Raw genomic sequence first — 144179 nt, forward strand, 5'->3', positions numbered from 1 at the left:
AGAGCTTCTAATAAGACTTAGAGCTGAATCAGAATTTGCCCTGGAAAATCCTGGGCAGCACATTCCGCAGCAGCTACTCCAGCCTTGGAAGGAATCCAAGCTGCTTCTGCCTCACGTCCAGACTCTCAGTCTGACCTCTCAGAGTGATAAATAGTGAGTTCACATTTCACCCTGATCCTTCCTGAACCTGCCCCCTTGCAGAGGGCTCAGCACAGGAGAGGTCAGGGCCCTTGCGGGCATGCAAAGGTGTGATAAAAGGAGAGAAGTTCTCGTGCACTCTCTCCCTCTCTCCCTCCCTCATTACATTCACACAGGTCAGCCTCATCTGACTCCTCAGCAGACAGAAGAGCAAGAGGCATTTCCAAGCTGTAGTTCCTGTTCTGCCACCTGCCTGCCATGTGCTCTTTAGCAGGTTACCTAATCTCTGTCGGTTTACGGAGCTATTAAACACAGTATAAATGAAGCCTTAGAGAAGAGTGTGTGCTTCTTCCCGTTAAATATCTCCTTGAGAATGGTGTGTTCAGCTGCTTTGGGCACCTTAATATGCAGAACTTGCCAAAAATAAAACCCCAGCAATATCCGTTTGACGAAGCTTTTTAATATTGACCATGGTCAGCACCTTAGTGGGACAGAAAGAGCTACTGGCTGTCTGCAGTTGGAAAAGTAGTGTCCTGACATTTTGTACCATACCCTGACAATATATTCCTTTGCGCTGGAAATCAGTGCTTTATTCATTTCTCTAATGTGGTTACGTTTTGTTTTTAAACCGAATCAGAACCACTGCCTGTTCCTGTAGCAGCTGGGGAATGCCAGGATCGGCCGCCAGATCACAGGTTCCAACTCACTGCTATCAGCAGTCATCCATCACCAAACTTGGGGGAGTACAGCAGAAATATAAGCACACTGACAATTTGCCAGAATGATTTAAGACCTGGCATTTAAGAGTTCCTGTTGTAGCTGTTCTTTTGACGTGTCTCCTAATTTGCTCCCATCTTGGAGATACTCAGTACTTTCAGACTTAAACAATCTTCATCTGGGAACAGAGCTCAGCAGCTGGAACGGAGGGGCTTAGCCAACAGTAAGGTTGCACAAGGGCAGACAGGTCTACTTACTTTTGGGTCATTGGCAAATATAAATGTGCCTGTAGTAGTGCTGTGGGCACTGCTCTGTTGGCTTTGCTTCTCACGTGGGAAGAGAAGCCAAAAAGCAATAAGCGTTATTGATCAGAGTGTGCAGGTGAATGAAGATGGACAAGGGTAGGTCACAACTTCGTTAACTCCTTGCAGCCAGAGCTTGCACAGGTCCACAGCTGGGTTATCCTGTCCAAATACCCCGGATCACAAAGAATAGTGGTCCACAGATCCGCCCACTGCTCTGAATCCTTCAGCAGGGGTTGTGGATGTGGTACCAGAGAGAGACTGTGCATACAAAGACATCAGGACATCGTGCTGTAAAAGGCACAGATGCCAGCAGCAGCATCCAAGGCTGCCTGTGTTCCGGGAGCTGGTCTCTCTCTCCCAGGCCATTAAGCAAGAGCCTTGACTGAGCTGCTGAGCTGGGACGAGAGATGAGCAGTTGTCTCTCACGAGCACAGAGATAGATCAGCTGCCAGCTCTCACTTGCCCTTCCCACATGCACAAAAAAGCAGAAGAACCTGCTGGTAACTCGCATTGTCCCAGCACCATTTTTGGCTGTTGTCTCAACTTGTGTCCTAAACATCCTTTCTGTACTCCTGTGACAATCATTCACCATAGTAACGGGAAAGTCAAGAAGCACAAAAGCTGCCGATAGAACAGAACACAACCATGATGGAGCAAGCACCATTTAGGCAAGTTCACTGTACTACTGCAGAGCCACAGATCTTCTCTCGACAGTGCTAGATTGGGTGAGTAACTGAACCTGTGAAACATCTTGCTGTTATTTAATTACCTCTGAATAGAGAGCAGCTTTCTGAGATTCATTTGCTCTTCACAATGAATCACTGAAATATTTTCATGGTCAAACGTGTTCATGGCTAAACTGCATAAAGTCTTAGATATTCAGAAATCCAAGCACTGTTATTTTTTTCATTCTGACTAGATCCACTGATCATGGGTTACAAAAGGTTTTCTCTTCTGTTGCAAGGTATTTCCCATTCACTGCTGAAATTACATTAGTTTATGCTGTTATTCAGGCTTTTATCTGAAGACCAGTATCATTAGCAACATCCTTGAGTAGTTGCAAAGGGAATCCAAACATGGACATGTTTAGAGTACAATAGTACTTCAAATAGCTAAGCTTACATCGTAAACCAAAACTTCAACGTGCTTACATGTAGTGGGCAAGTATACATCCGTGTGCCTGATCTGCACCGTTTGGAGCTGAAGTACATGAAGTCTGGCTTTTCTGTTTTCTCTTGCTACATATTTTTCTTTCTTGAGGAGATGAGGGTGACAATGGGACTTAAGTTTTTGAGTGACAGTACGTTTGAGTTGGCAGCTCCTTTACCATGAATACCCTCCTGAGTTTGTTCAGAATTGCATAGAGCTGCTTTTACAAGTGTTTCCACTGTTAACTGTGTTCAATAGAGTAGATGTAGAAAGCAAATCAAGTAGTAATGGGAATGCTTTCGTGGAAACTGTTATGCTGTATCCGCTCAGCTTTTCCCAGCAGTCAGGATTTGAAAATGTTTACTAAATTTTGAGTAAAGATTTCTGGTGGCATCATTGCTGACAAGTAAACTTGGAGCAAAGCTATCAATTGAACTACTAAATTCGGAGCCTGTGTTTGCTCTTTCCAAATAAAATAACTTCTACAGCTATATAGAAAAAATGCACTGTCTATTCAGATGTACAGTAAGGGAGAATAGAGAAAGTCCAGAGCACAGCCAATGCCTACACCAGTCCAGTCTTCTGTCTCCTAAGCACGTTAATAGTGACCTAGTGAAAAACAGAGACCTGCACAGTGGTGAGGCGTTTTCTTCCTAAGCCAGCCAGCAGTAACCTTGGCCTATAACAAGTAAGGACACGCTACTTTTATAAAGGTCCACTTTTTCTTTTTGATGCATTTCTGAGTGGGGGAAATGCTACTCAAATGCCCTTGAAAATCTTCAAGAACCACTCTAGGAACATTTTCTCTCTTGGGTTTGATCTTTATTTAGCTCTTTCTTTCATTACATGTCTACCTAATGCTGTCTGTTGGTTCAGAAGGGTTAATATGATGGTAACACCTGACCATGTTTCTTTAAAACTTACTCCTTTAATTTAAACTATTTTTTCCTAGGGAAGAATTACAAACAAGAAGGCTATGTGACAACAGCAATATATGTACATGTATATATTCAAAGCTTATTTAGAAAGTAATGTAACTATTAGGGAATTTGTTTGTATTTATTTTTAAAGCAACCCCCCAAACACCATTTTGTCAGAGCTAAGTGAAACACTGGAAGTGTCAAGTTTGTGTCTGTACCCAGTCATGATGTCTGAGTAGGCTTCAAGGTCTCAGTCTGCCAAAGACTGACATGCACACTTAACTTTACGCGCTTGAATATTTCATTGACTTTAATGCAGAAGTCTTTGTGGGATCAAGGCTGGTATTCGTGCAGATCCATTAGCTGTCTCTTCTGCATCTCTGCTATGCGCAGCCAATTCTGCTTCTGTTGTAATGATTCTTTAATTGGCTACAGGGAAAGCAGGGGAAGACTCTACTCATAAAGCATATGGTATAAAATGGGAGGAGATGAGAGAAGAGTAAAATGAGAGAAAGGACACATTATATCTTGAAGTAGAGCCTAAATCCTTTTACCTTGTAGTCAGGTACAGTTCCACAGAAACCCCCTTCTCTGAACAGTTAACTTACTTCTGACCATATGCCAGTGAATTCCTAGTAAAACATCACTGCTCGCCCCTTACCCATCTCCTGGCTTCTGATCTTCTGACAGGGACATGTTTCGTCCCATAAAACCACACGCACACACACACGTGCACACACACAAGCGAGCTATTTCCATGCAGGAGATTTCTCCCAGGGCGTATCAATGACGGCTCCAGAGTAGGAGTTAACGGCCAGTTTGAGGTGCTATTGGCATGCCAGGACTAAAAAGGGACCAAATGAGTCATGGTGTGAGGGAGGAGATGTCAGCCTAGGCACAGCACACGATATGACTGGGATAAGGAAACAATGCGAAAACCAGCAGCGGCTAACAGATGAGGTATTAGGCCTAGCAGGGAGAAGACAAGAGCTTAAATCAAAAAGACATCCTGATGAGACTGGATGTAAGCTGAGCACACAAGCCTCCGACGAGGGATATGAGAGGTGGTTACACGAAACACTGCAGGAATTCATCCATAGTGAGCAGTGCAGGAGTTGGAGCAGCAGAACGGGAGAGGTGGATGCAAAGGGACTTTTCAGCACTGTCAGGGAAATTGCCCAAACACTCCCTCCTGGAGGTAGTGCCGTCAGGGCAGCATATGGCAAATGTAAAAAAATAAATAAATAAATGAAAGGAAACTAATGGAAAAAAGAAACAAGAATATTATAAGAATCTAGAAGATAGTCTCAGAGCAAGGCAATCACAACATACACACGCTCAAAAATTCTGGGATTTAGGAGAGGTCCTGCAGCCTCAGGTCGGTCTGGGAGCAGAGTCTAGGGAGGTAGCTGCGCTTCCATCCTTTCTGTAACACAGAGCAGGCAAAACAGTGCCCTGAGATGCTCCCGTGCTGCTCCCATAAACACGGGGAGCTCGGATCACTGTTAAAAGTACAGAGGACGAAGAAGTGGCATAGATGGAATCTAATCCTTTGTATTACTTCCCTCCTGGAGTTCACTGAGAGTTGTAAACTGAAATGGAAGCAGAGGCCAAGAAGTTACCCAGATGGCATCATCTATTGATAATTATTTGAAATGTGGAAAAGCACTTAGGGTTTTCACACATGGCCACAGACTGGGTGGGTTCGTGGGAGGTACGCTCCCACTGGTGGGAGCCAGCATCTACAGCAAGGCAAAAATGAGGATCTTAAACTCAGCATAAATATAAAGATACCTGGGCGGCAGATTTAGACACACAAAGCAAGAGTGGCCAGGGGAAAGCTTTCCAAGAGCAAGTAGATTGCGCAGCAACCTGTGTGACTTTCAAAATGCAGGTCATAGGAACTATCCTCTGAACTCATTGGGATGCTTTTGGAAGCTTTCGCTAAGTTCCTGGAGTCTGTGGACAATCTGGAATTTCAAGCCTAATCCTCAGAGCTGGTGTAGGCCATAAGCTCATCTCCCACATACATATTTTTGTAATTTCATCTGATGGTGTAATGCAAAAATATTTTTATATTTAAAATATTTAAAATATTTATCCTATTAACCTGATGTAAAATTGTCAATATTTTCCATAATTTACATCTAACGTTCATTTACAGGCAGACAAATATAAATTTATCAGTGTGTGTGCATATGGCTGTAACATATGATTAATATACTGTCAGCATAATCTAACAGCTCAGAACCATCAGTTGTGCAAATAGTTAGTCCTTTTTAGCCATGTTTCCTACTGCTATTCAGCCTTCTTCCTTCCCTTCCTCCCCCTCGTTCACAGCCTGTCTAACCCACACTCGCTTCAGTAGCCAGCCTTAAAATAGCAGGCGAGGTTTGTGCAGTGGCGACTCAGATTTTGCACATACTTCACAATGCCTCAAAACTCAGCGCTCTGTTCTCTCAGGCTTTTGGATACGAGAGGGACAGGAGTTAACAAAAATGTGCCTTTCTCCTAGAAATCTCCAAATGCAGCTACCAAAAAGGAGATGTCCAGGTAACGCTCTCAATTCACCACCCAGCCTTAGCTCTAGAAGGTCCCTGAAGGTGTGGTTTGCCAGCACGCCAAGAGCCCTAGGGCTCTGTCACGTCTTCCTCATATCTACACGAACGGTCTTGAGCCCTTGGCCTCCTCACGCAGCATCTGAAGTGCATCCCACCATTACACGCTGCTCAAGCGGGACTCCCCGGGGGGGCCTGGCCCCAGAGGAACAGCAGCTCCCCCGGATAACTTCGCAGATCTCTTAGGTGGAAAGGAATCTGAGCTGTCGGAGCCCAGCCCCGACTGTCCGCCGCAGGAGTTCTGTTTTCAATAATCTTCCCCAAGAATAGATCAGGTTTGTTCGTGTAGCAGAGATGTCTAGCATACACATGAGTAATGTCTGTATCATTGCGGTGTTGACTCACGTTTCATGATACAATATATTTTGCATGCTTTATGGCCTAACCTTGAAATTTTTATTTGATGGAAGCGATTCTTGGTCCTCAAAATAGTCCTATTGACTTCATGGGACTCTCAGGACTTCCTATGAAAGTGAAGTTTATAGTGGGACTCACATTTCTCCTTTATGGCCCAGAGCACCAAGCTGACCTTCAAGGAGGTTCTGTAGGGTGCTGACTGCAGCAGTTGCCTTTTCTCTTTCTCCTTTTTTTCCTCTCGGGGTACCTGCTTCTCCCCGAGCAGCTCTCTGAAGTGGACTGCGAACATTTGCGGCGTGCACTAAACACTTCCAGACCGCTTTGCTCAGGGACAGACACCTGTCTGATTTCACACGTTCTGCTTCCTGAAACCCCTGCTTGGATTTACACCCCGGGAAATTGCTGTATTTATGGAGGCTTAATTTCCCCCTGTTTTTGGATCCCCATTCTTGTGCTTTGTCCAGTGAACAAGTTCTGAGATATGACTGCAGTGTGTTGCTGCCAGCCGCTGTTTGGTTGGAGACCACGTAACAAACCCACCACCAGCGAATGCCCAGATCAGGCTTCATTGATAGGGATTAAAATTTTGAACTGAGAATTTGTAATGAGATTTCTGAAGGATGCCAGTTTACCCTCTTCTCATTTCCCTTCCTTATCTCCATCTCTCTTTTTACTCTAAGTTGTCATCTTTTCACTCCATAGTTTTGTTCCAGCAACATGTTAAATGATTACACATTTTCTCAAACTAATTCTGACTTGTCGTTAAAAAAAGCAATGAAAATGAAATGTTTCAAGATTTGAACAGAAAAGTGATTGATAAAAATAGTTTTTTTTCAGTGAAACATGCTTTTCCCAAAACTTTCCTTTATTTGAAAAATCAGTTTTCCATCAAAAACGTTGGCATCAGAGAATTTTTCTCCCAGCCTTTTATTCAGTATCCAGTCCTGCTAACAGTTACTGAGGTGCAACATCTGTTGACTTCAGTCAAAGTTGCACCCCAGTAATTGAAAGCAGAGTTCGGTCTGTTATTTGTAAGGTGTGTTGAATGGACAGAACCTTACAGCGACTGAAGTGTAAGTCTTAGCAGCAAAGCGATCCTCTAATTTAATCCCCCACTCTGTGCACATATCTCAGAAACAGAAAGTTTAATAAACTACAGCTACATGGTAAGGGTGACTTACCCCTCAGCGTATTTCTCAGCCAAAACTATTAAGTAAACTACTCCTAATTGTAGGTTTATGTTACCATTTCCATTACCAGGTAAAACCAAATTGGGTAAGCTGTGTAACTACAGTTATTTTCTCAGCTTCCTCCATTTTCATGTGGGATATTTCTTGGTTTTACATATTAATGCTAAATTATGAATGATGTGTGGCTGTTATTTTTTCTTTTATATGCTTCATATACATATCATCCAGCGTGTAGGCTCCTGTGGTATGAAAAAGAATTTCCCAAAACCTACGATTCTGTGAGGGGTCTGGTACAGCTCCATTCAGGTCCCAGACATATTTGACATTTAATCATACCTCGACTCAAACCTGCTTTTTAAATGTCTCGTACCACACATAACAAGTTCTACTTTTACATTTTATGTCATTTCTTCCACGCCAGAATAGGTTAAATACATAATATATATAATATATATATATATATATATACACACACTGTTTATAATTGTTATATATTTAAATTTAAATTACTCGTTTATTTGTGTGCTAGTTATTTTATCCTTTCTGTGGTTCTTTTAGTCTTAGTTTGGTGCTTGTTTCAGTAATTCACTTAGTAGTTTCAGCTCCCGCTATCAAAATTTTTTGCTACTTTAAAACTTTGTATTTATGACGTTCATCTATGCTTAAAAAGTATTTTTTTGAATGTATTTCCTCCGAGAAAAGGGTATCTCAGACACAAAACTGTTAAGTTGTGTGCAGGATATCTGCAACCAACACCTGATATATTGAATGTCTGCAAGTCAGAAAAAGCAATGAAATACTGTTTCCAGAATAATCTGATAGAGTGGAAAAATAAGTTTCTATACCCATTTTTATGAAACTAAATACTTTTGATCCCAGTTTTTCAAAAATTTGGTATGCATTGAAACATTCACAAAGAGTTGCAAATCTACTGAATGTTTAAATAACTTCTGTTTGACCAAAACTATTTTATTTTGAAGTGACAAAAATCTTATACCTGCTAGAAACATTTTAATAAAAGCAAAGTTGTGGTCTAACTACATGCTAAAAATATTTATGTACAATCTTTAAACATACAAATCGACCCAAATTAGTAGTGTTATTCAGGGGAATTAAGTTTTATAAGCATCTGAAACATGAAGCCTTTGTGTTTTGTACTTAGATTTTTGCCAACAGCAGTTTTGTAATAGTCCAGTGAGAGACCTCACCATTAATGACGTTTTAGAAGAGGCAAACAAAATATTTATTATCTAATTCATTATAAATTTTAATCAGCAGCTGTAATAGCACATTTTTTACAGGCATGCTTTAAAGTCTTGACCTGTTTTAAATCAGTGATGAAAAATACCCCTATCATTTCAGTGATCTTTGTTTTAAATTCCTCCTTTTAGATAACAAGTTATTTCTCTGAGCGGTTGATTTCCAAAATCTCTGCAATGATACAATTCTGCAAGACCCCAGGGTGTTAGCCCAGCAATTATTTGGTCTTCTGAATTTTTGCATTAATAGGCAACCACACAAGTCTAATATGCAGACTTCATGTTGTGGTATTAAATACTGGTAGAAAAAATGTAGGTGGTACAATAGTGTGGAACAAGTCATTGAACCATTTAAAGCTGATTAAATTGTGTTGATCAATCATTTGAAATAAATGGTAAGGAAAAAAAATGGATATTGTGAGAAATGAAGATAGGACATGATTTTTCAGCAAGAAAAGCCTTCCTGGCTTAACACAAAAATATAATGTGTTAACAGAGTCTTAAAATCAATATACAATGAATTAGCAGTCAGCGGAGAACAGCCAGATGACAAGGGGAATATGATTCATTTCTTAGAATGACTAAGATCTCAGGCAGCTTGTTGTGTAGAGTATTTGGAGACTGTGAATACAGTTAAAAGAAATTCCTTTAATTTGATCTGGAAGCATGTTTATGACAGACGTAAAGCACTTGAATTCTACTGAGGATTTCCTCTTGTGCTGCAGCCTTCCCGACTCCACTCTTTGCAGCTGTTCTTTAAGGACTAACTACTAAGCTAGACAGGGTAGTCCTCTTACACCTTATTACATGGAAATGAAGTTTCCAGCTCTGGCTGAGTAATTAGATAACCCAGCACTGACGACATAATGATAATGAAGTGAAGAGGAAAGGATCCCTAAATAATCAGATCCTTTTTTCAGGGATTTAAAAGAAAATGCATTTTGATGTTTTTCAAAAGACACTCAGGCATCTTCTTCTATCTCTCTCCTTTCTTTCATTTCAGCTTAAAAATTACAGCTAGTTCATCAGAAGCACAACATCCTTAGGTGTTCTGGATGCAAACGAATGTGGATTGCTTTGATATGGGAAGCGACAGCGCCTGACGTTTGTCTGAATATTAATGCTGAATTGGATGGAGAAATCATTATGGCTGATGGTTTGGGTTATTGAGTTTAAAATGTCAGATGCCCGAGTTTAAGTTTTCATGACACAAATGAATGTTTTTGTAATTTTTTAATGCCTAAGTTTCAATTTACATTCAAATTTCCACTTTTTTGAACTTTCAGACCGTCTAGGAACTTTTATTTTGGGGGGATTGGTGAAAATTGAAGGCTAGTGTGAATTCAAGACAAAATCTTATTGTTTTTAATTGCAGGTAGCGCTTCCTGCTTTTGTGAGGTCACCTTGTCTGTTGCTATTTCTCATTGGGTCATTTAGGATATTTGCAGAGGAGCTCTTGGCCAGTCTCCGTGAGTGCTCCTCACCCAGACCAGATTTTCTGAACTGAACCCTGCAGTTCCTACCAATGTGCTTGCAGGCAGACGTTCAACAAAGCCCTCAAGCTGCTGAGTTCTTCTGAAAACCTGGCCACATATTTCTGTGTCAGATTTGGAGCTGCAAGCTGGATGCTAGTGCTGCGTGGCTGAGCTGTTTTGTTATTTCTGACCTTAGAGGGTTTGTCTGCAGGTTCAGGCCTGTATTTTCCTGGTGTAGCGCTAAGTGCCACCTGTTAGCAACCTCCTGCTTCAGCAAGGGCAGCGGTGGCCCGTACTGTAGTAAACCCTTACTAAGCCCTGCAATGAAAAAGACAGTCTGAAGGTCAGGTTTAAGGAGAGGGATGAACCTCAACTCAGAAGGAAGCACTCCTGGTGGAGCAGAGGACAATGAATGGCCCTTGTGCAGAGACTTGAGAGATGACCATGCATGGTGACAGAAAGGAGTACGAGGTGAAGCCATCTGCTGAGAGCAGGGAGGGAAATTCTAGATGTCTTTTAGATTAGTAACTCAGTAACCTCGGTAGGAAGCCTGACAGGCACAACTACCGTGGCAGAAATCTCTCACACACTGTGCTTTCACATTGGTCTCTCTTTCCTCAGCCTTTCCACACAGGCCCTAGCTTGAGATCCAGTTCGGAGTGCTGACAGTTACTGCTGCAGAGCCACAGATCCCCTGCACCAACACATCAGCACATCTTCAGCCCCGCTGGTTCTGCCATGAGGGGTTTCAGGTCTCCAATCTGTAAATCCTCCAGGGCAGGGCCCGTGAGTGGCTGTGCACATGCAGAAGGTCAGCTGCGCTCTCAGGCCAACATATTCAGAAGCACCTACGTGACTTAGAAGCCCAAGTCCCCAGCAGTTTCAGCTTCTGTGCAGGCTCGAAATTGCTTTAACTTTCAGAAGGACTAGGGCTATTCAGATGTTTATTTGCTTCTAAAGCCATTCCCTCTGGTGCTTAACAAGTATCAGTGTATTCCCTCTTCAGGGGGCTGGAGTAAGGGCCCACTTCTCCTGAGTAATGCAGAGGAGAACTGAAGGCCTGTCCCCTACCGATATCATTTGTTTTGGTAGAAAGCGTGCAGATTTTTTTCAGGCCTTCTAAAGCTGCTTGTTTTCTTCAGGTGCCTGTTTCCCCATTTGAATTCTGTTTTCCTCCTTCCCTTTCTAACACTTTGGACTTTAAATTTGGTAGTGGTGAGGGAAAGGGAATGGCTTTTTCTTTCCCCTTTATTGTGGCAGAGAATGGGGGATGGAGGCCAGCTTTCCTGGACTTTTCTATTCAAAATACCTATAAATAATTAGTTACAGGGACCTAGCTTCCCCCTCCTTTTAAGGCCTAATTTAGGTTCTTTATCAAAATGATTTAAAATGCCTTTCTCAGTAGGAAACCATATTTCAGAGCTTTTATTTATTAGACTTCTCAAAAAGTGTGTTTTTAATGCACATCCTGACTTTCTGCCAAAACTGTCCACTGAAACATTGGGACTGGAGCAACCCTTTGTATAGGGAGCTATATTTATTGGATTTTTACATATTGATAAAAAGCGATTCATCTAAATAAATCATACACAGAATTGGCACATAAATCTCCCACTCTTCACAGCTCACTCTACTATATTACTGTTCTGACAGCCTTCCCTCAAGTACAGGAAAACTTTCCTCTTGGTGTACATTGCTGTAGCCCTCTCGGAGTATCAATAATTTTCCTGAGCTACGTGGCTGGTTTGTTGTTCTGAGCTGGAGTCCGGGCTGTGGGTTTTGCTTTATTATGGAGGGACAGGAACGCCTTACTGTATGCTCAAGAAGAGCAAACAGGCCTGAACTCTGTGAAATGTGTGAGGGTCTGAAGTCAGATTCATAGTTGATGGTTGAGTATCTGAATGTTACAGCATTAGGAGCCAATTAAGGCACCAAGGGGAGATCAGTTCCTTCTGTTTTCAGAAGTACAACAGTTCTTGTACCTGACGGCTAGTTGGAGCAGTTTGCTTGAGCAGTTTCAGGACTTTCAGAATGTGTGTCTGTCTGTCCATCTGTCTGTGTACATAGGTTGGACCCGACCATTCAGGGACACCCTCTGTCCCCATCCCAAACTCCTTCTTGCTCTCTGAGCAGAAGTCGCATATAACACCATTTGAGCCTAATTATTTTCAGCAAATACAAATCCATAAACCAGATCCTGCATGGCTATGATTCAGTGTAACCCTCTAGCAATTTATGGCACAGAAAGCTTTGCCTGGCTGTATTTTGAATACTTCTCATTACAGATCCTGGGGATGTGACAGCCTTCGCTGAAAACTAAGCTTCAGTCTTTCCCAGTGATGGTTTGAGTTGTGGCTTTCCAAAGGGATTTTGTAGTAGTGGGACCATCACTCCAGAAGGCTCTGGTGTTTCTGACGAAAGGGCTCTGACATCCAGGCAGTACTCCTGAAAGTTCAGAGTTTGGAAACTGGGAGCTCTGTAAGAAATCATTACAATAAAAGGTAGAACAGATTCTAGCAAGTGTTCAATCACTCAGCATGGTGCCACTTAGAGGCAGAAGACCTTAAAACAACCAGCAAGATGTCTGCAGAAGAAACCTCTGCTGCCAGCTCTCAGCGCTCTGTATCCTGTCATTTGACGCCTTTCATCTCGGGTTAGTTCGGCAGAGGGGTTGCAACAAAGGCTGGGTCAGCGATCAGAGCCCGGGCACTGCTGCTGAGGCTCAGTTCAGATGTCGTGTGGGAAAGGGCTTGTGCAGGCAGTGCACGAGTAAAGTCAGGCCTCAGGAAACGCTGGGGGCTAGTAGCTTGCACTGAGCTGCACTGTGTGACCAGCTGCTGCTCCTCGTCTGGTTTTTGGCTGTAAGGTGGGTCAGGGTGGCTAGTGCGGATGGACCCATTCAGCTTGTCTGGTCCCCACCAGGGCTTAAGGTTTGGAAACCAGGAGCTGCGGATGCAGTTTCTACCCACAGGGCTCAGGAAGTCACTGGTCACAGTGACCACACAGTCCCACCTCCTGCAGAAGGGTGATGTGCAAGGCGAGTGGGCCAGCGTGGACTACATGGTCGTGAGAGCAGGGATGGAGTGGCTAGCAGGACATCTCTTCAGAGTGTCCCCTGCTGTCTGTAAAGCTCGGAATACCTCCAAGCTGAACACCTTTTTCCCCTCTAGTTGAGCTATTTGAATTAGCAATGCCAACAGCCTCACGTATCAGGTCATAGGTGTTACAGGGCGGTATCTCCCACCAACACTGCCATGAAATGGGGTTGATCCTATCTTTTAACTATGCGAAGGCCACAGCTATTATCCTTTTACTCAGTAGAAGAAAATAGATGTAAAATTCAACACAAAGATAGTTTCCCTTGTTGAAAAAACAATGTCTGATATGAAGATGCTTAACTGAGCGATAGGGAAACCGAGGCACAAGGCCCAGTGACCTGCGTGAGCACAGCCCTGACACTGCTGTCAGCATTAGCCTCTGACTGGTGTCCAGCTGTTGCCATCTCCTAGATCTGGTATCTGGAGCATCTTTGGTGAAGAAAAGAAACAAGGAGACCATCCTCCTGCAAAAAAAAAAAAAAAAAAAAAAAAAAAAAAAAATCCCAAATGCCCTCCTGTTCCTGTGGGATACTTGCAGCCCTGCACACTGGCGGCATGGCTCAGGTCATAGCAGCAGCTCGTGGTTTTATGGAAAATTCTGTCAGGTCTCCCTCTGGCCATCTCTGTTTGTAAAATGGTGGTAGGATTAATTTGAAAGTTCAGCTATAAGTGCACTTCAACAAGGAGAATTTAAATCTGTATTTATTACTTGTTAAGTAGTTTTATTCATAAACAGAATAAAAATGCACAGCTGAAGAGCAATACGTACCACTAGTAGTTTTAATGAATGATGACTTTAACATTTTTCCTATTTAACATTCAAAAATACTACTTACATTCTGCCTTAAAATATTTTTCATAAAATGGCAGAATTATTTTAAAATACATATAAACTTGCCTTGGGAGAACAAATTTGTTTGGATGGTAAACAAAAATTCTGGTTTTTTGTTTTTGTGTTTTTTTTTCTTACCTTGAAATATATGTGAATGTCATAAAATATTTCCATGTACTTTCAAGAATAATTGAAGCATATGTACCCAAAGTGTAATACTTTTCATAATGGTTTCAGACTAAATTATCCATTATATGGGACTAGCACATAAAAGCCTTTCTGTACATCAAGTGATAGATCAAAGGGAGGAACGATGGCTTGTCCACATGCATAAACCACACCTCTCAAATTCTGAGAACAAGGATATGCAGTCTGCATTTTAACTACATCTCCATGACATGAAACGGTATTCCTGTGTCTCCTACTGTGGGAGAGTCAGGTAGTCCTGGCTACAAAGATTCCCTTTTACATTTCTCCCCTCTTTTTTTGTTCCATCTCATGGATGACATTTCAGTGACTAGTCCCAGGTGAGTCTAATTGGGAAACTAAACTTCACTCAGTTCCTCCCCGGGCAGTGGACGAACCTGTTGAGGAGAAGCAGGGCTCTGTCATTTCCTGGTGGATCCACGATCCCAGTCCCCAGCCTTGCAGCTTCACTTTCCTATCTGCAAAGTTAATCTGGTGGTATTTTCACCTGAATAGGGATTCTTTAATTTCTAACTAAAATGCATTCCTTGAGATATGAGCTAGACAAATGCTGAGCATTATGGCTGGTAAGCAGTAAGGCATCACTCTATGATCCAGTTCAAACAGTTTCAGTGTTTGGGGTATTTTTTGTGAGTTTTTCTCATCACCTATGTATTAGTAATAAAAAACGCAGACTCAGTGGCATGGTTACAGATGTTTGTGTTTGAAATGTGACTGCAGTAGAAGGCTGCAGATGAATAGTTTCATCCAAGTACGTGCCTAGATCTAGTCTTCCAGCCAGTAGTTTGGTGTTAGCCGAATTATTCCCATTAGCATCGGGTTTATGAGCATCACTGTACTACCATGATTAGAGAATAAAGTTCCTTAAAATAATCTACACTCACTGAAATGTAAATGTACCTTTTATTATTGTCATGGTTGCTGAGCAATGTGAAGTGCACCGGGGAGGTGCTGAGTTGTGGCACCAGAAGAAGAGGCTGTGATCATGGAAAGGTTGAAACTTCTCCTCTGATCATTTCTGACAGCTCCAAGTGGTTCTTCCACAATTGGAACCACTTGTGCTGCTTATTAATATAATGAAACTTATCCTCCAGCAAAAACAGAACCAAAGGTTGACACAAGAGTGGAGGGAGAGGTTGAAACCTGATCTGGTTAGAGATCTCTTAAAGATGATGGAAGACTAATAAAATCCAGTCTGCTTCCTACCTCCATTACAACTCTCACTCCCATTCTGTCTTCACAAGCTGAAGTGGAATAAAGCCTCCTTCCAGGGCAAAGCCAAAGCCACCATCGTGCTTCAGTACCAGTATATCCTAACAGCAGCTAACGGTCTTTGGCAGCATGGCCCGTTTTGGTACCTTCCTTCATCTGTGAAATTCTTGCTTTTGATTCCAGTGGGAGCTGGATGAGGCTCCTAAAATGTCTCTGGTTTCTTAAGGAATGGATTTTCTCTCTCTCTCTCTCTCTCTCTCTCTATATATATATATATATATTGTTGTTTCCAAAGTACTTCAGAAAAGCTTCTTACTTGGTAGATCTTCATCATGGAGATAAAAATCAGTTAAGACCAGAAGAACAGGCACTTTTCTGTTGGGAACTGATTACAGAAAAAGTCTAAACTCTGCATTTTGTTGGATTCCTCAGTGCCAGGAAGGCGATCGTGAGATGTAGAGTAAAAATGTACCCTAGTGATTAAAAAAAAAGAAAAAAGAAGCTAAGGTCTTCGAGAGGTAGCTAAACTGAACTGTAAGAGTAAGCAGGGCAAAATGTCAGAGTTGATATAACTCATTACATTTAAGTGGAAAATAAGGGATGAAAGTTTAGTTTAAGAAAAATTAAGGAAATACCCAAGAATGAGTTTACAAAGTGCAGTATTTTCTCTCAAAGCCATAGGGTTAGCAGGTTGGTATCCAACATCTGTGACTGATTAGGGGCACTTGAGATGGCAGGTGGCTTTAGGAAATGGAAACCTTACAGGGCTTTACAAATACTTTCTGTAGTTAGGCAAAGTTATTTGATTTATTCTCACTGGTTCTCATTCTATAGCCTGGTTTAATATCTATCGACTTGTCTTAATCCATGTTAATATTTTCTTACAGACACAGTGTTGTGAAAGTTCTCCAATCAGATTCTTAGAAGTTGCCCTGGAGAATAATAGAGTTACTGGGTTTACACTACCAAGGGCCGTGTTAAGGTGAAGAACATAAATCATGGCATTTAAAAATGCCAGCCAAATCTTTCAGACAGTAATGAGATCAAGAACCAGATCTGATCATATTTGCTCCTGACAATTTTAAAGAGACCTGTATTTCTGCGTACTCACACTATGTGTGGGCATGTTGAAATCGCACGTCTCTATTAAGCAGCCATAGCCCAAAAAAGAAGTGAAACCTCCAAATCTCCTAGGCAGGCATAAAGCCTGCAGTCTGGTTGATCACACCACTTGGCAGAGCGGTGTCACACGCTGGGGAATGAGGCTGCACAAGATGGAGGACCAGAGAAGAGCTTATGGTACTCCTCTTCTGGTTTGGATAGGAACCAAAACTTATCTTTGAGAAGAAATATTTGGAGGAGACAATCAAGACAGGAAAGTAAACCCCCTGGGAAATGGGCTGGAACTGCTTCACAAATCAAACCAACATACAACAACTGGCTCCTTCAGAAACAATAAGTGAAGCAGAACGTGCAGCTGAGAGTAGTGCGGCTAATAGATGAGTCAGGGCAGGTGGAGTTTAAAATCTGTTAGCTTTCCCAAATAGCATTCCTGGGGAGTAACTCAAGGAATACCACAGAAGCCTCGGCATAGGTTTGTTATTACTAGAGAAGAAAAACCAGCATTCAGCCAAACCTTTCATTATCTGATATTGTAAAACCAGTCCCACAGTGCTGCGGGAGATGTTCTAACCTCGGCACTTGTCCAGATCCATTTCCAGCTACGGGCTCTGTGTGTGTGTGTGCATGTTCTTCTGCAGATTTATTTTAAATCTCCCTTCCTGAAGCTGTTCGGCATTCTGTTTTATGGGATTTTACTAAGCTTCACGTAGCCTTTTCTTTTCTTTACTAAGTATGTTTTACTACTTTGTATTTTTTTCCCAAAGAAATAGATTTTATTGGACAGGGGTTCACACATAGCTGCATAATGTTTGTCTTATGGATTTTGTATTAAACCACTTTAACACTTTTGTAGACCCGAGGAACTCTGCAAATACTGTGAGTGAAATGCCCTGAGCTTCATCTTGCATGCTTTGAACTGAGCACGGTGAACTTTGCCTAGTTACTGAGCTGACACGTGAACAATCCATTTGCAATTCAGAGGGAGAGAGAGAGAGAGGGAGAGGGCCTGATCCTGCACTTACCAAAGCCAAAGGAGGCCCTGGTGCTGACTGCAGCAAGACCAGCAGCAAAATCATAATGAGTATTTAAGATGATATTTCACAAGTACAGTAACGTGACAATCATGATGAAGTGGTGTTTTTTCCAGAGGCGGTGTCTGAATTAATAGGGTCTTTCCAACTAGCTCTCCTTGAAATGGTTTGCAAGAGCTAAAATAAATAAATAAAAAGTCTCTAGGATACTTTCCCATTGTTAGGATTTTTATTCATTTCATAAATAGCTGTTATATTTTGAAGTCTTTTTTTTTTTTTCATCATTGTCATCTTCCCTTCTTTATTGTAGCATGAGTAATCTAATTTTTCTGCATAGCATGTTGCAGTTTGATAGACAGGTCTCTGAGGGATGCCTTATGTGTCAGCATCAGTGAAAATGACTTCTGAGGTTGGCTCACACCCCCGCGCGAGCGCGGAATCCAAATCACCCCAGAGTTACGCATCCACTTGCCCCACGCCTCACTGCTGGATAATGTATTCATTTGCCTCTGGCAAGAAAAAAAAAGTGAGATCCTCCATCGCATACTGATGTCATGTGGAAGAAGCCATAATTGGGACTGGTCACATGTTACAGGAACTGTAAGCTGCTTTTTGCTGTCTGTGTAGCTAAAGTTCATCTCTTTTGATCTGCACCTATAGGCATCACGCACTCTAAGTACATGCAAGGTTTGGAGACCTAGCGATTCAGACACATATTTCACAAAAAAAAAAAAAAAAAAAAGGGAAATGCTAATAGGCTGGAGGCTCCTGGGTCTTTCTCTTTGCCAGAATCTGATCATAGGGCAGGATATTTTTATTTGACTCCACTACTTTGGTTTATCAGTAATAATTAATGACATGTGCAATTGCATTCTCCTCTTTAATCAAGGACAGAGATTTCAAATCCACAGTTCTAGCAAGACAGCATTCACAAATCAGCTGCCCTTTCTTTTTCCTTTTGTCAGGCAGATGCAGACAGGGGAAGAAGGATTTTTGATTCCCAAGCTTCATGCCTCAGTCCTTCCTCGCAGCAATACACCCTACAGAAGTTGGGCCCCAACTATTTGCAGTCATCGTGTACAGCCCTGCTGAAGGGACAGAAAGGTTCCCAGTGACTCGCCTGTTTCCAATTAGGCCCCTACGAGCACTCCTGCCCTTTCTTCCTGCTTTTAATAGCTGCAGAAGTTACTAGGTCTGCTGGGTCTAATCGGGGGCTCTGGATGGCCTGCCACCGGTTTGTGGCACTTGGATCATCGCTCGCTGGCTCCATTTCCCTGTCTGTGAACAGGTCTTTGGTTAGGGCATGGAGGAGATGTGGAGCACCTGTGGTGAACGCTGCTACCTGCTAATACTGGAACAGCTCGCACTGATTGTAGAGCTACATCTGCAGATACGAAGGCAGTAAGCCTGTAATTTCTGATTTCACTGTTGTCCCGCTTCCAGGTAGGGAAGTTGAGCTGGTTTTGATACAAATCCACCACTTTCAGTCTTCTTAACTTTCAGCCTGGATAGCTGCAAAGGTGAAGAGGAGAATGTTATGCCTAACATTTTAACTTCGCTTGATGTGCTTCGCAGCAGCATGTACATACGGTACCTTATTCAGAGCACTCTGTTCCTGACAGATAACCATTTAGCAAATTTAATTGTGCAGGTTGTGTGCATTTTTTACATGACAATGAAGAAAGCCACCAACAGCAGTGACTCTTAAGGGAAACCATCCTTGCTCTTCTGTTACAGTGGGAGCCCAAGACAGTTGTAGCCTGAGGTTAGTCATATATGACGTTAGGCATAGCTTTACTAGCAAACTGTGTAACTCTTAATAGCCAATGTATTTCTTGGCAAATCTCAAGTAATAATGTTGGTGGATATCAAATCTTAAGTACATAAGACTCAATTATGATGCTGCAGAATACAGAGGCTGCTCAAATCCAGTCCAGACTGTGAACTCACAATCTGCTGTTTACTTAAAGTATATAGAAAACACTTGACCTCTTCTCAGGGGCATCCATGTGGAAACACTTGACGATAAAGGCCTTCCTTGTTTTTTGTAGGAATCACGTTTCAACATTTTTATCTCCTGTAATTAAGGTCAGCGATCGTATACTCCCACCTCTCTCCTCGCCCCACTCTTCCACCAAAATTGCAGGCATTTACCCAGCTCCAGTTACCCTTGCACGAAACACACGGGGCCCAAGTTGTGCGTATGTAATTCCATGGGGTGAACAAAGTCAGGGAGATTTGGGGCTTTGCTGAACCAAATGCTCTTTCTGGGCTTTTGTCTTCACGTGCTCCTATACCACGACGAGGACCAGAGTCTAACAGAAGAAAAGAGGAGGTGGGGGGTAGGACGGCTGCAAATGTAATTCCACTACTAGGATATTTCCTAACCCACAGCGCATGTTCCCACCCAGTGGGGAAGGTGTGAGAGATTTCTGAAGGAGGATGGCGGAGAGCGAATCTCATCTCCCTTTGCAACACTGTAAGTGCTAATTGCAGGCGGGAAGGAGGGGTGTAACTGGTAGACGTCTAGGAGAGCGCCTGGGGAATACGGCAAAAGGACTCATTTTGTCGTTGTCAAAGAAACCCAGGAGCATTTCACATCCCAGCTTCCCTGGAAAGATTCACTTCAACTTTGCTGTGCTTTGACTCGAGCCCTGGCTGCACCTTCCCAAAAACCCACATCGTGCTCAGTGGGGCACCGCCGGGAATGCTGATGGCCCAGCCGAGGCTGTGGTGGTAGGATGGCAGAGGACACCTCTCAGCAGCCACTGCCAGGGCTGAAAGAACACATCCTGCAGAGTAAAGGGCAGGTGGGAACTAGACTTACTCTTAAAAAGACCTGGTAACTTTTACGAGCAGTATACATCCTGCTCAATGATTATCTCTTTTCTACTAAAAATATATTTTTATTACGAATAATGAATATTTTTTATTATTATTCATTATTGTTCAGTCTGTAGCAGCTGTGAATGGTTGACAGTGAAAGGGAGAGGTTTGTGAAATAAAAGTCTGTTGGTAGAAGTCACCTTACACATGTAAAAAACAAAATTGGGTGAGGCTTCTTCAGAGCTTGGTATTTATTTAGGCTTGTAGCAGATGCATTGCACTCTTTCCCTTTACACTGCCATGTTCTCATTTCTCATACATAGCAGAACAGCATTTCAGAAAAGAGCCAATGCTGTCCTTTTTCTAAAATATATATACATAAAAGACAAGAACAAAACTAACAGAGTTGTGCCCTGTGTGAGATTGTCTTGACCCTTTTCCAAGGCAGGCCTGTGAGCCGGGTCCTCAGCACCCCCAGCACGTTTCCAGCCTGACTCCTCTGCTTGCACTCAGCTCAGTCGTGACTGTGGGCGCAGGATCAAGCCACCTGTTTTCTTCCAAGAATTACAGCACCAAAACATGATTTTTTCCACCCTGTGCTGGGTTTAGAGGTAGCTGGAAATGTCTGTTTGCTTCTGCAGGTAAGTGGGGCAGCCTGTACTTTAGTGTAGCCGGCACAAGGCTGTGGGGTCTGCACCCCAGCAGCTGGGAATGGAACCAGGAGTTTCCTGGCACTGGAGATACATGTTGGAGCGATCCGAGAATCCAGAGATGGATTTATCATGTAAAAGTAGAAAGTTACTGGTTCTGTCGGCAGCAGGCAGGCTACTGCCACCACAGGGAAGGCAGCTGAGCCAGTGTGGGGCCTGATTCTGGTACACTGGGACTGTCCCCCACAATGAGCCCAGCTGATGTCAGCACCTTGGTGAAAAGGGAATACAGGACTGGGCCTGGTGAAAATGTGTCTAGCTCTTTACTTCAACAAAGAAAGACCCTAGAGAGCTTGTGATGGACACCAAGAGAATTTTGAGGCACTATAATAATTAAATATAAATGTATTCAATATCTAATAAACTGAGTAAATGGTGTATGTGTTACCTTATCAATTGGATTTAATTTTGCATCAGTTTGCACGGTGTCCTCCTGGGCTGAATGTGGCACAATTTTACTGTGACACATTTTGCCTCCTGCTGTTCCCATGTCACGTTCCACGTGCTGTGGCAAGAGCTACTTTGTGGAGTCATCTCTTTGAAGAAAAGTGGGGCTGCTCTTCCCATGTTCAGGTGCCTCCTGGTAGGATTTTCTGTGCCGTCGCAAATTTGTGCTGATGTCAGTTTAGACACGGTGTTTTCCAACAAGTTGTGAAAGTTTGTGGTTTGTGCCCTGCCACCCCGTTTGCTGTTGGTTGTTTCATGCTTTCTTTAAGCCTCTTTCTACATTCGCAAGGCAAAAATCTAAATACCATCCGAAGACGGGTTTTCTGTTGAGAGCACTGGGACCCCTTTTCGCAGAATATCTCTGGGCAAATCCCTGATCTCTCCATGCCTCAGCTCCCCATGTATGGCTGCATAAAGTAACAGTAATGCTGGCCTGCCTTCCCTCAGATACGGTGAGGATCAATGCATGAAGAGAGGTGGTATCACAGTAATAGGGGTCACAGGAGACAGATAGAAAAACGAAGCAGAAACTAGTTAAGACCTTCTCAGCTGCTAAGGATTACTGCTCATTTTTAAATCTCTGGCTCTTTACAAATTGGGAAAGTTACTAACAAGCAGTAGAAAACAAAATAACAACAACCACCACAAAAAAACAGCCTTCCAGCTGAAACGAGGGTGTTAGCAAGTCTAACAGCACAGCACAGTGCACCTTATCTCTATCCCGGTGAAAAATCAAAGGCACGTCTCCAGCTGTGCCCGTGAGCACTATTTGGTCATTGAACAAAGCAACTGGCACCTCATATCCAACCTACCGAATGATCACAGCCTGATTCAGGTGCACAAACAAGTGCAGAAATGAGCTCCATGCACAGAACTCATTGTTATTCAATCAAGCCTTTAATTGTAAATGTTTTAAGCAAGGAATTGCCCTGTTTTATGAAAGTGTGCTCAGCATTACTCCGCCATGGACATCTGTCATTCAGCAGGCGCCACCCAATAAAAGTACTTAAAATGTTCTGTTCCTCAATTAAAATATAAAACAGAGCTGTTTAGGGGCTTTTACGAGGTGATTTCTATTTACCTGACAGATTTCCACACTGGAAGAGCACAAAGTGGGATTTCAGTTTCTGATCAGAAGCAATGGTTCCACTGAACAGTACAGCTTCAATTGTTCTGATTTATTTTTTCTTTCTTATTTTTTTTTTTTTTTATCTCAGGAACACTAAAAATCCGTGAGGAAGAAAGAAAACTTAACTCCGAAGAGAAGCTCAGTAGGTCGTATGCACTCCCTAAAAAGCCAGATGTCATCGGACTGGGCTCGTTCGCTGCTGCTCCAGAACACAGAACCAGAACCAAACTGGGGAGTCTGCATCAACCCTGCTAGCCTCTTCCATGCTGAAACTGTGGCGAAAGCAAGGAAAAATGCCTGGTTTGCTCTGGTCTGAAGCCTCTTATGAAAGGGAATGAGACTATGGCTAAGCAAAGTCTCCTGTTTTCCCCTGATGAAACATTTCATGAATGTTCCTATGGTTATTCCAATGCTTGTGGATATTTCATTTCGTTTTTCCTCCCGCTACTTAGACATTGGATTGAGCTTTACACCAAATACAAGCGTTTTCACCAAAAATAAACAAACAGACAAATTTTAAAATCCTGCTATTTCTCCCTGTTCGAGAGCCTCAGAAACTCACCTACACTGAGATGACAGATGCCACTTGTCATCGGCAGTCTGGCCACTCCAAGCAGGTCTAATCAGGGTCATAGAAACACGAGTGCCCTCATTAGAGGTGACACTTTTGCAGTACCAGCCCTGCTGCACCAGCAGTAATGATGAAAGATTCACTGTGCCATCAGGTAGAAGAAGCACCCACGTGGAGCCTCACCAGGATTTCCCAGTTACTCACCTGCAGTTTTACTCAGCTGTATCCCGTCCCTCTCTGGTACCTCTCCTTGCCAAATCGCGTTTGGGAAACCTCTGTCAGCTCATGCAGGAGGCTGATGAGCAGGGAAACACTGGCCTGATCCATCTTCAGCCTGAAAGTGCAGAAAAAGCTTTGCTTTGTATCATGTGTGGCACCTGGAAATGTAACGGGCTGTTTCGCTCCGTGGTCTCCTGTGCTCCATCCTCTGGAGGCCCCGCTCACCTCATCCTGTGCAGCCAGCCCTGGGATGGAGGAGGATGGCAGTGTCAGCACGAGAGGGCTGTGCCCTTACGAGATAAAGCCTTCAACACCAAACCTTAAACCCAAGCCATTCAGCTCTCGGCAGGTAACAATTTCTGAACCATTTCCCCCCTTACATTACTGTTACTCATTGCATTACTCTTCATCCCCCCGGGGTTACAGCTGGGCTCGGGCAGCACAGGCAAGCAAAGAACAGAGCTCATGGGGCTGTGCTAAGGGGCCGAATGTGGGTATATTTCCTGTCTTCTGCTCCACAGCCTGATGCCACTCTGCTTCTCTGCAGGTGCTTTCGGATGCTTTTGGCTCCATGGAGCTGCCACATCAGGCAGTGACCCTCAGGGTGAGCCGCACGGGGATCCCACATCGCACCAGCCCACCTCTGGGACGTGCAGCCTTTTCCCAGGAGCTTCAGGCATGCCGTGTTCATCCCGCGTCACCTCACTGAAGAAATGAAACTACCTGCTCTGAGGTAAAAATAATTGCTGATACTAAGCCTCAAGTTGGTGATTCTCTGCTCAGCTGGCATTATAATCTTCCATGACAAATGTTAATTTCCTTTTAAAATTAAGGAGAGGAAAGGCAAACAGCAACTAAACCCGAGAACAGGTAAACAACTGGCTACTGGATTTGGCACAGCAGACACTGGGACGAGAATTTCTCCTTTGAACAACACTGCTCAGAAAATGCGAGGAAATCTTATGTTAGCCCTTCACTCAGGCTGTTGTGTTGTGTTTTTTTTTTTCCTCTCCAGCAGCAGCATGAGTTAAGGATGAAGCATTAGCCCTCGCTGCAATACCCCCACTGTCAGCTCAAGTCAGATTCTTCCTGTTATTTATATGTACCCTTTTGTAAGCGTATCGATTACACAAGTGAGTTCTCAAGTACTCAGGCACTCAATACAGCCACACAATGGAGAAAAGCATCCAGGTTAACACAGAATTACACATGTGCTAAACATACCAAGGGACAAGAATAAATACTGACATGTACAATTCCAAGCCACATCTTAAGAACTACCTGTTCTGTTGCAAGGCAGCACTTCATGCTATTAAAAATAAAACTTGCATTTTAATTTCTGAGGTGTAACAAACAAAATTTCTCATGGCCGTTCTTAGCCATGGCAGAATTGCCATCTTTCGGCCACTTTTGACACACCAGATTATTCCACAACAATCCAAAATCCAGTGCAGACCCCTCCCTCCCCTCTGTTCCTTTTACCCTTTGCATTATAAATGCTGTGGGGAAGGACTGCCTGTTTCACAGGGGGCTTGGTATCACAGAAAGCTGGTTGTTGATCTCTGGATGCCTGCAGGCCAGCAATCTGTGCTACAAGTTACCCCTCTTAAAAAAAAAAAATAAGACAAGTGGATAAAACTGATACAAGCATCTGTAACAAGCTAATTGGACCCTTGTGGGCAACATAGCAGATACAAAATTAAAACAAACAAACATCTCATTGTACAACTGTACTTTCAGGACCATTATCACAAAGGGATCCTTCTGGATTTTTATTTTAGTTTTGTTTTGTTTAAAAGGACCTAATTATGGCCAGAGCTGGAGTATCACAAGTCTGTTTTCATCTATAAAGAAAGGATATTTTGCCTCTGAACCTGAGAAATTGTTAGAAGTTGGTAATTAGTATGACTTGTTAATAGAGTTTGGCTGTGATTAAGCTGTGATTGAGTGTGAGTTTGGTTCTTGTCAATGCGAATGCCTGTAAGGTTGAGAGATGTTTAATGAGACACCTGTTGTCAGCAGCACCCGGTGGGCTTTGTCGCGCCTGATTGGAATTTGTACTGCAGAGCAGGAGCGGCACAGCGCTGAAATGCGGCAGCACGCGGGCACCTGGCGGAGCACGAAGGGGCCTGAGCGTAAAGGAGGGTCAGACCCAGGGGGTGCGGCCGCCCAGCTGCAAGGGCAGCCCCTCAGTGAGAGCAGCCCTGCCTGTCTCCCGCAGCGCACCTTTCCAGCCTTCGGAGAGTTGTTGTTGAGCACCCTGGGGATGGGCTGTGCCCAGCAGGTCAGACGATGCTCTGCAAGCCAAGCAGCTGCTCTAGTCCCAGCCACAGTGTTTGATATGAGAAATCCTCCTTGTCTATGCAATTATGTCTGGCCTGGGGAGTGCAACAGGCAAAAACTGTTGACATCTTATTTTAGCCCCTGTGGGGTGTTGACCTGTGCCACGATGTGATGGTGAGTCCTAGGGAGATGCAGCCAGGCAGATTTAAGGCCCCCAAATGCTACCTCCTTGAGTAGCCAACAGCACCAGGGCTCTTCAAAATGTGACACCGATGGAGAAGGGCTGAGTCCTGGTCCATCCCTTCATCTGGGCATCATCCTCAAGCAAAAACGTCCCACTGAGCAACCTTTGGCCAGAAAGAAAGTTTCATTCAGAGACTGTTTTTGTCTCAGCAATCAGCATAATTTGCCACATGACTGCACGTAGCCATTCCTCACTCCAAAATCCAGGCCTGATGCTAACTGTGTATTTGGGCTGCATATATAGAATACTATTTCCCCCAAAACATCTATTAAAAATTTTCAGTTGGCTGCTAGTTAAAACATACCTCGGTTTTACATGCCAAAGGACAAGCTGGAAGCAATCAAGCTGGCCACTTTCAGAGTCTTTTAATACCCAAGCAATACCTTAGCTAGGAACAAGAGCAGCAACATTTCAGCTCACGCAGTGTCCCTGAGGAACGAGCCGTTGGCTTTGTGATGAATCTGAGCAACCACTGGATGGCATTGCTCTACACAAATGTACCTGCGAGCACACGCAGCTGAGCGCGAGCACGCTGCTTCACCAGGGAGATTAATTCAGACCCTAGAGGCTCAGGCCACTGTGACCTTACCAAGCCTTTAAATAACCGTCAGAGTGCTCTTGGCTGTCCAGCTGTGGGCTCCGGGCACGGAGTTTGGTCAGAGCGAACAAAGCAGACTTCCCAAAGCATGCTTATTACTAGGCTGGGTGTATTTTTCTTTCATTTTACATTAGATCAAATATTCAGCCTGTTTTTGGTGGCTTTCATTCGTATGAGGTGGTAAAAAGAATCATTTGTAATTTGTGATCGTATCAACCTAACGCAGGGCACGCACACCCGGCCAGCGAGTTAGGACTTCACAAAAGCCCTGCTCCTGCAGCCGCCCTGGCCAGCCAGCACCAGCTCCCAGGGCCTGGGGCTCACCGAGGTGGGACTCAGCTAAGCCCGTTTATCTGAGCAGGTTAGTCGGGTGGTTGGGTGTAATGTGAGAAGCAGAACTGAAGAAAAAACAAACAAACAAGCAAACAAAAAAAACAACAGGGGGTGTCAGGCATGTTCTGCTTTCATGTGGCTCTAGAGTTTTAACCCAAGTGCAGTGCCTGTCCGTGTGACAGTGGCCTCAGCATGCGTAGTACAGCTCTGCCTTCTGCTCCATCACTTATTGATAAGGAGTCAGCTGGTGGCCAACTAACCTGCTGTTCCTATTTTCCCCTGGGGGTCTGTGTTTCTTCCATTAACAACACACTGCGTTGCCCTAGTTCTTCTAATGACTACATCTGGCCAGCCCTATCTGAAAATGTCGTTGGCCCAGTTCATGCCCAGAAGAAATCCACTGATGGCTCTGGAGAAGCAGCAGGATTTTTGGAATTGCAGCCCTACAGAAGGTGTGTCGGAAGGGGAATAATGCAGTACTTCTGAGAGTCAAGTCTGAAGGCAGTTGACAGGCATACTCAGCACATCTATCTTCAACTTAGGAAGTAACATCATCAAGTGAGTACTTGGTTGTGCACTGGCTGTTTGGTAAAGCTTTTCTGGGCACAGCTTGCGTCTTAGCATTGCCCCAGTTTTGACTGATCTAAAAATGTAATAATGATAGTCAATTAGTGAACTCCACTTAGACTGAGAGTAATGTTAGATGGTCAGTTCCAGTCCTGCAAAAGCTCCTGCACTCAGTTCTCAGGTGCACTCACCTGCCTTTTTAAGTACTGGAAAAGTAGGACCAATAGATTGCTTTATAAAATAAATGTTAGATTTCTTTATGACCCCATCTGTCCCCTTTTACTATACCTACCTTCCATTCCAAACAAAAAGAGAACCGTATCCATCTGGATCTGCTCAGCAGTTCACTGATAAATGCCTCTCACTGGCAGAAATGCTTAGACTTCAGAAATTAAGGTTGTATCAGCAGCGGGCTGATCAGAGCCAACTTCTGATGGCCACCGCTCTGTTACAGGGGCTGCAAGAGGAGGCCAGGACAATTGCTGTTGATCAGCTGCTTACTGTCTCCTATTAGGAACCCTTCATTGAAGTTTCCAGTGTCACCCAGGCAGAGACCTCTACAAAGGGGCAGAAGCCTTAAGTGGGCTTCGTGGTTTTAGACTCTTTTCACTGACTTCAGAGGAAAAGGCAATTTGTTCTCATCTTCAGCACTTCGGGGCTGTGTTTGGACACAGGCAGGATAAATCTGAGTATCTTCATTTGTTTAGCAGTTGAGGAAGATAAAAAATAAAAGGAAAGGTGCTTCCTATAGCTCTTCCATTGCATAACAGATTGTGTCTGGAATATATGACTTGGGACCCAGCACTGGTGAGGGATGATAGAAATCCTGAGCAGGGCACTGACTGCTCTGCTGGCTGTGTTAAGGCAGACTGTACAGGCAATCAGCTCAGCACACAAATTTGCCCTGGATTTTTCTAGAGTCAGAGCAACTCTCCAGGCCTACAGAAAGTCAAGGTGACCTTCAGAGCTGAAGGACAGTCCAGAATGCTTGTAGGTAATGGGAATTCAAACAAATGAAATTCTAGACTAATTCCAACCCATTACAAAACTCTCAGGAAAAATGAACTGTATCTGCTGAAGTGGCTCGCTCTGTTCAGTGGCACAATGTAATGGGGGATCTGTCACTGTCAGCGCTGCTCTTGTCTTGCTGAAAGCCACGATGCCTTTCACAACCACTAAATAAAAATTCAAGCCAGCTGTCCCACCTGCCGGAGCAGTTTCTATTCTGGGCTCTGGTGTGCCGTAGGTATTGTGCTCATTGATTAGCTGTGGCTTATTGTCCCTTGACATTGTTAGGGAATATTCTCCTGGTTATAATCGCTAGGACTGATACAGGCAGAAATGTTCAAACCTTGCTGCAGCAGCCCAGGCTGCTATTGTGCGCGGGGCTGTGCTGTGGCTACGTCTGCAGGTCAGACTATGGCAGGAGGCTTTTTGGTAGGAAGTGAAAAGGAAGCTAAAAAAGGAATGTTTTGAGAAGTCACCCAAGTCAGAAAAGACTGGGGGCCTCCCTGACTCTGGCTGTCAATAAGGTGTTAGATAGGGGAAGATTAACACCCTTTAGCAATGACACAGCTGTTCCATTGAAGGTGATAACATGCAATCAGGGGAGGGAAGAGTCTAGCGCGGAATAATGAACAGTGCAAGTGACTGTTAGCGAAAGGGAAGTTTTTAGCCCAAGAAGCTGAAAGAGCCTCTTCAAGCTGCTTATTTTAGTGGATATCAATAAGTACAAAAACAAGCAGAGTCTCACGTTAGGTCTGCAAAAAAAGCTAAAATATTTACCTCTCTTTTTAGTCAGACTGGCTTCTAGGGAGAAAAATAGTGATAATGTAGATAATAAAGTCTCTTATCTGCCTCAGCAGTGAGCGTGCAGATAAACACAAAAATCCTTACCCGAAATAAGGCACGTAGCAGAGTCTCATCTTCTGAAAGCACAGTAAGGTGTGATAAGAGTTGGTTTTGGAAGACGATAGATTTAATAGTGGAAAGAAGATAGTATTTTGCCCACGATTGTTTTTTGAGAAAGGGAATCAGAACAATGAATTTCTCCCTCCACTGCTAATGGGTATAGGTAGAAATTAGTATATAAAGTCATCTTCATCTTTTCTGCTGGTCAAACTGAGCTTGGCCAATGAATCAAGATCCCTCAGGACAGTGTAAAGCAGAGTTATCTTGGGAATTAGATGGTGCCAGCCAAGGGTACATCTTCACAGTCTGCTTAAGTGATCTGTGTGCAGGTTGCCACCAGCATTACCTCCCCATTCAGGCTACGTGTGAACAACATTAATTCAGCCACGTGGGCCATTCCATGATTTTTGGCTGGGCTTGAGCATGCTGGGAGTGTCTAGCTGAGAGATGGAGGAGAAAATGTGATCCCCCCTTTAAACAGCAACGTAGGCTTGAGCTGATCGGGAACTGTTCTGTGAAGTAAACACAGTCGTGCAGAAAGAGAAGAGCCAAATCCCACAGTGCTCACTGAGAGAGGAAACATTTTAGTCAATCTGTACCAAACCCTTTGGAGCCTTCAGTTCTTGCAGTAGGAGCTGAGAACTGCCCATCTGGCCCCAACAGGAGTCAGGGACCTGCTCATCCTTTGCTGCCTCACTCCTCACTCCCCACCTCATCCATTACACACAACCCATCAGAAAAGGAGAGGACTCTCAGACGCCACAGTCCCCAGAGCATCAGCGCCTGTCCCTGCCTGCAGGATGGGAGCCAGCCACCCACCTCTGCCAGCCCTGCCCCATAGAGCAACCCTGCCTCCTTCCCTCTGAGCCGCCCCACAGCCATCCCACAGGAGCCGTGCCTAGGGATGAAGTGAGACAGGCAGGGAGGCGACAACAGCTACATCTGTTCGCTCCTCTCCGCACTCAGGATCTGTGACATTGCTATCGGTACAGCCTGAAACAGAGCGGGCACGAGCTCCAGGGAAGAGGAGCGGGTCTGGATGGAAACAATAACAACTGCAGGGACACCACCGGCACCAGCGGGAGCAAAAATGTTGCTTTACCACTTCTGAGAGCAGCAGAGCATATGGACAGTCTGGGACTGTTGTCAGCAACCCAGAATGGGGTAGCTCTGTTCTGGCAAACTCCATTTTTTGTCTTTATGACCAAAGAATAGTTGCATGTTGGAAGCTCTGTAGTTGCTAGGGGAAGAGCCATTAATATGTTGGCGACTGAGAAGTCAGCCAAAGCAAATGCTGAGATAAAATTACTTTTTCCCACTTCTGTTTCACCCTGAGTGTGTCATCCAGTGTTCTTTCTCCGCTCAGGATACCTCTTGCAGACTGTGCTGTACTAACTTCTTTGTCCTTTTTGATTTTATTTTTCACCTTTCCCAACCAGGTCTCCAAAGAATAATATAAATCTGACAGCCTAGAAAGACTTCTTACATGATAAATCCCTGCTTACTGTCAGAATAAGACTTCAGGCTGTTTTTCTCCTACAACAAACTTTTCTTTAGTAGCCTGAGAAGTAAGAATAGCAAATAAAACTAGTGATGAGAATTGTGTTGCTAAAAGCATGGGAATAGGAATGCACCCTACAGAATAAGGAGTAATTCTGCTATAGGGCTCAGGGGTGTTACCCGGTTCCCAGCTAACAAGAAGTTCACGCACAATTCCTGGGGTAATTCTGTGCTACCCTTACTCCAGAACAGCACCCCTCTTTTTCCCCACTGTAGTTTCACCCCGCTGGTGCAGGCAGCATTTCCCTGGTCCCTATCCCCTTGGCACAGACAAAGGCTGGGAAGAAACACACTCCCCTTTTACACTGGTAGCCTGGTTCTCCACACTGGTCAATGCAGTCCACAAATCTTGCCCACACCAGTGACAAACCCAACTCTGGAGAGGTTTAATCCCAAACAGAACAAAGTATTCTTATTCTAAAATCAATGCATCTGTAAATCTCCTGATTTTAGAACAGCGTTCACTAAGCAATGGGGAGAATACAAGGTGAGAACCTCGTAAGCACCCCTTCCTCCCTCCAGCTCAGTCCCCTTCCGTAAGTACCCATGTAGTCATACACAGAAGGTATTTATTTTTTTCAAAAGCCCTGACTTTTAAAGCAACCGTTCCCAGTTCCTTCCAGCAATTCCCCAGACATGTCCCCTTTACCCTGCTACGTATGGCTCCAAACCATTCTTCAGTGAAGTCAGCTCTGCTTTTCCTGTTTGTTTGCTTTAACCCACACCACTTACAGCTATTTTCAAAACGGAGGAACAATACAAAGCCGCACTCTGTATGATCATGTAGTACCCTGCAAACAAAACCGTTCATTAAAAAAATAGTCTAGGCACTACGACTGCCAGCTTCTGACTCCACTGTGACACAGGCATATTTTTTTCATCTTGAGACACTGAACAAAAGTCATGAACAGTTGCTCTGATCAAAAGAAATCTCTGCTAGAGTCTGCAGCTTGTTCACCCCTTCCCTTCATGCCAGCCACTGTTCATTTCATTGAATGTTCGTTCTGCTGTACAGCTGGCTCTTGAGAAAGCCAGAGCAAATTCTGCACTGTACAGTAATGCATTTAGAACAAATGTGTAGTTTCTATTAGCGGAAAAGGAATTTAACTATTCCTGGGATATGGGAACCTTGAATACAGCTGTTAGCAGTAGTAGGATCTGTTAATCCCGTTCCCTTACTGTCAGGATGGATGGACCTGGTCTTGTTCTGGTGCTAATCCGTGCTGCATATGCAACCAGTAGTCATTTGAAAAGTGCATTACTTTTATTTAACAGATCAGTTAGAGTCCAAAAAAATAGCCAATATGTTGTAATCACTTTGAAGCTTTCTCAGTTCCGAGCTCATTTTCTCTGCAGGTACTGTACTATCCATTTACACAGAAAGGGGAGGAGTTTGGTCACAGTGTTGTAGCACCTGTATCTGCTCCCCACCACTCTCAGCATCTCCAAGCACATGTAGTGACTTCAGGCTGCTCCATATGCAGGTACTGCGCGATAATTAACTAGCTACTAAAGAATGGATAAATATTAAGCCTGTCTATTCAGAAAGTGTAGGAGGTGACAGAACTTCCAGTGAGTTTTGTAAGGACAGAATTATTTGCTGGATAACTTTTGGCAGACCGTGAACTAGATGGCTTTGGGTCGCTGCAGAAAAATACATCTCTATTTTGCATGAGCCTTGGTTTCTTTTTTTTTTTCCTTTTTTTTTTTTTTTTTTTTTTCATTTGTTTCCACCCTAATTTGGAAGAAAACAAGAAAACCACAAACTTTTTGACCTTTTCCATGGAAGAACTTTCCCTGAAACAGTGGGCACCATGAAATTGTGAGCTGGAATTACTTTGTTATGGCTTCTTAATAGAAAACTGAATCTGAGCTGGGAACGTCAAAGGTCAGAAGAGCCAGGAATCTTGGACCGCCATCATTTGAGCTCACTGAATTCCAGCATAAGGCTGTATGAAGAACAAGCCCTGCTGTGGAAGCCCCTGCTGTGCGTGAAGGTCGTGTGTTGTAAGCTCCCAGATGATCATCTGCAGCCCCTGGACAGAAGCTGAGGGCCTCAGAACACCGAATGTCCTCTCAAGTATTTCCACTAGAGGAAAAAAAAAAAAAAGCTTGGGAGCTGATCATCCCAAGGCTTCCCGACTCCTGGCTTCTCCCTGGCTTGGCCAGTAAACTATAAAGAAAACAGGAGCCAGGAAGGCTGGTGGCTCCCAGTACCTCCCCAGGCAGCTGTGAGAAAGTTGCCTAACTGGTAGGGAAAAACAGATTCTCTTGAAACTTGGTCAGCATCTGACCCTTCGATTTTCTTTAATGGGAAACTGTTCCACAAGGGAATTGCGTCACTTCCAAGGGAATTGCAATTCTTTGCCAGTCACTAGTGTCATGATAATGGCATCCCCAACCACAAGAGTCACAGTGAAATTTATAGCGCTTGTGCCAAGAAACTCCACGTCTTTCCCTAACCAGTGGTGTTCAGAAGTTCACTGGTCCAGCTGGGGCTGGTAGGCAGCGCTCCCGACTTCTGCTCTTTTAGCGCAGGTTGTTTCAGAGCCATCATTGCACACAGGCAGCTCTGATTGCAAAAGACCACGGACTTGTCTTTCTCACTTCTTGTCTATTCCCTATCAATGCTGAAATATAGCTTCAAGTGCTTTAAATGCTCTAACTTTTTGTTTAAATGAAAGAGTGCTCTTCAAGGTGAAGGAAGAGCGAGACCCTTACGCTCTCTTTGTCTGGAGAAAACCTGTAATTGTTTGAATAAAATAGCCCTCCTCATCGACTCAAATGGAATAATTGAAACACCATTAATAGCCATTAGTTCGGTGATAAGAAGGCCCTGTTTAGTGAGGGTAAAGGATTCGAGAGGAAACTATTTTGAATTCCTCAAGAGGAGCTCCCTCTCCCGCAGCACACCCCCTCCAAAACCTCCTCGACTCGATGGCTGCCCGGCTGACTTTAAACTGCCAACACCGACAAAAAGGGGACGTTGCATCTTTTATAAACAGCCTTTTGTTTGCCGTTCTGACACCTGCGAAAAGCAAAATTGTTATTTTCTTGCTGCTTGTTGCTAGTTTGATGCCCGCTCTGGGGCCCTACATCAGAGACATTGTTCAAAACAGGTTGCAGGGGTCCGTTTCCGCGCTGTCTGCCGATGGTGCTGCCTGAAGGAAAACCATGGAAACGGAGTTTGACAGGCTCGCAGGGACCCGCGGCTGCCAGAGCCGCTGCCTTTGAGCGCCTGATGAAGACATCACAGAGCAAACACAACATTAAAACGCTGCTGGCTGCTTTGCATCACTTAGAATGCAAATCTCTTTGTTCTGCTCGGCCCTTGCGTTTTGTAGCCACGGAATCTGTGCCGTCATCGAACATGGATTTGCCGACCTTTCTTCCTCCCCTGCCCGCCTCCCCCCCAAAAATTCAGTTTGTGCAGGAGGGAGGATCGCGTGGGGCTGTGCATGTGAAATGGCCCCAGCTTTTTTCAGGATTTCCATGCACAAATTAAACGCCCATACTGCAGAGCAGACCGGGCTGGGTTGCTTTGTTGCTCCCTGTGCGTTATTTGACTTGGACTCATTTACATGGCAACTCACAGGGGTAGATTTGATGTCATCTTTATGCTGCAGATTAAAAGGCAAAAGTAATCCTTTATTTGAGCAGCACATCCCCTCCAACCCTTTAAACTGTGCAGATGAAGATAGAGGAGAAAAAAGCAGGCCCTCCCTCCCTCGTGATTCTTGTTTTTTAACTTTTTATGCTAAAATTGAGCTGCGTGGTTATCATTCCCCCCTCCATTTGGAAGTGGCCTATATTCTAATTGCCGTTTCCAATTGCTTTGGTCACTGCCAGAACTTTGAAGTGCCCACACCTTTGTGCTCAGACGTGGGATTTTGGTAGCTCCTGACAAGCTGTGCGAAGCGTGGGGCAGTCAGGGGGCTTTGTGCTGATTGGAAAAACCACAATGAACGGCTGCAGAAGAAAAGAGCTGGTGGGGGGACAGCAAACAAACTGACCATTCTCTCAGAAGTGGTAATTTATCATTTCATTCACCCTATGCTGCCTAACTTGCACATTACTCACGCTGAGAGAGGGCTAGCATCACTAAACTGCAAACAGCACACAGCCGAGGGCTGCAGCTCTGCAGAGTGGAGCAGCCAGGAAATTATTTAAGCACACGTTTAAATCCACCTCCACCACGATTCAGTAAGACTTAAATGGGCATTTGGGTTAAGACCATTCTCAAAGGCTTTCCTAAAATACATCTGTAGGGCTTACCGAAGTATCTTCTCAGGGAGCTTGAGGAAGCTTCTGCTCGAGGGTCATGGAAAGCATGCGTGACTGGTCCCTGCCCAGACCCGAGCACCTGGCACCAGGTGGGAAACCTTCACAGACCTATCTTGGGGTTGGACCAAAACGAAGCCACTGCCTCCTGCCCAGACTTTCTGGGGCTATTAGAAACAACCTGTAGAAAAGCCACAATTTTTCCACCTCCATTTTCAGTGAGCTCAGTGGTGCCACTGGAAACAGGACAGAGCCAGGACGAAAAAGTTTTTCAAGTGGTGGCCAAATCCCACTGTGTTCTTGTCACTGCCACAGCAGATGTTGTTCTGTGCCATCCATCCGTCCATCCAAGTGAGGTCTTCATGCATAGCCAGAGAAGGACGGTCTGTCTCGACAAGGCTTTCTAGTGAGCAGTTGTTTTCTGCTTCCAGCACTGAGCCCAAGCTGCTTTGAGTCTTTTTCACTGCTTCAGCCTGGGAAAAGGCACACCGTACAGCATGGTTTAGCTGCGCCTACAGAAACTGTTATTTGTGGGTGAAAGCACTGTGCAGTTCTTGGAAAATACAGCTATAAATCTCTATGTAGGTGTTGAGGCCCTGTCACACCGTATTTTGGCAGTCTCTGAAAAGATCCAGGTGCTCTTGTTTCTCTCAGCTTCCTAAGTTACTTTGGGTTGTAGAAGTCATTCTCCTTTTATTCTCTTTTCCACCATTTTTTTTTTCTTTATAGGCTGACTGCAGGAAAGACCTTCCCTTTTCTTGCGGACTCACTGACTCCGCTTTCCTGACTCAAATCCCTGTGCAAGACCTTGCAGACATGACATTAAAAAAAAATCACCATTTTGAGACCACATTTTTTTTCTGCCCATTGATGGTCCTCTGAGTTTGAATTGCAGTGTTTAATTTTGACTGTGAGGCAACGTGGCAGTCTCACGACTAACACAAAATTGGATCAGAGAAGATGAATGAAAACCAGAAAGGTGCCCCAGAATGTCTAAGCAGAAGACAATCAAATTTCTGTGTCAAAAAGAGGGCAAAACCAAGGATGTGGGACTGGCATGAAAAACCTTGCAGACAGTTATTTTTCCTCTTCCTTTCTTTCACAGTGGGACAAATTCCACTTTTATTTCAGTTCATCTGTAAAACATGAGGAGCCAGCTGAGCGTAGCGTTGGTTCAGAATGAGGGCAGCCGACAAGGGAAAGGTAAAGGGAACTTGTAACTGCTGCAGTTCTCTCCAAGAAATTATTTCAATGCGAAAAACCCTCAAGCCAACTTCTGAAGGATAGAAGAAGGCACTAGCACATCATCTAACACTCCTTGACACAGCAGACTCCAAGGTATAATTACTTCATTAATTGCTCATATATAGGGCATCATCTCTTGCTGTCTCAGACTTCCTAGACATACATCATGTTGTCTGACATAGATCATGTTGTCTTCTATTATCTGTGCACGAAGGATTGCGAACAAGAAGGAAGCTGCTCTAAGGCCTGGGAGCAGAGTTAATGATCAGGACATGGGAGCAGGTGGAAGAGGTGAACAGGGAAGAGCAGCTTGACTCTAAGAAGGTTGGGACCAGCTGCTGCAGTTAGCACCTAGCACATACAGCATATTTTGAGGGTGAATTCTTGCACTCTTACTTCTCTGTATATGTTAAAGATCACTGTGTGTTATTTTGATTCGGAGACCATGATACTTGAAGAATAAAACCTGCATTTCATACACAGATGTTTAAAGACTTTGGAAATTAATCTTCAAAGAAAGCTGAAAAGGACGAGTTCATCAACAGCACGTGACATGGAACACTCCTCTCCTGCTACTCTCCCTACGCCTGAAATCACAGCTCTTTTTCTCTCTCTCCTTGACACAGAGATGTACGATGGCACAAGGCATTTCCCAGGGAACTGTCCCCACTTACAGTGACATTGCTCAAGTGGAGCCCGAATCCCATCAGCAGGAAAGGCCCCTCCCATCCAGACAGACAGTGGCACTGATCAGAGAGTTTGGGACTCCCAGTATGCTACAATTTGCAAGTCTACAGCTGTTAGACAGAGAGGGATATTCAGGAACACCCTAATTAGTTGTACTTTCTTTTCTAACCTCAGTCAAAAACCAGTCAGACTGTGCTTTAGATTTTGACATCCTATTAAATGCAGAACACAGGCCAATAGCTTTCATTTTCCCTTGTGATGCTACAGACTCTTGTTTTTATAGTTTGACAGAGAGACATAATTAGGCCTCAAAAAGGACAAGTCTAGACTATTAGTTCCCCACAGAGGCTCCCTGGAAATCAGAACCCACAATTGCTCTCCACGTTCTCACTGAGGCAAATTTATGGATACCTGCTCTCCTGCGTCAGATGTCCCGTTCCCAGCCTTTTACCTGTGACTTTACAGTCCTTTCATTTGAAGGACACACGGAAAGAGACAGGAAAGGATGATGCCAGTGTTGGACTTCACAAAGGGACAACAGCAAGTAAAGGACGATATTGTACCTGAGTTACCTACAGCTTCACTTCTCAGTTCTCAGTGACCAGTAAGAAGATTCAGCCTCTGGATGCTGCAGCCTCTCTCCCACAGGCAGTTCCTTGAGCTTTCTTTGCCAGGTACCAGCTTCCCCCTGCACCTAGTCTCCAAATGCTTGGACAATTTCTGTACCTTTCCTCACGTACTGCAACCTTGGACACACCTGATTCCAGTGAGCTCTCAGCCTCAACATAAGCACAGAGCACTGGGCCTTTGTTTTTGCAATAGCATCATATTTTAGATGCATCTTCAGTTTATAATCCCCAGTAATCCTCAGATCCCACTGTGCCTAGCCAGCAGTCCTTAATTCTATGTAAACCATTCTACAGCTGTCTTTATTACATCACGTGTTGCTGTTTTCAAGTCATTACCCCAATCTATCAGCATTGCATTGAATTTTAATCCTGTCTTCCAAAGTGTTACTCAACACATTGTCTGGGAATTCGACTCAGAGGGAGCATCAGTTCCTGGTCCCTCCTGCCACCTGCTTCCCGGCACTGACCTTGGTGCACGGCCTGGTGTCGTGCCAGGGATGTGCAGCACATATTGCACTGCTGGCAGCTCTTCTTTGTTGTGGTGCTGCCCTTTTCTGCATAGAGTATCAAACCTATTCAAGGCTATTTTGTTCCATGAAAAACCCTTGACAGTTGATACCACAGACACGAGCAGTAATTACGGTCAGAGCTTATCTGCCCAGCTACAATTGCAAGAAAATGTTTTCCATTTCAAATAAACGAGGTTTAGTCCTCACTTTAAAGCCCTGGCCATGTGTTCTCACATCGCTACCAGGCTGCCACAGATACCAAAGTACTCCATCACCCAGGGGTGAGCAATTGCTAAATGCACCCACTGCTGACACTGGCCCCTTTTCATGGCCAAAAGGGCATCGGTCGAGGAGAGCTGTGCAGACACCGACTGCAGCACGCCGCGCGGTAACCACTCAATTAGTCTGTCCGCTTGCGCTCAGCCTCTCAAGCACTCGGTGAAAGTAAATGCTTACATGATTCCTCTGCCTACAAGGCCTTGAAATCTTTAGGGGGCCTGGCTTTGCTGTCTGGTTTTCCATTGACAGGCTGATAGAGACATCACAAATCTCTCCAAAGGCCAGTCACTAGGCTTCTTTCAACATCAAAGGGTGTCAATGTTCACTCTGCCTAGGAGCCTGGGGCAATATAAATCACACATGAATAGGTGAACTGAGTCTTTGAGGTTAAATTCTCTCTATATATACAAATATCTCTCCTTGGGTAACTGATATTACTGTGTTGTTTCCCCATCAATATCAAATATTTTCTTTCAGTTGCAGTATTCCAATGGAAAGCAAAGCTTTATAGGCAAAATAAAAAATAATAAGGATGAGCAAGGGTGTTGTGGGCAGAAAATTAACTCATTTTAAGTATTTATTGTCAGTTCCTTGAAAGAAAAAACAGTAAACTGATGTGATTTTGTTGCTATCAGGCATTTTCAATGTCCATAGTTACCTTTATGATCTCTTGGACTGAGCCACCTTCCCTCAGTCACCCAGGTGTGTTTCTTGCCTGCCGTGCTGGAGCCCCACCAGGCTCAGGGCTTGCCCATGGAGCAGCAGCTCCCAACGCCGCTCCCAGCCCCGCACTGCCCACACGCAGCCCCTGTGCTGGGCACAGCAGGCCACAGCGGGGAGCCGGTGTGCATGGACACCATTCCCTGAAGCCAACCACGACTGACATCAAGAAGGCAGATTTGGAGCCTGCACTTCTTGGGCTGGCACCTCCCTGGGATGCAGAAGCGTCAACTGGGCTGTAAAAGCCTCTGGTGATGGGAAATGTCTTTTCCCTCTTCTGTCTCAACCAGCTGACACCAGGCATCTCTACCCACTCGGGTCACTGGCTGGGTAGGCAACATGCCTCAGTGGGGGCTGCTTGGAGAGGTTGATTCACCCTGACTGGCACAGTTGTGGCACCTCTGCGTGGGGCATTTACCACCTAAAAACAGGAGACGGGACAGCTGGGCCTGTCAGTAAATTACACTGCACAAAGATAGCTCTGGTTCCTGCCCACTCTTCTGCAGGCAGGGCCCTGGCAGCAGCTCCCGTGTCAGTGCTACATCAGCACATTTGCGAGACACCCGCGCCGCTGCCAACTGGCCCTGCCTGCTCCGAGCAGCAGTTGCGAGCACCTGATGCTGCTGCAGAGAGAATTGGGGCCAGCATCTTGCAGAGTATTCAACAGATCATCACGTGGGACAGCGTGCCAAGTCCCCGGGGGGTTGCAATTCCCTGGCGAGAAATGGCTGGGGAGTTAAGACCGCTGGCTACTTGAGAGACTTGCTCGGCTCCACGCCTCACCACATCTCCCCTGCGCTCTCAGCAGCCGGTTACATCCCCCTGCTTCTGCAGGGCACTGAGAGGCACAGGCTGCAGCTCGCCAGCCTCTGCACCCTCCCGTACAGCACAGCGCTCACCCTGCCTGCTCTCACTGCTTCCCTTCACACCTGAGAGGGATCTTCCCCATGGGCAGCTGCCCAGCCAGCCTCCACAGCATTGCACCAGGCAGAAACGTGAGCTGGGAAACTACCTGGTCTTAAATGGTGTGGGTTTAATGAGATATTTTTTTTTATGACCTCTGCAGTAAATTGCCTGTGCTCGGTATTGTGTTTGAGTAAGTAACACCCAGCAGAAATTGTAGCAAGGCAGTAATTGCAGAGTATCTGTCTAAGATCTCCGTGCCATCAGGCACGGATTTTCATTTCATACATTAGTCACAATTTGCTGTCATAGCTCCATATAATCAGTACATTCCTTTTAATGTGCAGAAGGAAAAGGGGGAGGAGGAAAGGGGAACAAAAAGCTGCCCAGTGCTGGGGAAATGCGTGGAGCTGCTGTTTGGAAGCCAAATTGTACGTCTTGTGTGGCTCTCTCTGTTACCTCTCCAGATGACCAGAGGCTACATTGCTACTCGAGTCACATACCTCTTAACACAAAGTCAGGGATTAAGGCAGGAAAAATGTATTTGCATGCCCATTTCTGGAGGGTTTTAGTGAACATTGGGTGGATTATACACCAGATTTTACATCATTACCACTGCCCAAGCTGCAACAACAGCAGATTCCCAGCCATCCTAATGCACACTCTATTCTTTCTGGAAAGCTGCTCCTTAGAAATATGGACTCCTAAGTGGGATGGGGCGAATGTCTCGCTGCTTTGCTGAGTGATGCCATCTGAATCACATGCATCTATGGCATTAGGTGAATTAGGAGAACGTGGGCTTGTGCTGCCTGATCTTCCTTTGGAGAGGTCATCGGGGTCCTGGAAGGAGAGGGAACCTGAAATGGGCAATCGCTTCTGGCTTTTACTGCTAAAGCAGCCTGCGCTTCGGCTAGCAGGTGACAGGCTGCTGTCATTAGACAGAAAGCAGCTTGGAAAGTCAGAGCTGATGGTCAGAAAAAAGCCAGCATCGTTCCTTCAAACCCAAATCCACAGCTAGAGAACTGTGCTATGGCCCCCATAATATGAATAATTTTTGGCAGAGCAGTTTTAGAGTCAGTATCTCAGGCTGCAGCTTCACCAACAGCCCGCTTTTACACCCTTCTGGTCTGTGCTCATTAGATATTGAGTGAGGCCATCGTTCCTGTACCTGCACATCTCCGTCCAGTCTCTAGCTTTTCACACAGCAGAAGAGTGTGCCTTTTGCTGAGATTGTAAAAAGCATTACGAGGAATGCCACGGGATTTTTCACTCATTTGCGTCCACTGTCGTGAAATCCTAATGCGAAAATCTTCACATTTCAAATAGCATTTGACTTTCTGTTTCTTTTGACACTCTGCACGGCTGCAGTCGGGGAATTACTGCCTCACAGTACTTGGTACCTAGTACACCGACTCTGGGCCCATCTCATGTCTAGCCTGAAATCTGCATAATGAGCAGAAAGCCATTTTCCTTGCAATCCATTCTCCTGTTCAAAGCTTCTCATGTGCCAGGTTGTTGTTTTTTTAATCACACAAAATGGTATATATTAATGAGCTCTGAAGTTACATAAAGATAGATCTGAAGCATAAAAACACTAATATGCCCTGTAGCATTCAGTGCTTTGAACACAGAATGGCATCTGTGTGAGAGTGTGATTGCATGCAGCTATGGAAACCAGTGCCAGAAAATGAGGAAATGCTGAACAAGTGGTGCAAGATTGGAAAAAACTGGGAACAAAGATACTCAATTTGCATAAAAAGGCCTAGTTCGCGAGCAGCCTGAATTGTGCAACTTTCTGTTTTTAAATGATTATTTTCTAGTTCTGCTGGCAAAGTGTGGATTGTCGATTTCCTGGACGAAAACAGTCGCCCGCTCCAGCCCCCAGCAGAAATAAAGGGCGAGCAGGTTCCCACGTCAGATGTGGCTGTTCCAAATGGGACAAGTTCTGCACATGTGAATAAGCGCAAGGCCTTTCCTTGTCTTCGCGTGCGTCCTGAGCCATTTCCTTCTCATTTCCAGATGGTGCCAATTAAAAGTAAGAACCCCTGCCCTAATGGTTGTTAACAAAACAAGAACAATCTGAGACTTTAATGAGTAAAACTAGAGTCACATAATATGGCCAAGAGAAGCCAAAATGAAAAGAAAGATTGCAGTTGGCAAACACTCGGGTTGCTGGGTCTTAAAATTGTAAAATGCAATGGCCGGAGATTTGGTTTTTAATACTGAGGGGTGCCTTCTACAGCTGAGTTCACTGGGATTATTTTGGGGCTTAAAGATAAGCGCTTGGATAAACCATTCCAATCAGTGACTGAGGCAGGACTTAAACAGTAAAGCTGGGCCACATGTAATTCATATTAGAAGGTATTTATATGATGTATTATTGAGTTCCTTTTCTTAATCAGTAATTGGCAATTAAGATAGCAGCCATGCTTTCAAAAAAATAAAAATAAAAATGAGGTATTTCTGGTTAGCAGAGTTTACTGTTGAAATGGAGCAAAAACCTCTGGCTAGAAATGGAAGCTACAAATCAGATACGGATGTTTTAGTTCAGGGGAACACAATTAACTGTTTTCACCAATTACCTCAGGACATAGTGGATGATCTGTCACTTGAAAACCTCACCTTGAGGGTAAGCACCTATCTGGAGAGCATCCTCTAGTGCAGTTATGTATAACTTTTCTTAATCTGCAGGTTCCTGAATACTCCTGTGGAGGTTCCAGCTCTTGGATAGCAAATCTTAAGATTGCCTTGTTTGTACTCGTTACCTTTTCCTGACTCTGCACAAGTAAGTCATGAGCCCTGAGATCTGTAGACCACAGTCTGAAAATAATAATGATAATAATTTGTGCAACCCAAAGTTCTGAAGTTGACAGAAGAATTACTGAAAAAATTCCCTGGTTTCTGACCATACGGTCTCTAAATCCATAAAGATATGTTGGGACTGTGGTCTAGAGGAGCTAAACTGAGCATATATTGGGAAACCTTTTCCTTTAATAGTTTATTTCTGTGTTGGGAAAAATACTGTGGTATTTTTATACTTGAAAATGCTTGATTTTTTTGTATGTGTGTGATCATATTCAAAGCCTGAGCACACACCAGCTGGTAGGATCCTACATCACAACCATGCCCGTGGTTTTAACAGCAAAAGCCTGTTAAAAAAGGAAGGAAGAAATACAAATATTTCAGCCTATTCTTCTATGCCAATTTCCAATATTTGCTTCCCTCCTTCCATGGAGCACCAGCATGGAGCAGAGCAGGTTTAACACGTTCACATCACACAAGATGTTCGTCTTTGTAGGAAACCTATAGTCTGCTGGCCAAGAGGTGGCACTCACGAAACACACTGTGCTGTGACTAATTAAGAGAGGGGTGGGCTTTCCCCCCATCTTCCAAACTAATCTGCACAAATGTTGCTGCACTGGGTACATGACAATAAACAAATCCCAGTTCAAGTTTCTCAGCACGCTCTGTGCTGTTTGGGCATATGCTGCATCGCGCTTGGACTTCAATAAAGAACTGATGGTTCCACTTGCAAGGGGAGCTGCCACGCTGACGTGCAAACCTCTGAGGTTGCCTCTCCATAACTCTGGAGTGTTCTTTTATCTGTTTGTCTCTTGCGCTGCTAATTGAGAATTGTGTGAAAATCTGCGTTCAGATGTTTGCTCAGGAATGGGATCACCAGACACTTCTGGCCTGAACAAAGAAGGAACAGCCATTTATAGCATGAGCAGATAAGGTTCCTCATTGTTCTAACTCTGCATCACAATTTAAGGTGACCCTAATCTGCTCCAAGCAATCTGTGACTCAGCAGGCGTTATAACCATATCCTGCCCAGCTCAGTAGGAGAGGCAACGTGGATGCACACACGGAGAGGGGTGCAGTGGCTCTGCAGGCAGGTATCTCATCTGCCAGCTTCATGCAGTGCTCTCTGCAGGTACAACTTCAGGACTTTTCAGATCACAGCAGGGCAAGGACAGAGAAGGGGGCTTGTCCCCCATGGCACCATGCCCTGTCAAAGCAGTGGAAACCACACAGCAGGTCTGCAGAGGCTGCAGTTCCTGTAGGACATAGGAGATAAGAGCAATGACGTTTGGTCACACCATCCAGCCCAGTGATTTCGGATGTCCAATGACGAGTATGGGGACAGAGCTGGTACAGGACAGTATTTTGTGGCACACACTCCCAGAGGCTTTCTAAACCAAAGGCTGCAAGTAGATCAAGTGTAACACCCACCAACTTCCAGCTGAAGTCTCCTCCTTAAGCCTCTTATTCTACCCACCCTGAAACCACCAAAGGTTATCATGTGGCTTGGGAAGAAAGCAGACGTGCTCCTGGTCTGTTCCGCAGAGGATAAGCCTCTACAATCACAGGAGAAGATCCAGGATCCTTAAACTCAGAACTCCCTTGAGGGGCATGCAGCTCTTCACGATGTCCACATCACCACTGAGTCATCTCAGAAATTCACACAGGTCAGACAGCAAGGTGACTCCCTGCTCAGAGTCAACTCCTGCTTCCCAGGCTCCAAGAAGATCAGTCTGGGCATTTCTCCCCATGCCCTGTAGCTTGTACAACCATCCGGGTTCTTCATTGCTGCTGTATTTACGTTGTCATTTATTACTGAGGTGAGACAAGTAACACAAGTGATTCAGCAGATCACTAAGGAGCAAAAAGAAAGGAGGAGCGTTTGTCATTCTTGCTGAGACAGCTTTAAAGTTGTTTGTATGTGTTTGTGTGTAACTGGACAGAGGGAACGAGTGTCCCGTAGGTGAGCAGCTGTCAAGAAAAGGCCGGCATTACTGCTGAGGTGTCAGGCCAGCAGTCATGGCACAGATGTGCTGAAGCTACGCTGGGTTTCTGCACAGATGTTGCTTGCCAGCACCAGTTCAGAGCCAGATGCTGTGGATGGCTGGATATGGGGCCTGGGTTTCCTACAGAAATTCTGGGAGGGTAAATGGCAAAGGTCCTCTGGTTTGGATGGAAACCCTGGTGCTCTGTCCAGATGCAAGGAGTCAGTTTAGAAATCAGATTAATGCTGTATGCAAGGATTTCTGAGCCAGCAAGTTGGGCTGTGCTTCATACTGCAATCAAAGAAATTAGAGGCAGCAAAAGGTTACATCATCCAGGTCTTAATCCAGAGATACACGTACTAAAAAACATGGCACATGGTTAAATGCTTTGCTAGGTCAGAGACCTAATTTGCTCCCTGTCAGTAGGGCTGTTCTCTATCATGGACATTGTTTGGGCTAATTAGACTGTGCTCCTGGCCATTGCGAGAGCAAAACCCAAGGCATGAATCCTCTGGCACTTCTAAGTGCTGTCAGCGTTTTGCAGATAACAACAAATAATAATAACAACCTTTGTGTTTGAGGGTTGTGCTCGGGGTGGTTTCAGGGGTGATCAGATCTGGCAGGAGGATTTCCAGGCCAATCAGGACAGCCCCAGCCCTGAGTGAAAGATGCCCCAGATACGATCCTGAATGCAGAGTTATTTTTGTGCCCTTTTTTACCTCCCCTCTGCCTCCAGTTTCTAACCGTTCTCGTGGATCATCCCTCCCCAGTTCTTAGACTTTAAATGCTAACCTGCATCTTTGCTAGGTCTGATTTAAGGTTTATGAAGTACATTTGTTATTGCATGGCTGATGTGCGTACAAAATGAACTTCCATGCACCTACACACAGAGGCTGATGGTTATTAACAAGCTCACCTGTTCCTGGATTCACCTACTCGTTGCAGCTGGTTTGTAAACTTGCAAGAAAGGGCCCTTCCTGCACCCGTGTGTGTGTGCAGAGCCCAATCTTCTTCCCTCATCAGCACACACAGGCACCGCTGCAATGCAAACAACATTCATAACGCCATAATGCTTGCTACACGTGCAAATTTGACACATCATCGGGCACATATTTTGTGCATGAAATTCCACAGTCGGCTTCAAGATAACACGCTCCTTCAACATTGTCTGTACTTTCCTTTCCGAGAGCTAGATTTATTTTTTAACCCAGCTGAAACATTTCCTATTAAAGACACTGAGGACAATCCTGGGTTAAAGACCAGTGCTACCTGTTTTTTAAAAATTAAGGTTTGTCTGCCTCCTTTGCAGGCTTTTTAAGCCGTGTGCCTGCCACTCACATTTCTCGGGACCGGAGGCCAGCAGGGCTGGCTGCGAACACTAGGTGGCACTTCGCAGCCAGGAAGGTTAGCAGCTTAGGCAACTCCATGGAAACCTCATTTATTGCCCTCATTCACAGGGCAAGACTTTTTGCTCACCGTGTCCTCACCACCTCATTGGTCCTAATTCAGCGTTTAGTCCGCAGAGAAAAACCCGGTCAGTTCCCAGACAAATTCTCACCTTCACCAAAGGATAAATCTCTGGTGGCGTGATTAGTTCATGATGAACTCTAGCTTACATTAATATCAGTCAAACGACTTCGTGCTCTGCCTCAAGTTGCAGCATATGCACGGAGCATCAGCACGCCAATTGCTAGGCCAGACACTCCAAAAGCTGTAAAATCTTCCTCCCAGTGAAAAGACAAACCCGGACCCAGCAGTGATCTTGCTGCCACTTACCAAAGTGCAGCATCAGGACAGGAGGGTGCCCCTTCAGATTTACATTCTTCCTGCCTCCCCTGTCAAGTTGTGTCTGGTGCTTCATGGATAATTGCAAAAGGCCAGGTGTTGCCCTCAGTTCATGCCTGGAATTTGCCAGGCAGTGGCACAAGGGAGCAGAGCGTGGTGCTGTTACTCACAGCCATGCTGCAACAGAGGGGAGAAAAAATGGTCCAGCCCCACAGAGCAAAATTCTCCAGGCTCAGAGCTCACAGCATTCACCCAGAGAACAAACACACCCTGCGTGTATGTGCACGAGCATCCTCATGCCTTGGGAAAACGCAGCCACTGCTTCAGACAAGCTGGGCAGAGGACAAGTTCTTCAAAAAGGTTTTGTGGGAATGCAAGCTCTCATTTTAGTTCAGCCCACTCTAAATCCCAGGGCTGGGCTGCAGGCTCTGCTATGTTCAATTCCAGGACAACAAGGAGGAGCGCTCTGCAGTGGGACCACTTGCTTTCTAAGGCACTGTGATAAAAAGGCAAGTAAAGGGGCAGGTCCAGGCAGCACAGGGGACAAGCATTTTCCTTTTGCCATATTGAAACAGTGGCAGGGAAACACCCAGGTATCTCAGACGCTTCTCCCCAGGTTGGCTGAGGACAAGGAGCTGCCCTTTTCCCTGCTGTAGCTGGTTCGAGGGCCAGCGCTCATGGGAACGTGGCCTCTTTTATTTACCCCCGAGGCTACTCTGGAATAGGAACCCACAGCCAGCCTCAGCCTGCCTTGCACAGCAGGTACATGAACGTGGTCCTGAGCATCCTCCTCCTCTCCAGGAAGCTGAGGTTTACCCCACCCCCTGCCCAGTCAGGCCTCTGGGCAGCACTGAGCCCAGCAAGTGCCCTGCAAGCAGGGCAAGAAAGCAGGCTGAGGCCATGGTAAACAACTTGCTGCTATCTATTTAGGTGCAAGGGTAAACTGCCGCTGAACGCACAGCAAACGTGACGCACAGGAGGCTTAAGATTGCCTTCAGCACTCAGGTTTTGCATGGAGAGCTGCAAGCACAGCCAGAGTCCATCCTCCTACCATTTGGGGCCCTCTGCTGAGCTCTGCCCCATGGCACCTTGCAGGGAGCTGTGTAGGCTGCGCTGCCACACAGGGCAGGGCACTGCGGACAGGGAAATGCTGGTGAGCACAGTCCTACCTCTGGCCAGGCAGAGCGGCTGCGTCCTGCTGTGGCATGGGAACAGTCACACCGTGTGCTAAGCCCATGCCCTCCTTCACCCCTTCCTCCAGACATCTCCCAGCTGAGATCCAGGGGAGATCTCCCACTGGTGCTGTTTCACCTGTTTTGGTAACCTTTTTCGTTCTTTGTATAGCCATTATCCCTTCATCCTTTTGATAAGGCTTCCACCTCGACTGACTGTCAGCTGCTGTTACTCACACGGAGCTGCAGCGCTTGGCCTGGCTTGATCTTTCCCAAGGTCTTTCTTAGCTGCTTTCAAAACAGATACGCACCTCCCACCTTTTGTAGCGATCTCTCTCTCTTCTTTCTTTTAAATAAAAGATATCTACATTTTTAAGCCATCACCTGGATTATTTCTTTATCCTTTCATCCTTTCCTGTCTCCTCACCAAGGTCAGTGCTTCATTGTTTGGAAGTATTTCTTAGTCTTCCCTCCATCAGATCACTGGACCTCTTTTTTCCCCAGCTACCCGACTGTCTCCTGTCCCTAGCTCCCCTCCAGCGACTTGCTGCAGTCTGTGAACCGGTCATGCTGCCGAATGGCAGACTGCACATCTGTACAGCTTCCCCTTATTCCAGGAAGAGCTGAACGATTCTCAAAAACAATTCCAGCTTCTGCTGCAGGAATTGATTCCAGAAAATATTTTCCTGTGGTTTGATTTCATGTTACTCACCCTTGTTTTGTTCTGCCTCTGGTTAATATTGTTTCCCAGCTCCTCCAACAAACCATGGGCACATTTAGGAGGATGTTTGTCTAAGGACAGACTAGAGACCTGAAATTGTATCCCAGTCCCACAGCCACAGCTAAACAGCACTGTCAGCTACCACCATGCTGCTGCTGGCCTCCACTGTTGGTGGTGGCTTCATCAGTGACAGCACAGACAGTGAAACAGCGGCTGTGACACCAGAAAGGCCGTGCCTAGGGCCAGAGGGGGCCACACATCAGTGGCACCAGTCCAGCACGGGCTCAGCCTGGCTCATGGACCACGGAGGATGATGAAAAGCTCCTGCTCATGGTCCTCCTGAGGAGGGAGCCACAGACGCCCAAGGTGGCTGGGCACAGGACACCTCGCTACTAACGCTGGCACCCAACACTCCCGGCCTCATCCAGTATTGTCTGTGCTGAAAAAGCTTCCAAACCAAGCAGACAACAGATTGCAGCATATTCTTCCATTCTTCCCTCATCACAGAGTATAGCCCTATTAACCTAATAAAGAAGCTTCAATCTCTTTTCAGTTCAGGAGAATTCTCCCCATTGTTTCCAAAGAATTCTTTCTGGATGTACTGCCAAGAGCGTGCATTTTCTGTCCTGTTCCAAGTTGCTTGAAATAACAAAGAATTATCCTTACAATTAAGATCAGGCTGTACAATTTAGATACGTGCCTTAAAAGAGTTATTATTCTCTGCCAGAGATGTATTGTTCTTCCCCATTTAATTTTATTTACTTTTTTTTAGTGGATGCAACAGTTACGCTGTCATTTATCGGAGAAGAAGGAAGCAGCAGCTGCAGAGCTGTGTATATAAAATAAACACAATGTGGATGAAGCTATCAGAAGCTTGGATTTCAAGGAGGAGAGGGGGAGGATTGCTTTTAATAAGATCTTGTGTCAGTAAAATTGTGAGACGGAACTGCAGGGTCTTACCTATTAAAAAAAGGAGTGGGAACAAATTCTTTTCTTTAATGGAACAGCAGTGTTAGCTGCATGCATACAGACAGAGGGCTTAATTTAAAAAGTAAAAAGCAATTTGGTCATTCATGTTCAGACTTCGGGCACTCCACAGAGCATGCCAAACACACTCGCTTCTTTTTAACCCTTTGGCTGCAAGGCCTGTACGATATGGAAGAGGCAAAGCCACGGTGCATTTGTTGAGCTGAACAGAACTCTTTTCTCCCTCGAGGTGCTGGGGAGGCAGCCAGCTGATCCCCGGGAAAGGCAGGTGGGAGGCAGGCGGCCTGCCCCCAGCTCTGACGCGGCTTTGTTGTGTTAGCTTGCGTGAATCGTTTTGCTTGCCATCGGTACAAACACAGATGCTGATGCTATCAGTGGCTGCTGCTTGTTTGTTTATTCATCTGTACTAAAACCAGTGACTAGGAAGCCCCAGCAAGCATGAGAGCACCCAGACCAGAGCGCTGTACGAGAGCCAACTGCAATTGTACTCGGCGAGTTTGCAGCCGAGTGCCACAACATCGCATGCCGTGACATGAATCTGCCCCATCCCTCACAGGCTCACGCAGCGGCGGGCTGTGCTAGCTTGGAAGGGTGCCTAAACCGCTCTGAGGCTGCACTCACACAATGAAACGTCTGTCCTGAAACCAACAGAGGCAACTGCAGACGTGGGCTCGGTGGCTCGACCCACGCTGCACAATGTAAGGGGGTCGGTGGCTCTGGGGTGTCCCGTTTGGGAGGTCCGTGCACCTCGTGCAGTGCATCCAAGCAGAGGGGGGACAGGAGCAGGGTCAGTCAGGCATGTAATAGGGTTGGATGAACATCCTTATTGCAGGTGTGTTACAATAAAGCTGAAAACATTTTGTAATATGAGATTCAGGTGATGAGAGTGATAACAGACACGGTCCTCCACTGCACCACGTCTGTTCAGGCAGCGACCTCACTGCAGCTGGAGCCAAGCTCGCTCCGGACAACTCAACCAACCAACTGCGGCTGTGTTTTCATAAACATGCAAACACACACACACACAGCTCTATTGCGGGCATTATTTCATTAACAGCATAATTGTGCAGAATAGGTAAGTATTTTCTATAATTGTATAATCAGCATATAATTATATAGAGCAGAAAATATAAACATAAATTAAATAGGTGAATGCATTTATTATTCAGATATAAATTTCAGTGGTAACTGAAATCATGCCACTGTGTACGTGTCTGTAATTAATAGAGCACTGCAATGAAAGATGTTGTATTTATATAACTGCCTGATAGAGCTACGCCACCTTTGCTGTAAGACACAGGTTGCAGTGACGCTGCTTACAGAGGCATCAGAAGACTCTAGCCACGCAGCTGCATTTGAAGCCTGCTGCCAGCATAAGGGAAGTCTTTCTCCTTCTCACTCTGCTGAAAAACTAACAGCCATAACAAAAGGAAATAGGTGTAGCTTCTGCTTTGCAGCTGCATTTGCACAGCAAGGCCTCATCATGCAAGGAGAGCAGCATCTCCACCTGCCCGCATGGAGAAATGGGAGCACAGCTGACTGCACACACTCCTCCGAGGCACAAAGAGCTGCACTGGGAAGTCAAAGGAGAAAGGGCTTCTCTTCCTAGTTCAGCCCCAGGCCTTAGCCTGCCTACCTCCTGGACTTAAAACATGGCAATAGTCAGTAAAACGGAGGCAGCCAGAAGTGGTGTTATTTTTTAAGAAGATGCTGTGCTTTTAAATGACGTGACTACAGCATCTTGTGCTAGAGAATATGAAATCAGCATCTAGACCTCTTAGACCCAACAACCCAGCCTGACAAAAAATAGTACGGAAATTCTGATAGAAAAGGTGCTTAGATCGTTGACCTCCTTTCACTCCTGCTTCTGCTTATGTGAGCTGTAGTTGGCCACTGGAGGCAGATTTAGGTCTCTAAGGTTTTATGTCTCATCTAGAGGAGCCATATTCCAGAAAAACAAACCCATTAGCCCAAGCATCTTCCAAGAGAAATGTTTTATCATATGGAACAGCTCAGGGATTCAGCCTTCAACGAGGACTGTGCTTCGATCACAGATGGGATCTTGGGAACTGCACTAAATCACAGATGGTATATTTTTTCCTATAATTCACAAAATGGGCTATTTCCACTGCTTGCCGTTGTGTTTTTTTTCCCCTTCTCTGATTTTTCTATTTTGCACATAGCAATTGCAAACATAGATACAATTTTTTAAAAGGGCCCTTGAAAACATTTTCTTTTAATGGTGCATGTAATCTTTTCCTGCTCAGTACATCTAACACCAACATGTCATGCTTTTCAGAAATTAAAACATAGTTAATTTTAATAGGATTGGGTTTATGGTTTATATGTTTTGCTTATTTATATTCTGTGTCATTTCTATTTTCTTGGATAAGCTCGAAATACCCTTGTTATCTCTTGAAATACTGTGTCAGCCACGAGCTAGTTTCTAGACTGAGACATGGCAGCCTCTGCTGTTGCCCACTCGTGGGCTGCAGGAAACTGGCGGATCCCACATTTGTACTCCTTACAGTCTGTCTTATCTTAATTCTGTGTTATCACCAGCTTAAGAAAGCAGCACAGCCCAAATTCACCCCATCAAACGTTGGCCCTCAGCTGCAGCAATGTACTCAGGCACCCTACAAAACCCCTGGAAGAGGGTCAGAGGAAGAGGGCGGAAGGAGGGAGGGGAGGAGAGGGAGAGAAAGGAGCGCCCCGGCCATCAGCGAGTCGCTCTGGAGAAGCTTCTCTCTCTACTGTCTACAGCAGGAGCCTAAGGCAGGCAGGTACTTCACCGAAGTTGGAGAAGGGAAAGGAATTTGGACATCCTCCAAACAACTTAGTCTTAAAACATAAAACAACAGATGGAAACAGAGAGATATGGGGGTCCACAAACAGTCAATGAGATTGTGATAGGAGTTTGTGTAATGCACGCCAGTCTCTGCGCATCAGTGCAGAGCCTCTTCCGAGCTGCTAAGTGACAGCAAAAAAAAGCCAAAATTACATTTAATACTTGCCTGAAATTGCTTCATTGTTTTCCATGTAAACTGCTGCTATAGCTGGCACAAAGGTTTTATTTGTTTGCTGGTAGGACAGGCTATACAATACGAATAAGAGAAAAGGTAGCTATGAGCAAATCTCTGTTCATCCACGATTCAAAAAGATTTAGAGCTCCACATGTTGATAGCAGGATAGAAACAACCGGGCTCCCACCAGCAGCATGCTGTGATCCAACCTCTGGGGATCCTTTTCTATATCCATTTAACTTTTCCACCTCATTTGCTATCACAAGCTGCTCAAACGCTGTTGTCATTTTGTTTCTGTTTTGTATTTACTGATGTTATCAAATATTACACTTCACTGGAGGGTAATCTAGGCAGCATTGCATGCCCTCTTCAGTACAGAGCTGCTCAAACATTCGCGTCTCAGCCCCAAAGCCAAACAGCGAATCAAACCAAAACCCTATGCAAGTCAATGGGAATCTTTCCACCAGGCTTTAGATCAGCCTTTTTGAGAGTATTTCTAATGCACGTTAAATCAGGATTGAATAATCCTTTGGCAATGACAGGAGCTCAGGGTTGTCGGAGCTCAGGACGGACTCACGTTCAGGCAGAGTTCAGGGGCTGCTTGGCTCACACGGGTAGCCGGGCTTTCCGTGCTTTGTGCTGATTTTTCTCACTCTCAGGAAGAGTGCTCAGCAATATCCCCTGGTCACAGACAGAGATTTTGACCTGCTAAAGGACAGCACCAAATCCACCATCAACGCTTCTGCCTGAAATGTGATCCCACTTGCTACCACTCGTAACTGCACAAAACTCATGACCTCACACCAAGACCTTGCCAACGCACCTCTCTTACACCCTGCCTGTTTCTGTGAGCCAGAAGCATGGGACTTTGTGGGCTAGGCATTGTTTCTGGAAAGAATCTATCCCCCATGCTTTTTCTCCTCATTTAGCATATTTTTGTTGTTGGCCTCCAAGTTTCCACAGCCTCCTGTATCCTTCTCCACTATTTAAATAGGCACTTGTGTGAAATAATATTTCTTTGTGTGTGATTTTTTTGGACTCTACTAGTATCCTGTTGATGTGCTCCCTCTCCCAAAGCTCTCTGGTGTCAAAGTGGTGCTGTACTACCACTCCGGTTGCCTTCTTGGCTGACAACGTGAGAAAAGATGAGGAAAGGGCCAGGCGTTTGTATTTTTCACGAACCCAGGATGCTAAGTAGCCAGAGAAAAAGGGTGTATGAGGGGCAGTGCTCTGACTGCATCTCGGAAATGTCCCCATGAGGGAGCTCCGCAGCTGGAATGGATCCTGCTCCTGGGTTTTAATGCTCACGCAGCCTCTCCCATATGGCCCAGCTATTCAGCCTTTATGAGACGGAAGTGGCTATGAGCCTAAACACTAGAGATGTAGTGAGCTTGTAGTCACACCACACATGATTTAGTGAATAACTGATGCAAGGCAAAAAGATGGCAGAGCTCTGTGATCTAACAGCTGTGCAAACAGGCTAGAGAATTTAAAATTCAGGAAGCTGTATCTGCAGGAAAGCATTTAAAAAAAAATCCCTAGTGCCACATCTGGTGGCATCAAATTGTCATTATGACATGGTATTTAAGATGATTTAATGGGTTTATTGCCGAGTAAGAACCTTGGAGTTTGCTTAAACTACTGTGCATTAAAAGGATGTAACTCTTTAAATGATATTCTGACAAAGTACTGCCTAAACAGTTCATTATCTCCCAGGAACACACACGTATGTATCTCAGCATGTGTGTATATGGCAGCAAACAGATCGATAGACAGGAAGACGAATACAGCTGCTATCTCCATGCACGTGTATTTAACAACATACTACAGCGGACTCGCGTGTTGCAGGAGCTATTTTTTGGAAAAATTTGTTCACTCCCCTTTGTCCTTCGCTCTTCTACACCTCATACATCCATATAGCAGGCAAGATTTCTGTCCACCTTAATTACTTCTCGCTTAGGGCACTGAATCAATGGGTGGTTTTGAAACAAAGGATTGAGCTACTAAAAACAGCCTGGCAAAGCGTCTGGGAAAGGTTACTGATTATAGATGACTTCTAAGAAAAGGTGTTGAGGAAAAGAAAAGGTGTCTCTATTCTTGCTGAATAATTTTAATGTGACTTACTGTTTCTTTCACCTTTAGTTCCCGGAACAGTTCTCATTTCCTCTGAATGTTCTGACTTCTTATCTCAGGCCCTTTCAGCTTGTTGATTTTAAATTCAATCTGGCTAATTCAAATTCAAGGCACACTGCTCCTGAAGTCTTTCACCGTCCCCTGATTCCACAGAAGGGGGCTGTTAATAGTATGGGGTTTTGTCAGTGAGGAGCGGTGCAAACTTCCTTTTACACTTATTCCTTTCATACTAGATTGACACATTCCGTTGCAAGCTAGTCAGACGGCCTTGCTGCAGGTGTCTAACTTGGGTGATTCTCTCTCTGTGACCGCACACAGAACACAGGTTTCCCACCAAAGGTGCTCTGATGCACACCTCAGATGCCTTACGTGAACAATAAAGCTCATCACCAAGGAAATGATAAGACAAAGCAGATTTGCCTAACTGGACATATTCCTGAATAATCCCATGAAGTCACCAGGAGCTTTTCCATCATCTGTGGCAATTTTCCACCATCAATGCATTTGCCTTTTAGCATTTGAATAAACTGTCAGAGCACAGTCTGCCTCTGCTAGCCAGCCCTTCATGCATGTAAAATGAAAGCGAAAAAGGCAGCTTTTCACTGATCAGGCACAATTAGCTGCTCAGACACCTAGAGTGACCTAGCATGGAGCTCCCCATGGCCCAGGTGAGCCATCACCGACATCTGCAGTAACGCACCTGGTTCATGAGGGGATGCCCCCCACGCCACCACACACGGCTCCGTTGAGCTGCGTCCCTGCTGCTGACCCTCCTCCGTGCGGTCCCACACAGGCAAAGCCAGCTCGCAGACAGCTTTTACTGACAGTCTGCCCTACAGCATTATGCTGCCTGTTTACATCTCTGACTTGAATTTTTTATGTATCTATAACAAATAACATCTATTTATTTATTTTTTTTCCCTTTGTAAAATACAGCTCTTACAAGGCAGGAAGGAAGCTGGAGTTTGTTTCCTCTGAAAGTAAGTCATCTTCATTTCAAAACTGAAAGGGGTCTTCAACAGCCAAAGGGTTGGTTTTTCTTTCTTTTTTTTTTTTTTCAGTAAGAGTTTGATAGTGAATAATTGTAAGAGGGAAAAAAATCACCTCAGGTTGTATATTGCCACTTCCTCTTGCATTGCAGTTAATGCAAACCTTTGATTAGCCTGCTGAAGAGACCACACATTCAATAATTTGAAGCAAAAGGTTAATGGTGTTATTACAACTATTATCCCTTTTAAAATCATTATCCTCTTGTTTTTTATGTCTATATTACCTTCACCTTTCCATGAACCCACTTTACCAGCTGTTTCCCTCTGTCATAAAGTTTGCTGAACATCATCCTAGGAATAGGATAAATGCCATGTTTTATCAATCAAGCCTAAGGGAATTCTCAGCTTCTCATAACCCAAACTGTAAAGGGAGACTATTACAAAGTTTCTATTTTGATTTTTAAATTGGCCATGAGTGAAATACACAGTTAATGTCAAGGTGCAAAATGCTGCAATTAAGACACCATTTTTTCTTGGGAAGTTTTATAGATTAGCAAAGTATGAAAACTGGAGACTTAGAAGAGAGTAATCAATTGTCATTTTTAAATTGGTTATTTGTTAGAAGGATAAATAGTCCCAAGCAAAAAATGCCCAGAATGACCAAAATTAAGATAAAGAAAATGCACAAAGCAGAGGTGATAGGAGTCCAGTTCTAAATCATCTTCCCAATTTAGGCATTTAAATTGTATTGAGTATCAGGAAGACTTGTGCTCCTGTCCCTAATATTGGAAAATGTGGGTTAAATTCCTAAAATTTCATAGTGAGATTGACCTCTGAATGCATGGCAGTATCCAAGACATTTGAAAGTGCTCCCTGCCCTCCAGAGACACTAAGATGATACAGATTGTCTAACTTCAGCCACCTACACTGGGGTCTCTATCAATATTTGAGCTAAGTCTTTGCTCTTTATAACAGAGAACTTCTTGGTGCATTTTTTTTTTTTCTTTTTGTACAGTTGGCATCATCTGTAATCCACTTCCACTTTTTTTTTCAGATCCTGAGGATACCATTAGTCAGCATCTTTATTGGTTATATACTGAGTCCAGGGTCTAACAGTGGGCCTAGAAGAACATGTCCACAAGGAAAAGAAATGTCCACAAGGAAAAGAAATGTCCACAAGGAAAAGAAATTTCCAGTTTGCTTAATTAAGTAAAAAAAATAATAAAATACAGCATGAAAGAAATGAAAGGCCTTAAAACAATAATTTTTTTAAAGTGTTCAGTCTTCTGAATGCCAAATAAAAACAGGACACTTTTCCTAGAATTTGAAAAGAATCTGTTAATGATAATACCTCTACATGAAAATACCTTCCTTGCAGAATGGCAACAGCACAGCATTTACTGAGCTCTTAGTAAAATAAATGAAGTGCTCTGTGATTGCTTCCTTTGAACACGGAAAAATACAGGTAGCGCATACTAATGTTTTTCAACAATAGTGTCTATCAGGGAAAAGCTTTGATCTGTACAGATATTTAAGCAGAACAAAATGTAGGCTTCGCCTATGCCACTTTTATAATCATGGATGCACAGGAGAAGTTAATGCCTGTATAACTTAGAGCGTTGCTGGCAGCAGAAATGAGACATTTTCTTTTTCTCATTTTTAAATTCCAAACATTTGGCTACCAACTTCTGAATGGTAATTCAAGAACAAAAAAGGGAAATTTTTGCCATGTGAAAGATGCAATAAGAGGCAAATTCCCACTACGAAAGACCCGTGATTGACGTGGTCTTGTCATTATCATTGAAAATAATCTTCCAGTGTGTTATAATGACAAGAGGATGTGTAATGTTATTCTGATACAAGAAAAGACTGTGTACATCCATTGATCCAAAGAATTCTAATTCACCCTACAGAGGAAGATAAGAATCACTACAGCAGGCAGTTAAAAGTCCATCTAGACCGGTATCCTGGCTCTGACAATGCCTAATACTTCATATTTCAGAAGAAAATGTCAAAATAGGAGCCCCATTGTGAGCATTTCTAAAAATGAACAGTATTAATAGTAAGTGTGTTCTTATCTCCCATGCTTTTCACTGCTAGCCGACCATTATTGGCTTCCACAACAATAGTTACTGTAGCAAGTGAGTTTTATGTGTGCTCTTCTTTTATATTTATGCATATATGCATAGCTGCATATATATACGTGTGTCTATAACACACAGATAATGCATACACATGCAGTAACTGAAATGATAATAAGTCCTAACATTTAAGAATTCATGTGCTTTTTTAAAAAGGAAATGCAAGCCTAACCAGTTTTTGTCAGCCAAGCTTTTTCATTTCTGTTTTAATCACAGCTTGAACTAGTTAACAAGAAATTTCTCCAATAAATGTTTAAATATTTTAAAAATGTGGTCAGCTCACTAATGGTTTTAAAAAAGACACCTGGTAAAGTTTAAACACAGAATTCCAGGTTTAGGGAAATGGGCCTCATGATAAGCAACATAAAAGATTCAACTTTCTCAACTTTTCAAAGGAAACATTTGTGAGAGTAGCTAGAAAAAAATAGCAAGAAAAATAGCTAGAAAAATTAGATCTCTAGAAAAGTCCACATTCAGCAGTGTGAGTGATTTGATCTGATCTCATACAAAGCAGCAAAACAACAATTTGCTATTTAGAATATAGCATTATCATTTGTACTTTGAATCGAGACATAATTTCCTTGCAGCTAGCTGAATAAAAATCAGAGGTGACTAGAAAGAATAATGGTGTTGCCATCTCCCGGTACCTTTAAGATGAAATTCAGTGTCTTTCTAGGCTACGTGCTCTGATCCAGTGTTTGTGACAGTCTTTGCTTGCATGCACATGAAGGGGGAGCGCGATGTGACTCCAATCATCCCGGTCTCCCCAGGGCCTGGGAAATGAATTGAGAGATTGAGATTCCCTTCCATAATGGGACACGCTCATAAAAGGTGAGGCTCTGCCCTAAGACAATAATTAGATTTCATGCCCTGCAGCATCAGCTGGTTACCGGTAAATGTAAGAGGATTTTTTCCCCCAGGTTTGTCAGTCAGCTTCCATCAGTGGGGGCATTTTTTTGAAGGGGAGGCAGGAGCTACTTGTCCTCTCTTGTGACACCAAGGATATGCTTACAGGTTCAAGGTTGTTTTGGTCACTAGGTTTTAGGGAAAGAAGGTGGGGTGTTTCAGAGTGTGCTTGGTTTTCTGCCTTCTGCCATCCAGGGCTGATTTCTTGGTGGGACCACACAGGGAAACCCCACCTCCCCAGACCTTACCAGTGCCAACGCCGTACTTTCCTCCATTCCCTTCCTGTGCTAGGCACTGAAAGTACTTGATAAGCGAAATGGTGGCTTGGCCTTTAAGTTTGATCTAAAGCACTCAAGGAAAACTTAGCAGCTTGTGCTATTGGGTAGGCTTGACTAGATGGACTGAACTCTGGGCAGATCCTACAAACTCCAAACCCTTCCTTGGTGTTACAAGGAAAAAGGCTCCATGTCATGGAACTCCAAGCTACTTGGTTATGAGGTAGAGTATCTGAATGTGTTTCTACAACACTCCTGACATCATCCTTTCTCTTGTAACACACAACAGTCTGATATCAAGCATGAACACCTCGTGACACATGCATCTATTAAGGACATGTGTGGGTCTACATGGCAAATCATGCAGAAAGAGCAGGAAAAGCCAAGTAGCGCTGTCAGAAGTTAAAGCATGCGTTCCCATTAGCAGAGCTCAACTGTGGTCCCGAGCTGCTTCCTGTCCCACCAACCACTCGTGTTATCTCAGGCTGCTGACACCACTTCCCATCCATGGCAGCTCTTACCCTACATTCCCTCTTAGCATGAAGCATTCCATTATCTCCGTTTTCTGCTGAAGTCATCCCTTTCCTAAGCCTGGGCAACAACAGCAGCAATCAGAAAGGGTGCTGTGAAAAAATCTGCTTCACGCCAACACATCTGCTGTCATTAACGGCTGCACTGCGGGACCGTGCTGAGAGCCACGGGTAGCCTCCAGGGAGGCTTCTTCAGCCAGCCACTGTCCAGCAAACGGCGCGCCGGGAACCGTCTTCCAGGTGTTGGGTATGGCTTCTGTGCTTCTGCAGCGATACAATCCCACGCCATTGCTTGGTGCAAATTGCTAGGGCTGAGTAGTCACCACAACACACACATTCCTGTTTACGAGAGCGCTCTAATAAAAGGTGAGTTCAGATCCAGACTTGCATTTCCCTTCAGAGTGAGGTACTCTGGTATGAGATTTGGGTTCATCTCAAGTTCAAGTTTTTTCAGTCCAAGTATAAAAAAGATGCACTTCACAAAGCCATCAAAACCCTCAAGTTACAGCCAGCAGTAGGGAACAGCTAAAGCAGCACATAAATAAGAACATAAATTAGTTTGTTAATTCCCCTTTCACTTTCTGGTTATTCATTCCGTCGAGCCTAAACACCAAACCATGAGCCGCACATGAATAATGCAGTTGCTGCTTCAGAGTTGGTTCAACAGGAGAAATCTGTATCCTCCCTCTTTGTCAGATATTTATAGGAGCATTTCTGAACACCTTGCTTTGAAGTCAGAGTCACTGAAATGCAGAGGGGTACACTTTACAATTGTAGGAAGCTCTTCCTCCAGAGAAGCACTTCCAGAAGGCCACTCTAATTGTGCCGGCGCCAAGAAGCCCTATAAATCCTTCTGTCCTCAGGGGACAGCAGGATGAGGGGATGTTCTAACCACATCCATTTTTCTCTACTTGTGCTCCTTGCAGAGCCTGTAGTAGCTGTAAACACTCAAAGCCACCCTCAAGCAGCCCTATGCTGCCTGAAGAGCACTGGATTAAAATCCCTTTTATGTAAGGAACCAGCCATAACAGCTCCTGCAGCCTGACCCATGACACAAATATCGAAGCAAACAGCAGGGCACTGCAGGGTTTTCTTTACCAGTGCATGAAACAACACGGTGGTCGGTGATGTGCTGGACTGCAGCCGCTGTGTGTTGGGCTACGAACTGGGATGGAGATCGTTGGCCTGGGAGGCCCCCAAACTGCTTCCCTGCAGGCAAGGGGGAACGTGCTGGCGCTGTGCTGCCACTCACAGAGGAGACAGCTCTTCCAAGATTGCACAACCATTCTGTAAGCCCAGCCCCTTGAACCAGGGACGAGACGCACTTCTCCCACGTCCTGAAGGTAATCGTAGCAAGGGGCTGAATGAGGCAAGCACTCAGTGCATGAGCCTGGACACGCTGGGTCCCAGCCACCACGAACGCAACCTACTCTGCCCCTTGGCCAGATTTCCAACCTTGGCCGTCCTCCTGTCACTTATAATTTTCCATTTCCATACATAATCTTGTATTAAGACCGGTCTGTTGGCCTTCAAGGGGATTCTGCTTTGTCTGAAGGACTGTGTGAAGAAACACCTGCCAAGATAAAATGCACACATCTAGAGAGTCCTTGGCCAGCGTAGCAGTGCTGGCTTTTCTGAATGTGCCACGTCCAGCCTGACTTAAAAATACGCTCACTGGTGTTAACGCTTTGGCAGTGGTGACATATCAGACTGTGCTTGCAGCAGCATTTGGAAAAGCATCTCTGGCTCCTTGCAATCTCCTACGTGTAAATGTCACTTAATTGTCTAAGAAAAATTTGGCTGACCTTTCAATTACTGGTAATAGAATAAAAGCAATAGAAGACTGTACGTGACAGCGAGTGTCACCAACACCCAGTTGTCACCTTCCTGCGCTGATTGGGAGCACCACAGAGAGTTCACACTCCATTCCAGGGCTGCGTTTTTGGCACAGCACTGATAAAGGAACTCACTGGTAAAAGGCCAGGAACTAGGAAATGAAAGGAACAGTCCCTCATCCTTCCCTGTCCTGACTCCATAAACAAAGCCAGAAAGAGGATTTCTGAATATCTGCAAGAAGGCCTTATGTTCTGAGGGCTTTGGTGGAACCTGAAAGAGCCCCTACCACCTGCTTTCAGGTGTAGACATTGCCCTCTTCCATAACTACTTCCTAATGCCTGCCACAGAGGTAGCCGGCTGTTTACAGATAAATGTCCAGGTACGTGGGCAAACCCTCCTGACCACGCAGAACAAAGGTCAGTGTGGGGTTTACATGCTGTTTTTGAGCCCTGGGCCAGTACATATGGTTTACACAATGGTTTGCACAACTGTTGTTGAGGGCATTTGTGAGGCTCTCATTAAGGTAACGCCTTTCCCACGGCTATTCCACTGGACTATACTGCGTGTAGTCACTAGTGGTGTCTGTCATGTTTGGTACTGGATAAGAAAGACACCTAAATGGATGTTATGGTACAGCAATCTCAAATAAACCCACAGTTTGTGATGTAGCTGTTGGCAGACACTTCTCAAAGCCCTCTTCCAGGAGCATAAATAACTGTTTGCTCTCGGAACTGCCAGGCTGTTGATTAAGATCAGAAAGGTTTAACTGGCAACCTCCTAGTGCTGGTGCATGACTCATGATTAGGAGTGTTGGCTCAGCATAAGAAGTAAGAAGTTGTCTTTAGCTGGAAGAGGACAGCAAACACTGACCACGTTTTCCACTTCCTTCCCACTTACAGCTTGGATCCCTGAAAAATAAGAGATGTTCCTGGCAGAAGTCACTAAGTGGCTAAGACCACTTCTCCTCTTGTTATCTTCCACAAAATACAATTACTTGTTAATCAGCTGTCCTTCTCTGTGTGCAGACTTGGAATCCATGCGATACCTTCAAAAGTTCCTCTGACAGGCTCCAGCCCTGATAGCCTATTTTCAGTGTGCATACTGAGATGATTCGCAAATAACGATTACGTCTAGAAACTTAAGCTGCCAGATCCCTCTAAATTCAGTGATCTGACCACAGGAGTCAACTAACCATCAGAGCTAGGATATTACCAGCTGCTGCAGAAAGATGTTCTTCTAGTTCCTTCACCTTCAGGATAAGAGCTGATCGCAGCCTTACTGCTAGAGCTGATCACAGCTTTGAGGGCACGCTCAAGTGAGACCTTTCTTTTTGTATTCTTTACTCTTACAGAACTCGTGCATTAATTAGCTTGCTAAGGCAGCTAGTTCTTACATAGTCCTGAATAAAGTAGCAAAATAAAAGAATAGAAAGGACAATCAAGCATTTGAATCTCTCTTGCTCTTTCTCACATACACCCACACACATGCATCCCAGTCACACGTACACTAATACAGTCTGAGTGTTCATCTGCTGTTTCTTCCTTCCTTCCGGCTTATCAGATACTAAAATAGTGGTGTGGTAGTTTCCATCATTCATGCTGTGACTTCACTGTGTTGGTCAGTTGAAATGTCTCATGCACAACAAAGTATTCTCAAGAAGGGTGGATGAGAAAACAGTCAATCACCGCATGATAATTTCAACAAGGAAGTTTTGGTCTTTGAGTTGTGCCGAAAAAAAGCCTATCAAAGGGGAAAGAAATATCTGGAACAAGTAGCATCTGATTGTGACTGAGCGTTCCTACTCTCTGTATCTTCTGTGATCTAATTGTTCAAGTCATACAAGCTTCTAAACTCTCACTGATTCTGTGCATTTTTTTTATACACAACTGTCCACGGTCACTCCTTGCCCTATCTAGCTCGTTGGCACTTGCAAGGAAATAATGGGAGGCAAAATTTGAATGGGCATGTAATACCTAAAAGAGCATTAATTATTTTTATACAGGATCTAACTCATGGGAAAAGATGGAGATGTGGAATTTTGATTTTTTACCTTTTATAATACTTTCAAAATCAGTTACAAGAAATTGCATACATTGTACGTAAGCAAATTTAGCAAGTAGTCTGCGTGCATATCTGTCCAAGCACATTCTGTTGGTTTGCTACAAAACTAACCTGAAACTTGCTAATATATGGAAAAAGGTTCATATGGAACAGGACAATCAAGCACTGTTAGTTTAATTAACTTTAAAAAGAAGATAGAAACACTTTAATAGAGCTCTGCTCCCAAATATGATAAAAACGTTTGTTAGTTTCTGTGAAAACTAATTCAGAAAGCACAAAGGAACTTGAATATCCAAAAATTGTTTAAATATTCAACGAATCATCACAGCATTTTTTTCTTTAGTTACATAATTCTTCACCATGAGCAGGGGAACCTGTGGCCAACAATCCAGATAAAGTCTGAATTCAGCCCATCTGGAATCATGTTACCTGTCCCCACGTTCTTACTGATTAACACCGAGCTGTGCGTTCACACATGGCCAATGAAAGGTGTTCCAAAAGCCTATGTGGCCCTCAGCAAGGCCAAGTTCTTCCTCTCAGAAGTAATTCTGAATGTGAGTGTAGTTTTCAGGGGACAGGATATCACAAAGGCATGCCACGAATCCTAAGGAACCCTGAGGTCATCACGTCAGTTAGTTAGAAGCTGAGGCTCTGAGTGCGGAAGCCATTTTTTACTAATTCCGGTAATTACCTGAGTCAGCGGGGAAGCACCAGGCTGCTCCTTTCCAGTGCTCGTGAGGGATGGAAAAATGCAGGAAGCAGCAGCTGCTGGCAGCGTCGGGCACGCGGGTGACTCGGGCAGGGCAATGCCTCCTGCCAGCGAGGGGAACGCCGCAGGTCCTTCCCCGCACGCACCTTCAGGGAGAGGCCCTGCTGCAGACTCAGGCAATGACCCAGCATGGCACTTCCTAAACTCAATTAACTGCAGTAACCCGCCGGTGCAGGCACGTGCGTGGTGCTGTGAGGCGCATCAGGTGCCCATGGCTCCGAGCACACGGCCCTTATCCCCCCGCGGACACAGATTGTGGTGCCGCTCTGCCTACAGGTGCTGGGGGCTCTCCTAAACTTGTAAGGCTCAGAGTTTAATAACCAGCCTTACTTTATGCTCATGGATGGATTTGACGAGTATGATGTGCACAGTCTGTAGGGAAAGGCTTCAGCCACGCTGCTGAGGCCTAGCGGCACGTGGCCCTGCACCGCCACCTCACAGCCCAAAGGCTCGAGGCCCAGCCGGTGAGGGAGGGGATCCGGCAGGGGATCAAGGGCCGCGCACGGCCTCCCTGAGGCAAACCGGGGGGCACCGCCCCGCCCGACTTTACCTCAGTTTCTGCTTTCTGTCAGTCCCACCGCCCCGAGCCTGCGCCCGATGGCAGCGCAGTGCCTGCCCCGGCCCTGCTGACAGGACGGAACCCTGCAGATGGCCCTGGGCCCCCCTCAGGGCTCCAGCTTCTGACCCTCAGCCCCCAAAATCCCCATCCCCATCCCCTATACCTATCCCCAATCCCAATCCCAATCCCAATCCCTATTCCTATTCCAATCCTCATCCCCATCCCCATCCCTATCCCCTCCCTCACCCCTCACCCCTCACCCCGCCCTTCCCGCCCAGGAGCCCCCACCCCGCCCCTCCCCGCGGCCCGGCCCCTCCCCGCCTGTTTACCCACGGGCCGCGCACGTGGCGGCCTCGCCCCTCCATTGGCCACCCCGCAGCCTCCCCGCCAATCGCCGCGCTGTCCACGCGCCTCCTCCCCCTACCCCATTGGCTGGAGGGCGGCGATCACGCCGCGTGACGCGCGGCCCCCTCCGCCGCCACCAAGCGGGGGGCGAGCGAGCGGCGAGGCGGGGGAGCCGCGGGGCGACCAATGGGAGGCGGCCGGGCCGGGAGGGGAGGGGCGGGGCCGGGCGCTGAGGGCTCCGGCGGTGCCGGGCGGGTTTTAAAGGCACCGACGGCGGCGGCCGCGGCCTGCCCGGGGGGGAGCCGGGGCGCCAAGATGGCGGCGGCCGGGAGCGGGCCCGGCGGTGGTGGTGGTGGCGGCAGCGGGGCGGTGCGGGCGCTGGCCCTGGTGCTGCAGGACGAGGCGCGGCCGGGCGGTTACTGCAGCGGGGACACGGTGCGCGGCCGGGTGCTGCTGGAGCTGGCGGGGCCGCTGCCGCTCCGTGGGCTGCGCCTCGAAGCCGCGGGAAGGGCCCGGGTGGCGTGGGGTGAGGCGGCGGCGGCTGCTGGAGGAGGAGGAGGAGGAGCGGCCCCGGGGGGAGCCGGCGGGGCGGCGGCGGCGGGGCCGGTGGGGCCGCGGAGGGAGGCGGAGGTGCGGTACCTGGATGTCCGGCAGAGCCTGCTGAGGGAGCCGCGCGGAGGTGAGGGGGAGAGGGGGGAGCGGGGAGGGGGCTGGGGGGGAGAGGAGCTGCGGGGAGCGGCCCCCGGGGGGGTGGGGAGGCGGGGGAGGGTGAGGGGGGGTCAGCGAAAAGGGAGAGATTTGGGGTTATCCTGAGAGATTAGGGGAAATGCTGCCCGCAGAGGGTGGGGAGGCGCCGGCACAGGCTGCACAGACGGGCTGGGGGTGCCCCATCCCTGCGGGTGGGTAAGGACTTCACGAGGCCCCCAGCCAGCGGGTGGTGGCCCTGCCCTGGTAGGGTTTGGAGCCAGATGGGGTTGGAGGCCTCCCTACAATTTGAGCCGTTCTGCAGGAACTGCTGCACCGTGAGCCACAGGTCCAGAAACACAGCCTGCAGTTCTCACGGGGTTGGGTGCATGGGTTACCTCTTTGCAAATTACCTCAGGCACCTGAGTGTTCAGCACCTGAAGTCACCAGTGAAAGGCTCTGCAAGCAGCCGGCTTGCTTTTGGAGTGACTTAAAAGAAACACCTTTAACCATCACACAAATGCTGCAGCGTTAGGGCAGTACTGGAGAACTAAAGGGAAATGGCATTTCATCATGTAAGGATGAAATACTTCCCAAGTTTACCTGTAGGAGAAGTAACTATTAGGCCTTAAATCTCCACTACAGTAGGCCCTCTAAGAATGCACTGAGATTAGTAATACTAATAGTAATGCTGGCCTTAAATTGCAGCTTTTTAGTACAGAAGGTAGCTTAATTGTAATTGAATAAGTAGATCAGCTGCTGTCAGAGAATTATAGGATCATTTCGGTTGGAAAAGACCCTAAAGATCATCAAGTACAGCCATCAACCTGGCACGACCAAGTCCCCAGCTAAGCCACGTCCCTAGGTGTCAAATCCGTGCTTCTCTTAAATACTGCAAGGGGTGGTGACTCTATTGCTTCCCTGGGTAGCTGATTCCAATGCCTGACTGACCTTCCTCTGAAAAAATTCATCATGATACTCAATCTAAACCCATCCTGGCACAACTTGAGGCAATTTCCTCATCTCCTTTCACGTGTTGCCTGAGAAAAGAGACCAACACCCACCTTGCTGTAACCTCCCGTTCAGGTGGTTGTAGAGAGCGATGAAGTCTCCCCTCAGCCTCCTCTTCAGACTCAGCAGCCCCAGTTCCAGCAGCCATTCCTTGTATGTCTTGTTCTCCAGTCCCTTCTCCAGTTTCACTGCTCTTCTCAAATGCTTCCCAGCAAACCAGTATCTTCCTTGCAGCGGGGTGCCCACAACGAGTACTGAACATAGTACTCAAGGTGCGGTCTCACCAGTGCTGAGTACAGAGGGACAATCACTTCTCTAAATCACTTCCTTTATCGCAGTCCTGCTACAAAAGAAAAGAAACTCAGTGCTTTCCAGAAGCCATTTTGGATTAGAAATTGGCCAGCATCCTGAACTGAAACTCAAGGTCTCAGTGCTTCCTTGATTTTTTTTCATTGAAATCACACCACAGAATAAATAAAATGTGGGCTCCTATCCAGAACCCACTGGGATCAGTAAAAGCTTCTTCTGGTTCCTTGCATCTGGGTGCTTTCAGTCATAAATAATTTATAAAAGCCTCTGCTTTGTTCTATTTCTGGAATAACTAAAATATACTATTGGTTTTTATTCTACAGGTGAGGAAAGCTTAGTTCTTTCAGATGGAAGACACGAATTTCCCTTCAGCTTTCAACTCCCACAAGAGTAAGTTAAATAATGCAACCTGAAGGGATTGTGTTGGACACTGCTTGTTGTGGAACATGAACTCAGTGTAATTTGACTCAAGTTTTTTAATATCAAACTGATAGTTCAGCTTTATATGTTTGTCTTAATCAACCACCAAGTAGGTTGGCCTCGTTTGTTACAGTTTCCCTAAGGCCTTAAAAGTACAAGAAGTAAATTGGTAAACACTTGTATATACAGGAACTGTTCATCTTTGCAACTGAGTTACAAACTGATGGTAATGGTTTTATGACTGCTTGTTTCAGGCCTCTGGTGACCTCTTTCACTGGGAAGTATGGCAGTATTCAGTACTACGTGAAAGCAATTCTGGAAAGACCTGCAGCACCTGATCAAAGTGTACAGACAGAGCTTCAGGTCATTAGCCATATCGACGTCAACTCACCAGCTTTATTGGTAAGCAGGTCCTCCGCTCCTCCTTCCTACCTTAAGGCCACCTGCAAAAATTAAAACTAATTATAAAATGAATAATTACCACCCAGCCATCTAGCCATTTTCATGTTACTCCAGAGTGTCATTTTCTGACTTTTGAATGCATATAAGCTCCCTAAGCTTTTCTCTATAAATAGATGATCTTAGGTTGTGTGAATAGCAAACAAAGTGGCTTTTTTTTTTTTTTTTTTAATACCATTGATTACAACCCTGCTGGCTTAGGTGCTCTTGCCAAAAAGTTATGCAGGCTTCAAATGCATAAATAAGGCTTAATAATAACAATGCACGAGTGTGAAGTAGTTACTCTTACCAGAGCAACTACATTCATAGGGCTGCAGTGTCCTAAACTCTTCAATAATAGTAGGTTGAGGAACAGTAATTATAGCAGAGTATTAATCATGCCCAGCCTGTCATTTATGCTCTGGCCATTATGTTACGTATCCTTCCATTTTGCATGTCGTTTTCTAACATGAAGTGTGTGCATGCAGCTGCTTCAGAGATCTTTTCAGTTATTTCCTTATGACAGATTTGGCCACATTAAGCCATTGAGCTTCTAATAATCACTGGAAATACTGTAGAGTAATAAGAAAGATCGGGCATTAAGTAATGAGAAAATAGGCTAGATAGAAGCTAATGAGCTGGATTCTTTTATCTCAACCCATATTATGAAAATAATATAAAATTATACCTTGCACTTTCATGATAGCAACTGGATCTAAATGGTTATTCATTTAAATATGAATAAGTAATTTCTATTTTATTTAAAATGCTAGGATAATTTTAACATTTCATCATGATGTGAGCATAGTTAGATGTTTTGAGCACTCTTTTTTTCCTCTTTATTGGCTCACATTTTAATCTCTCTAGATCTAGAACTTACGGAAGTGTTTTGGCAGTGACATCTGTAAGCAGAATGTAGTCCTTATATTCAGCAACACATTACGAGTGTGAAGGCAGCGCATCTAGTTACTGCAAGGAGGGTGTTGAGTTGACCAGGAGTTATTGCATAGGAGAGGGCAATGGGTCATCTAGTGGGCAGTGTCTGTTTTTGTGGATTACCAGACTACCACCAAAAAAGTGCAAAACTACACAAATTTGAGACATCATGATCACAGTCACTCGGTGGCAGTGCCCAGTAAATCATTTAACTATCTTGAATCCCAGCTGCTGTTTAAAAACAGTCTTGTGTTCAGATAGCTAAAACTTGTTTCCATTTTACATGGTGGCAAAATGCCAATTCCATTGCATAGTACAAAGATTCAAATCCAAGTGGATTTCAGAATTAATTTCAATAATTGATATGCATTAATATTAAACTGCGATTGATAATTTCATGCCATAAAATGAAAAAAAACAACTCCTCTATTTTATAGACACCTGTTCTAAGAAGTCAGGAGAAGATGGTTGGTTGTTGGTTTTTCACCTCTGGGCCAGTGTCTCTGAGTGCCAAAATTGAGAGGAAGGGATACTGTAATGGTAAGAGGAGTTGTCTTCACCCTTCAAGATGTAAATATTAAACATCTAATAGGATTTTTCATCTCTGTAAAGGCGGCACTTTATAGTCAAAGGAATAGCTCTGTTAAGGAGGTAATAAAGAGCTGTATGAATTCATCCAAGCAAAATCGTCTCACCCCACCCCTCACTCCCCCCTCACGAATATAAAGAGAAAGGAAGTCCTTTCTCGTGCAAAAGCCATGTACACTGAATGTGAAGAACAAGATGCTTTTAATGGGGTAAAACCATAACTGGGGATGTAGTTTATTTTTAATGTCCCATTTGTGTAGGTTTACACTTCTGTAAGAATGAGCTTTAGCAGCTTCTTTGGCATCTTGATAACATCAGATAGATTTGAGGAAATGAAATATTCTGGAATTGAGTTAGCACTACATAAAAGGAAGACTGGTGCGTAATTTGCAAATAAAGCTTTTATAGCTTGTTCACGTTGTGCTTAATGTTTCAAAATGAATGAATCATTGTTTATACATAAAATGTAGTAGGTGGCTATAATTCTGCCTGAATACCACTCTGCAAAGAAACTAGCTTGAGGAAACTAACAAGTATTGTTCTCATAACATTGTGGATGATGTACGTGCTGCATAACATGCTTTGATATTCCCAAAGGAGAGCTGGTAAATACCAATTATTTATTGAACTTTCTCTGTTTTTAAGGGGAAGCCATACCAATCTATGCAGAAATTGAGAATTGCTCTTCCCGCTTGATTGTTCCTAAAGCTGCCATTTTCCAAACACAAACTTACCTGGCCAGCGGGAAGACAAAAAGCTTCCGTCAGATGGTCGCCAATGTGCGAGGAAACCATATTGCCTCGGGGAGTACAGATACCTGGAATGGGAAAACTCTGAAAATCCCACCTGTGTCCCCCTCTATCCTTGACTGCTGTATTATTCGAGTAGAATATTCATTAGCTGTAAGTATTCATTCTCATTGCAAATATGTAACTCCTGTGCAACTCTTGAATACTGCATTAATTTGGGGAGAGAAGAACTTTCTTACTGAGCAGCTTTTACATTTTGAATTTGGGAACAACAATAAATACAGTATACAAGAGAGAGCCTGAAGGTACTGAGGAAACTGAAACTGAAGGATAGGAATGATGGGGAAAATAAGCTGCTGCTTCCTCAGAAACATTTTCTAGTTCTATACCTGCAGAGGATATTAGGGGGAAAATGTTTCCAACTGAGTGGGATCTTCTAGTCATTCTTGTCAGAAATAGGAAGGTAGGACAGAGTCAAATGTTCAGTATTTTTCCTAACATCATTTAGAAAAAGTGTAGAAAGAAGGAAATGGTCAAAAAGTAATGAAAGCTGTCAGAGCATTCGCTAAACATACCTGATGAGGAAACTCCTAGTTTTTAAACAACCTGCAGCATTGGCAGTATGGTAGTTCCTAGGAACGTCAATTCATTGGGGTTTAATCCTGTCTATTCCTATTCTGTTCTTTGTTGTCACACAGGTGTATATTCATATTCCTGGTGCTAAGAAATTGATGATTGAAATGCCTCTGGTGATTGGCACTATTCCATGTATTAGCTTTTCAAGCAGAAACTCCAGCATGACCAGCCAGTTTAGCGTGGATATGAGTTGGCTGGCATTAACCCTGCCAGAACACCCTGAAGGTAACGTATTGAAGACAACATAGTACTGTTTACAACAGAAAGATAATAGGGGCAGTTCAAGGACTAGATCAGTAAAGGATGTAGACTGTTAAAATTATGACTCAAGAGAAGTGAGGCACACAAATCTAACTCAAAATCCACAAGTATTAGTAAGGATGCCCTGCTCCAGCTTTCCTTAAGTCTCCACCTCTATCTGACTTGCAACTGAATCTTGAAATAACCAACCTCTGATGGTGGGAATTCTACTTTGGCAGTAGGCACCTTAAGGTTACTACTGAGTGTATCTTGATACAATATAGGTTTGTTGCTGGAGTAGCCTTAAACGCATCTGTAGTATGTCTGCAGAATCACTAATGATTACTAAAAAGAAAGTTCTAGATAGAATATTAATGAATATAGTGCACTTCATACAATTTGATGGTGTACAGTGTTTAATAAACAGGACCTTTGTAGTCTTGGAAACTGTAATGCATATACTGTCTTGCTGTGAGTGAATACTTCTAAATTAGACTGTAATATCTCTTGTGTTTCAGCACCACCAAATTATGCTGATGTAGTGTCTGAGGAAGAGTTTTCCAGACATGTTCCTGCTTATCCACCACCAATCAACTGTGAGGAACAATTGTGTTGTCCTGTGTTTGCTTACATACAAGAGTTCCGGTTTCAGCCTCCACCTCTTTATTCAGAGGTAAAAAAATAAACAACAAAAAGGTTTCAAAAAAAAACTTTTTCAAAAGCCCCTGCTGAATCTTAAGTGTGTTTACTGTCAGATGGCCAAAAAAAGATGTACCAAAATGCAAGAATTATAGGCAGTAATTGTTGACATTCTCTCTGTAGGTTGATCCACATCCAACCGATGTAGAAGAAGTTCAGCCTGTCTCATTCATGCTTTGAAGAGGATTTGTGATGAATGTCTTACCTTTCTGCTGCTTCGGCTGACAGTGCAACTAAAAAGGAGACAGTTTTCTTTTTCAAAACTGAAGGTTGTGTACAAAAAAGGCAAAAGAAAATGGAGAAGGAGGTATGAGCACGTTTGGTGATGGAAGAGAATCTTCTGGATTAGTCTGCACAAAGGATGCTGTAGGAACAATTATGCTTGGGGTACATAAGAAGTACTGGAAAATACTGAATGTGTTCTAAAAAGTGAACGTACTGCGTAAAGTGCACAGTGGAAATATAAGGATTTTCTGAAGAGAAAAAGAACTTCAACACTCTGGAAGAATTCAAGTAATTATGATGTTGAGAACTTTGTAGTAGAACAGAATGTAGGGTAAGAAAATATTTCCAAATGATGCCCCAGTGTTCAAGGGGCTTCAGCTTCACACTATCTGCATCCAAGAACAGAACGCTACTAAAATGTGGAGCAAAATCTTCACTCTAGCTTAACATGGTTTCATGAGAGCCTGTCCTTTTAACTGTGAAGTGTTATTTTTTCATCATTTCTACTGATTCTAAAGATATCATGGATGACAGAATAACTGTTATGCAATATTAAGAAGGCAACCATTTACTGAATGAAAGATACAAATCTGTAAAAAGAAAACTGAACTTTGATACAAGCTAATGCACTATGCGCTCTTTCAAGGGGTTTCTTAAGGGAATTATTCTGGCCTCTTCTACTGTGTAGTTCTTTTTCTGATCTTAACGTCTATGGATAGCATGATAAGGGGAAGCATGGCAAGGGAAGATCCTTCTGCTGACAGGTGTACTAAGCAAAATGGACAACACTTAATTTATTCAGAAGCCTTTATAAACCTACCTCTGTTTTGGAAATTCACTTATTTTCAGAGCTGAGACAAAAAAAAGTCTTGTTAAAGCTCCAGCATACTTCAAGATTCTAAAAGGGACCCTAAATGGTTTCTGTGGTTAGTGAATGAGATTGGAGGCACAGGGAGAAGCATAAATATACCCAGAATAGATATAGCTTATAACTGAAGTGGAAACAGACATCAGGGGAACAAAATCCTCTGATAGTGGCACAATGCTTCTCATTACTCCTGCATTTTTGTCTATAGATCTGTTGTCAGGGGCTGCACTGGTCATTTGCTATCCATATTGGTTTTTGTTTCCTTGTTTGTTTATGCTGTTTAATTTTGTTTTGGTGCAATATTCTAATGTTTTCTTCCTCAGGTCACTTAGAACAGTGAGTTTGTTGCTGCTAAAAACGAAGGCACATGATTTTACTTGGCCCTTTGCTGCCTTCATCTAAAGTAGAATGTTTGCTTCCTGCCAAGCATCAGTTGGAATAAGTAATCCACCACGAACAGATCACTTAACGGAGCAGAAACACAGCATTCTTAATATGCATGTTTACAGTCAAGTCTTTATACAACAGGGAATCTTGAACTGTTAGAATTACTCCATGTGTCTTACAGAAAGGTTTGGGGTTAAAACCTTGTACTTTCAGATAACTACAAGAATAGTAATAGTTTCCTTCATTTCATCCATAACTGCAGTTTAAAAAAGCTTGAATGCTTTTTTTTTTTTTTTTTTAATGGAATCTGTCTTCATTCAAGAAGCAGGAATTTTTTTCTACAGGCATATATGGATATATATTTTTAGTTTTCTTTTGGTATGACTTCCTCACATTGTTTAATTTCTAGCACTTCACCTCAAGTCACTTTTACATCAGTGTAAAAGACATGCTGGTGGAGATTCACATTTCTAAACTGCAGTTAGTTTTTTTCATTTGCAAATTTAAGTATTGTCATCTATAGCAAATGCAGCTTTAACCAAAATTTGAGTGCATGTTTTATAAAGGACATTCTAAAAATGAGTATTTCTCAACCTAAGTCTCAAGATGTAGCTCCTTAGGCCTTTTTATTTAAGTGATGGTAAGTCCATATAATCAATGCAGGATTTACAGTACCTGGAAAAGGGAACAAGCATAATGTCCTTAAACAGATACCATTATGGCTACTTGAAAAACACTATGGCTGTGTATTAATTTGCATGTTAACAATTCAAGATACTAGCTTAAAGAAATTTAGGTGCTTTTTTTTTTTTTTTGACTTTAATACCTGATAGGTGATGTGTGCTACCTGGCTAGTTGTTTGGTATAAACATGGTCAAGCAAACAAAAGCATGAAGGGTAAAGATGTGCTTTTTTTTTTTTTTGAGTTGTTTTTCATTACTTGCAGATAAACTGTGGCCTTAGATTGTTTGCTGCAAAAAAAAAATAAAAAAACTGTGTTTCTTAGGAAGCACACATGGTCCTTCAAAGGCGTGTTGAAAACAAGATCAAATTCTGCTCTCTGACACTTGGCTTAGTGCAGAAATTGGTCCTTTAAATAAATACTGTTTGCACAATAATCAGTTCAATATGCAGGGGGTTTGTTTTGATAACTTAACTGTGAAACAGTTGTAAAGAGACAAAAGAAAAAAAATGCTGTTAAACTTTAACATACGGGAACATGATTGTATTTTGTACTAATGTATGAGCCCTATGGGCTCTTTTTTGTTAATAAAAGTGTAAAACCTGCATGGTGCTCCTCATTGTGGTTTCAGTGTCCATAAGACAAATAGCTGTGCTGCCTAGAGCTACCTGAATTCTGGGAACTTTGAACAGATGTAGGTCTCCTAGTTCTCTGAGCCAGAAACTTTACCTTCATCTGTCACTGCTTTACCAAACAGGAACTGAAACAAACTTTTCAAACAGGGCCTGCTCTCATAGCTATTATGCAATAACACACAACTAATAGTGTACATCTTACATCATGCATCCTGCATAATTAAGGGTAAGTGGGGTGTTTTTGAAAGGAAAAACTCATGTATTATTAGTAGATACTTTGTTTCCTTTGGAGAAAATTCTCTTTACTCAGGGAGTTTAGGGATCTTCAAAACAAAAAACTTGAATGTAGTAGTGTGTAACCAGAGTACTGACTAAAGGAGTAGCTCCTATCATGGGGAAACAAGATGACAAATTGCGTTGAATGATACTTATCTGCTGTATAATACACCTATGCCATAAATGAGATGATGAAATCACTGACAGGTTCCTACTTCCCAAGGGTTTGAACAACAAAACAACTCTCTTCCTATTTCTACTTCTGAGGGAAGACAATGAACCACTCCTTCAAACCTTCAAAAATTCTAGGGGAAGATGATACTCAGGGTCACCAGACCAAAACTAACATAGCACTAAGTTCACAGTAGCAATTCCACTTCATCCATTGCTAAGTTTTATAGGGGACTATTTCTCTTGCCACACTACAATTATCTATTAAAAGGGTTAGTGCTTAAACAGGCAGTTAATGATGTGCCCTTCCATACAAGGGTAGAGGAGATGCTGCAGGCTCATGCTTGCAGCTCAGGCACTTCTGCTGTTTGAATGGAAACGCATACTTCACATGCAGAGAAAGAGAGCTCACTTAACTCCCGAACTGGGGCATATTCCAAACTCTTAAAATAGCATGTTCCATTACTTCACCGTCCAATTTGAACACCCAAAGAGAACATCTAGCTCCTCCTGTTAAGTCTGTATTACAGATCTCAATTAAGAAGTCTGGGGAGAGCACAGCTGCCAGCGCAAGTTGATTTGAAGATAATCAATTGCTCTACTACTTTCCCACCCAAATAAGCAGACATGCCTACTTCCCAGTAAAACGGGGCTGCTTTTCAGTGCTCTCTTTGGAGGCAGTGAATGAGCACAGGGACATAAAAAGAGCCTTTCAGGCTGCTGCATTTTCCTAAAGCTGATTATATAATATCTTAACATCAATAGGGATAGTACAGGCTAGCGTGTAAAGTAGGTTCTCTAAAGAACTAATTAGGTCTGTGATGAGCCTGAGCATTCGCTTCTAATACTCAAATTTTACACATATGTAGCATAGATAGGATGACAGTCTTGCTCTAAATTATGTAGTGTTCATCATTTTTGAACATGATTAATATAAAATATATACTACACAGAAGTTGTACTGTAGCATCATTTCATTACTGGCCTTTTAAGACAACTGACCAAAAGTAAGACAAAAAATGAAAAGCAGTTTGACATGGAATGCAAAATGGTAATTCGAGTGGGACTTCACTACAGTAGCTGCTTATGCCAGCAACATGCTGTGGGTTGTCTTAGTTACACAGGACAGACTCTATCTGATTAAGTACAACTGTATTACTGATAAATCTCTGAGCACCCATCCCTTCAAAAGAAAAGAGGAAATCCTTCTTAGTTTTGGCTTACAACCAACCATCTGGCTGCCTGTGGGGTGAGGAGAACATGAAATGCAAGGTGAAAGTAGCAGCAAGTTCTGGTGCTTAACAGACACCTAAAACTAGATTTCCACAAATAATCTGATGCACGCAGACAAGCCCAAAATGATTTTATACAAATGCACATGATATTTGTTCGGTCAATTGATGGCAGTTGTTTTTTTTGTTATTTGTGGTTTCAAGTAACAACTGTGGTCAGATTAAGGGTTGGATACCTAAGTAAGCATCCTGTAAGGCAGATTTTTAGGTATTTACCACTCAGCAAATGCTACAGCCTGACACAAAGCATCACCCAAGCACTGAACCAGCCTTTCTGCTTTGCTTTTAGCTGTATTCAGCACCCCAACCCTCTCATGGACACCTTTCCACTACTCCCATCTCCAGCAAAGCTGCTCGTTGGCACTTTGCTTGTAATGCAAGTTTCAGCTGCAAGCCTCTGTACACTCGCAGAGATGGGGAGAGCAGCACAAGGGCATTTCTTGTCGTAGAAATAGAAGGGGGACAGAGTTTAAACTGGTAAGCAGCCGTCCGTTGTGAGGCTGTGGGAGTGGGGAAATAGGGGAGGCATGGGAAGGAGAAGCTGTCAGTGTCAGCCAGATGACACTGGTGAAGCAGTGAGCAGTCCTCTGGGAGGGGATTTAACCTGAACACCAAAAACAGCTGATCTCCCCTGGGGCCTGGAGCTTTACTGGCAAGACTTGGTATCAGACGTGACACACAATGTGCGCAGACAGGATGTAGACACGTAGGCTAAACCCAGTCAAATAGTTTTGGCTATAAAAAGCTCTCCGCTATTTTACAGTGCCTTGGAACAGCATCAGTTTCCCAATAAACCAGATATTGGGCACAGAGAGAGAGGCTTGACACTGACTTCCAGAGAGAACAGAAGGTGGGTGTACCTGCATTTCAGTACCCAGTTGTGCGATACTTGCACACACAAAGGCTTTTGGAAAAAATGAGGAACATATCTTGCATGTATAGAAACAGAGACTTCTCACAAACCAACTTATCAGATAAAACTGTACTGACAACCTGACCTTCTGTCATAGGCATCTTCCAGTCGGAACTTGCAGCGTCGGTACGTCATGAACAGCGGGACCTCAGCTTCTGGGAAACACCAACATGCTTTCTTCAGCCCTGGTTCAGGGAAAATGAAAGAACAGATACGAGCTGTCAGTGGGAACCAAAGAATAGTCAAGACAATAATATTTTGACTGCAATCTTAAACAGGATTGTTGTACACCCAGAAAGAGCCCAGGGTTACGTATAGGCCAGTCCTATTTGATGTCATGTCTCGAAGCAGGTTGTGTCAGTCCCAACGGGTCAGACCACAATGTGAGAAGAAAGTGATTCTTACCACTGAACTAATTAGATTAATCAATGCACAAAAGGGATCACAAGTGACAAAAAGTTAAATTTTCATTTAAATAATTTCAACCCTGAAGTGCTTTTATCATATATCTTAATACGATGTGACCAATGCATTAGCCTAAACAGACCAGAAAGATACTGAAATGGAAAATAGTCTGTGGTCCTGAGTGGTAAATGAGAGCAGAAAGGGAAAAGCATCTGCTGATCCGACAGTCTCACACTACAGCGTCCTGGGGGAGGAAACAAGTGTCAGAGGCTTCAGTATCCACGCAGACATAAGAAGTCTTGCATGCTGTGTCCAAGGAGTACCACTTGCCCCAGCAGTGGCGTTTGGTGCCAGCACATCTCTCCCTCACTCTGAGATCCTACAGCAGCTTGGCCTGATCCATTACCTGAAACTCAGCGATCAGACCTGCTCAGCACACAGGAGTTAGGGCAGGATGAGAATCTGTACCTCGAAAGGGCCCTGCTGAGGTGCAGCCAGCCCTGTGGTCCCTTTCCCATCACTGTGCTGTTGGCTGCAGGGAGGCGAGCATGGCAGGGGCGAAGATTCAGGAGGTCTGTTGGCACAAGGTGTTAAACAGAGAGGCCCCCAGGAAGGGCAACTTCGCAGGCTTTTTCTCAAGTGATCCCACCTGCCATCGCTGGGACAGGACTTTACGCTCCTCCAAACAAATTAACAATTCATTTCCAGCCCTGACATGAAGATTAACCCTGCCAATTAATTCCTTAATCTCTTGCTGCCGACAAGACTCACAGTTGCCATGCGGACGCTTGTCCACTGGGGCCTGAAGCAGGGATGCTCTGTTAATTAGTGCTGCGCCCAGGGTACGGTGTAGCTGATATTCAAACACACTCCGACCAGACAACGCAGGGCCGTACCTCACACCTCGCCAATGCGCCAGCCGGCACCTGATGGATTCCTTGAAAATGGCACAGATCTCAGGGACTGGGGCAGCTCCTGTTGTGTGTAGGGAACATGGTGACCCATACAGGTCGCCAAGCCATGACGTAGCTGCATGGCTATGGAAAATGCTTCTTGGTCGTTTCTAACACACTAGCATTACAAGTTGAACAGAACAGAACATTTTTATTTCAGATGACTTGAAGAAATAGTCAAACTTTCTCCTTCTGTCTACAATAAGCAACATCTTGCTTTTTGGCTCGCTGCTGGAGGGAGATGGAGCAGCCTCCTGCAAGCGCAGTTAGGAACTGGAGGTGTGATCTGCACCCACAGGAGCTGTGCACGAAACACAATAAAGAGGGAAAGTGATACTCAGCCACCTCAAGGGCTTTCTGTAAGGCAGCTAGGACAAATTGGGTCAATTTTCCTTTGTTTCTCTAGGTTTTGCCATATATAATTAAGAAGACACTGTCCATTAAGGTGCTTTGTGAAGTTAACTAATACTCAATAAAATCTATGAATAGTATTGAATTAATAGTATTGAATTAAAGGCTACAAAACATCTCTGGACATACACAGCAGGAAATTGCAGGTGTATAAAGTAAGCAAGCAACAACAACAAAAAACAATTTAGTGCCTGTTCCAACTAGTTGGGCGGGTGGAACAAGGGAAGGTATTGCAAGGAACACACGGGTTGTATAAACACAGCGTAAGCGGTGTTTACAGAGCTGTGCGGGGACGCAGGCAGTACAGGGTACTGGACGGGACTCTCTGCTCTGTGCAGAACTTACCTAACACCTGGTTTGGGGTTGGGGTTGTGTTTTGTTGTTGTTTTTTCACACATTTGGGTTCAGTGCTCAATTATGTACTGACCTCCCTTAGCCCAGAGAGGCCAAGGTCACCCTGGTGCAATAGCAGGCCAGGCAGAGTACAAACTAAGGTTTGAGTTTCCCTGCAGATCTCTGTCTACCTGCTCCTGGCAAAGCTGAAGAAACATCTGCTGTCTGATCTGTGAAAGGGGAAACTATATTTGATGCAAAAGTTGCATCTACCTGATTGGGGCAGCCAGTCCAAAGCCCCACCAGTGACTATTGCAGGTGTCATTCTAGGGAGGTATTTTACTCTTCAGCTGAGCCTTTATTTAAGGCATGTGGCAAAACCAAGTGAGATCTGAAGACCGAAAAAATCATAAGGACAGATCCCTACTCACTTAATGAAGGCGTCTTCAATGCCAGCGTCAATGCCAATGTCACAGGAGAACATCGTCTTGTTTCCTCAGGCTTTATTTCTAGAGGATTGGTCAGAAGGACAAAAAGCTTGCATCACCTTCTGCAAGGCTGCTGCCTGTAACGTGGTGGTTTCATGCAGGACTCCTGAGCCGTCCTCGTTAGTTCTTGGTGGTGTTTCCTTCAGGAAGCCACGTGGGACCGACTCTCACTAGGACGTGGGGCTGGCGGTGTTGGAGGGGTTAATTTGCTGCTCTCTGCAGGATCATTTGGCAATTCCTCCTTTTCTGAAGTCTTCACACTTTCTTCTAGGAGCTCGTACTATAAATAGCTCTTGGATGGGTGCCAGGTATGTGTTTTTTTTTCCCAACACTGCACTATCAAACGTGTCATACAACAGAGGGTACTGGCACGAGGGAAAGGATGTAATGCTTCAGCTACGTGCTGCGGGAGCTGGTAGGGAAGCCCCAGCAGTGACAAGAGCACCATCCTTCACTCCTGCAAATAAATCTATGCTTCCAATTATTTACCAAATGCGACTTTTCCAAAGCCACACCAGATACTGCCAGAGCTCAGAGTCCTGCTGAAGCCGTGCACATAGATTTTGTCCCCCCGGGCTCAGAAGAGCCGATACATCTCCCCCAAACACCTTGGTGCGCATCGCAGACAGATCCTCCTGCCCCACTCCAACCCCTGCCTCTAGCACAGCGCAGCTCCCTGCGAATCCACCTCCACTGCTGTGCCGATCCTCCTCGACCAGCAGCCACAGCAGTCGTTTCCATCTCCCATCATTAAGCCTTCTGTTTGATCACAGCCAGGCAGCCCTTCTGTGGAGCTGGCAAACACAATCCAGGCATGACGGGAAAACGACTTGAAGGCTGTTTAGGGAGGATTCCCGTGCCTGTCACAGTTCACAGTTCAAGGGGATCCCCGTGTCTGCCTGCAGCCCACACTGCTGGATGCACAAGAAAACCTTGCTTTGGGAGGGGAAAGTCAGAAGAGAAAACAGCCTGGCGAGAAGTTCAGCAACATCAGCATTGATCTGGGATGTTTTCATTTAGCACAGGATGGCATCTGGGGACAGGCCAGGCTTGGTTCTCCACCACCCCCTGCCCCCTCTCCATTCATTTACGGTGGTGCCACTTTGCCTGGGCGCAAACCACGGCCCGCGGCCCCGGCAGCAGCCAGCCCTCCCTCCCACTCCTTCAATCCCATCTTCACAGCTCCCTTCTCCCCAAACAGCTGCACGCCAGCCACTGCTCTTGGCTACGTCACAGCCACAAACCCCGAGTGAAAGAGCAGCTATTCTCTTGCCAGCCCTCAGCTGTTCAGCGCTTCCCTTCCTCCCCGCACCGAAATGTATTGCTCTTAAATCCCTGCACAGAGCAGGGGGGCGGCAAACGAGCAGGATGCAGGCAGGGAACAAGGCTTCCTGTACTCGCAGCACAAGCACTCACTGGCACAGCTCTCCGTGCCAGCTCCACGCGTTGGAGCCAACGGCTGAATGAAATTAATAAGGCTAGGTCCCAGCCCCTGCTACGCTAAGTGAGAAGCAATCTTGCCACGGCTGGCACGCGTTCCTGGCTCGACGGCAGCCGGGGCTGGCAGGAGGCATTGCGGGATGCCAGGAGATGCCCCTGCTCGGGTGAGCCCCGGCAGCAGCCGGGCAGCCCTTCTGCCTGGGCTCTGGCACCGGGACACGCGGCTCGCACGCCGCGGTGACTGCTGCTGTGCCAACACTTGTTTGAGTAATGCTATCCAAGCTGACGCCCGCAGAGATGTTTGCATTTTGCTCCCATGCACCTCAGGAGTGTTGTAATTGATCTCCCAGCCTGGGATTTTCCCCAAGTCCTTCACAGTTTCGTAGCCTCACTTCCAGTAGGAGTTTTGCTCCCTTTTAACAGACTTCAGAGCAGCAATGCGTCACTTTTGTTCTCCAGAAGAGCTCGAGCTCTCTGGGCTTTACAAACCCAGATGCCGGTTTTCTTCCTCTCATCCAGCCTCTTGGCAATGTAACGCAGCTAATTTACAAGAAAACCTGCTGCAGACACTGTCAGCTTTCTGCGTGGAAACTCCCAGTTCCTTTTGCTGTTCCTGGCTCGGGAACACTTGCGGTTTCTGGCAGAGCCCTCCCAGGTACGAAACCCGTACGGCTGCTGAATCATGAGCCGTGCGGGGACTGACGCAAGGCGCCGTGTGGCCAACTTTCCGAGGTGGCCTTTGGCTGGAGAATTCACACGGAGGTGGAAGGGGGGAGTACCAAAACCCTCCGCGGGGCTGCAGGGGCGGAGGGGTGGGTTGCGGGCCAGCAGTAGCCGGGAAGAGGTGGCCCCAGAGGGAGGGAGAGGGCTGCGAGGTTCGTGCGGCTCGGCCTGTCGGGGCTGGGCTGCTCTTGCTCCGTGTGATGGGTCTGGCTGGGGGAAGCAGGAACAGGAATCAGCTGGGGAAAAGAGCAAAGAAGATGCCACCCCGACTGCCCCACCTACACACATGTGACATCCCGTTTTGTCACCCCACTCGCCCACCAGGGCACTCCTAGCAAATTATTAAGGAATATAAATAGAAACGTTGTCTAAGAATGAAACAGCGAGCAACAGTTGGTCGTAGAGCAAGGACATGCTGGAAGGAATTTGTTTTTCTGCGCTGGCTCTCTAACAACCCAAAGGAGCCACGCTGTGGCAAGCACCTGAAATCAACAGCTGGAAGTCGGAGCTGCTTCCCCTGTGCGTCTTTTAAAGCAGAAAGGAAAAGAAAATGCTTCAGCCACCCTCTGCCATCGCTGGCTGGTAAGAAAACACGCTGAGCAGCTCCGGTTCGGAGGAACACACTGAGATGCTCTCCAGCACGAGCAGGGCTGCTGCCTTTTGAGAGGAGAGGTGTGATACAAACTGAGCAGCACCAGAAGAATTTCCTGGCCGCAGAGCTGGAAATAGACCGCAGCTAGGTGGTGGGGCTGGCATCAGTGTGAGCAGGCAGCCCAGCCAACTCACGCAGCCTTAGTCACAGCAACAGCAGTCACGGCCCTGTTGTACCAAGCCCAGCGTTCCTTAGGTGCTGCCCTGTCATCCATGTGAGTAATAACAACAACAATTAATGCTTCAAACGTGAACAAGTCTGTCCTGCTCTTCTAAAAGGAAAAATATCGCTGCTCTTATTTGAAGGATGGGAACCCGAGATAAGCAAAGAGGATGACCTAATCACTGTTATTCTCTGGAGCAGACGATCACTTAGGGTGTTTTGGTGCTTGGTTAATTTAGGTAATTATTTTTGTGATCCACCCATAAGTAGAACAACAGAGACAAAGATTTGGAAATGGAGAACAGGCGTAAGACTGTGCTACTGTGTAGGCTACCGAATGCTCTTCTCATTACCTGTGACATGAGGGAACAGACACAGGAGCTTTTGGGGAAGAAAAACAAAATATGATGGGTGAACACCCCCTGGCTCAGATCTTGGCTCCAGACCTTGCAAGCACCACAACATTCACACACCCTGCCCTAAAGCTCTTGGTGTCAGGACAGACACGATAAGGGGCAGTGGTTTTAGCAGCTCTCTGTCCTTCTCATAAGCCTGCCCTGGACAACTCTCCAAATACAGCTTAGTGATCAATCCTTGTTACATTGTCCTGCTCTGCACCAAATTCACTGTGTGCAGTCTGTGACCACTGTTACCCATCTTGTGGGTTCATGGTTCTTTCCATCAGGTGGTAAATTCTTCTGCTCCTGGCCTCAGACACCCAGCTTCAATCCCTTTATAAAAGCCAGGGTTTAAGCCTTTATACCCAAAATCTCCAAACACTTGAACAGCACTACAGTAATCCTCCTAACATGTATCCATCAATCCTAGGGTCAGCTCACAGTCCCAATATAGCAGTTGTAACTTCTCGTGGCCCACGAGGAAGTCAGGGAATTCCTAGAGCCCTGTCCTGCTCGCTGGCTGCTGAGAGGGACAGGGACAGGTCACCAGCTTCTGAGCAGTGCAGGAACCATTTCACCCCGTGCCTACCTCCAGCACGTTTCTGTGACTGAAGCCAAGCTAGAGAAAAGTGGCATTAACGAGGCACTCATAAAGCTCCTGACTTACACCAACTTACTGGGGACTTTGCCGGAAAGGAACCTATCCACCTTCCCAGATCCTAAATCCGGTCAGAGTGACGAGGCACAGCTCGTAGGAATTTGTCACACAGGCAGTTTCATCCCCGTGCTAAGCACAGCTGCCCTCAGAGGTCACGGCAGAGACCTTTGATGCTGGTGTATGACAGATGGAGACAGGCAGCTCGCGGGACGATCCACCCTTCCCCAGCCTGCACACCTCCGCCCTCACTTCAGACCTGTGTTGTGCAGGCAGGCTGAGAGCTGCTGGTGCATGGGAACGGGTGACACAAGCAGCAGGACGACTTCGCATGCCACTCCAAGCTCTGTGCAACCCTACCCGGGAGCTGTCAGAGCTGTTGGATTTTGCAAAAGAGTTTGCAAAGCTGCGAGAGGCCTTTGAGATCACAGCCTTTGAAAAAATCACTCCAAAACGTTTCTGGTTTTTGTTTGCTGACAAAAAAAGCCAAGTAGAATACCACCACTGTCAGCCACACACATCGAATGTGGAAGAAGCAGGCTGTTTTCTTCATCCTCCTGCCCTGCTAGGCAAATTCACTGAAGTTCAGGAGATCATGTGCTTTCATGCAGGTTGGGGCCGGTGGACAGAGCAAGGCAGGATGGAGGAATTTCAGGTCTCAGTTTGGACATGCAGTCCAGCAATGCCAAGTAAAGAAATCTCAGTGGGTTTGAGCAACAAACAGATCTGACAGGGAGCCACGAGAAAGGGGAAGCTCAAAGGGAATCGGGAACGCATCCAAACTCCATCAGACTCAAGCAGGTCTTTTCCAGGATCCAACAAGTCAAATCACTGGTTCCAAAGCTATTCTTACCCCGACCCTTGTCTCATTATGTTGTCAGCGCTGTGATTTGCCCCGCTGTGCCTTTCCTGAGCCAGCTGCTCTGAAGGAAAGGTAGGTGGTAATGACTACGTCTGTCTGCAACATCCTTCCAGGCTCAGGAGCCCACGAGTCTGGCATATGCCCAGCCCAACCCAATTCCTAGGAACTACCAACCTCACCTAATTCCCAAGAAGGAGCTTCTGATGGAACAGCAGCATCCTTCCACCGAACTCAGCTCCTTTAATTGGGGACAGACTACAATGCATCAGCAAGGACTTGGACAGCTTGGAGAATCTCTCTTTATAAAAAGGAGAGAGCAATGATCTTCCAGCCCCAAAACCATCCCAGTCCCCACCTTGACACTCTGTTCTCAGCTATACCTGGTAACTGACTTAACTAACTTCCATCACGCATGTTAGAAGCAGCACATTTCTTTGGATTTCTATTTCAAAGTGCATTCAGAAATTAGCCATTAATTGCAGAACTGGTGATAAAGGGATCAAGAGAATCCTGCCAGCAGCCAGACAAAGTATTAATTCAGTGCATCAGCAGTTCCCACCGCATTGCATCACACTGCTCGCAGCCTGCAGAGGCCCCTTTTCTCCCCAGCAGCTCCTGGCCTGCAGCAGACCTCTTTGCTCAGCTCCTGCACTCGGTTTGGCACGGTGGGAAGCTGTTAATCATCTCTACTCTGCACACACATGACCTGGCTGGCCTCGCTTTGGAGACCAACCGAATCAAGCCGGTTTTATTTCACCACGTAAGTGATATAAAAGAGCAGCCCTGTGCAGCAAAGGGCTGATGGATCAGATTGAAATAGCAAACTAATGCTGGTCTATCCAGGCCGCTAAGAATCAGAAATCAGATTAGGGAGAAGTCACTTACTGCACTGTCCTCCACGCATGCATTACTCAGGGGATGTAATGGACGTAGAAGGCCCATTAGAAGTGAAACAACGCTAAAATGCAGGGCAAAGCCTCCAGTGAGGCACATCGTGTACAGGGTACACTGTTGGGCAAGGGCTGAGAGCAGCAACCTTTAATTACCTTCAAACACGACGCCTTCATTACTCGCTTCAACTGCTGCATCAGGCCAGGCTGCAACACTGTGCTGTGGAAGATGGAGCTGAAGAAGACTCAGTACAGGTGGCCAGGAAGGAGTGGGCTTTCTTGAAAATGAAGTACCTCTTGAAAACAAAACAGATTTTTCTTATGGTTTAAAAGAACATGGACATTTTCCTCCACTTCTGCAGAATTTGGATCATTTAACTCCTCATTTGAAGATCATCTTGATCTTGTCAATGAAGAGAAGCACAGACATACCCTAAAAATGTGTTGTTAAATTTATAGCACACTGTCCATGAGACAGGAGCTACCTGTATGTCTTATTTTTGTACAGCACCTTGCACATGGGGTCCTGATACCTAACATGGAATAATTCCGAGGTCTCAAATAAAGTGGCAGGATCTGGCCCTACATGGGAACACTGTTCTTAAGCTGAAACTGTTCTTGGATGTGACCATCCAAATGAAAACAACTCTGTTTTCAGGCAGATCAAGGGCTAAAGTTTGCTGCAATGGAAACAGAGCTGGACAGAGTGAGAAGCGTCTGAGGCAGTTATCCAGGTGTTAAAAGCAGTGACCAGAGCCATAAATTCAATGGGAACCTACAAAAGCAGGAGCTGAACTGAGTCAAAAAGGTTTGTAAGACTTCTGCAGCTGCAGCCCACAGCTAATGTGACTCTGCTCCCATCCTGCCAGCCAGAAGACTCCTCTCCATGGCTCAGAGGCGTGAGCACCACCCACAGCTCCCTGCTCAGAAACTGGCTCGCTGGGCTCACTGTGGAAGGACCTTTGCAGTGCCCTTGTTTGAAAAGAAAACCAAAAGCCCGATGTTCACTGATGGCGTGTTGACCTGCCCCAGCTGACGGTATCAGAAGCACCCAGGGAGCTGGGATATTAGAGGGGCTGGAGCAATCTCAGCTTTCAGGCTTTGGTAAGCATTGGGAGAAACACACTGACTCCCAGCCAAAACCAACAGTGCTCACTGTACATAAATAGTTGATTTAAAAAATAACAATAAATAAAAGAACTGTCAAAGATCTTCCTTTCCTATCAACCATACATCTCGGGGTACCAAAAAGCTGATGACTGGAGGGAATAAAACAGAGTTCTTGATCAAAATCCAATCCTATTCTTTTCCAGCTTGTGGAACAGAGACAAAGCAGCGTTTAAGTGTCTATCATTTACCACTGACCTTTGAACAGAAATTTTCTGACAGCCCTTGTTTGTGTTCCCATCAGCGATGGGCTGTTGCACAGATTGCCGGCTGTGTGCTGCGAACGCAGCGAGGCATATGGGAGCCCACAGAGGTTTCGGGTTTTGCAGTCATCTGAATCCTAAGGTAGTTTAAATATCGTTTAACTGTCTACCACGTTGATGCTTTGAGAATCACACAATCCAGTAGAGAAGGCAAATACTGCACAGGCTGAAGTGGTCATTGCTGCGTGCAAAGCAAAGCAGTCCAGTCCCCTCTGGTCCCACAGAGCTTAAAATGTGAACCCGGCAGGATTCATTCCCCCAGTGGAAGATTAAAGAGTCAACGGTGCTTCCTGCAAGTGACAAACACACTTCTGAAAAACAAGAAATGCACCTCGAGTAATTAAAATCAAATATTATTAATCACAGTCAGCTGAAATCACAAGGACCCGACAGCAGTGTAATGAACAGCGAGTCTTGCAGGAAATCTGACGGGGTTAAAGTGTTAAGCATTTTCTAACTGGCTGACGCAACTGAGAAAAAAAAAAAATTGAAAAGATGTGAAATTTAGAAATAATACTGCTGAGAAAAAAAGTTGTTTGGAATTCAAATACAATTTTGCCAAGGATTTGCTCAAATATAATCCTAGAGAAGTCCTTAATTATGTGATAAACTCCATTAAATAGTTTTAATCGTTGTTAATATACCCTCTTTTTATGTTAACTAATGACTTAAAATAAAAATAAGCCCTCAATTTTCTGCAACTTTACAAAATTCTGCTGGAAGCCGACAGCAATATTTCAACCTCCTGCCCAGTGCCACTTGGTCACAGTTTCACACGGCTGCTCCTAACGATCTGCCAGGCGAGGCTGCAGCAACTCAAGGCTGTGAAACAAAAGAACTTGCAAAAACAGGGAAAAAATGTGATTTTCAGGGTAAAAAAAACAAACTGCTAGTGGTCGTGACTTGAGGATGCTCCACTCATTCAGCCAGCCCGTGCAGGGCCACATCCCAGCCAGGCTCTCAGCCAGTCCCATGGCAGGACCAGGCTCCGTGCTGCCTGGCCCCACAGCTCGGGGGGTTTGGTCCAGCCCTGGCTGTGCCTCCTGCAGTGCTCGGTGCTGCAGGCACTCAGAGTGAAAGAGGAACCAGAGATGGTTTTCGGAGAAAAAGATTTCCTTTCTGCAAGTCACGTCTGTGAGGGTTAGGTCAGCCCACACAACGTGTCCCTGGCAGATATCTCGGCAGCCCCACGAGGCTGCCATCTCCGTGCTGGGTGAACACAAGCCTCATTTCTGGGAAATGCAAAGTTTTCATTCCTGGAGACAGCCAGGACAACAAGAGACAACTCCCAGCAGCACAGTGTGAACCCCACCTTGCCAAGCCTGCTGACCATGCTGAGATGCAGCCCTCCCAGCCTGGGTGGCAGCCCAGAAACACAAACGTGAGTAAGCACTGCCTGTTTCTTTCCTCAGATAAAGCCTTGGATAAGAGGCTAAGATGCGTGCCCAGGTCATTGCAACTCCAAGGTCACAACACTGCAGCTGCAAAAAACTGTCCAGGACTCCTTTTTTCAACCTGGAAGCCCGTCACAAGCTCTGCAGCTGCTACGCTGGCTATTTTCTATATTTAATTTCCTTCCCTCTACCCCCTTCTCTGAGATGTTTTCTTCAGCATCCCAAGGCATTAGCCCAACGTGTTAAAGGCTGAGCTGTGTTTCTGATGAACTGTGGGTCATTTTTCATCACATCCGTGTGGCAACGCAGGGCAGTTGCTCTGTGATTCGAGTCCCATTTCAGCCACGCTAATCGGTCTGAGCTGTGAAGAAACCCCCGCTCTTTCAAAACATCCACGTGGTTTCCCCCAGCAGATTACATTGCAACAGGAGGACGTGAGTTTGGATTTCTTCATGCTACGGCACTGCCTGAAAAAAAAATAAAAATAAAAAAAATAAAAATAAAAATTTTACGACCTTGGGGTAAGGAGGAGGGAAACGTGAAAAAAAAAAAATAATTGCAGCCTGAATATCAACAGAGCTCCCAGCAGATGTGAAGGTCACTGCCCAGGATGGCCACTGACCCTGGGGCTGCTTCACAGATGCTGAAGAAAAAAGAGAACAGTACAGTATCTACAAAGCCAGAAGGAGTTTTTCTTTTCCTACGTGCTGGCACCAAATGAGAGAGGTGCATACAGAACCGTGGCCGTGTTTGCAGGGAGGAGATGCTGCCCAGCTGAAGCAGCAGCCTCCCAGCAGCTCAGCTCTCCAGGGCTCTCCTCCAGGCTGCTCTGCTTTGACCTCATTTTACCTACACTGCTGCGAAGCCCCGAGCCAGCACTGAAAGGTTGCAGCCCACTTTATGGCTCGTGCCAGGTGTGAACAGCAGGGCCCGAGTGCAGATCGCTCCGGCTTGTGTTCAGGAGAGCTGACTCACCAGCCACAGTCCCAGAGAGCCCGCTGAGTTGTGGACATCAGCTCCTGTTCCCAGCAGTCCCACAGCTACAGGGTTATCAGACAGACACACGATGCTCTTCTGTTTTCTTTATGGCTTTGCAGGCAGAGGCTGGTGCCGCAGGAACAGATGTGAGCAGTAAGAATGGAGGGAAGATCCTGAGATAAGTACGTGGCCTGGTCTGGAGCATTTGATTTTCGTCCATCCTAGAGCAGAGCACGCTGGCAAGGCAGTGTCCCTCGGCAATTTTTAGATGACATTTGAAACAATCCCTCCCTGCAGAAGAGAGGGGATTTTATGTTCCAAAAATGTCACTGAAATGTTCCTGCCAGTTCATCTCCTGTTCATGATGTAGGAAGATGTCGGAGACTAATTTCCTAACAATGCACACTAAAATGGACCAGAAAACCAGCAGATTTATTTTCATTATGGCCATAGGAAAGGAATTTTTTAATTTATTCTTTTGGTCATCATCCCTGTATTCCCCAATGCCAATGTTTCAGAAACTCCCATTGAAAAGCCAGATCCTTAGAGAGATTTGGGCACTTAACTCATGCAGACATCCTTGCGGCTGAGCACCAGAAGAACACTGCAATGCTGCTGGTTTCAGACTCTGGCAAGTCAGGAAAGAGCAAAGAGAGATGAGGGAGAAAACCCAGCCTTGTACACATTTAGTCACAAATATAATCCTTACTTGCCTGAGAAAAGTATTTAATCTTGCAAACCATGTGAGATTAGAGGTAGGCTTCCAAGGCTTTCCTTTACAGAAAGTTGTTGACATCTAGCGCTGTTTTCCCCTGCCTACTGGAGCAGCTAACATTTTCCCAAAGCTTTCAGGACTATCAAGACAACTTTGGATTCCAAAGAATGAAAACAATCCACTTTAGTTTTCCTTTCTGCAGATGCCTGGTTCTCCGATCCTAGCGAACAACCAGACTCCTTGAAGAAGAAATGTAATCACTCGCAGGGAGCCCATGCTGAACAGATCACAATATTTGTTCTCTGATCCCGTCTCGAAGACGTCATCAAGCATGCCGACTTCTCATGACTAATCTGCACAGAAATATCATCCAGATATCTCTTTCCAGAGAACAGGAAAGTGCAAATACTCTGCTCCGATTTCCAGCTAAACGGGCATGTGACGCCGTGTTTTAATTTTATGTTAAATGTCCTAGCCAGAAATCTCATGTGGCAGCTGGGCCTGAGGATTCTGTAATATGATAATTAAATGTCTGCCTATAAACAAAAATGTTTGTATTACAAGTGCTTTCCCATGGCATTTAAGTATGCAGCATGAATCAGATGCAGGCACAGAAGCAGTTTTTCTTGGGCCTAAGCAAGTCTCCTACTCTATATCCCAAGAGGAATAGAAAGGCAACTTCTTCTGGGATCTTCTCCCAGCAGTGTTGCTCAGCACAGACCTAGCAATGATAATAATGGTATCGCTTACGTTTATACAGTACCTATGTCTTTTATTCTGAAGAATTCTCAAATTACAAACCTATCTCAGGATTTGAGAGTGCTGCTGTATCACGGGTCAATTGCAACAGCAAAGTCTCCTGTGGACTTTGCAGAGTCTCTGGCTGCTCTTTTTGAAAGGAGTGCAAGGGCTGGTACCAAAACCTCTGCCATGGGGACAAAAACTCACGCCATTAAATCCAGATACTTCTAGAAGACAGCTGAGTACAGGAATACAGGAGTACAGAACGTGAGAAAAAGTGCCACAGCCAGCTGGAAGCAGCTGCTGAACTCAGGTGACTGTGATATCACCTCCAGGGAGACATCCACACCGGAGACTTGATCCGGGCTGTGCTCCCTCTTCTCCTAATACACACCAGCCAAGACCTGCACAGGAATCTGCCAGCAATTTTTCATTATCTGGATATTGAAAGGCTGGGATAAACCTGACAGCAAAGAGCAATAACACAGGGACTCTGCCGGTGGCTTTGCTCTTTTACATCCACGGGCACCCTTTGGGTGCAGCACACAGCCACCGTGGGCTGGACCCTACTAAGAAACCCTCCCCAAAACCGAGGGGCAGTGCAGGGGATCCCAAAGGCTCCGAAGTGACCCAGAAAAGCGATGTGCTGGTAACCTCACACGCGAGCTAACCAGCTCTGACAGACAGCAGAGCACACAACTCCAATAACCAGAGGCCTGACTCGGATCTCTCACCGGCTTACCCCAGTGCCACTGCCTTCTGCTGAAATACTGCCAAGGTTGCGCAGCTTCGGGAGAGTCCAGCTGTAATTGTGCCTACCGAAGGCAGGGCCACATTTTAAGCAAGAACAGATTTAATTAGCGCTATTTGAACATGATGAGTTGAAGAATTAGGAAAGGGGGAAAATAGAGAAAGACGGAGCTCCAACAACAATAAATTCTAATCTCCCCACTGTGAGCTTAAAAAATGCGGGAGATTTGAGGAAGGGAAGAGAAATTACCAAAGGGAAATAATGTCTCTCCTAACAAGATAATGCAGGGTTTGGGAAATAAAACCAAATAGAAAAAGCCTGGAGTTAAGAACCCCGCTGCTTAAAAGCAGCACTGAATTCCCATCACTGCAGGTTGTAATGGAGCGGTTCTGCTTTGCTTTGTATTTAACATTCTGCATTTCACTCCCGTTCGCAGACCTCTGCGGAAAGCCAAGTCTGGCTGTGGGATTGCGGTGCGGTGGCTGATGACCACATTAGCCATCTGGTCTCTTGCAGGTCCGAGCACAAGTCCAGGTCTTTCTCAGCCAAGAGTCGTTGGCTAAATGAAGTGACATTTCTGATTTGCGTGTCAAACTGTTTCCGCTGCTGCACGCACGTGAGCGGAGCCGCAGTTTGCTGCTTGGCACGGCTGAATCACGTTTGAGACCTGCAGGAAGAAGACTTCCAGCCAAGCCCAGCCGCTAACGGCTCACCTGGCAGGGCTGCTGCCCGTGGCCCAGGCGGCACTTGCCAAGTCCAGACAGGGCTTGTGATGGATGAAGAACATGCAACAAGTCCAGCCACGGCTAAATGGGCTCCAACACCTGGCCGCGAGCCAGGGGAGGCAGTGCCACACGTCTCACAGCACACGGGAGGGAAGGTGATCGTGTACCTGCAGCAACGGACCCGGCTCAGTGCCCAAGCTCCCTTATTTATGGGAAGCGTGGCCTGCCCATGGCTCATGCTCCAAAGAACTGAATAGGCAGTGACGTAAGCTCCAAATGATGCCTGAAATTGGACCAAAAGAGAAAAAAATTCATTCTAATAATTGGCAACAGGCAAGAACTGTTATCTGCTTTAAATCACAGCAGAAAGGAATGAACCAGCTCCCGGCTGTGTCACGGATATGCCTTTGGTGCCCAGGGGAGCACAGCACAGAAAGGGAAACAGCCCTGCAGAGAGCTGCCCATGTCAGAGGGACTCCTTCCTCCAGCCTCAGCCAGCTGGAAGAAACATCCTCAGAGAAACTCCAGAGGCAGCATCTCCTTTGGAGTCCAAAAGCCTTCTTCAGCATCTGCTATAAAAACAGTTTTGAGAACCTGTTCACTGGGGCTGGTGGTAGCCCTAGGGCGCTGCCCAGCGCCTCAGGCTGCTGCAGACAGACAGACAGATGGACAGACACTGGATCACTGCCCGGCCAGCAGCCAGCCCACAGCTCTGCGCCTGCTCTGCTGTTCCAGCTCCCAGCTCTTCCAAACTTCAAGTCACAATCCTGGTCACTTCCCTCATCTTTACATCCCCAGCCCTGCACTGAACAGCTCAGCTTGCTTACACCACGCTGGGTCTGAGGGAAGGACACCCGGGAGATACTGATGAACTATGTGATGGCTCATCTGTAAAAAAATAAATAAATAAATAAAACCATTCTGATGGTGATTTCTCCACCATCACTTTAGAAAAGCAGACCAACTGCTGGCACACGCTGGACCAAGCGAGGAGTTCCCTGTGAAGCACATGTGTACACGCACTGTGGCCACGGTCCTGAGCAAGAAGCCAGGCCAGCTTCCAGAGTATTTATAGGTCTTGAAAAAGAGCCAGGACACCCAGATAATGCACAATTTAACACTGTGCAAAGTCACTAAGCCTCCCAGTACTGACTGCACAGCCCTGACCTGGTACCAGCACGCGAGCAGTCCACCAGACCTCAATAGATCAGATCACGGACTCGCAGACGCACTCAAATACCCCTGCAAGCCGACTGCAACCTGGAATACAAAACACGAGTTGTCGACCATGGTACAAACAAAAACGTAATTTGGAAAATATAATCATAAAATTTAACACAGGCCCTTGCAAAGAAGCCTGAAGGTAGAGGCACAAGCCTGCATTTTGCCTTGCACAAGAGCTCTTCCCTGTCCCCCCACCCCTTTTATTCATCAGAAGGAAATATTTTACATTTTCTCATCTTTATTTTATATTATTTTTGACTGTTTTGAAAGAAGCCCAGTTCTTAGCCCTCCAATAGCACCACATGGTATCACACAAGCTGAAGGCCTTCGCAAACAGCCCCGGCTGTTAATGTGGATGAGGTTGGTGGTATGAATGAAAATAGTTCCTTGTACCCTTGGACTTTCTTTAGCCTGTCTGATGGAGGAGATTAAAGCAATGCAAGAGGAAGTAAAAGTTCACAAACGGATGATTTGTGAAGGGATTTCCACAGGTTAGCTTTTATTTAAAGCTTTCTCAATCATCTTATCTTGCTGGGCTTTAAAATTGGAACAGTCACCTTGGCACCTACATCCAGTCCCTGAAGTGTAGTTATAAAAATGGCTGGGGAGGCCACTCGAGTTACCAGGGCACCGCCAGCCATCTGCTGTGCTAATGAAGGCAGATAATCAGCGGGCAGTTGAGGCAGGCATCACAGCCTGGCTGAAACGAGGTCTGTGCACTACAGCCCTTCTTCCAAGAGTCACAGGCATCACAATCCAGCAGATCCCCAATTTTTGGCTTCTCAGAAGGGCTTTTATAGACCTCTGGATTGTAAGATGACCTTGAAACGTGACTGCAGCACAACAGAGACAGCAATACCTACTTGGCTTTGCCGAGAGCCTCAGTTACAAGTTCCAAACCTGAATTCCCTCGTGCCCTTCCCAGCAGAGGGGCATCCCATCACACAGAACCCCACGTGCAGCAAGTCAGGGGTGGCTTTTGATGCCTGGCCAGGGCTATCAGTGCCTGGTGTTACCTGCACTCCATTTCCCCACCCCATTCCCACGCAGGTATTTCTACAAGGTCTGACATTTCTGGGTGAAAAGTATTAGCTCCGTTCCAAGGGGTGTTACTGCTCGGGAGCTTACTTAGGCCAGTTTTCCTGAGCTCACTGGAGCTCTACCAAAGAACAACCTGACCCAAAACCTCCTTCCTTGGCTGGCGAGTAAAGCTGCTAATACGGCTTCATTAAGCCAGACCCAGGACATCTGATTTCAGGCCCCCTGTTGCACCCTAAAGCCTACAAGGATCTCTGTGAACAGCACCACCCAACCCTGCGTGCCAACACGAGAAGGCTCACGGGGAGCAACTTCTGCGTGGGCCATGTCAGCACTTTAAGAAGTGCTATTTGTCCTTTTTTTCCCTTAAAATCTTTACTACAGACTGAGCAAATTGCATTTCATCGCTGTCCACTACCGCCTTAACAAAAACAAGTTATTTTAATTAAAAAGTGGATACAAAGCCTGAAACCCCAAGCGATGGATAGACAGGTAGACATATTGACTGAAGGCGCCTCGGCTGTTTCGGTGCCGTGCCATTTTCTGACTCTGCAGCAAAAAGCTGTCTCCTGAGTGGCAAGCAGAGAAATACGTTTGATGTCTGTAGTTATCTGCGGCTCCGATTCAAGTCATTCCAAATCATTCCCAGTCCCACACCACAGAGATCTTCCTCTGCCACAAGGGGCTACGCGCATCCAATCTCCATGCGTTTACAGTGTGTAACTGTAGCTGTCTAGTAATGCTCTACATATGGGCTTGAAAGAACATTATTGACAGCATATTGCTTAAGCCGGGTAAGAAACCACTTCTCAACCTGTTTTCAACCTCATAATTCAGCAGTGTCCAAATTAATTTTATGATAATCTCATGCATCAATAAATTCAACTCACAGGTGGCTGACAGAACCCAAGATTTTGAAAATTACGTGCATTCCCCTTCAGGGAACAGACACGGGCAGAAGCAAAGGCTTGATTGCAGCCTGTGTATTTTTAGACACGTTAATTAAATCTGCCACATCATTTTAGATAGATGGCTCTGCAACTTTAATCCCAAGGTGCTGCCTTTCAGAGGGATTCCTGCGGGAGTCAATTATATTTTGTTTGCATAGTGTTAACAGGTGGTACCTGCAACTCTAAACTCCGGGCATGGAAATGAAAATCCAAAGAGCAAATTCTGTTCACTTCGCTAAAACAAATGTAATTGCAAGCAAATACCCAAAAGCCCCACTGGGATAAATTACCTTTCTTGAACTCCTGAGAAAGACAGCGTGCCAGTCCATCCAAGGCCAACTGCTGCCGAAGCCTGGCTCCGCCGAAGCCTGGCTCCTTGCTCAAAGAAAACCACGGATCGGTTCTCCCTTTTCTCCCCAAATCTCTCTGCCTCTGGTTTCTTCCTCAGCATTGCTCTGCTAATACCCGAGTCTTCCCTCACAGGCATGGGAGGCTGACGAATTATCTCGTTCAGCAAAATTTAGTGAGGTTAAGGAAAAATTAAAATAGAGGGGGGACAGCCCAGGCAAGGTATTTCATACACACGGTTGAAGCTCAGAATGCCTTCAGCTAGAATATAGGCATTGCAACAAAGACGGCAATTAAAACAAGTATCTGTGCGTTGGCTGGGATTTTTGGAGCACCCAGCTGAGCTAGAAGATCATACTCATTAATCAATCTGGTAAAAATCCCTTAATTTCAAAGGCCCTGTGACAGTGATGAAGTTATATTGCTACCAAGTATAACAGATGATCACTAGAAGCCATGTAGACGATAACCACAATAAAGGTCTGTAGGCTCGATTAGGATTGTCAGAATAATTTTGGGTTGGGTTCAGGCACTTTCAAAACAACTTGACGTGATTCATCCTGATGGCTGGACAGATTTTAGACAGACTTGAACTGAAATCGAATATCCCGTAGTCCTCTCCTTTGTTTTTGAGGCAGAGGTTTCCTTTTTCGCTTATTTTTTTCACAGATTTCTAATGTTTAACCTGGTGAAGCCCACAGCCCAGCTGACTGAGGGAGGTCTTCTCCACTGACACGTGGCAGCAGTTACCTTGTAAGAGGATGGGCCCGTGTTTTGGTGGTTACTAACCTTGATGGGGAAACATTCCTCCCTTGTTTTCCCATTTTGCAGCTTCTGTGCTGTATGAACACGTTGTTTACTCCTGACATTCGGCTGTTCTGGTTACTGCACACCACGCTTGTGGTTTGTTCTCTGATCCGCCGGTGAGCGCTCAGTCCAAGCTCTTAAACATTATTATTAGTCTCGATTTATGAGGTACGTATCTTCCACAACCACAGGTCTTCTTCGCTATTGTTAGTCTCTGTCAAAAGCAATCAGTTTTCATCCTAAATTCACTGCCAAACAAGTTTGCTTGGCTGTAGAAGCCAGACTTTAAGCAGATTTCAGGGAGAATTTTTTCCACGTAGATTTTAAAAATAGATCTAAAACCTAGCAAGAGCTGATAGTACAGACATACATCCCTGTCCTACTGATTTGGAAGACCTGACTGGCAGGACAAGGCTGTTCTCTGATAAGGCAGTTGGCAAACCAGGCCGGGCATTCTCAGAAATGAGCACAAAAAAAAGACCGTGAGGTTACAGAATCTGTCCTTTGGAGGAAGAGCAATGTTGCTCTTCGCCACTGCACATTTTTTTAGTGCACAGAAGTTCAGCCTGGCGCTATTATAAGTGACTCAGGCAGTGAGGCATCCACCACATCCCTTGGGAATGAATCTGGCGAAGAGTTCAGCCTAAGTTCAACCTTCTCTTAATTACACCCTTTTATCTTTGTTGTATCCTCTTTAGGTGACCATAAGAAAAATTGGTCTCCTCTTGCTGAGACAGAATGTACAATAACCCCTTTGTATTTTACTCCAAATCCTAAAATAAATCCCCCAAAGCATTATTTAATGTTAATTTTGTTGTTTACACACAAGTATTCATTTTTGCTCACATGACCAAAGTCAAGAGACAAGGAGCACAACATACTTCACAAAATGATATCTTTGCGATATTTTCAGCACAGCAAAATACGGGACAGACCACTGCCTTTGTAGAGCCTCAACTTTCAGTCCACAAATCAATGAGACTCAACCACACCATCCGGTGACTTGAGACAAAACTCAGCCTACAAGAAATCAATGGGAGTTTTGTTCCTGATCGCAATGGAAGCAGGGTTTTTCAAATGGGCTTTGCATTAAATGGCCTTTCTGAGATTCTCTGACATCTAGAGGTGACTTAATGCTCATCAGAAACACGAGCATGAACACAATCTGCAATTTAAGGAGAAAAAGAATAGCTCCCTGAAAACTGTGCTAGGACAGGGGTTAGTGTGTGCTCACAGGGAACATCCTGGTCTGCCTGCAGACAAGATGCACCTCCCTCTCACCCCGTACCTAAGCACAACACCTGCTCACCGTTCCCCACGTGGAAGTCAGATGCCTTCTAGTTCATCAGGCTTCTTCCTGGACCACACAGGCCCACCAAAAGCCACAGATCCTCACTTGACTGTGGACCACCCAGGTGCCGCACAGTGCTTTTATGGATATGGCATTGCCGTCCCCAGCCAGGCATCAAGCAGCTTCTGTGCTGCTGGCCCACTGAAACAAGAGCAAGGTGACAGAAATACGTGTGATAGCATTACTAACCTGGAGAAGCCATCCCCTCCCCAGAGCTCTCTTTTATCCACCCAAAGGCTGTGTAGCATATTGGGTCCATCAGAAGGTTCCCTAGAGGTCACTCACATCAGCAAGGCATCTGGGCTGATTTGTAAATGGTGTCAAGCAAACCTTTCAGATCCAGACCCCAAATACTCCAAGAGGTTGCTTCAGGAAGGGCCGGGAGATTTGGAGCACAGGCATCGTTAGCGCATCAGTTCCTTGGTAATTCTGCCAGCCTCCCTTCTTCAGGGTTTCCTTCACTAAAGGTTCCTCAGAGGTGGAGCACCTCAAACTCTCAGGTAGTTTCTGAGACGACTTAATAGGGGTACCTAGGCTTGCAAAGTAACCCTCCTAAACCACGCTGGCAGCTATCACCCTGGCACTCACTCCTCTCTGCTTTAAATAACATTCCTCTAAATAATTCTTCCATTACAGTTGATGACAAACTTAAGAAAGAAACAAAAAAGAAAGAAAAAAAACCCACACAAACAATATTCAAAGCCGACAGTGTTCAATACCAAGGCTGGATGGGGTCCCGAGCAACCTGATCCAGGGGTAGCATCCTTGCCCGTGGTAGGGGTTGGAAGCAGAAGGGCTTTAAGGTCCCTTCCAACCCGAGCCATTCTATGATATGTTAAGGAGGCAGCTTTTGAAACAACAAATGGAAGAAGTTACCGTCCCGATGAGAATATGAAAAAAGGAAACAGCAAGAACTGTAAATACTATAGGTTTGCTCCCCCCTTTTCCCACCACATTAATAATGTTGGGATTAATGTCCACAAATCTGTGTATTTCAAATGCCTGAGAACAAGGGGAATTGTAAAGCTGACCCATTCTTTTGCCAAGTCTTTGAATTCTTCATTATGCCTCCAACAGCTTATGAGAAATGTAAAATAAAGCTCTAGATGGTAAACTCAATTCTATTTTTTCCAGCATTCAACTCAATTCAAAGCATAAAAACAAAGCGCAGGGTGGCATTTTCCCCTTCTGTAAAGGTACCCATCTTTTCCTCTAAAACAACAGCAAAAGAAAGCCTTTTATTTCTGCTGCCTTGCTCTCCGCCTGGGAAGTAAAGGCGCGGTGCCATTGTCCCATTAAACAGCGTGTCCACCTGCTCAGATAAGGCAGGCTCGCCTCTTGAATTTGCATGTGAAAATTACCCTGCTTCAGCTCTGGAAATTATGCTTGTAGGTGTAAAGAGAGTAGCCTTTCTTCTTTGAAGTTCGCAAGGCAGCCACAATGAAGGCAGGAATTAACTCGGTACTGATTACCAGCTCTTGGTCTCCTCCGCATCAGACTTTTGAACACAGAACAGAAACACGCCGACCAGCCAGGTTACATTTCTTTTTGTGATCCCAAGCCCTCAAAGAGAGGAGACGAAAGCTGTATTTGTTCCTGGAGCCCACCCTTTCCTCTGAGCTGTCTGTTACTGACTCAGGCTCGTGTTGGAAAAAACACATCTTCAGAAAAGTGCCAACATCAAACAGGAGAGATTTTACAGGTACACATAGTGAGGCTCTGTGAAGTGCTGCTTCCCAACAAAAGCACGACCAGGGGAATGCACTGGAATATTTTAATAGTAAGAGGGGCACTCACATTGGTCTGTGGGCTGCTGTCAAGTAAGGGCTAACTTTCTTTTTTTGTTTTTATTATTTTTTCTAACTGCCCCCTGCTTAGCATCACAAAGTTCTGACTTGGATCCTCTACCAGGAAATCCCGTCAGCGTGCACTTCGCTCCATCTTCATTCAACCGAGCACATAAACAAACAAACAAGCTCACGCTTCAGACGCAGCGTAAGCCATACCAAAAAGGGGAAGCAGTGCCAAAACCGAACCTAAATCCACCATCTCTGGAGCAAAAGGCATCAGCCAACAAATGCAGAGCAGCTCAGGCCAGCAGTGAGGAGAGGGAAATGAACCAAGGCTGCTGTTCAGATGCCCTCTCATGGGGCAGAGCCGTAAGGTGGAGCTGCAGAGGTTTATGCAGACCCTGCTGTCCCCCCCCAGCCCAACACAAGCTGTTCTGTAAGAGACTTAATATAAAGAGCCCTGGCCAGGCTAAAGAAAGAAAAACTAAAACCATGCAGAGGGAAAATTAAATTATTCCTTGATATTTTAATAATGTTCACGAAAGACAGCTTATTGGATCAGTACTTCTGTATCCATCTCAGTTTATGAAATTAAAACCTTTGCAAGATTTAATAACTAGCAAAAAAAAAAAAAAAAAAAAAAAAGACTTGGGGGAAAGATATCCCTCCAGCCTATAATTTTGCTTTTTTTGTTTTTATAATTTCCTTAAGCTACAGAGGAAGAATATAATAAAGTAGATAATTCTGTAGCTTGAAGCGTGTGCTCAGGAGTCCAGCCCCATCGATAAACCCCAAACTCCCTAACCGTATGTAGCACAGAAGTTTTAGAAATGTAGTAATTGGAGCCAGATAAGCCAAACAAATGAGAAATGTGCTGAAATGTTGCCCAAAATCTGTAAAGAAGTAGCAATCACACTTCGTTTTGCTGAGAATATCAAAGAAGTCGCCATCACTTCCCTACTCTGCTTTAAGCTCCCACCTCCGTTTCCCTCCACAGGACCAGCTCAGGAGCTCACGGCACCTTCTAGGTCACCCCATTTCATCCCCTGGCGTCACCACCAGCTGTGCCCTATCTCTCCTGCCATAAACAGACCCCTCGCTGCCTTCTGCCTTGCTCAGCATTTGCTCTCATCTGTCAAAACACTCCCTGTGAAGGCTGGTCCTGGATATCACACTCTGAAGATCAGCCGGCCACCCACTGGCAGCCCACCTTTCTTCTCGGTCATTATTTGCCTATTTGTTCTTGTGTTTACCTTTGACATGCTCTCAGCAGCAATCAGAGCCAGCCCAAGTGCTGATGGGCTGGATGAGAGGAGCTCTTTTGATCTCCCCAAGCCGGCCTGGCCTTTCCTGCCAGATAAGGACACCGAGGGCTGCACCGGGACGGCTGTGCCGTATCTCCCCGTGTGCCTGGGCCAGATGTTTGACGCTGTTACAGCCCCCAGCTACGCAGGCAGGATATTTGGGTCATGGATTTGTAGAGGCTTAAGACCCCTTTCTTGTCCTGGGTCTGTTCTCTAAGTTAGTGCCCACCTATCACCGGCAATCTCCCGGCAGAGTGCAGAAGGAGGAGGTCAAATTGAACCAGGGGCTGATAACTGAGCACAGGACTGCGATAAGTCACGGAGAAAAGAACCTTAATATGCAGGCTGAGCATCCAGCTTAAAATCCACACTGACACCTACTGAAATCCTGACAGCAGGCAGCCTTTTCCCTTTGCTTGCAGAATGGCATGTGTTCAGATAGCTCTCAAGGCCAAAATTCACTTCTTCAGATTGGCTAATTTGAGTTGGCCCATTAAGTATTCCTGAAACAGTCTTAGATAGTCAATTGTAATCTAGAAATGTTCTGTAGATAGGGCTCCAGCAGGAATCCTTGAAATAAACCACAGTAAAAAGAGAAAATGATAGTCCATAATAGAATCACTCCATTCAACATAATAGAAAATAAAGCATAATCAGGGATTTGAAGAGCGACACACTGTAACTAGGCACTACGCATTACTCATTCTCTTCAAATGATCAAAATTGCCAGGATTTTCTCATGTCTAGAGACCAAACAACCCCATAAAGAAACTGCTGAATATCAAGAGGAAGATTTTTCTCTACCAAGAAAAACCCTTTGGTGGCATTAACGTCTCACAGTCTGCCTCTTAAAGGCTGCAGACAATATTCAAAGGAACAATTTTAGATTCGACGATAGCCACGAGTGAGTCCCATTACACCTCTAAGCCGGCTTCCCAGCCTCCGGACCTCGCCGAACGATCATTTCTAGAACATAAGAGAATGAGGAACATTAAGCTCAAAGTGAGAGTAAATCTACCTGATGCATTGTTAAACTTGTCAAGGCTTTGTGACAAATTGCCAGTGCCTAACCTACAGCACGAGTCGCCATTGTCGGAGACGAGCGGTTGTTGCTCAGCCTCCCTGCCTCCAGCACAGCACACACATAAATCTTGTTAGCGAACTACGCATAACTAATGCTTTGTGTAAGCAGTTGTGTGTGTGATTTGAGCACCCAGGAATTCACCCTTCCGAAACAAACTGCCTTTCCTGGGTACTGCTGGTAGCTACTTAGTCAAGCCGGTAGTCGCTGCGCAGCCTTGGGATGCCAGCTCTGAAGCCAAATTCCCCCGATGTCACGATGTGACCCTGTGTAAGGAAATACAAGAAGAGGTCTCATTATTCCTAAATGCTTCATGCTCCAGGCTCTGGAGGTTTATGGTTATTGTGCAGAACAGTCAGACCTTGATGCGTTCACCTGGGAGAAAGCTTACAAAGGTCTGGTGTTCCCAAGAACGTATTTAAAGCTGGGTGTGAAAGAAGCAGCAATGTCATCTTCCCTCCTGACGAATCCCCCCTCCTCCTGAGAGCAAATCAAACACACATCTGGTGAGTTTCTCAGCATCAGTCACCGTGTACGAGCCAGCCATCAGGGTTACCATAACATACAGAACTGTAAGCAGTCAGCAGCAGAGGATAGAAGAAGGCCTGTGATATTATGAGCTCTGATATTAGCCACGAGAACCTGCAGGATTTGCTGTCAGAGCTAACTGAGTGCCTGATCTTCCTGCTGCACGGATGCTCCAGGAGATTAAGCCATCAGCACAACCCCACGGTTCCTTCCTACCGCAATAAATATTTCTGCAGCACATGTGAAAACTGGCACGGTAGACACTTTACCATATTATTAGAGAAAAGCTTGAGGTTTCTGGTTCCTGTGGGTCCTGCCAAAACTGAGAAGAACACACAATGGGCAAGCCAAACACGTACTTCTACCTGAGCTTTGCCATTTACAGCACCAGCCACCGAACATCCATCTAACCATCTTTTAATCATGCCTGCCTGGCTCACCTTGTCTAACCCCCACTGTAAAGCAGTCTGGCTTTTATTTACCCCCAGATCTGAGCATCCCACACTCTTTAACACACGAATTCTCACCACGCTTCTGTAAGGCAGGGAAATGCTGCTTTGCAAACAAGAAAAAGAGGCCCAGAGATCTTCAGTTCTCAACTCCCACCAAAATCTAAGTTCACCCATGCAGATCTGCCAAAGGGCAAGGAGAAAATCCGGAAAGCGAATTTCTTTTAATTCCCTCGGCCAGTGCCCAAGCAAGGGCCCATTCTTGCTCCCATCTGGAAAACAGAGTAGATTATTTGAATCCATCCATGCAAAGTTGCATTAATTTTCCGTAAGGTCAGAAGCTGACCACAAAACGAATCTGAAAAACCCTAAATCTGGTCCTCTGCTGGCCCTCTGTCCCCCCTGGTGCCATGGAGTCCCCCCTGCTCTGCCTGCGCCGTGACACCTGACAGGCCCAGAACCCCCCTTTGCAATTTAGCTCGAGAAGGGGATGTTCGTGTTTTACATCAGCCTGTCGAAATTAATCCACGCTTCCCCATCCTTCTACCGCGTTACACAGCTCTTCGATTGATACGCTCCTCCCTGGGAGGGAGCAGGTACATGTTCCGAGTTCCGCTTCGCTGTGTGCCATTGTGCGGGGAAACCGGAGCCTGTCACCCTCTTGTCATGTTAAGAGAATAATATAATTTAATCTTTACAGGCAGTTTAAATGAAGCCGCTCTAGCCTGAAATAGATACATGGGTGTACAACACGCAAAAGGCAGATCCTTCGATAAACACCTTACCTCTGCCTCTGTCGCAGCCGGGGACGTCAAAGGTGGCCAGGATCGTGTGCCCCCAGCTCAGAAAGCTGTCACCGCACGGAGGGGAACAAACCACAGGGTTTTTGTGCCACTTCTGGAGGTCAAACAGACTGACCCGCAGGTTCCCCTTTGTAATGCTTTTCCTTTAGTAGAGCAGATGGAAGCTTTGCTGCTCGAGATCTCCTTCAGGCCAGCCCCACGCAGAGGAGCGCTCACAGCACGGCTCCCACCCTGCTGCATCACCCACAAGGTATCATTCCCTGCTCTCCACGATCTCACACAACATTTCCCACCCTCACAATTCTTCCTGCACACGATACCAGCCGTCACAAACTCTTCCCATTAGAGTCCTACCACTCGTTGAACCACAGGAGAGACGTTGGGCTCTGCTCTCATCGCTCAGGGACTCCTCTCCTCATCCCAGTTCCATAGGATCGTGTGCTCCCTGCTTTGTTGAACTGGGAACAGGGAACACGGCTTAACTGCGGGGGCAGGAACACTCTCAGCACCCACTCATTTGTATTACAGAAATAAAAGGCATAAAATACTAGTTAATGGGAATTCAGACCACCAACTAACAGAAAGATTAAGTTCATACCCAAGCTATGGCCTTTCATATATATAAAATGAGCTGAGCAATCCACCTTTTGCAGCCCTGTGCCTATAACACAGACACAATTCCTGTTGGTATAAGCACCTACACCTCCCGCAGAAGCCAGGGATGACATCTCAGGGCAGGCACAGACACCAGGAAAAGAGCACTGCTTGTTTTCACCCACCTGTGCAGCCGTGTGCCTCAGAGATTCTCTGAAAGACCCCTGGGGTGGCGTGACGGCCACACCGGGCAGTTTTGGGTTCCCAGCAGGGAACTGGGATGTTGCAGAGCCGGGGAGCCCTGACCAGCCCTTGCAGTGACCTACTTGCTATCTATCTGTGGGTTTTCTAAAAACATCCCTCAAACATCATCAAACAACCCGTACTCCAATTTTCTACCAGTCCAGCTCACAGCCACACAACACTTGTCCTCTCCAGAGAAAGCGAGTTGCAATCGGTTTGAAAAATCTTACACATTTCTGAGTTGGAAAGTGTAATCCCTCTTTAAGCAAATACTTATTTTCTATTGCTCTAACACACTCTTGGCGACAGCACTTAGATTTGGAAACAAACTCCCCCTGCCACCTGAGAGACACAGTTTGTGTATTTGGTTACAGAAGGCCAACAAATGGAGGGCTTTCAATGCCAGGGGGACCCTTGGAGCAATCAGTGGCTTGTAAAAGAGCGTTTCTGTCTGGTGCTCAGTGGTTTGGGGGCTTTTACACGTTTGTAAGTGATTTTTGCATTTGTGGTCTTGTGGGACAAATAACAGCGGCTGGAACCAAGCAGCATGACTAAGTATAACACAAACTTCCTTGCAAGCCTCTTCTGGCAGAGCTGAAAATTCACCTCCACCAAGGCAGCTGTTACAGCAAGCGCTCGGGCAGCTCCGAAATGGAGGCCAGGCACAGTCTCAGCTGCAAGAGCTCTGCTCTGAGGATAAATAATCTCCTGAGGGATTAAAACAGATTGCTAACTGCAGAAAGGCTCCGGAGGCAATTTTGGGGACAAGCAGCCAGGGCAGCTGCCCAGAGCCACGGTCTATGGGACAACGCTGTGAAGCCACACTAAGAGCCAGGCACTGGGGAGGGGGAGCTGCACTAACTGCAGCTCGGCAGCCCACAGGAAATTCCACCTAATCAAGCCCCATTCCCATTCCCATTCCTCTTCTAATGGAGATTTCCTGCTCATGGGCAGGACAAATCCCCCACCCTTGCTAAATTGTGGCCACAATTTAGTTGGGAGGCTGATGCTTGCACTTCCTTACTTCACTCCTTTGTGCAGCCTACACAGCTCAGCCCTAGAGCAGCCCATTAGAGCATTTGCTCTGACATCCAGTATATCACCACCTGCTAAAAATCACCCATAGGCTTGTGTGGAAGCCAAAGCTTCTGTGTGGGAAAGCTCCTCTGCAAGAGCAGCCCCGAGCCTTACAGCTCCCATTCACATTGCTGACGTTTGGCAGGCTGGAAAGTGATTCACGAAGTTAGTTGTAGAGAGAGAAGTTTGCTGAAGTGGTTTCTGATCTCATTCCTTCGAAGAAATGTGACAACAATACTGAACAAACAGCTGAACAAGTGTCTTAAGTACTGTCCCACAAGGCTCTAGAGCTGCAGACGCAGCGCACGGTGAGCCCTGGGAGCCACGTTTCCACAGGGATGGCTTCTGAGCAGTGCAGAAATCTGTAGGCACATCCCTGCCCCATGCAGTGAGTGACAAGCAAGAGAAGAAAGAAAGGCAAAGAATGAAAGAGTAAGTGCTGCTCTGCAGCTGCCAGTCCTTTGGGGGTTGCAAGAGACCAGAGCAAGTGTTTCAAGTGCAAACAGTGCGAGGAGATACACACCCTGAGCAGCTGGAGCGTGGCCCTGTGGGGCAGCGTGCTCCCTCTTACACCTCTGTAGAGTACTCGTGGCCGTGTTCAGACACGCTGTCTGTGCCCAGCCATCACAGCCTTTACAAGCCAGAGAGCAGGTACAGGGCAGGAGCACGGCTTACTGCAAGCAGAAGGGCACGGTACGGTACGCCAGCCCAGCGCTCATTTCACCTCCTGAGCAGTGCTTTGGGCTTGGAGTGCGTGCTGGTGCTGAACTTCTCAAAGTGGTGGGAACTCTGTAGTTCAGTCAGTCCCAGCCAGAGGACCTGACCCCAAAAGGCTCTCCAGGTACTGAAGAAGTGAGCGAAGTTCATGATGGAAAGAGGCGCCGAGGTATTGATTTTCAGAGGGAAAAGTATTTCCAATTCTCCAGCCTCATCCTGCTGACATACAAGAAGCTGTATTAATTTGCAGTAAAATTAAGAAAAGAATGAGGTGCCTTTTGTATGGGAAAGCCTGTAACTACAATAGATACTGACCATGAATATAAATGGGAACTTATAGAAAAAATAATAATCAGGCCAGGCAAATTAGCCAGTGCTAAAAGCCTAGATATAGCCTACACATGCCAAATGTTACTCTGGAGAAATCTTGTAATTGCTTTAAGGATAGGCTTAAGATACTGTAAGTAAAAGCCATTCAATAAGGAAGCAGAGAGCATAGCAGGCAGCTACCAGGAATGTCATCACGTAGAAAATGCTTCTTTCCATCTCCATCTAGTGGGTCAAACGAGCTATTGCTTTCTCCTGAGATGCTTTTATGGCATCACACGCAGAGAATTACCCTTGTTACATAACAAGCCTTTCAGTCCCTTAATTCTTTCCCCATGGCTTTCCTCTGTTCCTCTAGCTACATCTCTCCCTGTGTCTCTCTCTTCATCACAGAAGAGTGATTCCCCAAGTTTCTCCATTTTGCCTAATGGTATTCATGGCACAGTAGGGCCATTTCACAGTGAGATTTACAGCAATGTCACGAATAGAGAAAATTGTTGTAAAATAACGATGGACAACATTATAAAATAGCAATAAAATCAGCAATAATGCACAGCTGTGTATTTATGTCTGCCACCTGTTCCTTTTTTTAAGCCACCTCTAATCAGATCAACCAGTTCAGCAAAAGAATGATCTGATAATGCTTCACATGAAAGCAAAGGTCCAAATTTCAGCCAGCTATCCCATTGTACACAGACACAAAGACAGGGCATCCTCCATGCACATGTACATGTGCATCAGGCACAGGAACAGAGGAGACATCGTTCAGAGTGGTCAACAGCAGGGCAGTCATCAAATAACCATCTCTACGCACAACACACGCACAAAAACATGCATCCACCCAGAGACACGTACTATAAATGCACACCTGACCACGTGTTATAGGCAGCGACATCCATCTGCTTAGGTGTTCACAGGGTCCTAATCCCCTGTTCCCAGGCTGATCTGGAGGTCCCATGTGGAACAAGAAGTCCTTGGCCATGGCCTGCAGAAAGCTGGCTGGCCACTGGGCCGATTCCTCTACATAAGAAGAAAAGAGGAAGATGTCAGCTAGAGAGCCAAGCCATGAATCGTAGGTCGGTGACAGGGGAATCTTAGGAAAAATGGAAAATAAGAGAGACACAGGGCTAGAGAGGTGCAGGAAAGGCAAAAGGGAAGATGAGGAAAACCAGCAATGCATTTCAGAAATACTCAGTGAATTAAACAGAGGTTGAAATATAAAAAATACAGTCTCTTCATCACATTTCCTCATGAAGCACTGCTGTAAAATAGAAGCAGCTGCTGATGCCCCTGCTCTCCACCAAAAACCACCTCTCACTTTCATTCTGCTGCACCCAGGGTGTCCAGAGCCCCGAGTGTTGCTTGTGAGGCCCATGGGGCACAAACGCTGTGGCCATGCTGCAGACACAGCCCACCTCAACTGAACCAACAACCTTCCCTGCCACACAGTCCCTGAGCACCTCTGGTCACCCTCTTGGTTCAGAAGTGATACAATAATTTGGCAGGCACTACTTTTCTAAGGCAAAAATCAGTGGATTTTGAAGTGTGTTTTATGTATATGAACATTTACCTGCAAGTGCAATGTTAATTAGCAAAGGTCAGAACCACTTCAAGTATTTCAGAGAACAGAATTGACTTTGGAAGTGCAGGTATAGATATTTTTCTGTACACCCACACATGATCTCTCTCTCTATTATATATATATATATATATATATATGTACACATATTTACACAACTGCCTCAGGTCAGAAATAAAACAATGGGTTTATACCTTCCAGATCTGGTCTTTAATATGTTCTATTGTTATTTTTATTGGCAAGGACAAACAGACATTTTTGGTCGAAAGCAGAGGTTTCTACATGCCTGGCTCTCAGTGCACAGCACCAGCCGTCCAGCTCACTGTGTGCTGCTCCTCTGGTTTACTCCTGTGCAAGCTGGGCATGTACTGATAGATGCAGGCACTTTCCTGTGGCTCTATGTCTTTTTATCAGGCAAAATTCCCCCTAGCTCATTCAGTATCTTATCACCTCTCCAGCCTGGGGAGCCCATGACTCACATGTGAGCTAGAGCTCCCTTCTCTCCCTAAACTCCTTGCTGAATTCAGCTGAAAGGCCAGGAGAGAAAGATCATGGGAAAACAAATTAATGTTAGTGAGGAAGAAAGAGGTAAGTCTGCCTTCACATCAATGAGGGCTGCAGCACTTCTCCACCCCTGGGTGACAACAAGTGGCCACATGGGGCTCGGCACAGCAGCCCTCATGTCAGATGGTAAAGGCTGAGGAATAAGTAAATGGTGAGGCTGAAAAAGGACAGTTTTATCCTTTAGTCTAACTTCCGACACAGACCATCCGTGATGGGCTGCACTTAGTATTTCAGCTCCAAATAGGCCGTCTGGTTAGCGCCAGGGTGGTTTGCCAAGCCCATCCTTCCCCCTGGGCAAGGGAGAGTGGACTGAGACCAGCCACTGCTCGCAGGGAGCGGATTTCATATGGTTCGCAACTTGCTTTCCACCTCTGGCAAGCATTTCTACATCCAACACTCTGAAATAATTGCTGTGGGATCTGTGAACAGCCTGGTGCATTTAGATATCCCAATTTGCTTTATGGATCATTTTGTGATGAACAAGGGCAGAACGGCTGCCTTGGGTAACATCCAACCAACAGTGATAAAAAGCAGCCCTGTGCGCCGTACCACCTAGCAGGAACGTGTGAAAGGGGCTGTCAAAAAACATTTGGGTAAACTATCAATAACCGCTCTTGTGCAAACCACAAAACTCTCTGGAACGGAAGGCGCATGGGCTGAATTTTAAATGTCCTACCCTGCTGCAGTCAGAGCCACCGCAGACAGTTATCGGTCACACTCGAGGCACTTTTGTTCGGATGCTGCAGCTCTGCCTACAAACAGCACTGCTTGGTTAACACACGTTGTTAGCAGCCACCTCTGAATTAGGAGGGAGTTTTTGCTGCACAGATACCCAAGGGGTAAGACGTTAGAAGAAACTGCAAATGAGAGCAAGTGTAGAGCTGGTGAAAAGTTGCCGCTGAGAAGCAGCTTTAAGCGAACAATGTTTCACGCAAAAAGGGCCTGCCATCAGTGAAAGGATCCTCAGCAGGATGCAGTGAGCAGGTCTCGTGTTCGCTCCCATTTCCACCTGCCCAGATTCCCAACCCCAGCCCCAACCTCCAGGATCCAGCCGAGCTGGGTGACCGCAGCATGACGCAGTGCAACAGGAAAGCAGGGCCCAGCAGGGGAGGGCACAGGAGCACGTGGTGCCTGAATTACAGCTCTTCTGAAGTTCAGTCTGAACCATTTAAGTACCCCAATGTTTATTCTTCTTGAATATTAGATATATTTTCATTGTTGTTAGAGAACTCCGAATTGCTGGAGTTGCTTTCAACTCCAAGTTGAAAAAACCTCAACCTCTTCTAGCCAAGAGGCACAGCACAACTCCACCTTAGTTGAAGGAACGGTAACGATATTATAACGCAGCAAAACACCATACAAAAGATCTGCTTGGAGCCATATTAGCCCTGATTTTACTCATCACTGAGTCACACAGGGAGCAAGTGAGGTGTGTGTTAGGCTCCAGGACCATTAGCAAACCCTTTCCTTTCTCTGCTCCTCAATTCACCCACCCCTGCCCTGGGCATAATGAAGTTTTCTCTAACTCCCAAGCTTCAAGGCTAAATGCATTAATAACTGTAAAACACTCTTCCCTCAGTAGCTAGATGAAAAGAATATAAAAATTAAAACAATGTATACAAGATTATTATAATGGGGATGATATGAAAGCCCTTGTGGAAGTGCTTGAAGGCCATTGGATAAAGTCGTTCAGTGATGACCCTAAAGCTATAATGAGCTTCTCATCTTGTACAGCTTCTCCGACTAATATAATATGGTGGTGAAAAAAAGGAATATCAGCCTTTTGTGAAACGAAGCCTGAAGGCAAATCTTTCCTTAGCACAAGTTCTGCAGGTCAGAATAGGATCAAGAATCTTCATCACTAGCAAGCAAATAATTACCCCAAAGGTGAAAGACAAGTAACTGAGGACCCATCCAAATTACACGCAGCCAGCCCAGCACAAAGCAAAAAGATTTCTAATGTGGTGATCTTTCTCATGGTTATTTGTCACAAGTATTCCTTTATCTGACGGTTTCTGAAGAAAAGAGAAGGATCAATTCTGGCAAAGAAATCTCTACCCTGCAGTTGAATTTTCAAAGCTGTGACAGATCATATGGACGTTGTATAGAAATGAAAAGAAGGTCAGGCAACACAGGCAGCCTGGCAGTTAGTGTTGCATTTGAGATGCATGAAGGATCAAGCAATGATAAGCTTGATACCATGCTGAAGTTAACAGGATAGTACACAAAGCAATAACGAAGCATGTACCTCAAAAGCACGACCCCACTCCTGTCCACAAAGGCACAAAAATTAAAACTGAAGCTTGCAGGGAAGCTTGTGAGGAGTGTGGGTGTGCAAAAAGAGAGGGATGCAGAAATTCAAAGCCATCGTTTTCAAATATTAAAACATCAACATTCAAAAAGTGGTGGGAGAAATGAATCAACCCGCTTCACTGCTTCTAACAAGTGCTTTCTCAATGCAAAAACCCTTGAATTTTGTTTATTTTTGAATTTAAAATTCTTACAGACATCTTCAAACTTTCAGCCAGCTCTATCCTGCACAAAATCAGACCACCAGGGTGTTGGGCAGTTCAAGGCACCTTACAAAACCAGTGACATTTATTCCACAGAGCCCTTAGTGTTTAAATACCACTCCTTAGGCAGATGGCAAGTGATCCGACCAATTTCAGCCCCCCAAACTACACGACTCCTGCACTTAGGAGCTACCTCTTGTGCACATTAAATCACAGGTGCCTCGCACTGGGATGGGATGAACGGGGCATCTGAAGATGGCTTAACTGCCCGCAAAGCGTATGGTAATAAGGAAACTTCCAGCTGAGTTATGCAGCCTGCTAGCACCAGTGATAAAGTACAGCTTGTGACAACATGCTGCTCTGAGTTAGCAAATCACAGCATTATTGTTATTCTATTTGGCTGCTGCGGAGGGAGGCATTTAAAAGCTTAGGTCAATACCAACCATTTTTAGAAACGCCAGACATCCGCAGTTAAGAGGAGCCTCAGCTGCAGGCTCAGCTCTTCGGAGACAGGCCATGAACGCACTTCTCCAGACGGGCACCCAAAAGCGGAGGCACTCAAACCCAGCAGCTGCAGCTGGAGTAGTTGGCCCCGGTGTTTATTTCTCCCCAGCCCTCCCAATGTTGTTTACCGAGACCAGGAGATGGACTGGCCAAGAATGGGTTAGGAGGCATAAATTTAGCACTCTGGGAGTTTTGTCATTCCGATCATGTTTGCAACGAGCATGACATCATTCCTTATCATGGCAGGCGAGACCCCGAGGGAAGGAAAGAACTAACAGCTCTGACACACGCCAAGGACCTGATTCACCCTTACTTTACACCAGCTTTCTGTGCCACTGCAATTCAGTTGCAAACAGTGTGAATCAGCCCCGTGATTTTTATCAGGGATCTAGCTGGCTGCTTAATACTAAAATAAAATAAAACATGAAGTTCATAGTCGTCATCCTGGCACCATGGAAGAAAACACAGAGCTGCCTTCAGACCGGGTCTGAAAGGGACAGACCCGTCCCTGGTGTGAAATCAGCACACCACGGAGTGCAGCAGGGCCTGGATCTGCCCTAAGGACTGCGGAGGTGACTTAGCTCACTCCACCTTCCTCCCACTATTTAGTTCCTTCTCCACTTCATTTTTTCCTACCTTGTCCAAAACTACAGATTTTGTCTACCAAGCACATGCCAACTGTAGGAGGGTCACAGCTCTCCTCATGGGAATGGTTCTGCTTCTGCAAAATAAAAAATCAAATAAATTTCGCCTCTGCTAACTTTTTATCACGTGTTGGGCTGTCTTCAATGTCCACCCCTGTCCTGCAGGGCTGACTCACTTCCATCCATATCAGAAGCACAAGAAGTGCCTGCAACCTTCCCGAGGCAGCAAGGGGTGAATCTGACAGATTTCAATGATGCTGACATGTCCTTGTCACCAAGGCTGTGTTAGGGACACAGAATCCCAATGCCAGTAAAACTCCAGCTCATCAAGGTAACTCAGTGTAATAACCAGGAAGGAAGGAAGGAGGGAAAGAAAATTTAAAAAGGGAAGAGGGAGGGTGATGAGCACCCAGCAAAGAGGGGAAAACGTATTTATCTGAGAGCTGCTACCAAGAGCTGCTTGGTGCAAGCTGCCACATGCACCAAGGTGCCACTAGTAGCACAGGCTCACTGTTGCTTTTCTCCTAGGTGGAAGTGCAGCTCTGACTCTCAGAAGTCCCTCTCCTCCTTTCCCCTTAATCAGGAACCTTAACCACATGGAGCAAACAATGATCTTGGCCTAATTTGCAATGCTTAGCTAAGATCTGTCTGCATTTAAGTGCTATGTCAGTGTATTTGCTGTAGGTATTAAGACAGTTAGTCATCTCTGCTGCTGAGCCTACAGCAATATTGCTACAACTTCAAAGGCCCTTACTGAGAATAATATCTTTTGGCTAATTAAATCAGGATATAATGTAACAAAGTTTTTTTTTTTTTTTTTTTCTCTTCCTTGAGTTTCTGCTTTCATAACCTAATCAGGCATTTTACTGGGTGAAACATCTCTATTAAGTCTCTCATTTCTCAGCCACATGATACAAAAACAGGATGATAATTGAGGCTGCATAATTGATGTGCGCAATGACAGAATATAGAAAAGGGCTCCATTAGCCAGGTCACATCATTAGCATACATTACGTTCAACAAGATTGCTCTCTTCACCTCCTATTTATTAATGGGTTAATCCAGTCCCATCAGCCTGAATACATCATTGTTTAGGTCCTTTCCTGTAAGATACAGCAGCTCGGTGTTACCTTAGGAAAGAACTGCTGCCAAGGGTAATAAAATCCCCTACGTGTCAGCGTTGCAGCGGTGCTGTTTGCAGGAGCACTCGGCTCCTCTAGAAGTCAGGGCTGCAGTAACATCTGCAGCCCTGTTGGCAGCAGAGGTCCGAGCAGAGAGGGAGCTCTGCAAGGACACCTGTGAGATGCTGCCAGGCCAGATAACACATGGGCTCCTTCAATGATCCCAGCGTCTAATCCACCTTTGATTTCCTGCCTTGGTGACCATGTTTCTCAGTGAGAAGAGTTCATTTCCTTCCCTGCTGCCACTGACATAGACACCAGCTCCTGTGCCAAAAGAAATTCCAAGCTAAAATGATGTTTTGGCCTTATGAGTGCTCTGCCCTCCTCCAGAGGTGTTGATACCTGGTTACTGCATTGGCTGCATTGAATTCACATTAAGAATTTGCTGTGGGACCAAAGACAGCTGCCCATCATTGCAAAAGCTCTGGAAGAATTCGTATCTGCTAATGGTAGGGTGAAGTTAAAAGCCTGGTGTTCCAGTGCTCTGGTAGATGCTGGAGGAGAAAGCCACCCCAAAGACAAGCCAGGAGAACTTCTAGGTGCTGTCAGGGAGCTCTGACTGCATCACGACCCTAGGGAAACTGGCCTTGTGTATTTGGTATATAACTAGGTGCCTTAAGTTAACCTGTGTCTTTCACATTCCTCCTTGTACAAAACCCAACGCTGGGTTACAAAATCCCTTGGAACTTCAAACCTCACAATTCAGAGGCAAGTCTTGGCCAACTGAAATGTTCATTCCTGGATTATCTTCTAACAATAACCTGTGTGTGATCTCCCAAACTGCTCTTATGACTGTACCTTTTCAGGTTATTGTTTTAGCACATGGAGAGCTCAGAGCTCCATTGTGCTAGATGGAACACGGGTAGGCAGATAAATGACAGAAGGAGGAAGAGCTATTATTCCCATTTCACATCTAGGTTCAAAAAACCTACATGACTTGTCTAGTCACATAGAAAAATCTATAACAGAAGGAAGTGAAGACATATTTCTGACTGTAGCCGTGCTCCCTACCTGTGCTAATTAACCTGCCCCAAGGCAATAATTATCCACTTCCTTTCCTGGCCTATCTTGCTCCCCTCCACCAGAAAGGGAACAGAAGCAGCGAGGCCAATCTGGGATGATGAGAACTTGAAATGGTGAATGGCTTGCACACAATCCACTTATTGCTCCTTGAGGAAGAAACCAGTCTTTGTAAATCGACTTCTTCTTATTCTGGGAATCTGCAGATCAAGCTATTGCACTGCTTGTGTGAGTGACGTCCCTACAATGCAGAGAGCACCGAGCCCCCGCAGTTAATCAGCGCTGCCAGGTGCACTTCTGCCTGGCAGTGCAGCCTGCTTGACTCCGCTACTTGAGCAGAGTAGGTGCACAAACCATTCTCATTTTCATATCTCATTCAGAAAGTGACACAGAAAGACTTCTGCGCTCGAAGCCGGTGATGCATTGATACATTTACTAGCATATCATCAGCAGCACTGTGGCTGAGACATGAACATAATCTGCTGTGTTGGATCTCTCAGACACGTTAGAGTTATATTAATAAGACAGCAGGTTGTCAGCTCTCCTAGTGAAGTACCAGAGGTTTTTTTAAACACTTAATAGTAGCGACTCACAGTTTAGAAGCTCAGAAGTAAAATACAGGCTCCTATCTCTTAACTAGCCTTTCATTCATACTCTTTTTTTTCAAGATTGGTATGGGAATACAGCACAAAATAATTACTCTGAAGACCTCAAAGCTCTCAAACAGCAAGCAAATGTACCTTTCCACCTACCCAGGATGCTGAATTAAACCATACACAGTCCACAAAAATCTTCGAGTCCCATAGTAAAGTAAAAGGAAGTCATTTTAAATGAAGTGGGCACTGCCATTTCAGTTCACATAAATAGGGGAAGGAAGGTCAAACATCCCCGTTGCAGCTGGCCCCTCTGCCCCAGCCCTCCACCAGAAAACCGAGATGGTTATTTTGCTACAAAAATATTTTCCCATATTCAGCTAGCATAAGCTATTGCGTATTTGTCTATTTTATATTTCTTTTTAATGTGCATCATTTAAATCATTTTCATTCTGGGTCTGATCAAAAATAGTTCACATCCAAAGCCAAATAAATCCTCACTGAAAGTGCATTTTCCCTGTGAAAACTCACTGATTATGGGACCTGAAGCCGCAATCAGCATGAAATAGCATGGCTTGATTTCACTCTTCAATCTGTGTGCCTCGATTCAGATCCTTGCCCAAGCCAGCTGATGACAAGGGAATCATCCCAGGGCTACCCAGCACCATCTATGGAGGAATCTCTCCAGCACCGCGTTGACTGAGCACCCCACTGACACCCAAACGAAGGACCCTACTCTGGTTTTAGTCAGGATTTATGCAGCAAATTCTGGTTGATTTTTACAGCAGGTGGCCCAGGGACCGGCTGCAAAAAAAATCAGAATCTAGGGATTTGACCTGTCCTGGAAGGGGCAGATGGGGATGCCAACCACTAGTCAGGACTAAAGCTTTAGGAGGAAATCATCATTAGAGCTGTAGGCAGGGAACAAGGGAGGCTGGATCCACAGCTCCATCTGCCTTCTCCCCTTTTCTGAAGGGAGGAAGCAACCAAACCCGTTTATTTTCCCATGTGCACAAGGCCCCGTGTACACACGCCCTGGAGGGGGCTATAAGGGGTTGGGGTCTCTTACTCTCACACTGAGTCAGGTTTTAGTGCTGAGGAGAGTGGTTTTACTCTCTGATAAGGTCAGCAGACCTCTTTTCTGTCTCAGAGAGACAGAAAGGAAAGGGCTCTTTTAATTGCATTAATTATGATACATTCTCTTTTGTTTCTGATGACTGTTGCATTTTAGGATCCAGGAATGGTATCACTGAATTTTAATCAGAGATCTGAACAAGCTACTGAAATATGATTAGTTTTTCTATCTGACACTGTGATTACTGCTTAGGAGACATCTGCTGTTGCATAAAATCAAATCTTCCTTTTCTGCCTTCCATTGTGTCAACGCGGGAGCTTTTCTCTTTTTTTGAAGTAGGTGGAGACATCCTCAAGAAGCACCCCAGCCTGGGAGGCTGCTCAGTCTTTGGCACCACGTGCCCTCTGAGACCACGGTGGCACACCTCTCCGACGGATTTTGCCCTTTGCAAGACCTGTAGGCTGACAGATTGCCCACTTTGAGAGTGCGGTGGGGAAGAAGGCTTGACTGCCATGCACGCATTTGCATGCGCAGGATGTGGCCCTTCTCTGTGTTGCAGTTGGGGCTGCCAACTCTTCCCGTTCTCGTGGCTCGCCGTTTCTCGTTGTCCTTGTGACACCTGGTCACGGGAATCGCTTGAACAGCCTGCAGCTGGGTCTCCGCTCCTGCTAGCATGTGCTGCTGAAACGCTCCTTCAAAACAAAATATGTCGCTCTCATCCAGGCGGGTGAAAAGGCCTTTTGCAAGATGACTTCATCAGAGCGCAGACGGTGGCTTTAGGCTACGTGTTTAAAGGCTGATCTAGGGAGGTGCTGATCTCAACGGGGGCTGAGGGCAGCACTCAGCACCTCGCAAAGCCAGCATCCGGAAAATAAAGGTAGCAGCAGAGAGGGAAGAGAGGGGGAGAGAGGAAGAAAAGAGAGAAGAAAAAAAGCAAAAAAGAAGAAAGAAAGAAGATAATATTTTTCACATCTGACCTCAAAGCTGCTGGGACTGCTGTGAGGCATTTTTCCCACCCAGGTTGGTCTGTTCTAAAAGGCTGTGGGCATCAAAGAGAAAACATTATAAAATATCCATCTTCCACTCGCCTGCATTTTGCCTGTAATAGGTCTCCCACTTACACTGTTATTTTTTCCCCCCTCATCTCACCACAGAACAGAGGACGGCTGCTCACAAGGCTCATTAATATGCATAAAGTGCAGTATAATTAGTTGCCACAGGTAACCCTTCTATAACTGTGTGAATTGAGCTAATGTGCAAATATATGAAGCACTGCAAGCAGGACGGTGTAAGTAAAAGTCCCCCATTTCATAAAAGGAAATATTTGAATAATATGCAAATGCACTGGATGTTATTAACAGGATGTCAAGGTTTGACAGTCCATGTTATTGTGGAAATAAATGAGTTTTGACACAAATAACTTAGATATGCATTGATTTTTTGAGCAAACGTTGTAATGAGATGTTATGTATTGTAGTGCAGGTTTATACAGATTTTGATGACTATTAGGGGGAAACATAACAGTGGATCAATTATTAATGTATTCATTAATATGCTCCAATGTGTAACAATAATTATTTTCTTTCCTTTCTCCCACCCCCCTTCGAAATGCAGTTCCTCTTGCATATTTAATATACCTGCTTGAAAGTATACAGAGCAGTCAATATAGGATTCAAATCAAAGATGTCGGGAAAGACGAAATTGTTCCAAAAATAAAAAGGACTGCACCTAATAACCACTGACAAATACTACACAAATGCTCCTTACACTCTGAATTTCTTCACTCTAACTCCCTGGAGGAGGCATTAGCTTCTGTTCTTTCAAGGAACCCAGTTTCCATGCTGGAGCCCACAGCCAGGTCAACACTTCCTAATGTTGGTCAGTGAGCTTATGTGAATTTCCATTGTGCTGGCACTTGCTCCTGAGAAGCAGAGGAACGATGCATCCGGAAAGCATTCAATGCCTAAGGACAAACATCTGCTGAAATAGCTTGCTGGCCAAGTTCACCAACAGGGGAATCTGCAGTTGATCCATTCCACTGAACCTGCCAGATGTCCTTGTTTTGTGCCATCCCGTCCTGATTTCTAAAAGGACTGTCAGAGAGTCCCAGTAGGTGTTTTGGAGTCCTGCATGGAAGAACTATCCAAGCCCTCTGCGCTGTACTCACTGTCACATTTCTGTGCTCCAAAGGCCAATAGTGTGCGGAAGGGGACATGCAAGCAGTCAGAAGGGGCAGAACAGCAGCAAGAAATCCTGAGCTGATAGAAACTGATAGAGTTAGACTCTTTTTAGCATTCCTCCAACACCACTTCCATCACCCTGGACTTGCACAGTCATTTGCGCTGGTGCAAAGATGCTGCAGGACCTAGAAGGACCACAAGAAGGTGCCCCAAAAAGCCAGTAATATTTTAAGGATGAAGATAAACAATTGAGCTTTCATTTCATCAAGATATCAATTTTGCTGTCACAGACTTATCCATACAGTAAATCTTACTGTTTTGTAGGACCTTCTGTAATATTCTCAGGTTAGGACATTCTGGCCCTAAAAGCTTACACCATAACAGAATCAGACGCAGAAGTCAAAGATTATTTCAGGACAAACTCTTTCCCAGTCGTTTCATGAAGTGTAACAGAGCACCAATTATTCTGGAAGGTGGCCAATTGAAGAGGAGTAGTCCAATTTGTGAGTATGGTCCTTGGCAACTCTTTCAAGAGAAGGGTATTTGGAAGGGTAGATGAGAGGTTCCTCTCAGCTTAGGCTGTGAAGCACTGTCAAAGGTTTTTTTTGACTTCTTATGAAAAACGGGCACAATCCACTTCTTGAATCACCTGAAAACATACTTTGTGAAATTCCCCAACCTCTCAAGAATACCAGACACACAAAGCTCAGTCCTTCCAGTGATCTTCCTGCCACATAGGATAGAAACTCCTGGCTGCTTGGTATGGTTTGTTAATAGGCACAGGGAAGTATATTCTGGCCTGTCGAGCGTGGAGACAAATTGAAGATGTTCTGTTGACCTTTCTCCATGATAGGTGGGATTCATCTTACTTAACTTTAGCTAAATTTAATGGCCTCAGCCATGGTGATTCATCCTAAATAACTAAATACACCTCCAGATTGTGCTGCTTCTCTCAGCAATAGATAAAGCCTGGATGATTAGTTCAAACTTGATGTCAACTTTCAGACCAGTTTTGTACAGCTGCTGAACTCAGTGACCCAGCAACTTCCTGGTACCGTGGGACCTGGGAATTGTGGCAAGTAAATATTAATTTCCATCAACACCACAATTCTTTTTAAACAGATGAATTATGATTATTAGTTGATGCCCTAGGACCACAAGTTACAAAAAATTATTACTTCGTCAGGAGTTTTACACTTTCTCAGACTGTAGTCTGAGCCAGAAGTTAACTTTAATATCCAAAGTTTTGCCGTGATGCTACATGAGCAGCCACACCACCTATTTAAATGAGACACTCAGCAATAGGGATCACCATGACTGGGTTTAATTGCCTTTCAGCTATGATGTGAACAAGAACATGCTGGGGGCAAGGAGGCAAAAGAGCCACAGAGAATCAACCTAAGACTGGATACCCCAAGCCCCGTAAGTGGGGAGAAAGAAAGAAAAAAAAAAAGAAGAAAATCCGATTCCAGATTTAAAATTGTAGCTAGAATCAAAGGTCTAGAAGAACTAAGGAGCACATTTGCTAATTGTGTGCATGTCATAAACAGTGGGCTAGCTAGAGATTCACTGCCTAAACCACTCGTTTCATACAGCCAATTAGCATGCTACCTAACCCATTATCTGGCATTACTGTGGGTATCACAGTGCACAAAGAAGAGAGTCATGTAATTATAACATGATCCAGGTGACCTTTTGTACCACAGGTAATACATCGTGCCTCTCACACTGTCTACCACTGGCCAGTAGGCTTGAGACAACTCTGAACTGTTCAGCTGCAGACAAGATTTCAGAAGTGTTTCCAGCCTTGAAGCATCCAAAATAATAAGTCATTTGAGGTCTCGTGTTTTCAGGAACAGGTACTGATTTTCAGGGGCAGATTAGATGCCTTGAACATTTGCTTCAGAGATAATAACTCTCTGATGGATTTTGCTCACAGACAGTCATCATCGCCAGGTAAGTGAATCTGAAAGCAGCACGAGTGTATAATTGACCGCACACTGGGGTCCGGAGCTGAGCGCGGAGATGTAACCAAAGAACAGTGAAAAGCTGCAACTGCCAAGAGGAGGAAATATTTTCTTTAGCCCATAAAAAACAGTCCCCTAAAACTGCAGGCTTTAAAACTCAAAGCCAAGTTTTCACACATGACTTCTAAAGCTAACCAGCTCCATACAAAACACTCCCATTCTCTTTGGTATTTCCCAAATTCCAATCGCTCTCAGACACAGGTGAAAATGAAGCTGTCCATTCCTACGAATACTAGTATTTTTACAGGCATACCTTTTAGTGCTACAGAACGTGTCCTGTGTTTATCATTTGCATTTATTTATAAAAGTGCTGCCTCCCATCACAGGCTAGCATCACATGTTGCATATTTGTGCAATGCAGCAGAAGAGAATAACTGGGATTCCTGCTAGAAAGCCTAAAGAAATCATTTTGTGTTGGTTATTTCCAAGCCAATAACAATACTGTACAAAAATACAGCATTTTTCCTGCAGCAATCTCATGATGTCTGCAAAAGATCACCTCCCAAGCAAAAGGACTGACAGCTCAGATTTAACCCAGGCAATGCCAATCAGAAGCAGAAAAGACTTTTGAGCGATAGCTCCTACCTCTTGCTTTGCACTTCAAAAAATAAATAAAAAATTGAAAATCTCCCAAAAGAGGGAAAAAAAAAAAAACTTGTCTGCTCTTTGTGGGCGTAGAAATTAGAGCAAGGAGGGATGAAGTGAATTGCCAACGATCCTCCAGCTGCAACATGGGGACAGATCAAATTCTTCTGGGCATCTTTAAACCAAGCAATGAACACGGTGCAGCACGCTGTAGGGCTCTGGTCCCCACTCATCCAGACAGGACACCCAAACAGGATATTTTACAGCTTCCCATTCATGCACCCACATTTCTTTTGTTCAGCAAAAAGCAAAGTACAGATAGGGACAGAAGACCTGAGGAGTGATGTACAGCCCTATTTTGCCCCCAGATGCAGCCTGGAAGCACACCTAAGTCTGACAGCTCGGCTTCCTTCACAGTTCCCCCAGTCTGGCTGGTGCCCCTCAGCTATTTTCCATGTAGCTCACCAGCCAACACAAGAGCCCTCAAGCTGCCTTGGCTGATTTGAAGAGGCATCTGACTCACTGTGTGCTTTACCTGAGGCATCTCTCCTCCTACTTGTCATAGTGAAATGAAAATTTAGGCTGTTTCCAGCCAGTGATATCAGTATCAGCATTACAGCTCTTATGTAAAGAAATACTGTTCCTTCATCCCAGCAAGAACTGGTCCATAGAGAGCTACGCGTTTTTTTTTCCCAGCTGCATCATTCTAATTCGCTGTGTCTGCAGATGAATGAAGAGGAATATGATCACTGTATTTTCAATGCAATGAACATCATCACACTCCATCCAGTGGCTCCAAGATTGCTTCAGACTTCATGTAAAATGTCTAGATTTCCATGAACTGATCCTCAGCTGGGCTTGTATCAAGAGGCACCAAGGTAATTGTGAGCACTCCAGGAAAAGTGTAAAGGCTCACAACGGGATTCCTCTGAGAAGGAGTTTCCAGAAGAGAACAGATTAACTCAGGGCATCAAGAAACACTACAAGACCCTCCACACTATCCGTTTTTCTTGTTGAAGCTGCAGCATGCACTTACAAAAGGTACAGACCTGTTCTACACAAACCAGCACAGGACTATGAACTCACCAGGGTCGATCGCCTGCCTGGGTAGGTTCCCACAGAAGGGTCATGGATAGAAGGGCAGGCAGCTAAGCACAAACCTTTGAACCATAACCAGATATTTTAGATCATTTATAGTTATGCAGTGTAATAGAACACAATAAAGGAAAAAAATGCATTTTAATGCAGAAACAAAGTCTGCAAGAAGACATCTGATTTCATTCAATTTGAGCTGGATTTTTTCACTCTTACTCTCTCCATCCTTGGTTCAGGATTAAAATAAAAGAAATGAAAGAGGGGAAACAGGAAGTGAAAAACAGTCCAAGAAGTTGTATCTTTTATATTCAAAATTACTTTTCTTTCTTTTTTTTTTTTTAAATAAGCGATCTGTATGTTTTGAACACTTTTTACTTTTTTTTTTTTTGGTTGGTTGGTTGTTTTCTACAAATCAGATTTACCTTCTATAGCAGCTCCAACAGACAAGGAGGCAAGCAGACAGCCGCAATCCTCTATCTGGAAAGCTTTGCTGAAGTTCTTGCCCTCCCTAATGTGATTGCCAACAAGGAGTGACAGTTGGTACCATCTGCAGCGCTGGTTTTTCTGATTTGAATACCTTCTCAGACTTTCAGTGAGACAAACAGGTCTTTTCTGATAGACATCAAACTTGACCAGCATTTGGTCACTTCTGCCCCGGGTCAAATTTGACTACAACCTGTCACTTGCAAATCATCTATCAGTAGGTTGTTCTTCCAAAACCACCAAGTTCAAAAATACATGTATAAAACCACAGACTAACTCCTTTATATTTTGAAATATTTAGTTAGATGAAGGACGATATTTAAGGAAACTTTTTAGGCCCTCATCTTTTTATCTACTGCTTCACAAACTTCACAAGAAATTGGTTTATTTTATTTGCCTTGGAGGGATTTAAAAGGTGACTAATATAACCAAAAGGAAACTATATGTCAAAAAGGATGCTAAAATTCCGTGTCAGACATAACAATACCTGGTAACATAATGCTGACGTGCAATTCAAGTAACTGTTTTCCCTTGCTTATCAGATGGATGATATATGGCCCTTCATTAGAAGGGCTTGCACAGACAGGCCTCCAAGGTCTTGCCTTCAGCTCCTTCAGTGCGTGCAAAATATATGAATCAAGAACAGCAGGGCACAGAAGGTGAATATTTGCAAAGATCTAATGACTGCCCATGTAACGACTGTGCGCTGTACACAATAAATGGTCACAAATTTGTGAAGAATGCAGCAATGACGTTATCCAGTTACATAATTTGAGAAACGTTATTCCTGTTTGGAACTGATAAACTCAGGGGGAAAAAACACTGAAAATACAGAAAAAGCAGGATGCTTTTCAGACTATTTCCATTTTATTTCTAAAACAAAAGCCATCTCAGTGGTCTGAAAGCACTTCATATGACACTTTGCCTAATGATATAAAAAGAGTTTAATTGCTTAGGCCAAAGTCTTCAGATGTGTTTCAAACCTCACGTTCCACATTCCTCTGTGGATTCAGGTCTAATTCACTTGAAAGCCTGGACTGGGAAAGAACAGGAAGGAGAAGGACTACTCAGGCCTGTAGAATGAACAGGGTCCCTCTCTTCCGTACCCAAGAAGCAAACACCAAGGAATAAGTATAATTTTCAGAAAAATATCTATTTCTTATACAGAAACAATTTAAAAAATAATCCACCATTACCCTTAATTTGCCAGTACTTCCTTACCCTTGTTGAGATAAACAGATACCGAAGTCATTTTACTTCAACATCCAACCACTTGTTATACGTTCACTGAGCACTTAAACAATCTCTTACAAGCTAGTGTTTTCTTGCCATGGAGGCACTGAACACAAGTCATCCCCTGGTCTTTGTGATAAGCTAAAAAGATCAAGAGTGTCTCTTGCATTACTCTAGGTGATCCGTTTATGCATTCTCTCTGAATTTCCAGGTGTTTTGTTTTTTTTTTTTTTTCGGAATGTGAGCATTGGAAGAATCAGACAAAATGCAGTACCACTGGCTTCCTAAAGACACCAGTAAGTTGCCTTCCCACTCCTCTTCACTGCCGCCCTGATTAAATATCCATGAAACACAAAGCCCTTCTGGAATTAGCACAGACACTGCAGATTCTGTACGTGCATACACAGAGAAGCAAGAGCTAAAGAAAACTCAATGGCACTATATATTCTCCTGGCTCCATGTGAAGGTAGCAAAAAGTATACATTCCTGTGGTGAGATCTACTTTGCTGTAAGACCCAACTGCAACCCCAAGAAGGAATTTGCTTCACAACTCCCTTTACTGCTCCCGACAGCCTTTTTGGAACTTGAAGCTGACTTTTTGTACTGACCTTGTTACATTCCCTCTTTTAGCGGTAGACTGACAAACATGTATCTTAATCATGTTTTCATGGCTGCTTTTACGGTTTAATGGCGTGTTATAGTTTAAATGGTCACCAATTGAATGGGCCTTGTTGGTTTATGAAATAGCTGTTAATATTAGATTGCACAGTTGGGAATATTACAGCGTGCACTTGTGCATTAAATATTAATTTGTCTGGTGAGAGCTGAGACTATTTGAAGTGTAAGAATTGAAATTTGGGCAGGGCTTCAGCGTGTTGTTGCCAGTGGCTTAATGATGTATGCAATGTACGCGCTAGGCTGAGCCTTTGGAGTGCTCCAGCCTCCAGTTAGGGCCCTTGGCCTGTATTTTCCATTTTGTCCTTGTTCCTGTTGAATACTGAAATAAAGACATACAGATTGCTATTGTACATCCTTTCTTTTAGCCAGTCCAGGGCTTTTTCCAGATGATCAAAAGCATCGCTTTCTATCCCTGCTCAAAGTGGGTCATACAACACAGTGGCAAACATAAATTTTGCTACCACAAGCCTCTTCATTGTAAACTACAGGTCCCTTAGGATAGTCTATTGCCAGTGTATACTTCTCTTTGGTGTAACTCTTATTAGAACAGTCCACGTTAAGTTTGTACTAGTCTCTCAAGTATCATCAAACAGCATACAAGAAAAAAAAAAAAAGAATCAGCCAGAGGAAATACTCACACTGAAAGGGTTTGCTGTGTATGTCAATCTTAAGCAGCAATGGAACGAATCCCTGTGAATAACTCATGAAGCAGTAATTTTTAACTTTGGTGATTCCAAGTATTGCACTTAGCACACATGAGTTTCTAATATGTAACAGCAACAGCACAGATACTGAAACTCTTTAAAAGTGTTCAGATACCAGATGGGCACACTGCAGACTCAATACAGAGGAAAATTCGTGTCACAGATAAAAATTAGCACATTGCATTTCATAAAGCCAGAATCGTGGTTTTATTCAAATACAAACAGAAGAGTTGGGCGAGATTATTCAGAGTTCATCCAGCTTAGCTAACAAGATGGTGCCTTAGCTAACCCATCAGTTACCTGCAATCCTTCTCCTTGCTTTTACCTACACATGCATTCATCCACCCAGTACTGAATGATCTGAGTGCTGCTCATCTAAAATCTGTAACCTACTGAAGTGTCTGATAGACTGTGGCACCTGAGACATCTTCCTTTTCCATGTAAAAGTTCTGCCTGACAGGGAAAGTTGTTCCAATAATTTCTTATTTAGTTTCTTTCTTTGGTAAGCAGCTGCAACAACACAGTCAATGTTTGTGGCACCAATTCTTCCAGAAGTTAAACAGCAGCTCAACTAGCAAATAAGTACACGAATAACTTCACACACAGTCCTACTGCCTTCCTACAGACTACCTGCATGGTTTACACCAATGCTCACTGGGAGAGTCAGACCATATTATCCTGGAGATTTCAAGTTATGATATTCCTCTGACCCAAATTACTGTATAGTTTAAAGCTTCATAATATTTTAGCCCAAGGACATTTAATGTGGCCTGTCGAGGCGTGGCGAGTACACTTTACAATGCACGTTAGGTTGCTTTGCTGAAAAGCAGTTTGCAACACTGCATGATGCAATGCTGTTAGTGAACTTCTGGAATCTGCTGCCACAGGCAGCTGTGGAGGCAGACAGTATGAGCAGGTTTTAAAGGGATTAGAGAAATTCATGGTCAACAGGTCTATCAGAAGGGTAGGCAGGAATGTGCCCTCTAACATCTTTAATCCAATGATTACGGAGGCTGAAGGAGTATGAAGGGAAAGGGCCGCAGAAGGTGGCTAAAGTCACATACTCCTCCTAGACAACATCTCTTGGGGGCAGTCTGAGACATCTAACCTGGATGAATGATTGGTCTGACCCAATCTGTACTTCTTACATCAGTTATTTATCTCTTAATCTTTTTTTTTTTTCCACCTTACAGTTGAAGTAATTTTCAAGTAAGGCATTCAGATTTGCCTATACTTACTAGGAGCAGCGTGCTCCTGCCAGTATAACAGGAGCCTTACGGTGAATGATCCCAGCATGGCTGCTGGTGGCTTAAAATCAAGAATGCAATAGCATTAGTAACAGCAGCACTGCCCGCTTCATCCGGTTTCACGTCACTTCTGGGGTTTCTGATAGAGTTCAGGACACATACAGAATACGCAGAGGCCTCATACAGCTGCTCTGATTTCTCTTTCTGTCTGGTGAGTCAAAGTCCCTCTCAGAGGAGATCTCTCAAGGACTGTTATTTCTCTGATATTTCCTGATTAGCATTTCCAGGAGCAATTTTGCTTCATAAGGAAATCCAATGAATAGAGTTACTGATAAGCCTGAAACTTGCCTCCCGTGTTTTCAGCAGTGACTGATGATTTTGAGTACCTCTGTTTGCAGCTGGCCAGTTTGGGATGGTTTTAGAGGGCAGACGTGCAACAGAGGGACAAACTGTTGTCCTCTTGCAGGCACTTCAAACTGTGCACTCCTCTCTCTCTGCAAGGAAAGGAAACTAAAACCAACAGCCTCTGAAAAAAATCTAAAACTCAGATTTTGAGATGCAGCACAAGTAGAATTAAAATGGTAATTATAGTTGCCAAGGGGGGAAAAACTTCAGCACACACCTCCAGGTGAACTGATATTTCAGTCCTGATGAAACACATGGCTTTATCTCAAACACACCTTTGACATTTCTAGTGTATGTGTTTGGGTGGAGATGGGTGTAAAACAGAGCACAGTTCCTGTAAAAAATGGAAGCAGACTTCAGAGCTCGATGGGAAACACATGGTGACACCAGATAAAAGAGACAGGCAGAAAATAAAAAGAGCAAAATTTCTGCCAAAGGGGAAAATCACAACTCACATCCTCTGCTTTGGAGATGGCTCTGTTTGATTACAAGCGAGCTGTGAATGTGGCTGCTCTGATAAAAAAAAAAAAAAAAAAAAAAAAAAAAAAAGTCTTTACCATTCATATAAGAAAGTTTTTCTGTTGGAGGGGAAAACGCTCTTAGCTTTTTTTTTCCCCCTCAGCTAAGCATCTTTTGGGTACAACCAGCCTGACAATACACAAAGCCCTGCCTACAAGCTAATACCCAAATGCACACCCTGATTCCTAAGCGCATATTCATTTGAACCACAGTGACAGCCTCATTTAGAAACAAATTAGGGGTTAACTAAGAAGTCCAAGACAGAGGCAGAATCGAGTTTCCCTTTTCCCCTCACTGTCTGTTAGAATTAGAAAGTGTCTATGAGCAGTGTGTGTCAAGAATATGAACATGAGATGTCATTTCTCCTGCCTCTAATTGAAGCCAAGATAAATGAAGTGGAAAGGCGGCGTCCAATCCAATCAAAACATGAAAAAGGTATTTTGACATGTAAATTACAAACTTCCTGTGTATTTTGTCTCCCCAATTACACCCTCCCCTGTCATGTTTTTTTAAATTATATCTTAATCTCCCAGTCTCCTAATAATTATGTCATCATTCTTGGGCCTTGAACACTGTGTAATGGTATTTTATAGGATGTGCCATTCATTATTAACTAAACTCACTCTCTGTCCCCGGTGATGCTATTTCTCATGGTGTTCAAATATGCATTGTGTCAGTTCTCCCTTTGTAAATGTTAGGCCAGTTCCACTCACTGCTTCTTGATTAAATGGTATGGAGTAGGCGAGATACTTTCAGACAGTTTATTCTGCCCATCATTATTTTACAGGGATGCACGCTCCCTAGTATTTTTTTAATGGAATGGGTGAATGGTTTCAAATGTAACTTCTCAGTCAGTTTGGATCACTGAAAGAGCTTCGTGGCTTTCATGGTGTAATTGACTGTGTTTTCTCTCCACCTCTTGAAAGAGGAGACAGTATTGGCTCAAATTAAAATGCACAGTAAGGGATCACGAGAGTAAGATCAATGCAGTATATAACTACACCTACATGAGAGTACTTCCATCGACTGTAACAGTCTTTACATGAGATCTAACAGAATGACACCAAGGATCAAATTCATCACATCTATATTTAGGCATTGTGAATGTTACATCTAAGGTAGTCGTCAAGACCAAAATAAGCACTCCTGGAATGCTATTCATCTCATTTCTTTAAACCTCTATTTTTGGATGAGATTAATCACACCTTAGAAGTGCCTTTTTCTCTCAGAAGACCAGAACAGGAGTCCTCACGGCTTGTTCAAGCTGTAGAAGACACCAGAAGAGGAATTCCACCCCAAAAGAAAGGAGGCTGTTTCTGGTGTTACGGATCAGACTCAGATGCCATATTAAGGGTGAAAAAATGACCATGGGGAGGAGAATTAGGTAAGTCTTATGATATTTGACCTTGTTATTAATGGAGTCAGGCACAGATTACTAGTAAACAAAACTCAAATAATAGCAATTTAGGTTTCTGAGCAGAGTCTGTCTAGAATACCACCCCAACCATCAAAGATTCAATAATGGTAGATAATTCTCCCAATACAAGAGACTGCATAACCATGCCATATTTTTCTGTTCTAGCAATTATTAGACAAAAAACGGGTGCCCTTTATGATGCAAAAGCAAATATTTAGTTAGATTTCACTGGTTCAGCAATATAGCTTAACTCTTGATTTTAAGAGCACAGCAAGTGCTCTCCAGAGGTGACTTGCACATAAACAGCTGGAAAAATTACAAAGAAAATGGCTCACTTGACTGTATCTAAAAGTGATGTTAAATAACTTCTGTCTACACATAGAGTTTTATGTTCTCAATCAAGCCTTCAGTGAGGCAGAGAAGTGTGTGAAATGCTTTCATCCCAGCCTTTCTGTTATTGAACACAGCATACACACAAGTCAGTCCTGTTTTTCAGCATCCACCTGCATGACAGGAATTTTGCCCTGGATTTGAACTGCTCCTCATTTTTGTCTAAGCTCTGTATGAGTGAATAATGATCCCAGTATCAAAGATACAAAAGTTTGGCTTTGGATACACCTGGGCGATCTCTATTTATTACTGCAGTCAGTGAGTGCAACAGAGGAGCTGCGCAAAACCCTCAGTGGCCCTAGCTCAGAAATGAAGGAAATGGAAACTCCTATTGAGTTTCAGTGTTCTCCCTCTTTGCAGGAAGAGCTGTATCACTGGAAAAGCTCTGGTCCACAGCTGGGGAAAAAATAAAATAAAATCAGGAGCCCTCCTTTCCTCCCTCAGCAAACGAGCTGTCAGAGCCAGGCCCCACCTCATCAGGCCGGGGAACGGCCTCTTCCCTAGGCCTCTCAGCACAGACATCTCTTTACACTAGCAAGGACAAAAAGTATCCAGCTCTACAAAGACCATCAGTCTCCCCAGATTTATTTCTTCCTAGGATGTATTCTTCTGTCATTTCCCTCAGGCCTGTTGAGTAATATTTGACCTGAGGTGAGACTGCTGTTAACAGGGCAATCTCCTCTTCTTTCACACATGCTACAGAGAGTCCATATCTCTCTCCTCTCCCCCCCTCCCCACGGTATCCTTTTTATTGTTTTTCTTCCCCCTTACCTCTCTGCTGTAAAAGCCTGCATTTCTGATCACCTGTCTCCAAAGCACTCACACAGTGACTTCTGATAAATTAAGGAGCAAGCTGGATTTAAGAGTTAAATATCGAAGCCCGGAGTCCACCTGCCGAGGAGATCCCCCTGCTCTCTGCCCGCTCTGTACGGACAGGCCCTCAGATGCGTTAAGCCTCAGAAGGCCCCTTCTGGCCATCCATCCCCTGCTGGTGACTGGCTTTTTATATATTCACAGCAATGTTACTGTCCTGCTCATGTCCCCAGCTTCCCTGGAGATCAGCAAGCCCTCCGCTGTAAGCACCTTCTCCATCCTAGGCCACAGAGCTCAGGCCTTGTCCTGTCTGGCACAGCCACAGGCACACACCTCTCATGGCAGTTCCTCAGGGAACTGCTCATCGGTGACAGGACTGGACACATCTAGATCCATTCCCATAAACACAAGAGAATCAAATTGTTTTAGATATCCCATCATCTGAAGGTTCCCCTGCCTGAGCAGGAAGCAAGATTTATTGCATTTCCTCGCGTTCCTGCAAGCAGGCCATCAGGCCTCCTACCACACTGCAGCTTCATAGCCCCAGCTGCAGACAGGTTCACCAAGCTGAGTCAGTCCCACATACATGCACAAACATGTATTTCTGTTTGGAAATGAATGGTAAAGTTCCTGCCATGCTGGATTTAATCCATTAGCAGATGATGTTATGTTTTCCTGTAGCTGGGCCCTTCTAGCACTAGATACAAACACCAGATACTCAGGCATGGTAGGACCAGTCTCACCTTAACTAAAGCCACCTGAAATTACAGAGAGGCTTTTTCTTCAATTGAAGCTTTTCTTTCTGCACAGGGTTCATCTCTACCCATCCAGGAAGGTTCCCAGACAGACAGAGACCTCATCCATCTCTTGGGGTTCTCCTTTAAGTACAGCATACATCTCTACCCAGATGAGGCAGGGGAAATAGCTCTTCTCCAAGCACACACTGTTACCAGTTTACTACCACCCAGAATAAGCTGGGCCAGCTTGTTATGCTTTTGTTTTTCATCAGGATATCTTTTAACACTTGTTTGTTTGTTTTTTTAATATAAAATATAAAGACAATCCATTCAGAAAATGATTAACCTGACTTATATCAGACTGGTTGTTCAGATAAGACAGTCAAACCCCTCACCTCTGTGCTTTGCCTTTAGATGGAAACACATAAAGAGAAAGTTTCCTATAACAGCATTTCTTGTGGCACAGCCAGAATGCATTTGCAGCGTGAGTTGCCCAGTTACTATGTGAGTTATGCAGCCTGAACGTCCCCATAAAAGTCGTGCATGTACCAGGCAATTACTTTCTTATGCACTCTGCTATTCTGAAATGCCTTCATGTGTCCTTCTCCCTTTCCATATGCTCCAAATATATCTGCACTTTAATAGATTTTGTCCTGTACAGCCTAAAGTGCTAAGCTCACTCAGTCACAGAGTTTACCAGGCCCCTTCCTGAGTGATGCTTCTGCACTGCTAACAGGTACACAGGCAGGCCCACTGGCACCAAGTCATTGCACTGACAAACGTGTGAACAGCATTTGCACCCATGGCTGGCAGTGCTGTGCAGGACACAAAAAGGGTTCTTTTGGGTATGGAGAAAGATGCTGCTCATGAAGGGCCTCCCCTGCCTCCCCCCCAGCTCTCCACAGTTCTTGCAGTCACATCACGAGTCCAGCAGCAAACCCTCAGCATGGGCCCCGAAAGGCAGAATGAGCAAGAGGAGACTACAAGGCATGATATAGCAAAATAAATGAAATGAGAGCTTGTACAAAGCTTTCCTCAAAGAGCTTCTTTCAGGGACTTGTATATATATGCGTATATACACACATTAACCTCAACCCCTATCTAACAGAGGATGAAGAGCCATTTCTCGTCACATCCCTTCTTATCACAACCTCCAGCAGTGGAACTAGCTGTGTGCAAGGATATGTTCACCAGGTCAAGACAAAGAAACATCCCACTGTAAAGCAGCTTGTGCTAGCAGCTCGGGCTCTGAAGGAACACAGCCACAGCTGGAAGCCTGGGTTCCCCACAAGGAGCCAAATCATCACTGGAGATCCACCAAATCTCCCTTTGGTCACAGCATCCCCCACCCCAGGCATTACAGGAAGGGGCTCTGCCTACTCTGAAAACCACCACAGAACCCACCACATACACTTTAAAAAATGCAGTTTTAATGCAACAACAAACTCTGAACCCCCTACAGGAGTTGTGTTCCTGTGAACAGGTCACACTCCCCTTGGCAGCACCCAGCACAGATCCCAAGCCCTAGGAGGCTGCCCAGACCCATGATGTGCTGAGGAAATGGCATCTCCTGGCTCTTCTTTTCTGTGACCTCTGAACCCAGATGACACCTCAGCCACAAATATCCTAACCTCACTTTAAGATGCAAAAGTACATCAGTGTTACATACAACATGGGAAATCACACGTCTGATGAAGTCAGAACCCTTCCTTCTTGTGGGTGCATCCTCAGCATTTCTCTTCTATTGTTCATTCACACATTCCCATTCTAGCATTGATTTTAATTCGTGAACATATTTATTAGAGTAAATTTAAAAATAGATACCATTTCTAATATATTTTTAGCAGTGAAGAATTAAGAGAGAGAGAAAAAAAATATGCTGGTACAGAAAAATGGCATGGCTCCTCAATGAGCTACAGACCTGGTCAAAAATGCTTGAAATCTTAGTTTTTCCATCAGTTCTCTCCCCCCCACTCCCCTCATTTGTCAACTTTTACCAAATACATAAAGTAACGTTTGGACTAGAATTCATTTGTAACCAAGAAGCCCTTTATCGTCATCAATATTGCTCCTATGACACTGCTTTCACTAGTAAGTACTCGGATACTGAAAACACTGGATGCCAGTATCCCTGCAAATGCTTTCCCTTTTCTTTTTCTTTTTTTCCTTTGGCTATCAAATCCTAGATTTTAATTCCAAAGCACAGAATTCAACGCATACAAATTCAATACTACATTGAAAAGTGGCATTTGCTCCTGCTGGGCCAGATCCTCTCCTGATATAAATCAATACAGATCTCTTTAGCCTGAGTGCATTTGCGTTGTGAATCCGGCCCCTGGGATCCTTGAGCTCACATACAGGAAAAGTCTGCTTTTAATTAAAAATAAAATAAAAGGCTTTGCAAATGTGGGCTTAGTAGACTGCATTAGGCCTCTCTGCAGCTTTATTCTGCTTTCCGTGCATTTTCATAGCTGGAAATTCACGTGCAGCCCACAGAACAGACCCATGCCACCAGGAACACACAGCGTGGCCAAACCAAGGGCTGGGATGGCCACTGCCTCAGCCCAAATATTCTCACAAAGATGTTAGTTTTGGCAGCACCCATCTCTTGGGAAGCTTGTCCCAGTTTCACCAAACTCCCTGTCTTTGATACAGGAAAGGAAAGGAGTGTTTAAAACCCATTATTTTGATATGTACAAGCCAGAACTGAACTACAACTGTTTTGTTTGGCAATTTCCTTTAATTTTATGTTAAATGATTCAAAACCATCCTTAAAAGCAAAGCATTTATGGAACAAAACAGTTGTTTTGGGGAGAAATAAAACATTTATTTTGACACAAAAGAGTCTGCTCCTTCCCTTTCACAGTTAGATTTTTTTTATTTCACTTCAAAAAAACATATTTTAATTTTTTTGCACTGCCAGAGAACAAAAATAATCAATTATTCATGCTGCTGTAGATAAACCATGCATTAATCATGAATAAAAGCATACATTAATTCCCTCCGCCATAAACTACCACTGTGAAAAGTAAAATACAACAGGAGTCTAAACTTATTCTTTGCCTCTCTTTGTCTTGTTTTTCACTTTGGATTCAAGTATAACAGCTTGGATCTTGGGACAACCTTAGAGCAGCTACGCTCCTTCCATGTTGTTATACTACCATCTACTGATAAAAGGATGCTACTTCTCTGGGATCTTATCTCCTGTCTTAGTCACCTTGGTGCAACAAGCAATATTTCAACTCAATCAGAGCTCGAAAATGAGCATTAACTGCTACATCAAGCGTTATCACCTGAATGCTCTTTTCTGCAATATAAACATATTCACAGAGTAATCAGCTGCACTCTAGAACCCTCGGAGAAAATAAGTTATTGGGAGATTTCTATTTGGTACTTTCTTTGTTTCTTTCAAGGAGGAAAAAAAAAAAAAAAAAAAAAAAAAAAAAAAGCTAAGGGATGGAAAATGATCATTCAAAGCCTTTTGTCAACTTGGAGGAAGGAGGCTGGGAAGGTCTTCCACTAGAGTGAGGGAATATTTAATTGCTAGTTTAAACTTAAAGATGCATTACATTTAAAAACAAAATGATAACAAGTTTCGTCCTACAAAACGCTAATTGTTCCCCGTTATTAGCAGCAGGAAAGGCAGTCACACGGCTTTTTGCAGTGTTCCCACTCCCCTCTAGGGGGTTCTCGGTGTTTCCAGTGAGATGTCCCTGGTCAGCATCCAAGAAAAAAAAAAAAAAAAAAAAAAGACCTCACCCAGGATTACTGTTCTGTTTAAATGAGCAGCAGAGAATAGAGAAAAAAGCCGAGGACTCTTTGCAAGGTCTGTGGATGAAACAATTTTAAGTGCCAGTTAATTCCAAATCCTCTGCCCTTCGCAGATATACCCAAAATAGAAAGAGTGGCACGCACCTTTTATTTTAATCAGTGTGCTACAGTGATTTGGGGCTAATTAGATGTTAGTAATTAAGAAAAGACTGCTCTGACGGACGTTTTTACAGGTTGCATTGTTGATTCAAGAAATAAGACTGTTCACCTTTAAGTATTGTCAGTCAGACTACTTTAGCTGGGAAGAATTAAACGTCAATTTTATCTTGCTTCATCACTGCTCTTTAATCAATGTCGATGCATCACTTCCCCCTATCATTCCTTCATCAAACACTGACCTGGAAATCTGACACTGAGCTTTCCAACACCAGCTCAGCTAATTAAGAACTTTGTTATTCCACCTTCCATCTTTTAAAGAAAAGTAAGAAAAGTGCCAAAGAGACTCTTGCTTTCATGTGGAAAAGCATCAGCAGGGGGTTAATAATAATTACTAAGATGACTGACAGCTCAGGCTAGGCTGTGATTTGGCCCAGCCCTGTAGTCACAGAAAGGTAAAAGCTAAGGAAAGTTAAGCCCTGAATTTCTACAGCAAATAAAGGGGATTTTAGGAAAGGAAACAGCTTCCTACCCTCCGATTACAGGAACAAGCCAAGATGGTCTTGTAACCCACAAAGGTGCTGGTATTTATCTTTGCATCCAACCCTTCCAGCACGGCCACCATATCCTCATTAAATCACTGCTAATGATCAGCAGAAGGAGCACTCGGAGCCTTTCCACAGAAGCCAGTGACAGGCAGCACAGGCCACCAATAAGGAACTAAAAGCAGGGCTGAGCTATATCCTGGTGTGTTCACTGGATTTTCCTGCACCCAAACACAAGCAGAGGAGACCATCTAATGCTCATACCACCACAGATTCTGGGCGTCCTACACCCAGATTAAGATCCCAGTAATCTGGAAACTGCATGAAATGACAGCCCCAATCCTGACAATTTCTTAGCATGAGCCCAATCACTAGAAACACCAGGTGGAGGCAACCTGCACGTGGCAGCACAGGAAACAATGGGAAAAAGCAAAAGCAACGAAGAGCACTTGATCAGGACCACGTCACTGCTACTGTCTTTGGCAGGCTTTTAGTGGGAAAGCAGGAGAGGAAGCACGGTTTAAGCATTACAAAAACAGGTGCTTGTGGAGATACTCACTACCTTTCCCCAAGTCCACAGGGAGTTCATAAGGCCAGATACCGCAGGACTGTTTGCTGGAAAACTTCGCCGGTAGCGAATCAATTAGTTGTGGCCTGTCAGAAGTGGGCATAGATTTGTCAATACTGAGTAAGAGTGATAAGCAGGATGGATATGGGCTGTGAAGGCTCTTCAATAAAGAGACAGCCAGGACTAGCAGCGAGGGCTCAAGAGGCAGGAGCAGGTCAGAGCTTCCTGGATGCGGAATCCAGCAGAACAGCAAATCCAGGCAAGAAATGGGTTTGTTTCTGCCGTGCGTCTGGAAGGGAAATACTAGGGATGGGTTTTGAACGTAATCAGGAGGAACAACCAAGGCATATATTCAGCTGATATCAGTGGTTCCTTATTCAACAGCAAATAGTATCAGGAGGCTCAGATTTGGTTAGTCTAACTGCTCAGAGGTGGGAGCACAAAAGTCCAAGCACTTGGCATGAACATTGCTTATATCATTTCACCCAGAAGACCTGTACACCTAACAATTTAAGCATACTCTGCGGGCTCTCACAGGATTATTTATGTGAAAAAGTATTTATTTTTTTTCCAGAGAATGAGGAATCAGATCTCCATATAAATTTCAAGGGCCAGATTTCTAGTGAAAAGAGAAAACATTCAAGTTGCACTCAATGTCCGTTTTCAAGGCCAGCATTTTCTTTAACAACATTTTTTTTAAAGGGGAAAAAATTGCTATTGAGGAAACCATGCTACGTGGAGTTTTCATCACCACCTCAAAGCCCTCTCTCTCAGCTCCAAAGCAGGCTTGTGCAGCAGCTCCATCCTGCCCCAGCCCTACATCTCTGCTTCCAGCACGACTCCAGGAAATTCTAGCTCTGGAGGCCCTCCGTTCCCCAAACCAATTGCTAACCCACAGCAGGGCACAGCAGGCCCCTCTCAGCTCTATTTAAAACCCATCAAATTACAACGTACCTGCAGGGCAGCTTGGATTCCCCAAGTTTTGAATCTTTTAATTTTTTTTTTTCCCCAAGTCCATTAAGGGGACATCTCATGGATAAAATGCTGAATGGAGGCACTACGACTAAGTTCAAGTCTTTGCACTGCCACAAGCATCTTCAGAGACTGCTGGTAAACCGCTTCATCTCGCAATACTTCAGTCTCTCATCTGGAAACTGAGGGTTCCTTAACTTAAAGATTTTGTGAAGATCAATTCTGTAGTATCTGTGAAAGGCAGCATTAGAGCTTCTACGAAGGGACCTTGGTAATGCTGTTTGGGTCCTTAGTACCACCTTATGGATTGCATTCTTCCTGGAGCACACTGACCTCGATCCTGCAAACTCTGTCAGCATAGCCTTAAAGTTTAGCTGATTTTTAAATGGCTTACAGAATCGGGGCCAATACATCCATCACAGATACATCCAAACACACAGCTGATGAAATAAATATCTTCTTAGCGTTCGTATTATCATCCAGTGTTTTGGGGCCATCTCATAAAGGCGCTTATGTGCAACAATGCCTAAGCAAAATGGGTTGATTTAAGAGGGCTGAGGGAACACTTAGCTGAGAATTTCCTGGCTTCAGTTAGTTGTAGTCAGAGCGTTAAGATTATATTTCAGTGTCAGTATATTGCTTTTATTTGCTTTATTAAATTTGCTTTAACTTGCATTGACATTTTCTTTCCCTTGTTACTCAATCTCTCAGCTGTAAAGATTCCATTTGCTGAATTGTTTTGCCATTTTGATCAGAAAGAAATGTTAATGCAATAGGAATTCCTGTGGTCTTTTTCACCAAGAAGTAAACTCAAACCCCAGATTCTGCTGCTGCTGCTCACCTTCCAGTCCCGGCCTGGACAGACTCATGGGGAGCTTTTGCTTAAAGGTGGCTGCACCACCAATACCCACAATTTGTCCTTTCAGGAGACCACGCAGTTACTGGAGTGGGACACCACTGGCTGCCACTAAAGTTGTTTTTTAGTTAGCCACCCCCTCTTGCAGATGGAGAAGTATTAGTGTTAGCAACAACACTGCTGTTCCTGATCACAGCTACAGGCAAGATCACATAGTACAAAATTTCCTAAAGATAACTACATTTTCAGCACATAAGCATAGTATCTGTAATTATTTTTTGTTGGCTAAGTGGTAGCACAATAGGATTTCCTTACTGGAAACGGACACAGAAAAATGAATGCATATTTAGTCATGTCCTGGTGTGCAGTGGTACCTCTCTGTGTTATACAGCAGTCAGAGATCCTAGTTCTGCAAAAATTATTTTCAGCTTTCCAAAGAAAAAAGCAGTTAAAGTTTCAGATTTGATTGTAAATAGATGTCCAAAAGAGAGAAAATGTCCAGATCAAACAGAGCTCTATATCAAGCATACAATCATTTTAAAGTACCTAGACTTTGTGTAAATGAGTTAGCCTGGCACATGGATTTTAAACATGCTTTGAGACATCGTGTGAGGCTCTGCAGTCCCAAAAATTGATGCTGTAACAAAGGAGGACACCTAACACAGCTACAGCAAGGGCTACTGTGTTTTCTGTAAGGGGCCCCAGCTCCAGGACTTTGCACAGATGGAATCAGGCACGGGGCAGAGAGCAGCCAAAGCACAGGGCATGAAATGCTGCCCTGCCCCAGCAGCAAAGGAAAGGCACCAAGCAAGACGTGGCATAACCTGGAAAGCAGAGCACAGCAGTGCTAAGCCACTCTGGATGGAAATCAGATCTTTGCCTGATAGGGGGACAAGATTTAGGCTTTGGTGCCTCTCTCCAATATTCAGGGAAGGGCAGGACTACCTGGTGTGGGAGGTGAGTGCAGTAGTTTATGCTGGATAGCTGGAATCAGCTTTCCCATGCAAGAGCAGAGGAGGAATGGTTCTCATGCCCCTTCAAGTTTTTGAAGACAAAGACCAACAAAGGCCAATTTTTCTATGGATATTTCCTCTTTGGGTGGATAGGGAGTGGAAAGGGATAAAGTTGTATCTAAAATATGGACAGGATTTCTAATGACTGCTACAGAACCAACCCCGTGAGCAAGCACTAGTGCTGTGGTGCACCAGCTCCACGAGCATGAAGTGCTCCATCAGCCTCGTGCCTTTACCCCCCAGTGCAATACTTGACATGCTTCAGGCACAGCTTTTCCCTGTCACGTTTGCCTGGGATCACGCCCAGATGAGCAAAACACAACGCCAACCTCTGTGCTTTGCGTGTGAATGCTTGTGCCAGTCCCAGGGATGCAAAAGTGCTGATGCCAGTGTCAGGAAGCCACATGAATAGGTCAAACATCAAGAGATTCTTCTAAAAGAAACCACCGCAGGTCCCTTTCATTCACCTTCTGCTTCCTGAACCTTTAGGGCACGTGTGCTTTGTGTTTCTCAGCTTTCTTTTTCAGCTCTAGAAACCAGTGCATTTAAGACAAAACCTGCAATTCTCTTCTCTTCCACCAGCTACTGCTTTAAGAGAAAGCACAACTATTGCAGGGAAATTTCCCTGGTTGGCAGGGGCTTTTCTCTGGCCCGAGGCTGTCCAGGTGAGCACCAATGTGCCAGCCACAGCCTCCAGTTGGCTGAGCACCACTGCCTGCGTGGGGCTCTGCACAGGACCTGCAGGTGCAGAACAGCAGCTCCTTTTGGCCTGCAGTGGAAGGCGTTTGGGTCTGCACCAGCTTAAGGACAGTTTTCTTTGCAACCCTGTAAGAGTATGGCTTATTTATCAAATGCTTTTTGCCAGTAAGGCCTGCCAGGAGGAGTTGCGGGTCTTTTCAATGTCATGGTCTGAAGTGCTGATCAGATTGTCACGGACGAAAGGCACCAGCCCCTTTGGAACAGGATTCATGCCATGATGCATGGCAAAAAATAGCCACAAATGCTGCAGGAGATTGAATTTATTAGGAGGGGAAAAACTGTCCATGTGCCTGCTAGGCTACTCCAGCACGTCCCCTGCACCAAGGCTCGTTTCCAACCTATAAGGGCTTTTCAAGATCCTGATCCAAACCCAGCAAAACCCTGTGTAACAGTAGGTCATTCCCAACACCCTTCACCCTAAACTTGGCCCCAAGCAGCACATGGAGGACAGCAGCCGAAGAATGGGGTGACTTAAATGCTGAGCCTGGTAACTTCTGCACAGGGCTCTTCAGACCCGCACAGCCAGGTGCAACCCAGCCGATGTGAGAGTTCAGTTTCTTATTTTTTTCCCTTTCCTCCTTTAAAAAAGCAGCAATGGGAAGAAAAAAATCCAGTTCTCCAGCAGCGTAAGCAAAGAAGTCCACCTCCTCTCCCCACACCTGGTGGAGCACCTCAAAAAGGGACAACCTAGCTCAAATCCTGTTTGTAGCCTGTCCTGCAAGGCTGTGCGTAAATTAGGGAATTTGGGCATGGGGATAGCCTCTAGCTACCAAATCAGATGTGTGTGGACCTACCCAGAGCACCCCCCACTGTATAACTGACATGCGGTTCAGCCCAAGCCTACAGCCTGCCATTTGGTCTCCCACAAAGTACAACGTGCCACTTTTTCTACACTAATAAACCCATAAGGGCAGGAAAGGCTGCAGGAAAAATGAGAAGCACCAGAGCAGAACAGCCCCTGAGTTTTTGTTTATCGCAGACTAATTAAAACAAAAGTCTACCATAACTCAACCCGTAATAATAGGTAACCAGATGTGTCGTTATTTGACCATACTCTATAGCAGCGTGTATATAAAGGTTATAATCTTATTTTTCAAAGCAGTGTGCCACAGCTAAGGGTTTCCCTGCACTTTTATAACAAACTTAGCACCTGAAGGGATTTCAGCTACCAAAGCTAAATCAAGAGATCACTAAACTTCTCGCACACACACAGGTCCTCAACCTAGGAATGAAAATTTCAGCATGCGGCAATGTTGCAGAGTAGACTGCAAGACACCATTCCTATTAATAAGAGAGACTTCCTCTAAAAGACCATTTTTCTTCTTGAATTACACAAAAGGTCCTGAATAAGGAACAAGGTGCCAGAACACCAGTGGGCTGTTCCTACTTTGTGTGCCCGGCTCACTCGGCCCCACCCAGCAGAAGCAAAACCTCAGTGTTTACAGCAGCGATAAATTATTGCGGCGTGAGCAATTTACCTGGCTGCTGGAAGGACCAGAAGCAAAAGGACAGCACTAAAAAGACTCCTAGGCCTAAATCCAATAAAGCCTGTAGGCTCCTAAAACCCCACGGAAATCACTGTTCATTACACACTTCTAGATGAGGGAGCACTGGTTATGTCTGAAACAACCCGGGATCCGCACGTTATTAATTTCATCCCACTGTCAATCACTTCCCAATCCACCCAACCGATATTTTCCACCCTGATCTTCAATATCTCTTCTGGGGATTGAATTTTTGAGATGCCCAGTGCTGATTGAGCTCTCTCCCCCATTAAAGCCAGCCTAGGCACTAGCAGGAGCAGCACCAAATGCTCTCGGGACCGATGGGCTGGACTCGGCATGGGCAATGTGGGGATGCAGCTGCAAGGAGCCGCTCTCTGTAGCGGCCTCACTTCCAGCCTCCAGGGCTGCTTCTGGCCCCAGGAAGCAGCACAGCTGCCTGGGCACATGCAAGAACAAACCCATGGGCAACCAAATGACTCCGGTGCTTGAAACATGAGGCTTTGTGGGTCTGTCCCGTGCAGACACAGGACAAGAGATCCCTGTGGCTAACCCTGGTTTTGGCTTGGTGGTTTATTTTAGCAAAGTAAATAAACCAAACACATACGTAGGCTTGGCTAGAAACATTAAAAAAAAAAAAAAAAAAAAAAAAAAAAAAAAACACAATGGTGCCTTGCACACAAAAACTGTTCTGACTGTTGTCCTGGCCAGAATCTCCCGTAGGTTGAAACACAGGCTTTTCTTTCTGAACCATAATTAACGTTTTTGCAATATTGCCTCAGAGTTCGCCCAGGCCATCTGATGAATCTGACTAATAGGAGAAGATGCTTTTAACCTGTGGGCTGCCAGACAGCTGGGTACCTCCATGGCCACATATATTTGGCTGTCAGGTTGAAAGAAAGGCAGCAGATTCAGGGTTAAGCACTATTCCTGTCATGATTGCCCTGAACTTGCCCAGTTAAATTGCAACAGCATGGGTCTCCATAATTATCTAATTGTTAGTGTTGTGCCTTTACGTAATTTATGATGTAGCATTAAAGCCTGACCTCTGGTTTGAGATGAAGTGCAGTACTGCTGACATCCAAGCTCAAATTAGTAGGTAAGTAAGCACCCAATTAACGATTATGCCACTGAGCTTTCATTTCAATCTGACCACACTGCTACACTAATCAGTTTTCTAAGCCTTTCACCTTCCCCATAACTAATAAGCATTTCTCCTGCTTTTTATGTCTGCAAAAGCCTTGTTATCCTCATAAAAAGCACTCCAAGATTGCTGCTTCCAGTAATTCCTGCATTAAGCCCCTGGCCCAGTGGCACATTACTGGCTCTGCAGCCACCCGGTCAGTAAAACCCAAGGCACACAGCACGGGCAAGCTGCCACTGCAGCAGGGACAAAACCCGCAGTGTGGTGGAGGTGTTTCAGGCTCTAACCGGGGCAGTTTAGATCAGAGTTTGGTCCTGCCAGGGATCACACAGTTTCACGGGAGTTTATGGACATAGGGATTGAACGTCAAACCACGTTTTACAGCTGACTAAATTCTGTCAGGTTAACAAAACGGCGACAAGAGCTGGAACACCAAGGATCTGCAGTTTTAACCTGAGACTCATGAATCCCCTTTTATTTGCCGTGAGCATGCATGGAGGGGGCTTGGCCTCCACAGGCAGCTCGGGCTGTGCACAGACACCGTATCACAGCTTGCATCGCTGATGAGAATGTCACACTCCTTGAAAATCCATGTTTTAGATCCAAAGACCTGTTCCTCGGAATGAGATTCCTGCTGCTGCATAGCCACGATGGTGCATGGCCGTGCTGGATCACAAACCTACATGGAGAAAAGAAAACCCCACTTCACTGCCATCCCACGTCCTCCATCCTCTCAACCTGCAGCTTTCCAGAGCTCCTCTGAACTCTGTACCTTCTTCTGCCTTCACAGGACTTGCAGCTTTTCCTTAGTAACCAGCTATTTAAATCTGCTCTCAACAATACAAGGGACAGCTCTGAAAAATAGGAGGTTTTCCAAAGGAAGAAAGCTTCACAGTCGAGCACCGCCACCGGGCCAGACAAGCACTGCAAAGCTGTGATTAAGATGTAGAAGTGTGCAGCAAAACACGATTCCACCCCAAGTGGAAGGAAGCGGCATTATTTGGAAGGAATCACGTGCAGTTAGAAGTACAAAGGCATAAACAGGTGCAGGAAGGAGTGTCAGGAGAAAGTAAAAAATAATAATACATAATTAGTGTCAGGCTTAAGATCTGAATACCACATCAGGGAACACGATATAAAAATAATCTTACCCACAAAGAAAAGATAATGCTAGAAAAAGTTTCACATTGTAGGAAATCAGTTGTGGGAACCATGTAGAGAAGCTGACAGAGTCATAGAGCTGGAGAGGCTAATTTCCTGTTCCACGGGGGAGACAGCCCTGATCAGCTGGACTTAATACAGCCTTCTCCATGGCAGCTGGGTCAAATAGTGGCCTAAGCACTAGAAAATTGCCTGCCACGTGGACGAGTTTAGCGTACAAGAAGCTGTGCAGTAAATAAACACGGTTAGCACGCTCTGAAATAGATGCGTGCGCTCAAGAGTTCAGCGACACATCCGGACAGAGGTGGCTGCACATCGGCTGACTCAGGGTAACGCCGTCATGGGACCAG

The 144179-nt window shown here is 45.0% G+C and overlaps 1 protein-coding gene and 1 long non-coding RNA gene across 2 annotated transcripts; both read left to right on the forward strand.

Moving 5' to 3' along the window:
- The first annotated feature begins 1643 nt into the window (after positions 1-1643).
- Positions 1644-57052, forward strand: LOC116493368. The gene is made up of 5 exons (XR_004253750.1): positions 1644-1885; positions 22831-23881; positions 24080-24265; positions 55826-55869; positions 56933-57052. It is a non-coding gene; the product is annotated as an uncharacterized LOC116493368 (long non-coding RNA).
- Positions 57053-65486: 8434 nt separating this feature from the next.
- On the forward strand, positions 65487-74777 carry ARRDC4 (arrestin domain containing 4). Its single transcript, XM_032195003.1, has 8 exons — positions 65487-65979; positions 67628-67694; positions 67979-68126; positions 69536-69638; positions 70332-70588; positions 71134-71296; positions 71830-71984; positions 72134-74777. The coding sequence occupies exons 1-8, from the start codon at positions 65487-65489 to the stop codon at positions 72188-72190; spliced, it is 1443 nt and encodes a 480-aa protein (XP_032050894.1). The 3' UTR covers positions 72191-74777.
- The last annotated feature ends 69402 nt before the right edge of the window (positions 74778-144179 follow it).

The sequence above is a fragment of the Aythya fuligula genome, chromosome 11 (assembly GCF_009819795.1).
Source record: "Aythya fuligula isolate bAytFul2 chromosome 11, bAytFul2.pri, whole genome shotgun sequence".
In the NCBI taxonomy this organism is placed as follows: Eukaryota; Metazoa; Chordata; class Aves; order Anseriformes; family Anatidae; genus Aythya; species Aythya fuligula.

Bases quoted from the DNA above. Each gene is read 5' to 3' on its own strand.
- ARRDC4 (XM_032195003.1), top strand. From the start codon at position 65,487: ATGGGAGGCGGCCGGGCCGGGAGGGGAGGGGCGGGGCCGGGCGCTGAG. The intron at 65,980-67,627 runs GTGAGGGGGAGA...TTTATTCTACAG, and splicing joins GCTGAGGGAGCCGCGCGGAG to GTGAGGAAAGCTTAGTTCTT. The intron at 67,695-67,978 runs GTAAGTTAAATA...TGCTTGTTTCAG, and splicing joins AGCTTTCAACTCCCACAAGA to GCCTCTGGTGACCTCTTTCA.